This window comes from Nothobranchius furzeri, chromosome 5 (assembly GCF_043380555.1).
Source record: "Nothobranchius furzeri strain GRZ-AD chromosome 5, NfurGRZ-RIMD1, whole genome shotgun sequence".
Lineage (NCBI taxonomy): Eukaryota > Metazoa > Chordata > Actinopteri > Cyprinodontiformes > Nothobranchiidae > Nothobranchius > Nothobranchius furzeri.
The window spans coordinates 48,954,611-49,098,789 of NC_091745.1; the positions used below are offsets into that span (position 1 = coordinate 48,954,611).

Sequence of the window (144,179 nt, forward strand, 5' to 3'; positions counted from 1 at the left end):
TCTAGATCTGCCCTTGCTGCCCCTTCTCTAGATCCGCTCCTGCTGGGACCATCTACTGGCCCCCTTCTAGATCAGCCCCTGCTGCCCTCTCTCTAGATATGTCCCAGAAGGGACCATCTGCTGCCTCCTCTCTAGATCCGCCCTTGCTGGGACCCCTCCTGCTGTCCCCTCTCTAGATCCGCCCTTGCTATGACCCCTGCTCCCTCTCTAGATTTGCCCCTGGTGGGTGGGACCCCCTGCTGCCCCCCCCCCCCCCCCCAATCCGTCCCTTCCTGGGACCCCCTGCTCCCCCTTCTCGAAATCCACCCCTGCTGTTAGATCCGCCCCTGCTGGGACCCCCTGCTGCCTCTCTCTAGATCAGCCCCTGCAGGACCAGTTCCAGCCCCAGTCTACCTCAGGAGGAGAGTCCAGACATAAATCACCTTCCAGCACTGATCAGGGAGGATGACCGTGTTGGATCAGCTCTGTAGAGTTAGAAAGCATCTTGGATGAAGCCAAGCGACCAGGTGCACCGACCGCGCTCCTCTTGAGCACAGGAAAAGTTTGAGCCTCCTCCAGCTCCATACAACACTCCCATCATCCTAAACGCTCAGGACCAGACAGCTGGCGGAACCTAACTCAGGGTGGTGAATGTAACAAAGTCCCCGTTGGGGACAGAGACAGAGCGGACTAGTGCAGTGCCCCCGGCGGGTGGACGGGAGCCAGGGTTAGCCTGCTTGATGACAGCCAACTTAGCTCCGCTAGCTTAGCTCTGGCGCAGGTTGGAAAGCGGCTCCCGCTCTGCGCGGTAACTTCCACAGCATGGGCCAAAGTCGGACCCGACACCGGACAGCCCACGGGCGTTTAGCCCCAGCAGCTAGCTTAACCAGAGCGTCACTCCACCCACCCGCCAACGGCCACAGCAATTTCAGAAGACATTTAGAACTGGAAAAAGGAGATGTCACCGGCTTCTCACCTGCACGCGCCGTCGCTCAGGTGCAGAGCCGCCGTGAGTGTCTGTTCAAAGTCTGTGATGCTGCGGTCAGACGGCAGGTCCAACAGGACTACAGTGGTGGACAGGCTGGGAGCTCAACTGTCCTACTGTACGGGACACGCTGCTGTCAGCCGGACAGCGCGACGCTTTGGCGACACCTGCAGGTCACTGACTGTACTGCAGCTCCAGGGCTCAGCCCAATGGCCCGAACCGGTGCTGAAGGATGCTGATCCAGATGTTTCTGCTCCATCTAGTTTGAGCTCGAGGTTTAGGAGGCTAAAGGTGTAGCATGAGGTTCCTAACCCTTGATCACAGAAAAGTTTACATTTCATTCTAACTGCTTAAGTAGATTTAAATGTGGCTTTGTATTAATGGATATATTTTCTTGTAGCTGGTGTCCTTAAAACATTTGTAATTTCTAAATTATGGTCATTATTTAAATTTTTATGACAAGCAGTATTAATAAATCCCATTAGCTTACAAGCTATTATTGATGGAAGAGACAGGTGGCTATGAAAGGCCTTACTTTAAGAAAAGCTCTTCCTCTTTCATGCTGTCACCAACATCTCCACATGGAAGACAAATGTCACAACATCTGAGAAAGGTGAGGGCTACAAGAAGATCAGCAGAACTTTACATATCAGTCAGAATACTGTAGCAAAAGTCACCCAACCATTTCAAAAAGACGGAAGTGCAACCATCTTAGAGACGTCCAGGCCATCCACGGAAGTTAACATCTGGACAGGAGCGTCTTCCGATGAGAAGGGCTGAAGAACATCACCATGCAAGTTCACTGCAGCTAAAGCAGTAGAAAGCCAGACTGGAGTGACCGTTTCCCGTGACACCATACAGCACACACCGCAGAGGAATGTCATGCATGGGTATCGTCCATGAAGGAAGCCTTCATAGATGTAATTTGTCACCAACTTGTTCATTCCATGCCTAGAAGACTTGTTGCCGTCCTTGAAATTCACAGTGGTCGTACTAAATACTAGAAGTAGTAGTTTTTGTTGAGGGGTGTTTTCATCTTTGCTTCAACCAGTTTTAGTAAAACTGAAGATTTTGTGATAATAATATGTTACATTAACTTTAATTTCATGTTATGAGTCAAACATGTGCTCAATAAAACCAGCCTAGTTAAACTCTGTTAATTGTTCTTTTGTTCCTTGAGCTTCTGATTAAATTCATACTTTTTAAAGGGGGTGTACTCATTTATGCTGAGCACTAGATGTTCACAGTCTTAAATCTTAGTACCTATACAGGAAAACGGCGTGAAAAAAACCTCAAACTTTATTTAAAAATGTGTCATACATATTACATAACAGTGCAGACTGAGTCCGCTGGTCTCCAGATGGATGCTGGAGCTACCTAGAACAGACCCCTTCATAGTAAAACCTGCTAGCATGCAGGTACATAATGCTGAACATTGGTGTGATTCTCATCCTCAATGACGTTTCCACACAATTCATCCAGAACACACACATGTGAACCCTCCAGCCATGCTGGCGACTTGCCTTAGAGCCAAAACAGGAAACTTGGAGTGAATGTTCTGCCACTGGAGCAGTGACCAACGTTGGTTTGCTATGGAAACCACACCAAGCAGGCCTGGCAGACACTGTAGGAAAGCCCCAAAGGGGAACTCTGGGCATGCAATCACAACCACTAGCCATCCCAACGTCGCTGCAAGCTGCCCCATCAGGACTAAATTAGGTGCATCTGGACGGTTTGGAACGAGACTCGGAGGCTGCTGGGACGTCAGCACACGGTGCTGATAAAGACCACGGTACAGGTGGGTTCAGCCCGATGGAAGAGTCGTCTCCATAGAAATCGCAATAACACAAAACCATCAGAAAAGTCTTAGGAAATGTGGGCAGACCCAGAACAGACTTCCAAATCTCTAGTGGCTGTTTTACATTCATAATGGAGACAAAGGGTTTCTTTTTCATTGAGCAGATCAAAAAATCTCTGCAGCTCTGTTACCAAACGAGGAACAAAGGCATTTCTGTAGGACCCAAACCCATCTGAGCTGGTTCTGCTTCTGTCGGACGGGCCTGTGGCAACAACGCTGCCTTGTGACGCAACTAGAAGGATGAATCAAAGACCCAATACAGAGGAAAATGTCAAAAACTATCCTGGCCCCGCAGTGCTGGGCTGGGCAGCAGCTCTTCATAGCCAGCAACAGTCCGCGTGTCTCAAGGCAGCGCCTCACCGCTCAGCTGAACAACAAGACTTCCACTGGTTTCTGATTGGACAAGCAGGACGCCGGTGTGTCTCCCTGCTGTGGTGGGCTTGAACTGGACGGGCAGCTTCACGTAATGCTGTGACCTAACAGAGGAGGCAGAAGAACAACAGCTAAGCATCTGTGTTTGGTCCTCAGAGGATGAAGCACACGCACGTCTGCTTCTGAAACGCTTGTGTGAAACATGCACTAGTTAACTGGTTACATGGATGTGGTTTCTGCAGGAGTCACCAGCATCTAGTTATGAGATTAAAACCCCCTTAAGACCCACTAAAGCCGGGAACCTCAACCCTTTGGGCCCCAGCACCCCCAGTTGAAGGACTTTATAGAGTTCAGCAGCAAAATTCATGTCCCAAACATAAATAATTGTTTACAAATGAAAGGAAATGACCTTTTTTATAAAAATCACAATGTGCTTCACAAGAACAAAAATATTTACTTTCATTTTTATTATTAAAAATAAGGTTAAATCAGGAATAAAACTAAATGTTTGAATGCTGGATAGCTTAAACTGTTAGCTGAATCAGCTTAATAGCTGAACTGAAGCTGAAAGTAAGCAAAACTGCTTCCGTATGTTTTTTGGCATTTAACTACTTCCACAATTCTTCAACTATTTACACAATTTTGGTATCAAAACGTACAGCTCATGCCAGCAATGACTTTTGGTATTAAAATATTTTATACTTTGAGATATTCAGCATTTTTTGTGATTTTTGGTCCCATTGAAATGAATGGGATTGCTCAATTTTCAGCTAAATCCCATCACTTTTTTGAACTCTTACGCTTATAGGTTAACTTTAACCTAGAGACTTCATTCAAGTTTCAACAAACTCACAAGACTTTCAGCTATTAATAGTTAAAAAAATCTTTTTGATAACTATTAGTTTTTCTAAAATCACAGGTAGAAGTTGAGGTACGTCTTGAGATTTTCAGAAAAAAAAAAAATCACAAAAATTATAATGGACAGAGATAGGAGCAATGACCATCCTTTGCTCCATTTCTGGCATTCTCCTGAGAAAACCGTAAGTCCGATTAAAATGAGACGCACGCTGGCTTGCAGATAACGGATATATCTTCGTTTTGAGCTATAAATCATGAATGTACTCCAAATATTGTGGTCGTTTTGTTAATTTCTTTGACAATATTCAAAATAAAAAAATAATGTCTCTCACCACTCTAAACTGAAAATTCCACACCAACTTTTGACCTTCACATTTTCTGGAAACAACTCTTTGCAACACCCAGACCGTTTGGAGTACCGAAACAAATTATATCTCAAAAAGTAGGAATTTTTGTCAGCTTTTCAGAATGGGTTTCATTTTGTCCTTAGGTGTTACATTTCTTTTTCTACAGCTTCAGAAGGAGGAGAGACCCTGATTCTGTCCCATTGAAACCCATGTTAAAGGAACAGAGATTTTCTCCTCCCATCGGCTTCAGACAGCTAAAATGTTCTCGTCATAGCTTCTAGACAATTCATGGTAGGTACATAAAAATTCACACAGATGACCATCAAAGCCTTCTGCCGCTCAAGCGTTTTGAATTTTTCCAATAGGTGCAGCAGTTTTTGAATGGCGATGAGACGTTTCAGAGGTCTGAAATGACATCTGAGCAGCTGAGCTCTGTTAAATGCATGATATATGAAATCTTGAAACAAAAATTTCCACCGACCACATCTTTTATAGTACACTAATGATTTTCTCAAACTTGGTAGGTTTTTTTGACAGCTTCAAAGGTGCTGTCTTCAGTTTTGCTACATTTTTGTGCTACAATCTCCAGAAGGACGACTGTGCCAGCTTTAATCCATTTAAACCCCTTTAAAAAAGGCACCTGTGGCTGACAGACAGCTGAAATGTTCTCCTCATATCTTCAAGAACATTTGTGGTAGGCACACAAGACTCCACACACATGACCACCAAAGCCTTCTGCCGCCCAAGCTTTTTGAATTTTTCAAATCTGTGCAGTACTTTTTGAATGGTGATGAGAAGTTTGACAGGTCCAATTTCACTTTTGAAGGACAGATTTAGAGGCTTCTCTCATTAACAGTACAGCTGCAGGCCTCCAACAGCCAGGGGAAAAGGCGGGAAAACAGTGCTGCTCTCTGATTGGTTGAGAGTGTTCAACCATTTTCTGTCCAAGCAGGATCGAGCACCCACACATATGATACATCAAATCGACCAGCTTGATCTCAGGAATCTTGTATTAAATTGTAACACAAGTGCATAAGAATATCCCCAAACAAGTCTCATTGAAATGAATGTGAAAAGCCTAATATTGAGCCTATAACATGCTGCTGTTTCTTATCTTTCTGAGCTCTATACACTTAAAACTAGCAGCATAGCTGACATTTTAACACTAATCAGAAGGCAGGAACCGCCCCCTCCTCCTTCGCTGCTCTCTCATTGGCTGAGAGTTTTCAATCGTCTTCTGCCTAAAAGGAAATATGCGCCCACACATATGATACATCAATTCAACCTGCTTGGTCCTAGGAGTTTTGTATTAACTTGATATTGTGCTCTGCGTTACCATGGCAACATGCTTAGCAACAACATTTAACAACATTTTAGACATAACTGTATAAACATACTTTAATATAGAAATGGTATTCATGTGACATTGTACATTGCTTTATTAAAGCAGACTCCTGTCATCTGTTACCATGGCAACACAAGGAACTACAAATCACTTCAACCAAGTCTCATAGGAATGAATATAAAAAGCTGAATATTGAGCCAATAACAGACTCCTGTTTTTGATCTTTTTGAACTATCTGTACTTAAAACTAGAAACAAGTTAAATTTGACCTTCAGAAAGTGGGAAAGTGCCCCGCTCCCTCCCAGCTCCCTGATGGTTAAGAGAGGTCAATGCTTTACAGCATTCTAACAATTACACACCCACACATGAGACATCAAATCGATCAGCTTGGCCTAAGGAATCCATCCATTCACATATAAATCCATACATGCTTCTATTCATCCATCCATCCATCCATCCATCCATCCATCCATCCATCCATCCAATAAACCATCTAACATCCATCCAACAATCCATTCTGTCATTTCATTCATCCAACCATTTATCCATCACATATCAAGTCCTGAACATATGTTAATCTATCAGTTTCAGATATCACCAAATGTTTCTAAATTCACAGTCAGCCAATTGTAAAAATGTACCCATTAAACTATTCTCATTCAAATGCCAGCTGTTTAACATTTCAAATTTCGAGTTTTTAATCAATGTTCAAAGATAAAAAGTTTTCTGCTGTTTAGCATTTTTGTCCATTCTTCACCTATATTCTGAGCTTTATTACATTTGTTGGTATTTTTGCTTCTAAATCTATAAATACATTCAGCTCATTTTGATAGTTTAGCTTAGTTTCAGCTTCACTTCAGCTATTCAGCAGCTTCAGCAATCAGTTTCTGAATTCAGGATATAATGCTAATTTCACAGATCAGCTAAATGTAAAAATTAAACTGTTAAACTAGTCCTGCTGAAATAACAAGTGTTTGGAAATTTTAGCTGTGGAAATTTTAGCTGTCCAGATTTCTATACAATGTTCACAGATGTCAGTTTTGCTATTTAGGATTATTTTTCTCTATTCTTCACTTACTTTTTGTGATTTATTTGCTTGTTGGTGCTTTTTGCTTTCACATATTTCACTACATTCAGCTCATTTGGACAGTTTTACTTACTTTCAGCTTCAGTTCAGCTACTAAAATGATTCAGCTAACAGTTTAAGATACCCAGCATTCAAACAGCATTTCTGCAAGAAATGCAATTTATCTGGTTATTTTAGAAGTGTATCTGGCGCTCACATGTCTGCTGGAAAAAACTCTGGCCCTTAGTTGAGGACCCCTGGTCTAAGTCGACCACCATCAGCCTGATGAGGGACCGCGGGCGTGTTTTTGATTATTTAATAATATTCTGATAAATGTCTAGACTTCAGCGAATATTTGACATTTATTCATATAAAACACACTATTGTGTTACACACACACACACACAAACAGAAGCAGAAAATGAATGGACAAGATTTATAAATGTAGCTGATAATAGGTTATTGATGCTTTTCTATTGGACAGAAATAAGAGTTGAGCTGTAATTAAAGGGACTGTATCGTGAAAAATCCACTTCAGGGTTTCCCTTACATAGGCGTAGCCATGGCGGGCCGCCACGGCTGAAATCCCACCGCCACGCCTACAAGATCCCAAGTGTTTTTTTTTTTTGCGCTGTTTCCCGAAGAGGCAGCGGGAACTACTATGTTGTCGCTTGTGATCACAGTCGGCGGGCAGCAAGGAGGAGCAGGCAGGGCAAGGTGAAGTTACAGCATAAGTTACTGAGTTTAAAATTAGAAAGGTAGCAGTGGATATAATGCTTTTTGGTTTACATGTTTCAATAGCATTAAGATAAACGAGTGTTGACAATCTTGACAGGGTTTCTTCCCATGCTTATTAGGCCAAGTTCTCCTCCCCTCACCAGGCTAAGCATCACTTATTCATGTAAAATTTATTTTTTCATGTCTGATTTTAACAACATCTAATACTGTATTATGGCGTGAGCGCAACAGCGACAACTTAAGGAGTGTGTGAGCAGCCTGAGAGGTCGAGTGTTTCATCTGAACCCTTAAAACCTCCAGCAGGCTACGCTGCACTATTGACGTGTTAGCGCTCGGCGCCAACAACTTAGCGATGTGACACGTCTCGGAGAAAGCGTAAAAACACGTTGGAAGCTTCTTCTGAAGCGGGAAAATAACACCTCTTCTTAAGCAGAGCAGGATGTCGCTTCGGCTCGTTCACGGCCGAGCTGGTGTCGGTACAAGATCTGCTCGGGTGCAAGATCGGCTCGGGGTCCGTCGACTGCCGATGACGTCAAAGTAGTTGATTGGCTGAACATGAACCTTACGGAATTACGTAATCATGTTACGTTGTTATCACGTTACGTTGGTCTAGGCAAATCTTTCTGTTGGAAAGATGGACAACTTTTACAAAGAAATCCATCATTACCTCTTTGAAAATACACTTTTAGCATAGAGCTGCATGTATATTAGGGCAGAATGATTACTGCATGTGCAATTAAATTGCGAGGTGACAAAAGGAGATTTTCTAATCGCAAAGGCTGCAATTTGGCAGCGAGTGGTTAGCGCAATGCTAATATACGTGGAAAAACCCATAGGAATGCTAATGCTAATATCACCGATTACATTCTTACAAATTATGAATTAGAAGCGTGCCAAATGATTACATTTGGAGTCTAATAGAAAGTAAAACTACCATCAATCAAATAAGTACAGACAGGTATTTTAGTAAAGCCAGAAAACTTTTAACTCCAGAGTTTTGGCTATAGCAGCTATGAGCGTAACTGAACTACGCATTGACAAGACGTCAAAACTAAACACAAAATACTTCAATAAACGGGACACACTTCTTTCCTGCAAATACAATTTCACAGGTGTTGCTAATACCTATGATCCTTCAAGGGATGTGCTCAAAGAGGAGGTCAACATTATGAATACAATAGTGTTTTATTTTACAAACACCATTATGAACACAAACTTACGTCTTAAGAAACATTTTTATAACGAAACTGCTAAATTCTTTCCAACAGTATAGATGTGCAGTGTATTTTGTCCGAGTGGGTTTGCCATACTTTGACGTCATCGGCAGTCGAAGGACCCCAAGCCGATCTTGCACCAGAGCAGATCTTGTACAGACACCGGACTGAGCTCGATAACATTGACCCAGCACAGCCACTGGGTCGTTGGAGCTGCCCCGTGACTGCCTGATGGAAAACCAGTGGGTTTCATCAGACTCGTGAAGTTTCTTGTTTTTGCTGGGGACCCACTGTATTTTACCGCCCCCTCCTGCAGTCTTCCCCTATTAAAATTTAAAATGATTCTGTAAATTCTGTGTATCAATAGAAACAATCTCTGCCTCTGCCAGCTGCAGTAAATGTAATTTCCAAATAATAAGAGGTGCATTCATCTGTGTATCTCCTTTGACCCACATTAGTGATGTTTTCAGCACCAGAACAGTGAAGCAAAGAAACAGATTCCTGAGTTTGTTAGTAATTTTATTTATTAGGTGCATCTAGCCTGTTCTATTTTTCTCTGAAATGAGATCAAATCAGTGGTTCTATGGGTTGTCTCCACTCTGCACTAGAAATTTTACTTTGCTTAGAGACTTGTCATAATTCGCACTCTGCTCAGGTGCAGCTCCAGATGGGCCTACTAAGCTTTTGCAAACTGCTGGATGGAACAGGTTTGCATCATCATGCCCCGCTCCTCCCCTTCCAGGTAGTTTCAAATCCAGATCCTCCTCCCAGAGCCAATGATAACACTAACACCACATATGGGCCTGTGGGTACTCTGAAAGGTTTAAAATCACGTGATACAGTTCCTTTAGAGACAATAGATCTTTTTAACCATTTCTCAGTAAGGAAACTAGTTTTGGTTGTCCGAAAAATTACATCACCACCTAATATGCACAATTACCAGCGTGCGCGTGCGTGAGTTTGAAGGAAACAGAGGAATTGAGGAACAAAGCTTCACCCTAAACATACTTAAGGTGAAAATTTTCTGCGTTTAAATTTTTTTTTATGTTTTCATTATTTTTGCATCCTAACCCGTTTACAAGCCAGAGTGGGCCAAAGTCATCTGCTTAGCAGGACTGACCCTGATCCTAGGAAACCCAGGTGAGATCTGCAGAAACCCAGTAGAAGCCACAACATGCTGAGAACAACAAGACTATCACGTCCACATGGCACCCTGGAGCTCCACGTGACATCATGATGATGCAACGTTCATCTGTAGTGATGAAAGCAAAAAGTGCCACACATGTTCCTCTGTTTTAACTCTTAGTGCTACGATAACACAATCCCATCCCGCTGTACCTGGCCGTCCTTTAGACCTCAGGTGTGTTAAAGCAGCAGGACCTCCACAGTGAGCAGTCAAGATGAGAAAACCCCTCGTTAGCTTGACTATGCACCAAGTCCTACCATATACTTTTATCAGACGTAATAAGTGCACGAAGGAGAGGTACACAGTAAAATGTTGAAGGAAGAGCTTCTCACCTCAGGGAATATTCCAGATGCTTCATGTGGAAGGGCTCCATGGGTTTTACAAATTTCAGCTGCAATTCCATTAGAGAAGCCACACATCAGATTTCAAATCCATGCAGGGCAAAGAGCAGAGGTTGTTACATCACTCATTCAGCATAAGCACGTCCAGTTAGTCAGGAAACTAGTTAGTCACTTTCTACATCAATAACCGTCTGGCTGAGAATGAAAGCAGACACCATGTTTCTTTTTGTGATTAGCAGGGAAAACAAGCGACTTGTTTCTTTGCTCACCTCGTGCGTGTCAGAGGAGTTGTTGCGTACGTTGACCTTCAGAGTGCTGGACTCGCCCACATGCGTGTCTGGGAAGGTGTACAGATCCTGGGGGGAATACACACCCCTCCGCACAGCCTCCTCCTGGCTGAGATGAACACACAGCCAGCTCGGGTATCATTCAAATGGACCCACGTGTCTCACCAAGAAAGCAGCTCAATGCTGGCGGGGCTAACTAGCACACTCACGAGTAGCTGGACCCACCTGGTTCTGGGTGCTGAAGAGTCAGCCCTCTTCCTGCTCTTAGCCGTGGTTTCTGTCCTCACCAGGGAACAGTCTCCTTCCTGGGGTCCTTCCAAAGGTCCAGACCTTAATCCCTTCACAACATTCAAGGCTGACTGTTAACAAAATAACTTACTTTTCTTTTTACCAGGTTTCAAATGAAAACAAAAGCCTCAGCATCGATGCTAGTGAATGTGTGTGTGAAGTCACGTTAATTAGATCTGTCACAACACCGCACACTAAAGCCTGCAGACGCGTATCAGCAGCATGGATCTCCCTCCCATCCACAACCCACTTATCACATCTGTCACTTGTCAGCAACAAGAGGAAGTACTAACACACACACGCACACGCACACACACACGCACACACACACACACACACACACACACACACGACAGCTGATTAAACATTTGTGTTTGACGGTATTTGAGTGTTTGACATCAGAATCGACTCAGCTTCAGAGGGAGGCGAGGCCCGTCACCTTGATTTAAAATATTTTCAGGATTTCTATCAAAATTCAGCCTCATGACCTCAGAGGTCAAATCCTGCAGGTAACTGCACCTGGTTTGTGTTTTTCCCGATCAGTTTTTACCTTCTTCTCCACCAAACAAAAGTCATCGTTCTCCCACTGCAACATGATAAGGTGCATGAATACATAACATAACAACGCACAAGAACAGCGGCTAACAGATGTTTTATGCGTCAATTCTGCACAAAAGAGAAAACCTTTTCTTTTCCATAGCTGAGCTGTAGACCAAAGAAGTCTCTGTATTTAACAATAAAACTCTGCTTCCTGAGAGCAAGCCCTCTGGTCGGTACTTAGTCTGTAAACAACCACCTCCACAAACACACGATAGGGAGACGGATTCTTCAGCTGCATCTTCACTATAAAATAAAAGTATTATTCTGTCTTCTTCCACCAATCTGAACTATAAACGGTGTCCTGAGGCCAAGTGTCAAAGACAATCTGATCAGCACCAGAAATGTTCCTGCCTCTTGGGTTCCACAATACTACAGAAAACAGATCAAGCGCGATCATAAACGGGGAGAGTTCGCTTCAGGTCTGGACTTGATGCAAAAGAAAACAGAAACAGAGTAACAGACACCACAAAAAACAACTAAAGAGGGCAGGATCTGGATGCAGACATCCTCAGGTCTTTCAGAGAGCCTCTCTACGTGGTATGGCAGCTACACTGGGACAAAATAAGGATGTAGTGGGAAGGCCTGTGCAACCTGCCCACTGAACCACTGTGTGTAGCTTACCAACACCTGGGGCACACTCAGATACAGGAAAAGAGCCACCTGGAAACACACCCTTCCTCTAGTAGGAAGTGCAGAATCCAATTCTTCACAAATCAGTTCTCACCGTGCCAGAGAGCTGGAAGCGGATCCTGGTCTTCTGCTGAGGATCAGACACAGGATGGCACTCCAAGTCCCAGAACTGGACATAAGTGCCTCTCTCTCTGGGGAGGAAGGTCACAGGAACCTGAAGAAAATACGCATTAAAAAAAAAGAAATAATCACTTAAGCCAACTACATGAAAGCCTGAGAAAAACTGTCCCGAAAGCAAATCATTGGAGAACATTTAAATCACTGATATTTTATGTTTAAAGGATCTAGACAAATGTGTTCGTTCCAGAACCAAAAGCAGAATTCACTGCTAAATGTCAAGTCAATCTGCCATTTATTCATTCTGAGGTTCTGTTGTGTCCGACCATCTTCTTCCGCTTAGCCGGAGTCGGGTCGCGGGGGCAGCAGCCTAAGTCGAGAGGCCCAGACTTCCCTCTACCTAGCTACATGGGCCAGCTCTTCCGGGGGAACCCCAAGGCGTTCCCTGGCCTGCTTAGCAAGGTGAGGTCTAGCTGGGCCAGGCACCTTGCTTACAAGGACACCGTCCTTCCTTGGTCAAAGAAAATGGTTAAATGGAACAGACTTGCGGTCATGTAACTTCACGTGACATGAGAGATAACGTTATATTTTATACGTACACGTTTCAATATAAATATACAACGAGACTTTTACTTTTAGAATTGTGTATATATGGGTTAAATTAAATATGTAGGCGGGTTACTACCCGCTAGCCACCGAAGCTGCAACTACTATGCAACTAATCAATCATAGATAACTACTTTGGATTTAAAAAAAACATTTTGGATATCAGCCCGATAGCTACAATTAGTTGACTTACATTTAAACTTGAAATTTGCCCTCAAAGTAGCTGCCAGCTGCTGATCCGCCATCCTTTAGCAAATACTGCACCGCATTCTGGGAAATTTTTGGCCAAAACTAGGCTACAAGACACCTCCCGTGCATCCTTGCTCAGCTAGCTAAACGGCTAACAAACAGAACAGGCACCTCGGTAGAACATGAACATTGGAACACGCCTTGGAGATTCCTGATAACGTAGGCAACCGGGGCGAGACCAAGACATCAAGGCGAGGTTCCTTGACATAAAAAAAAACCACCCATAGTTCTTACGTGTTCCAGGTCTCTCTTTAGGTCTCCTCTCGGTTGGACGTGCCAGGAAAGCCTCGCCAGGGAGGCGGGCCCGAGCCACCTCAACTGGCTCCTCTCGATGTGGAGGAGCAGCGGGTCTACTCCGAGCCCCTCTAGGATGCCCGAGCTTCTCACCCCATCTCTAAGGGAGAGCCCTGCCACCCTACGAAGAAAACTTATTTTGGCCGCTTGTATCTGTGATCTCGTTCTTTTGGTCACTACCCAAAGCTCGTGACCATTGGTGAGGGTAGGAACGTGGATAGATCAGTAAATCGAGAGCTTTGCCTTCTGGCTCAGCTCTCTCTTCACCACAACAGACCTGTACAACGCTCGCATCACTGCAGACAGAGTACCAATCCACCTATCGAGCTCACGCTCCATCTTTCCCTCACTTGTGAACAAGACCCAGAGATACTTAAACTCCTCCACTTGGGGCAGGTCCTCATCCCTGACCTGGAGAAGGCATTCTTCTTCTTACTGATTCAACACTACGTTCTCAGATTTAGAGGAGCAGATTCTCATCCCAGCTGTTTCACACTCGGCTGCAACCCGCTCCAGTGAGAGCTGGAGATCACGTTTTGATGAAGCCAACAGGACCACATCATCTGAAAAAAGCAGAGACCTGATCCTCAGTCCACCAAAACAGATCCCCTCAACACCTTGGCTGCTCCTAGAAATCCTGTCCATAAAGGTTATGAACAGAATTGGTGACAAAGGGCAGTGTAACGTGAGGAAATATGGGTTTTCTGTCACAAAGGTGGTGTTGGACTCAGCTGGGTCGCTGAGAACTTTCACCCACAGATTAAGACCTGAACGCCAGCGAGTCTGGGAGGAAACCATAACATCTGCCACCTGCAGCGTCCAGAAGACGTGTTTCCATGAGTTGTACCCAGAGCAAGTCAAAACATAAAGTTAAAACTTCCTTTTCTTGTTTTGAATGTTAAAAGTTTAATCATCATTTTGCTCATTATAAATGTGTTTAATCAAATGAATGATTCTTATGCTTTGGGTAATTATAAGAGATTAATGAATCCACACTTAATTAGATAATGTTTGAGGATGTTTGTTATCGACCTTCACACACACTCAAGCACACAAACACTCACACACACCCACACACAGATTCTCACAGTAAACTCCAAACACATTTGCTGATGCACACGTTTGCTTTGAGAAGAGGAAGCTTTTGGTAAGTTTCAGGCCCTGTCCACACGTAGCCGGGGATCTGCCAAAACGTAGATATTTTCCTACGTTTTGGCCTGTCATCCACACGAAAACGGATCTTTTTAAAAACTCCGGCCAAAGTGAAGATCTGCGTTTTCTCCGTTTTGGGTGTCTGCGTGTGGACTGACAAAACCGGAGTTTTAAGGTCCGCAACGTCACTTTCCGCGACAAAAAAATGCTGACATCACGTGTGCGACCTGTGTTTACACTAGCCGACAGCATGGAAGCCTTCAGAGCTGCGCTCGCTTTATCAATTGTCCAAGCGCTTTTTGCTTGTTTGTTTTTGCAAGCGGAATTACTGCTCCTTGCAGAAGACCACAGACGAAGGACGAGGTTAAGAACGGGGGAAGTACTGCCCCCTACAGGTCTGGCATGTCCTTAACAACGTATTTATCCAGGTACGTGTGGACAGAGTTTCTTTTTAAAACGAGGTGGTGTGGATGCAAGTTTTTGGAGGGGCGGATATTCGTTTTAAAAAAAAACCGGCTACGTGTGGACTAGGCCTCAGTCTTGATTTCAGTTCGTGCTTGACAACGAAAGAGAGAGGACCTGAATAAACGCTAAAAGGGGGGAGCCGGTTGGCTCGTTTCCCCCCCCCCCCCCCCTCTCACGCTGTTCCTGTTAGCCAGACAGGACAGCTGAATCGCAACTTCTAACGCAGACTCATACAGAGTCTTTGATTTCTGAGTGAATTAACTTAAGAAAGCACATCGACAAAACGCTTAACCATCAACGTGTACCGAGGGCAACTCTGGACCGGTTCCGTTCGACACCTACGTCTCCCCTGTCAGCCGCTGGTGTCATCTGGATGAACCACCACCATCCTCCACGGCCCGAATCCGAAAGAGGGTCCACAAGAGTTCGGTGAGACAGAGCACGGTGTTTAGCATTTGATGCAGTTCTCTGATAAGACCTAAGTTTATCCAAACCATCACTTCACTCAGACACCTGTTTCTTCCTGAAGCAAAATCAGACTCACACACGCATTCATATCACAACATTCTCAATCTTCATAAATTCACCACAAGGTCTATTTGATCATATCAACTGTTAAAGATTGTCCCACAAGTTGCCAATGTTGATTGTTATTCCCATGTTTGTCAATTTCAAAATCATTAGTCTAGTTTGAAGAATTAAAACTTTTAATTCCCAAACTTGTTTGTTCATTGAACTGAAACACAGAAACACAGATATTATCGTCAGTTTATCGATGAAAACAACCTTTGAGTCTTCTTAACAATATAAAATTTGGTTATTGATTTATTAAAAATTAATATTCTGAATTAATACGTAGCATGGTTCCTCTTTCATAAAAGAGCATAAAACCACAACGCAACAATATGGCTGAGCAAGCCAGTTTCTCCTACAGCAGCCTTGGTGGAGTCCAACTCACTGGGAACGAGCTCGACTTACTGCCGGCAATGTGGACCAAGCTCTGACACCAGTCATACAGGGACCTAACAGCCCGTATCAGAGGGCCTGGTACTCCATACTCCCGGAGTATCCCCCACAGGATCCCCCGAGGGATGCGGTCAAATGCCTTCTCCAAAACCACAAAACACATGTAGACTGGTTGGGCAAATTCCCACGCGCCCTCCAGGATCCCCCTAAGGGTATAGAGCTGGTCCAGTGTTCCACGGCCTGGAGGAAAACCACATTGCTCCTCCTGAATCTGAGGTTCAACAATCCAACGGACCCTCCTCTCTGGGCGGATCTCATCCACCCCCAGAGCCTTACCAACAAGGAGCTTTTGGGCAACTTCAGTGACCTTGGCCCCCGAGCTTGGGAGAGTCTAATACAAAGTCCCAAGACTTTGCTTCCTCACTGGAAGACGTGCCGGTGGGTTTGAGGAGGTCTTTGAAGTATTCTGATCCACAACGTCCCGAGCAGAGGTCAGCAGCACACCATCCCCACTGTAAACAGTGTTGGTGGCGCACTGCTTTCCCCTCCCAAGGCACTGGATGGTGGGCCAGGATCTCCTCGAAGCGTTGTGGAAGTGTTGCTCCATGGTCTCACGAAACTCCTCCCACACCCAGGTTGTTGCCTCTGGGGTCCCACAGGACAAAAAGACCTGATAGGACTCTTTCTTCAGCTCGACAGAATTCCTAATCGTCTGTGTCCATCAGCGGATTCAGGGGTTGCTGCCACGACAGGCAGCGACAACCCTGCAGCCACAGCTCTGGTACGCCGCCTCAAAAATGGGAGAAGGAAACATGGCCCATTCGGACTCATCAAGCTGCAGCCTAAGGTATCCTGGTGCCAAGAGCAAACATGGACACCTTTATGTTTGAACATGGGTGTTCATTATGGACCATCCATGACGAGCACGGAAGTCCAATAACAAGAAACCGCTCAGATTCTGATCAGGGGGGCCGTTCCTCCCCACCACACCTCTCCAGGTCTCACTGTCGTTGCCCACATCAGCCTCAAATTCCCCCAGCAGAACGAGGGAGTCACCGGAAGGAGCTCTCTCCAGCACCCCCTTCAAGGTCTACAAAAAGGGTGGGTAATCTGTAGTTTGGTGCATACGCACAGACCACAGTTAGGACTCGTCCCCCTACACGTAGGCGAGGGAGGCTACAGGGGAAAACCCCAACGAACAGGCACCAAGATGGGGGGCAACTAGTATGCCCACCCCAGCTTGGCACCTCTCAGTGGGAGCAACTCCAGAGTAGAAGCGTGTCCAACCCCTCTCAAAGCAACTGGTTCCAGAGCCAGAGCCATGCGTTGAGGTGAGTCCAACTACATCTAGTCGGAGACTCTCAACCTCGTTTATCAACTCAGGCTCCTTCCCCACCAGAGCGGTGACATCCCACGTGCCAAGAGCCAGCTTCCATAGCTGAGGATCAGACCGCCAAGGTCTCCCACCCTCTGCTACCACCCGTCACACCCGTTCTGTTGTGTGTGAAACTATTCTGAAAACCCATCATCTACACTCCTCCAGCTCAAAGGGAATGCTTAACAGAATTGTGTTTGCAAATGTCAAAGCAGAAAAAAGACCCAATAACACTTCACACACAGCTGTAAAAATCTAAATCCCTGGAATGACGAGCTTGCGCTAAAACAGGTGTGGTGAAGCAAGCGCCTACCTGCATCTTCTGGTTGGCGCCCAGAGTTCCAGACACTCTGGAACATCTGAAAGCCGTGTAGGTGGCTCGGTAAACATCTTCAGTGTCATCAACTCCCTGAGAAAAGAGGAGGAACCACAGCTTGAGCTCGTACACAACTACAGAATAACTAGAGCGAGGGTTTACTTTTACAACACTAACTATCAGCACAACGCTGTTTCACTAACACACAGCCAGGTCTGATCACCTAATTTTAAAGGAAAACGAAAATAATCCTAAATTATCCCATTAAACAGAGAAACATTGAATGAAAACACGAATGTTTTTCTTGTTTCAGCTTCAGGATTTAACGGTGGTTAGGTCACATTACACTAATTCAGACAGCACAAAGATGGTAAACACGTGTTCACTAGGAGCGGTTTTAAGGAGGCCAAAGAGAAACTAAAACTAATCACCTTGACATATGGAGGAGCAAACGACGACAGGTACCACCTCACCTCCACTTCTCCGTTCTGCACCTCCAGCTGGGCCTCTGAAGAACAACAGAGTTTTAACCACCAACAGGTCTCAGCTGTCATCCCTGCAGCCATCCTGAGTTATTAAACGCCTGACTGTGTCGTCTACGGTTCTGACATTAGCTTTCGCCCGTTTGTAATCCTTCAGGTTTGCAGACTGCAGCCGTCCAGTGATGGCCGGCGTTCTCCTACCTGATGTTTCTCCTGAAGGGGTTGTGGGAAAAGTGACGGTCTTGTTGCCGATTTCCACCTGAAATGGCTGTGGAGTAAACGAGGGCTGGCTGCTAATCCTGGCCACGGGCAGCACAGGTGTAGCAGCCTGAGGAGACAGGGCCATCAGAGCTGGATCTGTCGGGGCCGCAGACACGTCCAGAGCCAGGTCCCGCCGTATCTGGACCTTAATCAACTAGACCAGAGTCACAGGAAAAAGGCACTTCACTACACTGTACCATGTCTTTAATCGCTGCACATTGTGAGGAAGCTCACTAGACCAACCGCTTAAACCAGCGTCTCTCCGGTTTTGACTGTTGGAAACTAGAAACTCAAAATGCTGAGAAAATACAAAATCTTCAAGTGGAATCAGACTGAAATTATCTACGAGGAGACCACAATGAGCAAATGACAGCTACTGCACAAATTTTCCCATTTTACTTTCATTCCACCTGTAATTTGGTCTCAAAAAAAACAAAAGCCAACTGAGATGCAACAGAGTAGGGATCCAGAAAGGTACTCGGCACCTGAACGAGCCTGCAGCACTTTCCAGCAGAGATGAAACCCTGAAACTCAAATGGAGAAGCCTTCCAAACATTCGGAGATGTTGTGGGAACTTCCTGGTAAACGCTGATGGCCACATGTCACACACAGTCTTTAGTATTGCTGGTAAGACGTTCCTGCTTGTTTGATGCAGTCATTGCAGCTCATGTGAAACACGCGATTAAAAAGGAGCACAGCAGATACACGTACCTTCTGCTGACCATCACACTGGAGATACATCTGTCCACTCCAGGGCAGCGGGGTGCTTCTGCTGGCCAGTGAAGGGTTGGGGCTGATCAAGATCTGCAGGTGGCTCCTGGTTTTTCAAAAAGAAAGGAAAATTACACCCATGGAACAAATCCCTGCCTTAAAGGCTGATTTCCACCTGTCGCCACTGGCTGGTTGATGGTAAAAGTCTTCAGAAACACACAGACAGACCGACCAACGCTAACCTGAACACATCAGTGACATCAAAAACAAATAAAGCACAGGGGACTTCTACAGACGTGCGTTTATTCTTACTGAGGCTCGATACGTCCATGCTGTGGCGTGACGGTGAGACAGTGAGCCGGCCAGGACAAATCAAAGTTCAGCTCTCTGGAAGAATTGTTTTGAATCTGGACCTGGCTGGTGCTGGATGGCCCGTCTAAAAACAAACACAGCTACACTCACAATCTAAAGTGACCAAAGGCAGACTTCAGAGTGACTGAACTCACTGATGGTGGGAGCTGCGAGGACCAGCTGCTGTGGGTGGATGGTCCAGGACTCGGACTGGGTAACCTGCGAAGGAGAGGAGATGCTTCAGATCTGCACATTTGTGCAGGAGCAGAGAGAAATGGATGCATCCGTGGACCAGCTTCCGTGATCAGTGAAAGAGTGGTTCGGGTACCTCTGAGGAAGGTTCTGAGACTCTCAGAGCCGGACCCTGTGGACCTCTCACGGGCAGCACATCCAGAGACACACTGCCATTTGGTAACACACTGGGAAATATCAAGAGCAGGTTGTGTTCAGTAACACAAAGAGGGATCTATAAAAGGTAGTGTGCTACCACAACGGTTGTATGTAGAATGGCTGCTGGTGCATTTACAGTGAGCTGCTGGTATCTGATGGGTGATGGGACCCTTCAGCCTCCGAGTCGTGCCCAACAGCGGGCAGCAGCAGCTTGCTGCTCTGCTCCTCATCACAGCTGGTGCTCTTCTGTCCCAGTAGGGAGACCAACACCTTACTCATGCTGCTGTAGAAGATGTGGGCCTCGTTCGGCCGTAGGGGCAAGTCATTGTCTGCAGAGAGGTCAGGTGTCCAGAAACACACCAGGTGAAGGACATGAACACATACATAACTGAAGGAAGCAACAGAATAACCTGAACAGAAGATGAACAAGGACACCAGACTGTTCATGAGCCTCCTTTAGACAGATTTAGATTTTCATATGAAAATGGAATCTGACCCTCTTTGATGATTTCCTCTCCCAGGAACTTTTCGTAGAACTTGATGATTTTCAGCAGACTGTTCTCAGACAGGGCTTTCTGTGCAGCTTCGGGTTTACTCTGAAGCAGCCTGTGCGCACACGCACACACACCCACGCACCCACCACACCCACACACCCACACACACACACACACCCACACACAAGCTCTGAGAGGGGATGGAGTGTAATTATGTTGTCTGAGGGTTGGCCAGGTTGATTCCCAGACCTGTTGACCTTTATATAACCCTCAGGCGTCGTCATTAACATTTATCTCTGATAACTTCTTCATCTGCCCATTGCTCTGCTACGTTGCTGCAATCAAAGATCCTCTTGGTAAATTTTGGAAATCATATTTAATTTTTGAATAGATGGATTAAAAATTCCTACCCTCTTTAGATACTAGGGACAAAACCAGGTGTAACGACTAATGGCCAACCCTTTTTAATGCTTCACACTACAGTCATTCACCCAGTCACATTCTGATGGTGGTACATAGCCACAGCAGCCCTGGGGCAGACAGCCAGCCTTAAGCCCTCTGGATGAGTAAGAGGAGATGTGTTTTTACTGACATGAAAGTGTGCATGCAGCCTAGTGAGCTCAGTAAAAAGAACAGCCCCATGCTTCCTTATGGGAAGGATTAGTTCTCTGTGTAGAACTAAACCGAGCACGAGTCTGGCAGGCCAGGCAACTGTAACGGAGGAACAGCTGATTTTAGTGGGGAACAATAAAAATGGCGTTTAAACGCCATAGAATGCATGATTATATTTTGTAACATCTGGTTAAAAAGTGTCGGTTTAATGAAACTTAATGGAACCTGATTTCCCTCAAATGACTTGAGAACCAGCTTCAAACCGAACTAATAATGCATCTACATAATCAGATCACATGGTTAGCTTTTCTTTTGCAAACTAGAGAAGAAAGATTTTTTTATAAAGCGCCTCTCAAGATAAGAGACGAGATCTCCTGAGATCAGATGAAACCAGGAAAAACAGTGGTGATGATATGTGTAAACGTTTGTCCGTAACGACTAGAGAGGGTAGGGGACGGAGCTGGAGCCTGAGGGTTAAAACGTTTCATTTTAAACTCCATCAGCTGACACCTGGAGGCATGTGTTACAAGGTCTCACCTCCTGTATTGCTGTCTGGAGACCTCGTCTCCACAGAACAGGCAGACTGTGGCGAGAGGGGCTTCAGCTGACTCACACAGGCTCCGTTCTCGCTGGGTGGATTTCATCAGAACAGTGATCACCTGCAAACACACATCAGCCCATCATCAACAGCTCTGATTTATTCCCAGCTGAAAGGAAGAAGACTAACATAAACAAACACCTCAACAACCACTGAACAGATATGAACAAACCCTAGAGAGGGAGCACTGACCACCGATGCACTGAAGAAGGTGAATCTGACCCAGGAAACAAAGTGGACGGGACAGCAGTAGAGCTACAACGCTTAGCGTCATACATACCACGAGTGGGCTGGCACATAAAACAGCTGACTCCATAACTGCTAAACATCAGGTTATCTAAAGGTGACACTCAGGCAGCAAGTGAGGTGGAACCATCCTCGGTGTTGGACTACCCTCACCTCTTGTGTCCTCTCCTTCAGAACAAACTGCGAAGGGGCCAGGCTGATGACGGAGGGCTCAACAACGGATCGGGTTGCTACATCCGAGAAGGCCACAGCTTTGATGAACGCTGCTCTGGAGCCCGTGTTCCTCACACACAGACACGCTTTGCTGACACGACCGACAGCGACATCGGTCAGCGTTGCCACATAGCCATCGCCCCATTTCCTCTGGTCCTCCAGGATGATGTTGCTAGTGCCGCCGTAGCCAGAGAGAGGGATCTGAGGGCGAGAACACAAAAGGATGTAGCAGCTCTTCGTACTCGCTGCCAAAAGCATTCTGGTAAAGAACAGAAGTAGATGACACATAATGAAGACCCAGAAACTCAGAGCTGAAGCTAAACGTTCTGTCAGGATCACCGTCACGCTCTCTGACCACCAGTTTGTCTACTGGTTTATTTTACTTGTGGCCGCCGCGTAATGACATCATCACTTACACACATCTGATCAGAAAAAGAAAGATGAAGACAATACCAGGGGTCAGAAGCAAAGTGAAAGGAGCTGTCTGAAGTAAACACCTAACAACCTGTCTGTTACATTCATCAGCCCTCTCCACTCACACGTCCTGCTGCTCCTGCAGAAAACGACACCTAAAGAGACACGGTTAAGCTTTACAGCCACCATCACGACCAGAACCCCGTTTGGCTTGTTGGGTCGTACAACCGTCCGATTCCTAGTTTCGATTCCTCGTATGCCGACCGGAAGATAGATCCGCGGCCGATCTCCGTGAAAAATAAACGTGATCTGCAAATTGTGATCAATGCTTTTCAGAGCTGATCACACCAGCTGTGTGTGTGCAGCACGAGTCCTCGAAACGCGGAATCAGAATCGGAATAGTTCAAAATCAAACGATGCCCAACCCTAGTGAATGTGTGTGTAAATATATCCACTGTGGTTGTGACTCGAGAACATCTGGAAGGTGTGTGAACATGTACATTGTTGTGATGCACAAGAACGGACTTCAGCCGTCTGTCAGCATCAACAAGCACGGGGAGAAAAAGGCCCAGCAAGCAAAAGGTTGAACTCTGCTGAGGTGAGGATGTTTGGGTCGCTCTGCTGGATGAACAGAAGCTTTGAGAAAAAAAAAACACACATGCTTACAATGAATTTGACTCCTGGTTGTGAAGGCCGAACCCCAGACTGCTTGATCTCCAGCTTGGCCAACATGCAAGCCACCCTGGTGGGAGCAAAGAGCAGGTGGACCGTCACATCGTCCCCGGGTCGAATGGACAGCTCTCCGTGTCGGGTCAGGCACTCGTCAGGGCTGAACATACTCTGGAGCTGAGAGACAAAAGAGTACTCACAAACCTTCAAACAGACCATCTGATTTAACAGATGAACCCAAACGACACGTCAGAAAACACCGTTAGCTCCTGATCTGCTCGTCAGCTTAAACCAAGATTAAAACCAAAAACCGCAAGTTTGTAAAGTTTCTGGGTGAAAAACCAAACATTCACCTGAAAGCAGTCTTGGTCTTGACCACGAATCAGCAAGCGCAGCTGCTGAGTGCTGCTGGTGGAGTTGTTCCTCAGAACCAGCTTCTGTTGGCTAAAAGCAGTTGTTACAGGAGTCCGTCTGCACCAGCTGCTGCTTCTGCAGCCATCACACTGAACTCACCGCTTCTGGGGGCTAAATAACCCCCAACATAGCTTCGTTTAGTTTTTTTCCTGACTTTTGCTTAGCGGTGCTGCTCTTTACCTTGTTCTTTCCAACACAAGCAGATTGTGCATCATGGTGTAAAGCTTGTGAGGAATAACCCCCCCCCGGAGATGCTTCTCTCCCCTTCCATGAATAACATTACACACTAGACTTTTTCACTGATTACTTTGGTTAACCAACACCAACAAAGTAATGCTCCTGTTGTTACCAAGCAGCAGGAACATTAATGAAAACCTGAAAAATTGCCTACACAGCTCTTCCCAGTGTGACTCCTCCCCAGGCCACAAACTGCTTGTTGGAGAGAATCGGTGGGACGTCGCCGGACAAAGCGGGAGGTCCAGGTTTCCTGGAGCCAGGAGAGACTGCTTCTCCCTTCAGCGTCACTTCGTACTGAGGTCCTGACGGGAGCACCAGGATGGTGAGGAGGCTGAGAGACAGCGACGGTTTGTGTCAGTTCAACAACTGTTCTGAGACATTTACATGTACAAAGACGGATTCAGAGAGATCTTCCAGGTTAGTTTTAGGCAGCATAAATGTGAAAACTACCTGAGGCTATGAAATAAACTAAATCTGCATTTGACTGTTAGCTCTAAATGATCACAAACAACAAAAACAATGGAATAAACAAAGCTAACAAGACGACGCTCTGCTTTCTGCAGTAGTTCCTCTCCTTCTGAATAGGCAAGAAAAGAGCAGAACAAGGGCCAAACACACCGTATGTGCCTCTTTATCCCACGCACGCTGTGGGGCAGCATCCACCGAGAGGTCTTTCCATGCCGTTCAGAGCATCGGAGCTTCTAAAACACTTTCGTTCACACGGACCATTGGGGCTTCAGTAGCAGCCCTGATGTCCACGCCGTCTCCTAACAGACTGATGCATTCTACACCAACAGGTGAGTCTTATTCATCATCTAAAACATCTGAGTCTTATTCTAAACAGGATGGAAACCAGACATTTGTATGGTTGTCTGTGTGACATGGCTAATTTTGTTCTGGTGATTCTTATTTTCACAAGCTTGAATCACCACTAAATGGTGCAAATCTGCCGCTCGATATACTAACAACCACCTCCTAATGATAATGAGACGAAGGTGTTCATACATCACGCAGCTGTAGAAGCTACAGGACACGGACTCAAAGAGTAATCGCGACGATCCTTCCTCTGGCTGTGAGCTTTTCCCTACTCAATCAGCCGAAGCACAGCTTGTACCTTTCTTTACGTTTCCTGTTGCTTTGTGCTTTGAAAGACGCCGTAATGCCTCGTTCTTCGCCCACACTCAGGGACAGTTCACTGGGTGTTACAGAGAAATCCTCCTCGTTGCCATTGATCTGTAAACAGAAGGAATAAAAGCCAGCGGTTAAAAGTTTTTGCTTTTACACTGAAGAAATGAGAAGCTGAAGACCAAACAATACACTGAATCACGAGCAGTTAAATGTTATGGCCTGCTGTAAATGTTGGACATGCGCGCCTCCATCCAACAGGAGGAATATGGGTGAGAATCACCTTTAGTTTCAGCGCTACATCAATGTTTCCTGCATTCTTTAGTGGAACCGTCTGCTCACTTCGTTTCCCCTCTGGGGCACAGAGGTGGACGGTCTAAACAGAAGAAGCACAGCGTCTCATGACCAACCCTACTACAGAAAAATGTTAATACACTAACAGACGTCACCTTCCTTAAATGTACAAAAGAACAGAACAGATCCAACAGCTTACCCATCAACACTCACGAGGCTCTTCTCTTTTCAAATGTATGCCAACTACTTTGAGTTTGTTACCATCTTAGAAAGAAAATGAACTACTTAGCATTTCCTCGGTCCAAGCTACATGGCGCCTCTAGTTACCTGCAGGTCCTTAGGAGCATGGACCCTTGCAGTCCCAGACCGGGCCTTGAGTGGAACACTCCTGATGACATGACTCGGACCGGGAGAGTCCACTTCAACGTCCACCCGAGCGCTGTACTCATCAGCTGGACCAAGATCTTCTGGAAGCAAAACACCAGGATAAAATCACCAGGAAATGTACATAAAGTAACCATTTTGTTTAAAGGGACTTTACGGAGTTTTGAATTTTTATGCTCACGATTGCCCCCCAGGCCAAAAGCGTAATGGCAGCTTCAATAGGAGGCTCGTGCACGAGGCGTGCATGCTGTACATGCACACTCCTTAATGAAAATAACAGCTGAGACAGTCCCGTGTGTGTGTGTGTGTGTGGGTGGGTGGGTGGGGGGGACAGGAGAACGCGCAGCTAATTAATTAAATAATTTGGTTCTGTACCTTTCTCTTCAGCACAGCCGACAAAGGTTTATGATGGGTCAGTCCTCCTGCATGCTCAGATCATTTCCTTCCCTTGCTTGAAAAATTGTTCCAAAATGAAAGTTGAACCCACATCTTTTTTATCTGTGAATTCAATGCTGCTCGGCGAGTCTCAAATAAAAATTTGGCCATCTTACTGTAAAAAAATATACCATTAATGTAAAAAATAAACTCTATATAAACTATGTTCACATCCAGAATCAAACCCAGGACTTCTGCACGAGAGTCCGACATCTTACTAGGTGAGCTAAAGCGTCAGTGATGTAATTTGTATCTGTAACATTTATATCCTTGATTACAGCTGAAACAACGTTCAAAGAACGGTTCGGAGCGAAAATGGCTATTTTGTTGCTAATTTGCAGGACATATCTAGAAGAAAGTAGCTAAGGGTCCTCAGAAATGTAGCTAGGTTCATCACTAAGAGTTAGGAACAGCGACAAAGTCGCCGAGTTGGCACTACCTCACTCTGCTGCTAAAGCTACTGATAGCAAATGCTACGGGCTATGCCTGAGCGTGAACGCGCATGAAGCTGCCTGCTCGACCCGAGCATCTCTCTTTTTCTGTGATTTTACAGAAAAACAGACAATCACAGTAAAAATGCCAGGGCTCATTCTACAGGACCAGGGCATTGCAGGAGAATGTATGAAGAAGAAATTTATTATTTCTATACATGTTTTGGCTGTCAAACTTCCATAATGTCCCTTTAAAAAGAATAAATTCCAATCATTTTATACGACCTCAACTCCCCGTGGCACGCTGAAGTACTCAGTCATGCTTGCTTACCTGAAGAGGCTACGAACTTCTGAGGAGCCTTGAAGTGAACCCAGACCGTGAAGCTCTCGGGATTCTGGGACAAACAGTTGTTCATTTGACATTAAGCTGACCCTTACCAATGCTGCTACACAGACCTGCACAACACAGCTGCTCATTAATGTAACAAAAGAACAGTAGATAAAACACTGAGGTGGTAAAACTATTCTGGTGCAGCTGTACATCCAACAAAAACCACGCGGTCTGTGATCATTACCTCTCCGTAGCTGGCGTGCATCACGTGATTCATCACTGACGGAGACGACGCAGAGGTGACTGCCTGCTGGGTCACCTCAGATGTCATGGTAACAGGCTGCTTGGAAAAGGTGAAGCATCGCCATGCGGTGGCATTCTGGAGAAATGAGGCATTGGAAGAGGGAACTTGATTTTATCACTTTGTGTAAAACAGAAAAGCCAGCAGCAGCTTGCACGGCTGTGGATCATCGCGTGTGTCAGTGAGAGGAACAGTTCCTATGAGCATAACCCAGTCAACTCACCGCACTGATGACCAGTCGTATGGGTACTGTAACGTGGCTTCTGTTCAGCACTCTCAGGGGAAGACACTTAGCGCCACCTCCTGGCAGGTCTCCAAAATCCAAACAACCAGATGTGTTCACTTGGATCTGAGAACCAAGAAAAGACTTGAAGATCTTGTCCTAAATAACGTGCATGTGTTCATACATCTCCAGAGCTGTAGGGTTTCAGCTGGACGCCCTCACCTCTAAGGCGGGATTCTCTGCAACAGCAACGAGAACCACTCTTCTAGCAAACAGATTAGCTCTAGCAGCCAACTCCGCCTCGGCAGACGCAGGCCAGGAGCAGACACTCAGAATAAACTGGTAGACTCCAGGCTGAGGAGGGACGAACAACACTTTCTGCTCCTCTGTACTCTTGGGGCCAATAATAGTCTTGTTTTTCACCATCAACCACTGATAAAGCAAGCCGTCCACCTGCAGATGGGTAGAAACAAGCCTATTCCTTCTCTTTCTGAAACTTCCACAACCACCTCGGTATAACTTATCCTAGAAATGATGTTTGTTAGAACAACCGACCTTCTCTCCATCAATGGCAAGACTGACAACAGTGATGGAAACTTGCTGCCATCTCTCAGACGGGTTGAACAAGCTGAGGGACGTCTGGGAGGCAATGCCAACGCAGCAGGCATGAGGGAACCGAAGCTCTTCAGGTACCACCACTTGACCTGAGGACAACAGTGCGACAGTTAATTCAGACACAGAGGAAGCCCCACAAAGCAACAGGACCACCACTGCTACCTCTCAGGTCCTCCAGGCCACCTGTGACCAGAGCTTCTCCACCGTAGTGACCGTACGCTTTCCCCATCATTCCCATTTCATGCCGACTCTGATGTGGTATCGGGAGGGGATGAGACCCGGCAGCTCCGGGGATCCCCAGGGGTCCTGATGTGGGGCGAAGGTGTCGTAGAGTTAGATCACTGGTTGAGATGCCTAAAAGGAAGCCAGAGGGAGAGCTAGTTAAACAAATTTGAGGAGAGATGTGTTTTCTACGACATCCACAGGGCAAGAATCAGTTTTATTAAAAGAAGACCTGCCTGTTGAGGACACACCGTAGACACCGTTTCCTGTAGGACCCACATGAAAAGCACCAGGATGCAGAGGAACGTCAGGACCCAAATACTGCAGAGGTATTTGGGCGTTGACAAGAGAACGTCTACTAAGAAGGGACTGAATATCTTCTTTGTGAGGAAGATCAATCACACCAGAACATGGAGGCTTAAAGCTGGGGACTGGGACGTAATGAAGTCCCTCAGCGGAGTACGGCGGAGGCATGCGGAGGCCCCACTGGGAACCCGGAGGAGCTGCTGAGCTGCTTGGCTGCTGAATGTTCAGATTGCTGCTGTAGCCAGAGTCCATCTTGGAGAGCTTCCGTACGTTGGAGTCAGAAAGGGGCCTGTGGCTCCTGCTTCCTGCTGAACCTCCGCTCTGGCTGCAGGTGCAGCTCAGAGCGGAGCCGCTGCGTGGGAGCTCTGGGCTTTTACACCGCCGTGCTGGGAGGGGGTCTAGACTTTTACAGTGTTCAGGCTGAGCATTACTGAGGCTCCTGGGTGCACCAACAACATCCAGGTTCGACGGTCCATCTGCTTCTACTGGAGGAGTGGGACTGAATCTGACGATGGTGGTGCTCAGATTCACAGAAGAGCCACGCTGTAGGAAACAACACAATCAGCACCTCGAACTCACCATGAAAACCACGATAAACAGAAAAACTCATTAGTGTGTGTGTGTGTGTGTTCATCTCTTATTGCTGCTTTTATTAGATGTTTTCACCCTTTTATACTCGTTCTTTAGAGCAGGGATGTGCGATCAGGCTAACCCTTCTGCTGTCATCATAGAATAGAATAGACCTTTTTGTCATTATACCCAGAAAATAGAACACCGTTCTCCCACTGAAACAACGAATAAATTCGATGAAAATCGATTACTAAAAGCGTTGGCAACGAATTGCGTCATCGATTCGTTGTGTCGCACAACTCTACCAAAAGCCCCCCCCTCCTGCCCGCTGTTGAGCGCAGACCGGAGCAAGTCAGCTCAGCGAGAGAGAGAGCCGGCAGGTGTTTGGAAGAGGAACATGGCAGAAGCAGAGAGACCCAAAAAAGTAAAAACTTCTAAAGTTTGGGAGCATTTTCAGTTAAATCAGGCGACGACATTCGTTACCTGCAACGTTTGTAGGTCAGACTTAGCATGGCACGGGAGTACTTCAGTGATGATGCAGCATCTTAAACGCAAGCATGTCGGAAACATCAGCGAGGAAGGAGAGAGCTCGGTGTCCGGGTAAGTTAAAAACTTTTCAAAAGTGATTCACCCAAGCCCCGAATTATTACACAGGCTAGACATGCCCTAAGCTCGTAAAAAAACGTCTATAAAATCGTAAGCGCGATGCTATTAGATAAACGGGGGGACTCGCGCTGCTGCGAACCGGTTCCGCCGTCACATTCCCGCAGAAACTGGTTGATCACACCGGGGCCAGACTACTAGCATGTGGTTTTACAACCACAATGTCCTCAGAAGCGAAAATGCTTTTAAAAGGGAGGGAGGAGTCCTAACTGTCGCTGCTGGCGTGTTGTGTGAGAGTGCAGTTATATACTGGTTAATATATTTTTGGGTTCAGTTGCTTTCATGTGGCCTAATGTGAGTCTATTTGGGATCATTAGAATGATCAGCAGCATTTCTTGATGTGACTTTATGGCAGTTGCCCAGGGCATCATCGCAAGGAGGATGGCATTCATTTACTTTTGTTTACATTGGGTTTTTTTTCAGTCATTTTTGGAAATAGTGATTAATTTTGATTAATTCACAGCCTATGTTTAATTACATTTAAAAATTAGTTGTTTGACATCCCCAATTATAATAAATGTCAACAGATGAGATCAAACAGATGAGAATTGCCCTTAAAGAGCAAGTCACCCCCAAATAAACTTTTTTTTGCTGATAAACTAAATAAACGAGTGTCTAATCGTGCTGCAGACACGTGTCATCAATAATATGGCACTTCAGTGCATCTTAGTTAAAATTTAAATATTCTGCCTAAAATTGCAGTGTTGTGCCGTTGTCAGGTAAAAACTCTGCACTGTATTTTAATTTAAATCAGCCACCGCTATGCTATGATGTAAACTGGTACATTATGATGTCACAATGCTGCCGTGAGCCTGAGTGTGTTTGTTAGCGGCTCCACCCTCTCGGTCTGCCAGGCAACAGCATGTGTTGCATTTTTCAAACATGAAGTGGGAGTGGAGTTAGACTCTGGTAGGGGTTGACTTGCTCTTTAAGCTGTTTAACTTGGACCAAGCATTTTAGGTCACAGATAGGTGTAGCTTAGGGTCTCTGTCTATACACCTTATAAGACAATTTAGGTGATGGCATGTTGTTTTTCTGCTATTGAACTGTTTTCTAATAATGTTGTGTTTAATAAAGTGAAGGAAGGAGATAAATAATGTTTCCCTAGCAGTTTTTAAAAATGTCCCAATGTAATCCGATTAATCGATTAATCGTGTCGAGACCCCATCCGATTCATCGATTATCCAAATAATCGTTTGTTGCATCCCTAGAGGTGGCAAAAGGAGGAAGATAAACCGGATTAAAATCCGAGCAAAGGGCTTGTGTGACAGAAGGAGCACCTTTGTGAGTTTGAGAAGTAAAACACCAAGATTGGTCTGTTTTCTGCATCCTTATTCGCACGTTCCTGATTAAATACAGGAGGTCATGACGAGCTCTGGCTCCACTCTGGCGGCGTTGCAGATCTTTCAACACCAACAAATGTGAAAAAGAAACGGGGAGGCACACAAGAGCAGCTAAACCAACATGACCACAGAACGCACTGGGAAAGGGCCAGTCATCTGCTCAGAGGGCAACAGAACCATCACTGGATAAATCAGGACCCAAGGACGACAAACAGAGACAAGGGGACATACACCTTGACACACACACACGGGACGTGGCCCTTAGGAAGGCATAAAACAGCTGAGAGACACGTCACACCAACATCGAGGGAGGCTACTGAGAAACATGTCTGCAGTACCTCGTGCCGGTCAGATGAGGGCACCACGGTGCCATCATTCAGTGAGATGTAAGTGAGTCTGCTGAGGCTGGGGCTGGAGCAGGTAGACTCAGGTGAGAGGTCAGGACGTCTGTCTGAGAGACCCGCTTTAGATGAGGGTGAACGCGCGCTGAGGACAGCAAATGCAGGAGTCAAAAGTGGAAACATACAAGCGACAGAAGTAAAGTTTAGCAGAAGCCCGTACCTGTCAGCACCAGGAATGGAAGGCTGACTGGGGGAGGAGTGGGTGAGAGGGGAGGTGGATGGTCTAAAACTGCACTGCTCCATATTCAGCTCTGGAAAACAGTTCAGAACTCCTTAGAAACGAAAGGTTCAACGTTAAATCCATGTTCACCAGTTCAGAGGTTATCCTTCTGGCCGTTTCCTCACCAGATGAAGGGTCTTGAGGAGAAGTTTGACCAGAGATACCAGAATGCTCGTTGGTGGGGTTATGAGGTAGAGCAGGAGGTTTGTTCTCTGGAGACTCGTTGGGCTTGTCCCGGAGCTCCTGACCTACATTCCTCATCCTCTGAGATGATGGGGAGGTTCTGGAAGAGCTCTGTTCCTTGTTAGGAGTGGATTCAGAAGAACTCATATTTGATGTTAGGAGGTCCACTTCTCCCATCGCGACTTCCTTTTCTACGAAGGTCCTACCTGCAGAGCTACTAGTCCTGTTAAAAGAAGCAGCAGCTACCTTCCGTTTGTCAGGAGACTTGTGAGAGGGAGAACGTCTTGGATCCACCGGCTTTCCCACAGAGCTGAGGGATGGACGAGGAATGGAGCTTCTCTTTAAAACACCACTCTTGGCTGCCGACAGGGTTTTACACACCGGCGCAGCAGAGGAGCCTTGAGTTTCGACTGTCACATCACTGATTTTGTCTTTCTCCTCAGCTCTTGGACTGGAAGGGAACTCCTGAGTTTCTCTGCCCTGCTTCACAGAACATCCCGCCTGAGCGTTCCTCTGGGAGCTGCTCTGACTGTCAGCCCAAGCACTCAGGTCAAAGGTCGTGTGTCCCTCAGAGGAGTCGCTGGTGCCAGACATGTCACCCTTTTTCAGGTATTTCTCTATGTCAAAGGCACTAACGTCTCCAACACGGGCACTGTGATCCAGATCAGGAAACGCCTAGAAGGTAAAAGAAAACGATTCACCCTAACCATCCAGATCTTACCTGGGCTTCAGCTCAATTACAGATGCTCACCTAATCAAGCAATAAATAAAATAAACCCAGTACCATAATGTGTTTGTAGCCTCACCTTTCTAGCATCGGTGGGTTCCTCCGTGCTGCTGCCGCCAGACTCCGGCCGATTCCCCGCCCTCCTCTTCTTGGACAGATCCATGATCATGGCGGCCAGCTGCGATGGGTCGGTGCTGATGGATGCGTTGGCTATGGCTGAAGCGATCGTGCTGATACTCAGCATCAGCTGACTGCTGTTGCTGTCAGGAGACACACCGCTGTGGTTACCCAGGAGGGCCGCTCCGACGGCGCGGTGCTAGAAACGGGTCAAGTTTAGTCATTAAACGTTTAGCTCGTTCGGCACGGGGACAATCTAATAACGACAGACCCGTGTACCTCTGATCCACTACGCCCCGTACTCCCTCTCGGCGGCTTCCTTTCACTTGTCGCATCAAAAGTTTTGTCCAAGTCCTCTGTGGGGAGATGGGAGCAGAGCCGTTCAGTGCGAGTCATTTCAAAGACAGGAAAGACGGATCGTTTATGAAACACACCTGGGCTGAGTGTTTTGTCAGCTTCACAGAGTTCTACTGTGGCGTTGTTCGGAGAGCCGTGTTCAGGTGAGAACTCTGATGGGCGAATAAGAGGAAAGGGTTCCCGCTTCTCTGGAGAGGTGATGATGTAGCCAAAAGAGGGCTGGACAAAGAGAGCTGGTTTTCATTAATCCCTAGCTGTGCTTCTCCAGAGAGGCTAACGCTACATGCCTAGCACAACATTAAAAAGAAGCCACCACGATCATCATCTGAACACTGCCAGGAGGGACGGTTATGAGACTTAAAAACAACTCGACTGACCCGTTTCACTTCATCCCCATCGGTGCTTCCCAGACAGCCCAGGGCTTCAGAGCGCTGCCCGAAAAACTGTCCCAAAGACAACCGCAGGTAACTTTCATCTCCCTGCCTGAACTCCGAGGACACCTGGGAGGCTCTCATCAGGATGGAGCTGTTGGTGGGAGCCTTCCACGACGACTCGTGTAAGATGCTGCTGCTGCAGGCTGGTTGGATCTGCTCTTCCTACGAGAACAGAACAACTCGAGTCACACAGCCAAGCGTTACAGACGTACCCTGTCGTTGGGTCTGTCATGTGGCTCGGCCAACTAAAGCCTCCACAGAGGCTTGTTACATACCTGCATGAACTGGTGCTCCTTTTCAAACTCTTCCTGGTCCTTCAAGATTTTATCCATAGCTTCACCTGCAAACGTAGAAACATTCTTGTGAAACAGATCAACAGCACATCCTACTTCATGTTGTAGAGCTGTCCATACTGGCAGGTAGAAAATCCTCGTGCTGAAGCTGCTCCTCATTCTCCACCATCTTCCCTTCCATCTCCTTCTCAAAGCTGGCGTAATAGGCCAGGTCAGTGACCCACTGTCCTTCCTCGTTCTGATAAACTACACTGTGAGTAGCGTTGCCTCCTGGAGAATCAAGCACGGCCTTTAACACGTTACAAAACACACCAACTTTAAAACGAGTCACAATTAAAGTCCTGTCGGTGAAACCTTGCTGAAACTCCTGCTCCAGGTTGTCGGGACCATAGTTCCAGCCTTCGTCTGAATCGTCCTGTTCCTGGTTGAAGCTCTGGGAGAAATATTTAGGTTCCAGAGAAGTGGAAAGGAGATTGCCATCGTCGCTGGAGCCGTCCGAGGCCTCAGAAGCTGGCACGGTGCCACAGGGCCCGCCCCTCAAAGCCAGAGAGGGCCGAGCCCCGTCAGGCTCATCTAGACCCTCTTCTTCCTCGTCCTTGTCACAATCAAGGAGCGGTGCCTAAAACGAAGTTTGATGATCAAACATGGCTAAGCTTCAAAACTTGCTTACTTTTGATTTAAAGACGTGTTAACCCCACCTGGGAGAGGAGCTGGTAGCTCTCCTGATGGGGAGAAACTGGCAGGTTTGCTGATTCTTCGGGTCTTCTTAAGTAAACAGAGTCCAGCGTATGGTCGGCTGCAGGCCCAGAGTCGCTGCTCTCCATGACATCCTTGGATTCAAATAAAGGAAAAGCTGAACATTATCACAAGGTAACGTGACAGTTAGTATATCTTCTCCTTTAGGATGTTTGACCCTGACCTTAAGATGCTGGCTCTGAGGTCAAACATGAAGAAATCACACCTTTATTCTAATTATTGATGCATTTATCTTGGTCTTAGGCCCAGAGGCCATATCTGCTCACAGGCTGTCAGACGGATAAATCCTGTGTGCTCACCAAAGCCTCCTGTCGCTCCTGCGCCATGTTCCGGTTGGCGGCGAGTCTCTGCGACACGACCAGAGAGGAGCTGGCCTCTCCTGTTCCCACTGGACCAATGCGGTCACCCATCTGGGAAAACAGCAAAAGGCAAACATGTCACCGTCATCAGACAAAGACAAAAACTAACAGCAGCGGCGTGGCCACCATGCAACCAGAGTAAATGTGCATTTAGAAAACAACTCACAGAAAAAGTTCTGAAGATTTCACACCTGTACCACCAGGACACAGACTAAATGTACTCATGACTAAAAGGCCGTTTTCATCGTGTTTCTGTGTCAAAGTTAAAATCTTACCCATTCCCGAATGGCCTCAGTTTGGAGAAACAACGTTTATTTTAGGCTTGTGGCAAACAATCTGTTTTTAAATAACAATTTAGATTTAAAAATGTCAAAATTAAGTGTGGTTAATTAATAAGAGTAAGAGGTGGAACTCTAAAGAGAGGAAGTGCAGCAGGGGGACCGTCTATGGGGGGGGGGGGTCATTTCTGTGTAGAAAAAATAAAAGGATTTTTCTGGCTTATGATAAAATGTACTGGAAGTACATTCATTAACAACACACTGTTAGATACTTGGTGTGATCTCATTACGCTGATCGGTTTCACTCCACTTGGCACCGCTTGGCTTTCCATCAGGCAACGAGGACAGATCAGCCCGGGTTATGTAAGGAGGTCAGAACGGTTTGTTTCATACAGGATGAGAAATGCGACGCACAGCCACGTCCGTTCACGGTTCCTTGTACTGCTCCAACAGAAGTCTTCCAGATCACCAAGTGGGTGAGGTCCAGGGTGGATGGGTTCATAACGATGTCACCAATGTGCATGTTTTCCACTAACCACTTCTGTTTGTTATATAAACCAGCTTCAATTGGAACTACGGACCTGTGGTCGTTATTGAAGTCTGTAATAAAGTTAAAGACCAAGTTCACTGAGAAACCGTTTTTACTTTCAGAAATGTGATCAGCAGCGAGAGGCGGAGAAAGTGAAAGAGAACGCTCAGATGCGCTGATGGAGATCTTATCCTGATTTTTTACCTCTGATGTTCTCTGTACTCATACTAGGGTTGTCACGGTAACCGGTGTAGCAGTAAACCCCGGTATAAAAGTTGACAATAATTAGGGCTGCACAATATATCGAAAAATTATTGTCATCGCGATAACAGGACGTGCGATAGGCCCATCGCAAAACACGGCAAAAACAGCGATAAATGTTTGGTTCAACATTTCCATCCGTGTCATACATCAGCTTTTTGTAAACCAGCTCTGTTTTTTACACAGAAGTATTATTTGACCAATCAAATGTAGCCCTTCTGATATGCGGCCAATCAGATGGTTCCGTTCACGTAATACGCCCGCCCCCTACATAGACCCTTTTGGAAAGCAACACCCGAACTGAGTTAGCGGCGCCGTTCCCTTGTTCGTCATGCTGGCTCAGAGCAACGAACGTACTTTGTGCTGATGTTTCTGGATTCAGCACTGCTTTTAAATGTGAACGTGAGTCCGCTCGGTGTCGTTAATCATTTTTACCGGGCTGACTCCGACACGAGCCGGTGAACCAACCCACCTTCATGTCGCTAGTGTTAGCCCCAGGCTCCGGTCAGCTTCCAGCTAAAAGGCTACAGCACTCTCCTCCCAGTCCCACCCTGCTAAAGAGGGCCTGGAAAAGTTCCCCCACACATCAAAGTGATTTTTCCTTTATGAGCTTTTATAACCTTGTTAATCAGGATAGTTGATTTGCTGCTGCACATAAACTGTCAGTCAGAAGCTCTGCTAACCAGTTATCTTAGTTCAATTTGTTAGCTTGTTATCAGAATCACAGGTGCAGTTTCATCATCTGAGCTGCTTTTTAAGATCTAGGTAAACTTGTTCAATTTGGGGTTAAAAATAAACGTTTTCACATATTTTCCATGTAGTTTTTTGCCAGTTCCTCTTCTGAAAGGTAGACAATTGTTTTTCTCTTTCCCTCAGAAAATATTAATATTCTCCTAGTTTGGCCCAGCACAGTTCACTTCCCAATTACAGCAACAGCCTTATATCATAACCACATATAATAATAATAATAATAATAATAATAATAATAATAATAATAATAATAATAATAATAATAATAATAGCCTTTATTGTCATTGTACAGGATACAACGAAATTGGAGTGCCACTCCCTTGGTGCACAATACAATAATACCTCTAAATATAAAGGTCCCCTAAAACAAAACAATAGTAAGTAACAACACAAAAGTAACAAAAACACTAGTAAGTAACAAAATAATAGTAAGTAATATATGCTGGCTAGCACACTATATACAGAATAGCAGCTACCATATCATGTAAGAAAAATGGCATTAGAATAGCAGCATAGTAGTTGACGGTGACCTTGACAGTCGCTAAGCAGTTTTAATTGTTTTTATGCTTATTTACTATAGAGATCGCCCTGGGAAAGAAGCTATCCCTGAATCTGTTTGACCTGGTTTTATGTGACCTGTACCGTCGACCTGATGGTAATAGTTGAAAGACGTGATTGCTGGGGTGAGATTGGTCCTTGATGATATTGCTCGCTCTGCTGAGGTACCGAGAGTTTGCAATGACCTCCAGGCTGGACAGAGAGCAGCCAGTGATCTTCTGGGCTGTGTTGATGACCCTCTGCAGTACTTTCCTGTCTGCAGCTGAGCACCCTGCGTACCATGCTGTTATGCAGTACGTTATGATGCTTTCTATGGTGGCTCTGTAGAAAGTAACCACATATATAATAATAATAATAATAATAATAATAATAATAATAATAAGATTCAGTGTGTCCTCCACATAAGTGGAGAAAATGTTCAGTAGCAATGAGAGAATTTGCTGTTGCATTTAAGTGATGTTAACTATTATTTCACATTTAAACTTATTTTCAGATATTTTTATTTAATCAAAAAACCCTGGTAAGGGATGATTTTCTGTATTTGGAGCATCAGAAAAAGTTTTATGGTGGTGGTGATGTTTTAAAGTCACTGAGAAACTGCATGCATGCAGTTTGTTGTTTTGCTGCTAATACAGTAGCAGGTGCAGCTGCATATTTTTGCAATAAAAATGTTATGTTGTAATGGAATTCATGCATTAGTTTTTGTTTGCTTTGAACCCAGAGCAGACGTCACACGCCAGACAACATCAACACGGCATACTTTAGTATTTGTTCATTTATCGCGAGTAATATGGATATCGCAATAATAAGCACTGTTATCGAATATCGCAGGTTTTCCTAATATCGTGCAGCCCTAAAAATAATAATAACTGTCTTGTTTTTAAAAAACTACATTATCTCAGTAGATTACCGTGGCTGCGGTGTAGGCGCGGTGACCCTTACCAGCCACCGTATCATCTTCTGAAGTTGCCGGCGGTACATGCGCACTTTGTTGTTTACAACCAAAACTTTCTTGAAGCTAAAGCTGAAATAATGGCCAAAGGAGGAGATGGCAGCGCTCAGGACATTTATTATCCCTCAAAGAAGACAAAGTTGGAAGTATGGGCATTTTTTGGATATTTGAAGAATGCCGAGGGACAGTTGATAGAAGACGGCTATCCTGTTTGCAGCACGTGCAGAAAAAGTGTCTGTGAAAGGCAGCAACGCTTCAAATCTCATGACACATCTGCGTGACCATCTCCCACAACTCTACAGTCAACGCAAGGCAAGCTAACGCTAGCGTTTTTGCTAAAATGCGTGATCCGAGGATTTGGGTTGAGGGAGAATGCAACGAGTCGCTATATAAAGCAGCCGCAGTGCCGCTACCTGCATATAAACCGTGTCGCGTACACCCCCATGTTGAAACGACGCTATGCATTACGGGGCTCCCAGGGGCAGATAAGAGTTGGTCTCTCTCTGAGAATAATTATGAATTTAGCAATGATTACTGCCTGATGACATTTTCCCAAATCTGCAAAGCTCGCTGGAAGGACACAAACCGAGGACAATATTTTCCTGATATAGGGTTTTTTACTCGAGTAAGGGTAAAAAAGTATCTGATTAGAAGGCTACTTGAGTACTGAGTATCATCTGATCTAATATTTTTAAATGATGACAAACAGACAATAAATAAGAATTTATGGGCAAATATTGGTATTTTAAAGACTAAAGGGGAAAATGTAAACAAATAAACAACATAATTACAAAATAACACATTTTAGGCAAAATTTAGACACAAACTGAGGACAATATTTTCCTGATATACAGGGTTTATTTAGTTGTCTGAAAATATAACACGTTTAAAAAAATACTGCGATAATACCGAAAACCGTGGTAATTTTGGTCACAATAACCGTGAGGTTAAATTTTCACACCGTGACAACCCTAACTCATACGCACACATAAACAAACAAACAAACAAACAAACAAATCGCCTCTTGTGAAAACAACCGTAACGGCTCAGTCCATCACCGATGGTTGAATAATTCGTCCCATCGACCCAAACCCTAATGGTAACACAGCCATTAGGTTAGTGTGTGTCGTCTCTCGCTTGGAAAAGAAGGAACCAGGGATCCAGTGTCCATCTGGTCGGACGACTACTGGCGACGGACCAGAACCATCGTACAAGAAATACTTCCATACTTTTAATCCAAATAGTCACACAGAGAAGAGGCCAATAGCATAGATGATCATTTAGAGGCATCACAGCCATATACCCTCTACATCAACTATGTGAATCATGCTAGCTGCTAGCCTGCTGGCCCTGAAGGACCACTTCTATGAACAGAAGCCATCCAGGAAGTCATCTATACTAAAGTAACAATAAAGAAGTAAATTATATTAAAGTTAGAAGAATAAACTGCAGACAAAGGTTAAAATAAAAGTCCACGAGGGACATCAGTGGAGGAAGGCTTCACAGAGATCTTACCTCTGTGTATCTGGGAAGATGAATCCTTCCACGTTCAGGCAGATCATTCAGATTTTCAGCATCCTCATCTCCACTGCTGAGACTGCTCCCAACAATGCCCAGACCACGCAGGGCATCATAGGTGGTCTGAACACTGCTGACTGCAAGAGGGATGGTTGAAACTCCTCCATCGTTCCCACTTTCCTCACTGCCACTGCTCCCGTCTCCACCTCCTCCAGCCCCTGATGGAGAGAACACGACTAGAGGTCACACACGACGTTCTGGATTCCCACAACACAGCGTGCTCCTTAAGGCTAAAATAACTGTTGCTTAAAGATTCAGCCACCAGTGATGGCCAATAATCATGGACGAACTGAAATAATAAGAACTATTTGTTCTCTGGATGAACCGCCGTCTCCACCTGCAACAGGAGAGTTGATGACCTGTCCTTCAGCAGACCGTCTGTGTTCTATTCCAGGAAGCAGTGATGGACCTCCACGTCCAGCAGAAGACTCGTCATCTGAACTGCCTCCTTCTAAGCCAGGTCTAAAACTTGGATGGTTACTTTCACCAACCTGTGTCAAAATGTGTACATATTAGTGTTGCGACAAATCAAAACTCACGGTTCAGATCATATCACGGATTTCAGTCACGGATGGGATCGTTTTTCGGATCAGCAGAAAGAAAACCAAATAGCTTTGTCCTCTCTCTTTATTTTGTAGAACACTTAGTGCAACATTTTCTGCTCAACTTGCTTTAAAAGCAGGAGTTAGAGGTCCGAAGGCTGATTAAATGTTATAACTGCTTGCCCTATTTGGACGTGCTCTCCCTTCATGTTCAGCTTTCAGTCATCTCATCACCTTTCTGATACTCAGTTTATTTTTCTTTCATCCTCTTTTACAGATTTGTCCCTAACAACATTTACAGGTCCCACCATGTTTGTTATGTCCAAGGCATGTTTCACGCACCGCCCCCTCCCTCCTTTCACAGCGATCAGATGCATGTGTGTGCTGCGCTGCACCGCGCCCTCAGACTGGAGGCCGTTTGTATCATTACTGTATTATACTGGGGAGCCAAAATGCTCCCATACATGCAACCTAAACGACGCAGGTGCTTTTTCAAGCTCCTCCCCTCCTCCACCATGACCACCACTGTGCGTTTCTCCCTTGGACTGAACAGGTATCGCCTCCAAGTGACCGATCTGCGAACGTGCCAAACCGTAGTGAGAGATCCGTACGGATCACAGATCAATGATGAACATTACAGCAGAATCATGACTGGTATGAATTATCTCTTTATCTGTAGGAGAAACCAATAAGACCTAAGAAAGGAGAAAACACTCATTCTGACCAGCTGTCTGGAGGTGCTTGGCAGCAGTCGCGTCCTGGTAGAACTGCTCCTTGCCGTTTCCAACTCGTCCTCGGTGTCCTCATCACTGGCTGGACAAGAGTCCATACCTGTAGCAGCGAGACGCACATCCGGCATCTGGAAATCCTCCTAAATGAGAGAAACAAGAGACATTACTTTAGAAACGAACGACTGAACTTTATTAACTGCATGTTGTTTTACATTTTGATTTACACCAACACGTTTTTGTAAAAGGGCAAGTTAATCAGTTTGTCAAACTTCAACTCAAACCATATTTAGATCATGTAAATGAAATTTCACACTCATTAATCTACATGAGTATTGACTGCCCAGTATTTCCACGCTGGCTTTACATCATAGTTTTATAAGAAAACCTAATGTTGAGAAATGATGGAGTGGAGGGTTATAGCAGAGTAACCATACAGGGAGTGCAGAATTATTAGGTAAATGAGTATTTTGTCCACATCATCCTCTTCATGCATGTTGTCTTACTCCAAGCTGTATAGGCTCGAAAGCCTACTACCAATTAAGCATATTAGGTGATGTGCATCTCTGTAATGAGAAGGGGTGTGGTCTAATGACATCAACACCTTATATCAGGTGTGCATAATTATTAGGCAACTTCCTTTCCTTTGGCAAAATGGGTCAAAAGAAGGACTTGACAGGCTCAGAAAAGTCAAAAATAGTGAGATATCGTGCAGAGGGATGCAGCAGTCTTAAAATTGCAAAGCTTCTGAAGCATGATCATCGAACAATCAAGCGTTTCATTCAAAATAGTCAACAGGGTCGCAAGAAGAGTGTGGACAAACCAAGGCGCAAAATAACTGCCCATGAACTGAGAAAAGTCAAGCGTGCAGCTGCCAAGATGCCACTTGCCACCAGTTTGGCCATATTTCAGAGCTGCAACATCACTGGAGTGCCCAAAAGCACAAGGTGTGCAATACTCAGAGACATGGCCAAGGTAAGAAAGGCTGAAAGATGACCACCACTGAACAAGACACACATGCTGAAACGTCAAGAATGGGCCGAGAAATATCTCAAGACTGATTTTTCTAAGGTTTTATGGACGGATGAAATGAGAGTGAATCTTGATGGGCCAGATGGATGGGCCCGTGGCTGGACTGGTAAAGGGCAGAGAGCTCCAGTCCGACTCAGACGCCTGCAAGGTGGAAGTGGAGTACTGGTTTGGGGTGGTATCAAAGATGAGCTTGTGGGGCCTTTTCGGGTTGAGGATGGAGTCAAGCTCAACTCCCAGTCCTACTGCCAGTTTCTGGAAGACACCTTCTTCAAGCAGTGGTACAGGAAGAAGTCTGCGTCCTTCAAGAAAAACATGATTTTCATGCAGGACAATGCTCCATCACATGCGTCCAAGTACTCCACAGCGTGGCTGGCAAGAAAGGGTATAAAAGAAGAAAAACTAATGACAAGGCCTCCTTGTTCACCTGATCTGAACCCCATTGAGAACCTGTGGTCCATCATCAAATGTGAGATTTACAAGAAGGGAAAACAGTACACCTCTCTGAACAGTGTCTGGGAGGCTGTGGTTGCTGCTGCACACAGTGTTGATGGTGAACAGATCAAACAATGACAGAATCCATGGATGGCAGGCTTTTGAGTGTCCTTGCAAAGAAAGGTGGCTATATTGGTCGCCGATTTGTTTTTGTATTGTTTTTGAATGTCAGAAATGTATATTTGGGAATGTGGAGATGTTATATTGGTTTCACTGGTAAAAATAATTGAAATTGATATATATTTGTTTTTTGTTAAGTTGCCTAATAATTATGCACAGTAGAGAAGATGTTTATGTGCTTAGCAGACGCTTTTACCCAAAGCGACTTACAATTTTCTTTTTTTTAACCTATAGGGCATGTTGTGATCTGTGGGGGAAACTGGAGTACCCGGAGAAAACCCACGCATGCATGGGGAGAACACGCAACTCCACGCAGAAAGGCGAGTTTTGAACCTGCGACCTTCGTGCTGCGAGGCAACAGTGCTAACCACTGCGCCACCATGCATTAATAGTCACCTGCACACAGATATCCCCCTAAAATAGTTAAAACTAAAAACAAACTAAAAACTACTTTCAAAAACATTCAGCTTTGATATTAATGAGTTTTTTGGGTCCATTGAGAACATGTTTGTTGTTCAATAATAAAATTATTCCTCAAAAATACAACTTGCCTAATAATTCTGCACTCCCTGTAAATGCACCATTTCATGCAGGATTATGAGCTCATTTTTCACTTGGCGTATGCACATCAAATGTTAAATTTAATCTATAAACTGACTGTTATGGTCATTTTGCATTGAAAAGATGTTAACACCCTCCATAGCAGCTAAAACGAGCAGCAGAAGATTAACACGTGGATGAACTCACCTGGTCATAGAGATCCAAGAACTGGTGTCGACGCTGTTCTGCCTCCAGACAGCTGGCTTCTGATACATCATCAGCTCCACCGCCCACTCCCTGGCCAACAATAGAACATATTAATACTCAGATCAAAAGAAAAGGTGTCACTGAAAATGCATCTGACAAATCTAGATAAACATGAATTGTGATCTTACTGTAACAGGGATCTCTTGCCCCTCCACTCTTCCTCTCTGCATGGCAGGAGGCACCAGTTTACTGAAGTACAGCTCCAGTTGATCTTCAGGCAGGTTGTTTAAACCAGTGTCATCATCATCTGGAGGACAAACATGTTTAAAGCAAGCGTGCACGTCTCAGACCACACCTTAGCTGTTACACACGTGCATTCACAAACACTCGTGACACGAGTAAAATTCAAACCCCGACAGACGAAGTTAGGCCTGGTTTATGCTTCTCCGTCAGCTCCGCAAGGGACAGACACGCATGGATTGACGGAAGCGTTTTGCTCTTTTACTTCTCCGTCTCCTGGAGAGTGTTGCAAAGCAATTGCCCGGCCAACAACAGAGGGCGTAGCACTGTTCTGTGGTATCCTGTCATGTATCGGTCCAAGATCGTGTGTTTATATTGTGTTTTTTGTGTATATAAGAGACTTTTAACACGGACATATTTGTCTCTCATTCTCCCACCGCTTCATGCACTCCCCACCTCTAAACCCACGTTTCCTGTCATCTCCGTCCACAAATAAAATGCTTGCTGCGCATCTTTTCACTCCTCCAGTCACGGGACAATTAAACGTTCATATTTTTAGAGTTTTATCGCGAGGTATTCTTCAAGCTTCTCCGTGTCTGCCGCTAGTTTTCCTCGGCTCTCTTTACAATGGCGGCGCTGTAAAGAACAGCGGCGTCCTGACCAATCACAAGCTTGCGTTTATCCGTCTCGTTCAACTCCGTACGTACTTGCGTGCCTGCCGGAGCCCTACGCAAGGACGGATAATGGCGTTGCGTGTCTCCGCACTGACGCAGACGGAGAAGCATAAATCAGGCTTTAGTCCTACCTGTGATGTCGCTGTTCATGCTGTCCACAGACATGAGCTGCTCATTGGCCAGGAAGCTTGAGTTACTTCCACTGAAACGGTCGCTCTCAACTCCTTCGCTCTGCACATTGTCCTCCTCAGCCGCAGCAGGTAAGACCTGAGCAGGTAAAGGACAGCATTCTGTCATTAGTTTATTTCTGATCTGAAATGGCAGCAAATGTCTCATGAATCACGACTAAAAGGTTAATATGAAGAAACTGGTACCTTTGTGTCTGCACCACTCTTCTGCCCAAACTGGGCAAACGTCAGAAGGCCTGTTGACAGATCTGTCCAAGGAGACGACATTAATATGATTTTAAAAACAGGTGTCTATTGCTACAGTAAAATAATTCTTCATTCCTCTGCAGCAGCAGTGAGCCACACAAACCTCAGACCCTCCAGAGAGACATAAAAAACATTTCATGTTATGATACAGAATCGAGAGTCCAACTGCTGAGTGGCATGGCCTTCATTCTGAAGAAACAAGATCTCGTGGGAACTCTGGACGTGCTTTGGGAATGTCTGGCGTGTTTTCCCAGTACAGTCCATCATAGAAATGACATCTGGCTTTTCTATCGTATCATGTCCCTGTACTGTGATGGACATCATTAATACTCCTGATGATAAATGCTGTTGAGGTCATGTCTCCGAAACTTGACCCTCATAAGTTAAAGACTGAACACTGAGCACAGGAAGCAGACCTACTGAGCTTAAACTCTTACGGCATTTAACTGTGCAATGTCAAACCTGGAATTGAAAACTGAAATGAAAACTTAAGGCCTTTATTGATGAAGCGACGGTGCTAGCATGCCAGCACGCTGTTTCTGACACTTGAGAGCAAACCACTCACAGTGTTTCCCCTAGGAATTTTTCCAGCTGTGGTGGAGGTGGGGGGGCGGGGGGGGGGATGACACGTCTCACCTTTATGTTAATATTGTTTTATTTGATGCACTCCACTTTGAACTGCACCAATCCAGCGACTGCTGCAGTGTAATAACTAGTATTAAAGGTGAGTACACCAATATTTGCACAATAATAATTTCTGTTTTAAACTCTCAGTGACACACTTTGCAGGGGGGATTTGGCATTTAATTTTTCTTGGCGTCTGGAAAAACATCTTCTTTTTCCCCCTTTATTTGACTCTCTGCCCCCTTTATTTTGGTCCAAGATCATTACTGGCCTGGCCCTATTAAACACGTTCTACACCCCTGCTTAGTAGACTTAATGAAGTATTTTTAAGCCAGTATAAAAATGACCGAAACACAAATTTACATATTTGGCATTACTGACCAATATTTTTTATTTAATTTATTTGTTAAGAACATCAAGATGCATTACAGTGAACATTATTATAATAAGCTGGGCGGACACTGTGCGACTTTTTCACTCGTAACACAGCTTCAGCGCAAACTGTACGACTTCAGCGCAGGGTAGATCTCACGAGTCATGTGCTCACTGTATGTCTGGTAGCAACACGTCGGACCTAAAAATATGCTAAAAATAGCAGTTTTTACACAATACGTCAGACTTTTTTGTCTTGTTTTGCCTGTTGTCCTTCAGGAGTGCTGCAGGAGGACCAAGGGCGTCAGTTTGTTTTCAGAATTGCTGGGGACAATAACCATAGACTTGAGTGGGGTTTAAAAATTGCTGGGGACAATAAAGTAGGCTAGCACAGGGGTCGGCAATCCACGGCTCTGGAGCCGCATGCGGCTCCTCCATCCATCTGATGCGGCTCTCTGTGCTTGTAGAATAATGAATGGATATTTAAATAAAATGCTTTATATTTTACTGCATTAATTTTACATCTGTATGCCAATTCTAAATGTAAAGATTGTCTGCGTAAACCTGAACAGGTCCAACCCGGTCTTACTGTGAGACCGGGTTGACGCGTCACGCTTGTGCGTAATCATATAGGCGCTTTCTGAGCTGAAGACAATGTGAGATTCTGGGCTTCTCCTCAGACGGCTCCTGGATGTGTCGCCACATTGGAGACAGGAACAAGCACTATTCAGCCAAAGTTTCATAATCAGGGAACATTTTCTGAGTGACAAGTCTCTCTGAGAGACAGGGTTTGGAAAACACTCGCTTCAGTGGGAGGAACCTTCCCGCATGCGCTCTGGTTCTCTGCGTGGCTCTGGGGCTAATCAGGTTTAATTGTTTCTCTTTGCAACAATCTTCACAGGAAGGCAAAACAGTTAAACGGCAGGTTACAGATATTTCCATTTGACTGTTTATTTTGACAGATGAACTCAAGGATGTTGCTTGGTTTGAAAGAATTACCCCGACGCACACTGATGCGCATGGATGAGCTGACATTTTAATCGTTAACGCACATCGCGGAGGTAAATTATTCCCCTCAGAACATCAGAGCTTTATACTGGACACTGTGTTCAGCGCGGCTCGGAGCGCCCACGGTGGACAGTGAGCTGAAGATCTGGGGTTCGCAGCGCAGTGCAGAACCACGGCGCATGCGATAAGATTTCCTCCCACTGAAACAGTCTGGAAACCCGGCCTCTCTGAGGGATGTGTCACTTGGAAAAATGTTCTTTTTATGAAATTATGAAACTTTGGCTGAACAGCGCTTGTTCCCATCTCTAATATGGAGACGCATGACGCGTAGAGACATTTGATCACGCACAAAGTTTATGTGGAGCAGAAGCGGTCGGGCCACGGCAGGTGAAACGTTCCTAGCCTACATGAAGGGAAACTGTTTATTTGTAACATTAATGTGTTACTGGACACGCTGGTCTGGTTGGTTAGACCAGTGTTTGAAGTGGAAAACACACACACACACACACACACACACACACACACACACACACACACACACACACACACACACACACACACACACACACACACACACACACACACACACACACACACACACACACACACACACACACACACACACACACACACACACACACACACACACACACACACACACACACACACACACACACACCAATTAAAATAATGCTGATAGCGTGGACTAGAAGACAGGTGATGTTTACGTATTTAAATGATGATCAGGCTACTGTAAAATGTAATCTCCATCCACATCCAGACACAATTATCCTCTATTCGCTCTGCTTTTGTCTGGGCTGATCAGCTGATGGAGCGCGCGGCGCGCCTAACTAGCGGCTGATGCACGTTTTAGGCATTTGGAGAGGTGGGCTGGATGCTTTGCTTTTACTGGAAGATGGTCCACTTAACGCACGGGTGTAGACTACATATTAATGACAAATTAATGAAAATTAAATTGTGAGTTTTTTCTTCATATTTTATAAATAAAAATGACGGGGGAACACATTTATGACATCTTTTTAAACTAAAATTTCTAGCGCGACCTGCCTGCTTCACTAAGTCACTGCTTATTAAGGTCCGTCCAAAATTACCGTGGGAAACGGGTAATAATGGCTCTTTGATGGGAATAGGTTGCCGACCCCTGGTATAAGATCTGAGCTGGTAAAACAAAAATCCTCATCAGCAGGCTTTTTTGAAAGTGGGAGGGACACAGCTGCCAATCACAAATTTTGCCGGGGACATGTCCCCGGTGTCCCCGGTTAAAATGACGCCTATGAGGAGGACACACATGGATTTATGGGGGTTGGATGAGGAAACGAAATAAAGAAAGTAAATCTGTGTTTTGTGATCAGTTTAATTTGACATGAACACGACAAACACGCTTTCTTGACAATCACTGTGTGTAAAAAAACGTGTAGAAATAAAAACGAACAGCGTGTGTTATTAGGGAAATAGCGGGTGAGCGGAGTTGATGCAGGATTGCGAATGCGCCGTGAGCGGTTCTGATACTTTTTGGGTCGCAGCCGCTCGCTGGGCCGCTTCAACCCTCATGAGGAACGAGATAAATATTAAACACTCCAGAAGTCTGTGCGAGCTCACGATTGCTGATCGGTAGCTGGTCACGTGGTGTTAATCGTCTCTCGTAACCCCCAGTACACTACACGACGCTCAGCGCAAAACTCGCCCCGATCTTGTGGATTCTCGCACGAGTGGAAAATCTGCTCAAAAAAGTGAAAAAGTCGCACAGTGTACGCCCGACTTTACGGTCTGTGTGTGTGCGTTGATGCCTGGGCCGAGCTGACAGAGCTCCCGGCTGCAGTTTTGTGTGTAGGGAGGGGCGGGCGCTCTATCTGACTGGCCAATCACAGAGCGTGAAGACCGTCAGTTACCCAATGAGGATTTCATTCAGCACGATTACAGACATTTATGAGTTTTACACTCGTTTCTTGCTCGTATTCGTCAAAAATGCTGTATCCGTACGCTCATAGCTGTAACCACCCTGCCCTGCCTCCTCCTCCTTGCTACCTGCCGGCTGTGATCACAAGCAACAACACAGTAGCTCCCGCTGCTTCTTCGGGAAACGGCGCAAAAAAAAAAAAAACATCAATAAAACTTGGGATGTTGTAGGCGTGGCGGTGGGATTTCAGCCGTGACTCACCTGTTGCTACCTCTGTGGGCTGACCACACACTGAGCCCGTCTGCACAGGAACACCGAACCCAGAGCTCCGACTCCTGGGTGCACTCTCATCCAGGCTGATCTTCACCAGCACGTCTGAGAGGCGGTGAGCTGCAATGAAGTCTTCTGCATTGTCCCTGTAATGTAAGCAGGGATGGGAAAATTTGTTTAATCGGTGAAGAAGGTAATTATAGACAATAAGACACTTTATATGCCGAGTCAGCATTAGGGCTGCTGGATGATATAGGAAAAAAGCTTATTGATAAAAAATATATAAAAATCATATTGAAAGATATCATTAATTACTGAAAACTACATGAAAATGTACTCCTGAAGACCCTGCTCTTCAGAGAGCATCTTCTAAACTAGCACCCTGCCTGCACCCGTCCCCCCTCTCTACTGTCCACTCCTTGTTCCCTCCTCTCCATGATTGATGTCAAGTTGTTGTTGTTATTGTTGTTGTTAGCATCAAGGGCAACATGCCGATTATCACTTGTAAGTCGCTTTGGACATAAGCGTCTGCTAAATACATAAACATAAAATGTTGAAAATACATTTTAAGTGCAGCCCTGGCCATCTTAGGCCATTACTTGATGATAAAACAAGTTGGTTGGAATACCAGACTTGATTTTTATTGATTCACTGTTGCAAACCACTGTTTGTTTTTGTCAGACTCTTAAGAATGAAAATATTGCCACACTGGAGATGTACTGTCCCCTTTTTGGGAACAGTTTCTTCCACCTCTCCTTGCTGCAACATCTTGTTTAAGTCCCGTTTCTGTCTGTTTAGGTTTGAGAGGGGAGGGCTTGGTGACATCTGCGTTTCTGATTGGTTGGGTGTCAGTTATGACTCTAGTATGAAGCTACTCAATAGGCTTTAATGGCAAAAGGAAACTTTAATTGAAGGTTTTATTGATCCATTTATTTTCTATTGAACCACATGTCTATTGATTGATACATATTGTTATTGAATCATTATTCAGCCCTAGTCTGTGTTTACGCAAGCTTTACCAACTCTTCTACCTTTTTCAAAAAACAATGACGCCACTTTGCCGCAGAGCAGAGGTGGCATCAGGGAGCCTTTGGTCATCCATAAGCAGTCAGTCTGTGTTGGTAATGTGGCCCGATCACGTCTTTTTCACCAAAGATTACACTCTCTCTGTATATGTTTGTTTATGTATTTAGCAGATGCTTTTGTCCAAAGCGACTTACAAGTGATAATCGGCATATTACCCTTTAGGCTAACAACAACAATAACAACAACAACAACATTGACATCAGTCATGGAGAGTAGGGAACAAGGAGTGGACAGTAGAGAGGGGGGACGGGTGCAGGCAAGGTGCTAGTTAAGAAGATGCTCTCTGAAGAGCAGGGTCTTCAGGAGTTTCTTGAAAATTGAAAAGGAAGCTGCAGTTCTGCTAGTGCTTGGAAGGTCATTCCACAATTGTGGAACGATGCATGAGAAAAGTCTGGATTGTCCTGAGTGTGGTGTAGGCACTGCTAGCCGACAATCCTGTGATGACCGGAGCGGCCGAGCAGAGACGTAAGCCTTTGCAAGAGGATTCAGGTAGATGGGAGCCGTACCATCTCTGACTTTGTATGCTAGTGTTAGCAATTTGAATCTGATGCGTGCTGCTAGCGGTAGCCAGTGGAGCTCAATGAACAGAGGGGTGACGTGTGCTCTTTTAGGCTGATTGAAGACCAGATGCGCCGCTGCGTTCTGGACCATTTGAAGAGGTCTCACAGTACTGCCTGGAAGACCAGTTACCCCCAAATTCCACTACCTCCGCTCCGACACAAACTCCGGAGCAAAATCGTCCCGTTGTAGTCAATCAGAGCAATTCCACTACTGCGGCCGTGCTCCGGCAGTGCGACGCAGTGCGCCGCCCTCTGTTCTGGCAAAAATAGAATCGATCCTATTTTTGCCGGACGCCGGAGCACCTCCGCAGTCAATGGACAGGAATCACAACCGCCCAACAGGGAAAGGAGCAAGCACAACTTCCGTTTTTCACAATAAATCGATAAACAAAAGGCGTTTTTTGTCTCATATGCACAGGTTTAACAACTTTTAACAACTCTCAATGGCGGCTGAACTTTAAATGCACAAAAGTAAGCCAAAAATACAGTTTCCACTATCAAAGTAGTCACACTTTGTTGATTCAAACAGTGCTGATCTCTCAACACAAATGATGGGCAGATTAAACAGTTCATTTCGATGCTTCTCCCACACAACGGGTGTTTGGATCTAACTTCCGCGTTTATTGCTCGGACTGTATCGCAAGATCTCGAAAATCCCACGCATGCTTGTTTGCCCACCTCAGGTCTCCGCACCGGAGCGGAGCCGTTGTAGAGCGGGTACCAGTAAAAATTGAGTTCGGAAGCGAGCGGCTGTGGAAGGCGGGGGCGGACCGGAGCGGAGGTAGTGGAATTTGGAGGTCAGAAGGGCATTGCAGTAATCGAGGCGGGTATAAAGGGCTGTGGGGGTGGAGTCTGTGCTGTTTGTGCTCTACACACCAGGAGGAGTCCTACTTATCCTGGAAAAATGTCTTAGTGTTTTATAAAAATAAGCTTCGACAAGCTAGAACTGCTTATTTTTCATTGCTAATTGAGGAGAATAAGAATAATCCTAAATTTATTTTCAGTACAGTTGCTAAACTTACACAGAATCATAGCTCTGAACCATCTATTCCCTTAGCCCTCAGCAGCAACGACTTTATGGGATTTCTCACGAGTAAAATTAATTTTATTAGAAACAAAATCATTAGCATCCTCCCAAATGCGATTTCTTCTTCCTCAGTAAGTGAGGCAGCATCAGAGGTAACTGTAGAACCTCATCTGTGTTTGAACTGTTTTGATCCAGTTGAGCTTTCAGAATTATCAAAAATATTAGCTTCATCTAAACCTTTGTGTTTTAGATCCAATCCCAACCAAATTTAAAGATGCATTTCCTTTGGTTACTGCCCCCCATTCTAGATCTATCGTATTTTCCGGACTATAAGCTAGGGCTGTCGCGGTTGAGGAATTCCCCCTGCGGTGATTCAGGGTGGCTTAATATTGCGGTATGCGATATTATTGCAGTCCTTTTTTATTGCAGTACTATCTAAACATAATGTTTACACATTTAAAAAAGGTTAAAAATTGCCGTGCCTTCTTTTATAACGCTTTACTGAATGCAGATCAAAGGGCAGTAACAACACAGATCGCAGTAACGTTTGTTTGTCCGACAGTTGGAGTCCGACTGAACTTAAAAACAACAAAATTCAGGAGAAGGTTAAACTTTTAAATGCAAATTTGGCTGCAGCATCTAACAAATAAGAAACAAGTCCCCATTTTGTTTAGTTGTTTAAAATCAAGCATAAAAATTGCATGTACCGGGCGCACGCGCGCCGGGGGGCGGGCGCACTATCATTTCACTTTCACACACACGAATGACGGTGATTTATAGCTCGGTCACGTCCTTGTTACATACAAGGAAAACCAGCATGTTAACCATATACGGTTTGAGAGAGGATCTGAGAGGGGAGGCAACATTTCCAGCAACACTGAAAACCCTCTCGGATGGTGCGCTCGTTGCACTTACCCCAAATTCCACTACCTCCGCTCCGGTCCGGTCCCGCTCGCTTCCGAACTCAACTTGCGTGCGACTCTGGCGAGCAAAGGGAATCTCTCCCGGTTGTTGCTCCACCATGTCAGGGGGGTTCTTTAGGGTGGATGCATTCCTCCTGCAGGTAGCGAGTGAGCTCCAGCTCGGCTCAAACTCTCTTCGGGACGGTTGCAGAAGCAGTGCTTGTCCGGGACTTCAGGAGGTCTCCGAGCGTTTATTATTATAATTTTTTTTTTTTTTTGCCGCTGGTGGCAGCTCCGTCTCGGCCAAGGACTCTGGCTGCGCAGCAGCTGACGTACTGAAAACCAAAGCGCTCCCAAAGGAGCGAAGTAACGTTTCGTTTTGATAACAGTGCAGCCATCCTTCTCAACATGCATCATTGAGTTGAACCAAGTTCAGTAATCGCGGTGGCCCATGATGCAGCGCGGTGGGCTTCTTCATATTGCGATATTTCATTTTTGCGGTTACCGCGACAGCCCTACTATAAGCCACTACTTTTTCCCACGCGTTGAACCATGCGGCTTATAATGAGGTGTGGCTTTAGTCAACCAGAAAGGATGGATGCTAGAAAGTCTAATGAAGGAATGGTTAAAGGAGTGCTACGGAAAGTGCCCAGGAGGATTTTTTTCCACAGTAAAACGACACTGCTCGTTTTCCCAGCTTCACCCCGGGATGATGACAGCAACACGGAGAGCGACACCGACATCGCCACAGAAAAGGTATGTGACGAAGCTCTTCTGAGGCTGTTCAACTCCGACACGGACGAAGGTGACTTCAATGGTTTCAGTGCGCAGGAGGACGATGAATAAACTAATCAATAACTTTTCTGTTTTGTTTGATACTGATCTGTTCAGTTACGTTCAGTTAAACTACGTTTTCAATTCCGTAGATATCTGCGGCTTTTAGCCCGGTGCGGCTTATACTGAGGTGCGCTCTATAGTCCAGAAATTACGGTAATCAATCTATCCTTAGTAAATGGATACGTATCACAGGATTTTAAGATTGCTGTAATCAAACCTTTACTTAAGAAGCCTTCTCTGGATCCAGAGGACCCAATGAATTATAGCCCAATATCTAGCCTTCCATTTTTATCCAAAGTCCTTGAGAAAATAGTGGCCATCCAAGAATGTGAGCATTTAAACACTAATGATCTGTTTGAGGAATTTCAGTTTGGTTTTAGAGAGTATCACAGCACTGAAACTCCATTAGTGAACGTTACAATGATATTCTCACGGCCTCAGATAAGAATCTTGTGTTTGTTCGAGTCTTGTTAGATCTCAGTGCTGCTTTTAACACAGTTGAATACAATGTTCTTTTAGAAAGGCTTGAACATGTTGTAGGAATCAAAGGAACAGCCCTAGGCTGGTTTAAATCCTACCTGTCGGATAGATTTCATTTTGTAAATGTACATGACAAATGTTCTTCATACTCCAGGGTTACTTGTAGAGTACCACAGGGTTCAGTGCTTGGACAAATTCTTTTTACTATATATATGCTCCCAATTGGTAAAATCATTAGAGAGCATGGGACAAACGTCCACTGTTATGCTGACGATACTCAGTTATATATCCATTAACCCTGATGAACCGTGATTGTTCCATACGTTCCTAACCGAGCACTTTGCTCTCAGACTGCAGGTTTACTGGTTGTTCCCAGAATATCTAAAAATAGGATAGGAGGCAGATCTTTTAGTTATGAGGCTCCTCTGTTGTGGAAACAGCTCCCAGCTTTAGTCCATGAGGAAGACACCTTGTCTACTTTTAAGACTAGGCTTAAAACATCTTTATTTGATAGGGCCTATGGTTAAAATCTGATGTTAGCCCAGATCTGGACAAGTGGGGAAGTAGAGGGAGGTGGAGTGTACAGTCGGCAAAGACGGCTCTCCCTTGCCCTGCCTCCAGCATGGCTCCATCTAAAAGGCTAGGTTATCCAGAGTTATCTCTGTAGTTATGCTGCTATAGGCTTAGACTGCTGGAGGACATACTGACCACTTTCCACACTTGACTACTTTCTTCTACAATCGGCTATTTAACTATTATTTCCTGCTATTTCAGCTGTTAACTTTATTTTTTCTCTAAGTGTTTTCTCCCCAGAAGAAGCTACAATGATGTTCTGCTGAGCTGTGGTAGCCTCATGGAGGGGGCCATCGGCTAGCACACTGCTGCTAACCATTTTAACATTCTCCCGCTCCTGATAACATTTAACTCTCTTTGACGTTGAATGTGCTACTACTAGTTTACCCGTTTAATTATAGATTCACTAGGATAAATACAATAAAAGTTTATCTCTCACTAGGGATGGGTACCTTTGACATTTGTATCGATTCGGTACTAATTCCCGGTAGCTAGGAATCGATACCGGTACTTAACGGTACCAATTTTAGATACTTTTGAGTGTTTATATTTTTCTCAATATATAACCATATTTGATAAATATCACGATAAATAACATAAAACTTTTTCTATTTTAACATCGTCCTTGTAGTTTTATAAGCTGATAATTAAACTGAAGCAAACATCTTTACTGTGAACTAAATTTACTGCGCATCTTCATTCCTTTTGCCATCCTTTTTCTTTGATTTTTCCTACTGGGAAGTTAGAATTTCCGAGGAGAAAGCGAACGCACAATTTCCGATAACAACGGTGGCAATGGAAGCTTATTTATCAAGCTAACGTTATCTTAAACAGTTTATTTAGCTGCTGGAGCAGATTAAAACGATGATGCCTCACACTTAGATCGTTGTCGCTGGTTTCATCTTCACCCAATCACCTGTTGCATTTAGTAAAGTGAAGCCACACTTTAGAGCGCGTTCATGTTCTTCCAGTCGGAAATTCGGAGTTCAGAGGAGAAAGCGAACGCAACATTAGCGGAACGGAAGCAAACATATCAAGCTAACGTTATCTTAAACATTTTATTTACCTACCGGAGCAGATTAAGATGAGGATGTCTCACTTAGATCGTTGTCGCTGATTTCATCATCACCCAGTTACCCATCACATTTAGTAAAGTGGACCCAAGCTTTAGCGTGCGTTCTTTCTACCATGCTGCTCTGTTTACAACTCGCTCGCAGGGACCAACGACATTACGCTCTTGCGCATGCGCAGCTGTCTAGGCAAGTTCTCGATATGAAGAACGGGTACCGAAATGAGGCATTGTTTCAAATGACATGAATCGGTGCTCAGTCGGTACTATGGAATTCGGTCGGTACCTTAAAAAGTACTGAATTCTGAACCCATCGCTATCTCTCACCAAATAGAATATTTACTAAGAAATCACAATGTAACCATCGAAACACTACTTGATATACATGTTGTGCATGCGTGTGCCTTCTCCATCCCCAGTGAGTCATGGCGGACGGCTGCTTATACTGAGCCAGGATCCTCTGGAGGTTTCTTCCTGTTAAAAGGGAGTTTTCCTCTCCACTGTCGCTGCATGCTTGCTTAGTATGAGGATTGCTGTAAAGACTCTGACACTAGTCAGTGACTTGATGCAACCTGCTGGGTTCCTTATATAGGAAATTTTTTTACTGATTGGCTTAATGAACTGTATTGGAATGTTTACTGTGTGAAGGTCCTTGAGACGACTCTAGTCCTAATTTAGCACTTTATAAATAAACTTGAATTGAATTGTTTTTATGATAATTGAAGCTGTTTGTTCACAAGTTGCTCCACAAGGTGTCCATCTTTTACAGTCCCCATAAACTGTTCAGTGCTTCAGCTCTAATGGCCAGAAGTTCCTAGATCTCTGCATCGCTCCAGTTTGCATCTCCTGAGGGTCATCCCATTATTAAGTCTTGGGTTCCAAGGGACTTTTTTCCAACAATGTTGAAGAAGTCTTAAAGGTGTATTGACAGCAGTGTTTCACAGTGTGGTTAACAGTCAAACCAGTTAATCGTTGCAGCCCTAACCACAGTTTAAAAAAAACATTAAAATGATTCAAAGACCTCTTAGATAAATCACGTTGCTTTTGACAAATACTGAACATAAAAAGCAGCATCAAACATAAATATCCTGATGTACTCACAAGTCATCTTTAAAGCTGAGGGCAAACCTGGGCTGTTCTCCAACAGATGACTGGTTGGTTTCCTGCACATCTTTGCCCTGAAGATATGATGCCTCAACATCCTCTCTGCAAATTGGGCACATTGTAGAGCTTTCATAAAACATCTGACCGGCAACAAAATTCCTGTAGCCCTCAGGAAAAATCCTCCTCGTACACAATCCATCTGTTGAGGCGTTAATAGCTTATTTCTTTTCTAGTAGAACTTAAAGTAGTAGTTGTCTTTTAAAGTTGGGTTCTGGAGAAAATGTAAGGATAATCATGTAATTGCTGTAATAAATAATGCAGGGTTAAAATAAAAATCTGTGAGAATTCCTCCAAAATGTCTAAAAAGATTCATAGCAGCTAATGGTTTAGCTCTGCAGCTACTTTCCACTAGCCTAGTGAACTAGACCAAATTCTTGCTTTGCAAAGAATGTAAATAATACATTTATTTAGTCTGGCTTGCCAGGCTAACTTTCCACTTCACAAAGGGCGATAGTGCTCAGGGGTAGGGTTTACCCCGTATCCGCTGGGTATCAATGTGCAAATGTGTGCGAGTGTTTGATTGTAGTGTAAAGCACTTTGGAGTCCTCCGACATAGAAGACTGCTGTACAGAAGCAGGTTCTTACCAAATAGCAACAGAATTTCATGCAACCAAACATGTAATGAGACATTTCTGTTTATATAATTATTCTCCAAGAGTGTGTGCTGCTGTAACAAGTGAATTTGCCCACTGTGGGATCAATAAAGTATTGTATTAAATCTCTGAATCAATTGCTATGAATGTTTTTGACACTGTAGTTGTTTAGTGGCAACACAATGCCTCAGCCCCTTAAGCCTAATTTATACTTCTCCATCAGCTTTGCAGGGGAGAGACACACTTGCATCGACACACATTTTACTTTCCGACTTCTCCGTCACCTAGGGAACAACTCCCGCCAGCACAACAGTGGGCATAGCGCTTTTCTGAGGTATCCTGCCACCATTAGTCACGTATCTGGTCCACGATAGTGTTTCTAGCATTATATCTACATTGTTTTAATGTATTTCAGGGATTTTTAACACAGACAGATTTGTCCCTCATTCTCCTCCACCTCTTCATGTGATCAGCGCCTCTAAACTCACATTCCTCATTATTTCCATTCACTCACTGCTGCTTCGCTCACGTACTCCTTCAGTCACACGTGAATAAATGTTCATATTTTCAGACGTTTCTGTGATGCGATCTTTAATCTGTTCCATGTCTGCTGCTAAATATATTTTTGAGGGGACAACAGCAGTGTTGCCAAAGGATGCGGCGTCCTAACCCATCACAAGCTTGTAGTCTCTGTCACTTTCGATGGACGTTTAAAAAGTTGGGCTCACTCAGCCTCTGTCAGCCCGTCGGAGAGCCCTTTGGTGGATGCATAATGGCGTTACAAACGCTGATGAAAAAGTATGAATTAAGCTGAACTCTGGCTAGCCCAGGGGTAGACAACACTGCTCCTAGAGAGCCACCATCCAGCAAAGTTTTTCTGCTTCAACACACCTTGCTTGATGAGCTGCTGAAAAGGTGAATCGACTACCTTGGAGCAGGGAAACAACTAAAACATGCTTCTAGGATGAGGGCTGCCTACCCCTGGACTAGCCATTAGCTCATCTGTCTGGTCAGAACTGATCTCTACATCTCCTAGCTAAGGTTGTTCCAGGAGCGACCCCACACCTACAGACGTAAACACTCGTTAGCCCGAGTGATCACATGAATAATAATGTGTAAAAGCATTCCTTCACAACTAGTGACATCTCTCCAAAGTCAAGACATGCTCCCACCTGTTGTCGGTCCCGGGTCTAATTTTAGCCACGGTGGATGCGGCCACGGGCAGTCCGGGTCCCGAGCCCAAAGTCACGTTGCTGAGGGTGGCACGGCCGCCGGTGCTGTCCAACGTCCTGCTGAGGAAACTGGGGAAGGCTTCATCCTCCAGTTTGTAAAAACTATCAGCCATCTTTCTTCAGAGTCCGCTCAGGTTAAGACCATCTGAGTGTGGGGGAAGAGTCCGTTTCTGTGACGTATTAAACATTTCCCAGTGACACGCTGATGACCCATCTGCCGCCAGATGAGCTAAAGTTTGCGTTAACTAGCTAATTGCTAAAAACAAGAGGAAACTCTTGTGCACCTTTCACTTTAAACTGCCTCACTTCTATAACAGTCGAGCGTCAAAAACACAATTTACCGACAACAGTCTTAATATAAGAGGTTAGAAATCCGAGCAAAAGGAACTCCTCCATCTCAGAGAACAACGTTCGTTAGTTGGTGTGAAACTCACGTTCAGTTCTCCAAGGGGACGACGTTTGAACAGCTGTTCTCCAGCGCCAGCCCCGGCTTTAAAATGAGCCCAGACTCACCGAAAAGTCCAACTGTTCGGTCCAGAACCACCATGCTTCACGTTGGTCGCCAAAAGTTGTTTTTTCAGTCGTACTTCATACAAAAGATCAGCGCCCACAACCCCCAGGAAGCCCGCGTGAGCGTCATATCATGTAGGCGGGGCTTAAATGTTGAGCGCCGGTGATTGGACAGGATAACAGAAGAGGGAGGAAACTATATATTTTGATTGGATACATTTTGTGTCACTCTGAAAAATTTTTTTAATGAAAAAGTTTGGATAAAAATCCCAACCTGGGTTTGTAGTGATGATAATCTCAGTTTTAGATTCCATACACAACATTTTAATTATCAAAATGCAAGTTTAAAAAATATTTAATACAAAAAAGGTTGTGCAGCTTTTTTTTTTTACTTGAACATGTATACATTTGCCAAAAATGGATGTCCAAGATGCCAGACACAATGCTCTGGAAAACGCCTGAAAGCTGATCACCTGTTACAGCTGGCATCAAACCAATACTGCTATTCAGAAAAAGTGTCTTCTGCCAACCACAGTCAAGACACGGGAGCGGCAGAGTGATGGGCCAGGCTGCTTCAGGGCCTGGCCCATTTGCTGTAAATTCATTCCTGAAAGAGACTGTCTGACCTTTGACCTTCCACAGGCTGTTCATATTGGAAAACCCCCAATATGACAAGCAACTCTGTAAAGAAAAAAGCTGTAACTGGCAAACCCATAATCTGCAGCTACAACAGTTTCTTGGTTAGACAGCGGTGTGGAGAAAGAACCAGCTTCATTCACATTTACATTTCAAGTTTTATTTTAGAGAATGTGTCAAATCAAATAGCCAAATCATTTAATCACACTCCATCAGAATGAGGCATTTACATAACAGCTATAAGCTAGGACTTGTTGACTTGCTCCAGTATAATTCAGCAGAGCAGCTGTTCATGACAAGGCTGTGGATCACACCCCAGCCAACGGACACGCAGAACACAGCAGCTCTGTCCAGAACGGGCTTCAGACATGCCTGATTCTGTGTGATGATGAATCAGGTGCTATTCTCACAGGGCTGCTCCACATGCTTCTACTGTATCACTTGGTATAATTTCTACCACTTTTAATACATTTCCTATTTGCAAGTAGACACAATTTCTGCTAACCTTAAAACAGGATAATGATGTGCCTTGCTAGTCAGTCAGATGACGTCCAGCGTGATTCAGTTCTCCGATTTGTTTTCGATTTATGGACAAACAGTTTTGAATTATTGAATTGTACTTTAAATACACACGCAGGGGAACACACAGCTAAAACGACTGCTCCTCAGCCTCTGGTAAGGACAGCAGCACTCTAGAGTTGTGTCTGGGGAGAAGAGCATGTTGCTGAGGCTGAGTGACGGGCTCAGCATCGCAGTGCTCTATGAGGGAGGGAGGAGGCAGCAGGTGACCACACCTGGTCCCTGCTCTGGGAGGATCCAGAGGAGGAAAGAAATACCTAAAGTAACATCAGAGGAAAATAAAAAGGGGAGCAGACAAACACAATGGATACATAGAAAAGGAGGAAGGTTTGGGGTGGGAAGACACCAAAAATACAAACAAGGAAACATAAAAAGGAAGTAGAAATGAAAATTTAACAGGAAAAATATCCATGCATGCTTCAGAAAAAATGTCAGGCAGGCAATGTTGGGTTGAGTGAGTGTGACCACACACACACACTCACTTTGGTCTTTGGTAAAGACCAAAGGTGACAGATCATTTGCTGCTGTGTCCCCTAGACTCTGGAACTCTCTCCCCCTGAGCCTGAGATCAGTGGACTCAGTGGTCTCCTTTAAAAAGCAGCTGTTCAGGCTTTGGTGTGACCTTCATCACCCTCTCCTTATTCTGCTCTCCCCACCTATTCCACCTTCCTCAGGATCCACTGATTTCCCCCTTTCCTATTCACTCTCTCTTTCTTTACATTTTTAATCACAATTGTCAATTTTTTTGCTCATTTTAAATATATTTTTAATCATTTTCTAAATTCTTTTTTATATTTTACATGTTTTTTTTGTGAAGCGCCTTGTGATTTTTATCTTGAGAGGCGCTGTAGAAAAAATCTTTTCTTCTTCATTGCCCCACAGCAGTAAACCTCTGCGACATGAGGTTGTGAGGTACACGCACCAAGGTTTCATGCCAAAAATCCAAACTTCAACAAGTTATCAGCTATGAAATGTGCTTCGGTGGGACTAGTCTCAAACAGCCACGGGGAGCAGGCGGTGGCGTGCACGAGACATTAGTAATATGCAGGACTCTGGTTTATCTTTGGAGAGGTCAGCTGCCGCAGGGGAGGAGCAAAGGAAGCTCTTTTGGCAATCCTGCATGCAACAAGCAATAAAATAGTAAATTAACTTCAACAAACTCACTTCACATTTGTTTTTAATCAACGTGTATCTGGAATGGTAGACGTGGTCAAAGTTATGCAAACAGCTGGTCGTAGGAGTTGTTATATACTACACACATTTGTTACTCAGATTAGGAACAGGAACAACATAACAGCTTGATTATATGTTCAAGAGATAATTCAGCCATTTTAAATGTGTTTTAGTGTAAAAGTTAGAAATGATTACCACGCTGTAGATGGCTTTAACGAAAAAGTCAAACCTGTCTAAACAGGCAGCTGGTCTTATTTCTCCAAACAGAGGGCATTCAGGAAGTAATCTACAGCAGCTGGAAGTTTTCTCACAATTACACTCAAAATTCATTCACAGTGACTGAAATATCCCACAGAATCTAAGGCTGATGAATACAACAGAAGATGAATACAGCCTCACATCAACGCCGACCAAACCTGAAACCACAAACTTCTTAACCAATCAGATGGCCATGTTATTTTCCCTTTATGGTTACATTTAGATTATAGAAAATCCATAAATGCATACAGTACTTCCTAAAACAGGAGCTTTGTTTAAGACAGACAGTTCTGACTCTGACGGCTGTATTCATCCTCACATTCATGGATCAGGGTTGGTTAATGGTTTCGATCTGCTCAGCAAAGAGTTTGGCGTTTCTCCGACTCTGAAACATGAGTTTTGAATCACTTTGCTGCTGGTGCACCGGGACGTGGAGATGAAACCGCCCGTCCCAGCGAGGCTCCCTAACAATACAACGGCTCTGCTGAATCTCCTAAAATAACTACATATCAACATTCATATCCAAAATCAGACACAAGGTCAGTCCTTACATTAGGTAAGTGGAGACATCTCTTTTGACATGCATAAGCAGAAAAACACCTCCCGCTCCACACACACAACCTGCAGCTGGAGGACAGAAGCCAAGCTCTTTGCACCGGGTCAGTGTGAGTCCAACAGCTTTGTCAGTGGGCGGCTGCACTCCCAGTCAGTGTGAGGGGCAGGGAAGTTGTCAGTTGTGACGGTTTCATCTGGGACGGGGTGAGTGGCGTCAGGCACACGACACCACCTACCTTCCTGCTGACATCCCGTTCAGGGCATTCTGGGAGGTCTGGATGGAGGAGCCCACCACGGTGCTCATGGCGCTGGGTTGACCAGACGAACCTGTCAACGGGCTGCCGTCCCCCTTCAGGATGCCGGTGCACTTCCAGTTGTCCATGTAGTTAGCTGCTCAAAGACAGGAAGTGACATCAGTGTTTGTTCATCTTCAGAATGGAGGAAAAGCAATGAGGCAAGGCCTCGACTCGGAGCCTTGTTGTCCAGGACTGAAACACCAACAGCTGCAAGGGATTCTGGTTTCAGCACACTTTGAGAAGGGTATCGCTGCAGACCCGGAGACCACAGATTCAGGCCGACTGCCGAGTACTTTCCCTGATCACTTTCAGAGGACAACTATATACTGCCCTCTAGTGGGCTTTTATTGCAGGTTTAACCTTTAACCAGACTCTGCCAGACGTTCCCAGCAGACCCTCACAATACGTTTAAGCTTGCCAGGTCTGACCGGCATCCTCCCCCCACCATCGAAGCCAACTCACCACCATGCAGGGGTCAGTTGACAGCTCCACCCCTCTCTTCACCCGAGTGTCCAAGACATGCGGCAGATGAAACAACAACAAAGTCTATCATCAGGCCAGCGGAACGAGGGAGTCACAGTGTTCCCTCACCCAGACGCGGGTCACCAGGGGCCCCTCTGGAGCCAGGTCTGCAAGTGGGGCAGGTTAAAGAGCCCCTGGCGGCTGGGCTGTCACCCAGGAAACCCAGCTGGGCACAGCCTGAAGAGGAAACGTGGGTCCCCCTTCCCATGGGCTGCAGAAGCTACCTCTCGGTACCATACCACTTTATTTGTAGAGCGCTTTTAACGCAGCATTACAACCGACCAAAGCGCTGCACATAAAAACAAATGAATAAAACAGGGTATCTGCAGGTTTAAGAGAGCCAAATTTAAGACTTTTTAAGACCTTTTTTGAGGCCACTTTGACCAAATTTAAGATATTTAAGCAGGGCAGCAGTAGCTCAACAGGTTGAGCGGGTTGTCCAGTAATCGGAAGGTTGCAGGTTCGATCCCGGCTCCGGACAGAGAATTCTGCTGTTGAGTCCTTGGGCAAGACACTTAACCCACCTTGCCTGCTGGTGGTGGTCGGAGGGACCGGTGGCGCCTGTTCTCGGCAGCCTCGCCTCTGTAAGTGCGCCCCAGGCCAGCTGTGGCAACATCATGGCTCATCCCCACCAGTGTGTGGATGTGTGTGTGAATGGATGAATGATACACTGTAGTGTAAAGCGCTTTGGAGTCCTTACTCTGAGAGGCGCTATACAAGTGCGGGTCATTTATCATTTAAGCTATAATTTCCAGCTGTTGCCTGGAACCGGTGCTAACCACGCCATGATCGTGGGATTAGCCATCCAGTTACCATTAAACTTCCCCATGGCGCAAGCTCCCACTAGCTTAACCAGCTAATGTGCTCATCTAAAAATAGCCCCCTTTCACAACCAACTGAATGTGTACGGTTCCGCTTACGCCAACAACGTACACAAAAAACGCTAAACACCAACTAGAAATTCACGAAAAGTTTATAGAAATAAAAGAATTTTGTTTATTGGGTCTTTTAAGACCTCTGGAAACTGTATTTAAGGATTATTTGTCATTTTTAAGGATTTTTAAGGCCTTAAATTTGGAAAAGCTAATTTAAGGCTTTTTAAGACTTTTTAAGGACCCGCGGATACCCTGTAAAAAACACAAGCTAAAATAGTCGTGTATATCATATGAAGTAAAAAAAGATAAGAGTTAAAACCAACAGAACAAGTAAAGCCAGAATATAAAAACACAAATTTAAAATCAAACAAACAAGGTGGAAAATCTAAGGATGAGTTCATGCTTCATGGTTTGGGAGTTGAAGGCCAGGGGGAAGTGGTGGGTTTTCAGGCGTGATTTAAAAACGCCAATAGAGGGTGCTTGCCTAACCCGAAGAGGTAATGAGTTCCACAAGTTTGGGGCAGACAGAAAAAGTCCTTTCCCCGCGGGTCTTCAAACGTGCCTTAGGGACAGTTTGGAGGAGCTGATCTTCAGACCTAAGAGCACGAGGAGGGTGGTAGTAATGGAGGAGTTCACACAGATAGGGAGGAGCCTGACTGTTCAAAGATTTGAATGCGAGAAGCAGACGGACACTCAGGATGGGCTTTAGCTTAGAAATTGGCCTGAGGTGGTAAAAGCAGGACCTGACTGGTACGCAGAATATCCGGGATTAACTCCAAATCCTGCAGTCTGAAGCTCAGCTCTGCTGAGGCTCACTTCTAGTTTCTGCAACAGGCGCACCAGAGCATTTTTCCCCAGAGTACGACTTACAAGGCATTTATCCCTCCTTGAGATCTCTGCAGATGTTCTGATAAAAACTAATGAGCTACAGCTGTAAACAAAGTCTTGATACGACAATGCTTTTCTCTGTAACTTAATTTTAATGGTTATTAAGTGTTAAACGATGTGGAGAGCCTGACTTTTAAAGGGAATGTACAGTGAAACTAAAGCTTTATTGTTTCCACCGTCGACATATTTATAGGGTTTCCACAAGTTCTTGTTGGAGTTCTAGGTTCTGTCAAGCCAGACTAGTAGAAGTAAGCGTGGACATGCTGAAGTGGCTCCATGTTTCACCCCTCCTGTTCTAGTTTAGGTACAGAGAACCAGCTGACCGTTGAGTTCATTTCTCCTCTAATGAGCTGAGAACGCTGCACAAACTAACAGATCCAACCAGCTGAGTGAGCCAAAGGCAGCTGCCCACCTTTCCACAGCCGAACACAGCCATCGTCTCCAGAGGAAGCCAGCAGGGTGCTGGTGATGTTCCAGCTCACACGCCACACCTGGGAGTTATGGTTGTCGAACTGAGCCACGATCTGCACCTCCAACTTGGTTGGTCCGGTGGTGGTGCTCTCCCTCCTGTCAGACAGATCCACAACAAAAGTTTAGCTTCTGCCTGTGGGTTTAACCGACGCCTGCAGACTCAAAGCACGTACAGGCGCGTAGACGACCATCAGTAAAACACTTTGTTACAACACACCTTCTTCTGAGACTAAGGTGCAGAAAAACAAGGATGAAGACATCACCTCAAAGGAACAAGCTTAAATATTCTGACATCTTTTGTTGCGATGGCGAGGACGTGGAAGGACCTTCCCAAGTTAGGAGCAAATGCGATATCGTGGACTGCATCTGTGACTGTCATCAGTGTCTCTGCTTTACTGTACTTCCTTTGAAACAGAACAGGGAGAAATGTAATGAAACCCCTTTAGGTAGTACGAGTGTACACACACACACACACACACACAGGAGGACCTACCGTGTGTTTTCATTATACTCATAAATCTGAACCTTCCCGCCGTAGGTCACGTTGCTGTCATCACTCCCCACAGCAAACATGGGGGGATGGGCACGAGAGCTGCGGGAACACAAGACAACATCATCACTGACGGCTAAACATGGGACGGTTAAAGGACCACTGTCCACGTTTAAGTGACGTCCGATCAGTAGTTAGAACCCTACCAGCAGGTGGGAGGCGTCCTCTGACCAGCACAATACCCCCAACTACCCAGAAAACTATTGACTAACTTTAATGTAAAGAAATGGACGAACATGCTGAAGTTATCTGGAGGAGAAACAAGAACCTAGAATGCGTGGCTGGTTCACTCAGGCAACCTTTTCCTGTTTTTGATCCTGATGCAAAAAAATGAAAAAGTTCTTGTTTTTCGTATTTTTAGTTTTAGTCTCGGATCAAAAGTACGAAACCGTCCCGTAAACCTCTGACTCACTACTGTGAGTTACACTCTGATGTAGGGCGGCCTGCAGGAGGAAGACCCCCTCATACAGAGTTACACCGCTGCTTCAGACGGAGTTTAGATGTTTTAGTCCAGGTCTGCTGACCACCTGCTGCTACCCATTCCCAAAATGAGCAGCAAGGCTCGTGGGGAGCGTGCTTTTGTTTCGCTGCTCTAGAACTGTGGAACAGCCTCCTTCAGTTTAAATCAAACTTCGGCACACTTCTTTTGTCTAGCTTTTGGCCGGTGAACGTTCTTTTTATGCTGCGTCTGTTTTTACTAGCTTATGCCTTTTTATTGTTATGGCTGAATTCTTCAGCATACCAACATGGCCAGAACCTCCAGCCATCAGTCAGGGAGCTGAAGCCAGGATGGAAATGGATTATGCAACAAGACAATAACCCAAAGCATTCCAGCTAAACCACGTAGGAATGATTAATCCAGTCAAAAGTCCGGACCTTAACCCAGTTGAAATGTTGTGGCGAGACCTGAAGAAGTTGGCACACGCCAGGTTCAAGCAGCACGGTACGCACAAGGGAACACTCGGACTGCTGCCTTCCTACATCTGCTCCCTTCTGGAAATGAAAAATTTTAAAGCCGCTTTATTTTCTTTTGGAATAATCAGCTAGATCGGGGTGAGAAACCCTTTCAGGGTTAGCTGTTAGCCATCTCTGTCATAGAAGAAAGAAGAAAATATCATTTCTATAGCGCCTCTCAAGATAAAAATCACGAGGCGCTTCACAAAAACAAAAAAATGTAAAAATATAAAAAAGCATTTAAAAAATGTGTAAAAATTTATTTAAAATGAGCAAAAATAGGCAATTGGGATTTAAAAGAAAAAATGTTAAGAAAGAGAGAGAGTGAATAGGAAAGAGGGAAATCAGTGGATCCTGAGGAAGGTGGAATAGGTGGGGAGAGCAGAATAAAGAGAGAGTGGTGAAGAAGGTCATACAAAAGCCAGCTTGAACAAGTGAGTCTTCAGCTTCTTTTTGAAGGAGACCACTGAGTCCACTGATCTCAGGCTCAGGGGAAGAGAGTTCCAGAGTCTGGGGGCCACAGCAGCAAATGATCTGTCACCTTTGGTCTTTAGCCTGGTGCTGCACAACCAGTAGGCTTTGGTCACTGGACCTCAGGGACCTGCTGGGAGTGTAGGGACTAAGAAGATCACCAATGTAAGATGGTGCTTGTCCATGTAAGGCCCTAAAGACCAGAACCAGGATCTTGAAATGAACCCTGAAGTTGACTGGCAGCCAGTGAAGCTGGAGGAGAAGCGGGGTGATGTGGGTGTGTTTGGAGGACTTGGTCAGAAGCCGAGCACAGGTATTCTGAACCACCTGTAGACGGTTCAGGGAGGTTCTGCTCAGACACGTGAAAAGAGAGTTACAGTAGTCTAAGCGTGAGGAGATGAAGGTGTGGAGAACTGTCTCAGGTTCAGAGTGGGATAGAATGGGACTCAGCTTAGCAATGTTCCTGAGATGGAAGAAGGAAGAGCGAACAAGAGAACTGACATGAGAATCCAGGGTGAGAGCTGGGTCAAAGGTCACACCAAGATTCCTGACAGAAGGTTTGGTGTGAGAAGCAAGCTGACCAAGAGAGTCTCTGACTTTGGGAACCAGCTTGTCTGGGGCACAGATGAGGATCTCAGTCTTATCTTCATTCAGCTGAAAGCTCCCACCATCCAGGTTTTGATAGAGTCTAAGCAGGTGTGAAACAGCTGCAGCTTAGACATCTCATGGGGCTTAAAGGAGATGTACAGTTGGATGTCATCTGCATAAAGATGGTAGGAGATTCCTTTGAAGGAGCTCAGGATGTGCTGAAGAGGAAGCAGATAGAGGAGGAAGAGCAGAGGCCCCAGCACAGAACCTTGTGGGACACCATGGGTAAGAGAGGTGGTGGAGGACCTAAACTTGGAGACGGCCACAGAAAAGGAGCGCTAAGACAGATAAGAGGAGAACCACTCCAGAGCAGATCCTGAAAGGCCTACCCAGTATCTCAGCCTCTCCAGTAGCAGGTGATGGTCAACAGTGTCAAAGGCTGCAGTCAGGTCCAGCAGGACCAGAACAGAACAGTCCCCTGCATCACTGAGTCAGAAGGTCATTAGAGACCCTAAGAAGAGCTGTTTCAGTAGAATGAGCTCTACGAAAACCTGACTGGAAGCTATCATAGATGTTATGTTCATCAAGAGCAGCTGTGAGTTGTTTAGCCACAACCTTTTCCAAGATCTTGGAGATGAACGGAAGTTTAGAGATGGGTCTGAAGCTGCTGTGGAGAGAGGGGTCAAGACCCGGTTTTTAAGAAGCGGGTGGATTACAGCATTCTTAAAGTAAGCAGGGACGTGACCAGAAACCAGAGAAGCATTAATTATAGAGAGCACGATGGGACCGATGGACAGAAAAGCACTTTTAAACAAAGATGAGGGTAAGATGTCGAGGGGGCATGCAGAGGTCTTCATAGAGTTAACTAGTTTGGTTAACTCAGGCAAAGAAACAGGTGCAAAGCTATCTAGGATGATGGGTCTGGTTGGAGTCGGGAGAGGCAGCGATAAGGCTGAAGGAGAGATGCTAGATCTGACCTTATTGACTTTGTCCACAAAGAAAGACAGAAAGTTCTCACAGTCTGTAACACCTCTTGTGTAATGACCTCTTGTCATAAAACAAGACATAAAGGAATGGCAGCAGCAACAGTGATGCTCAGGTTTAAGGAAATTCTCCAAATGACCGATTACAGAAACAAACATGTCCCCCATGTGTTAAGTGAAATAATTATCATCTAACCTGGAAGGGTTCCAGGATATACAGCTGCAGCTGAGCTTGCATGAGATCTCGTGCTGCAGAGACCACTGGCTCAGGTTCATCACGTCAGGAGCCTCGTAGATCCTCACCACTCCATCAGCAGAGCAGGTGGCCAGCATCAGACCCATGTGTTTAGGAGCAAACTTCACATCAGTTACAGATGTTCTGCTGTCCACCAGTGTTGTTCTCTTTATCTGAATCAGAGCACCAGAAACACGGGTCAGGACTCGAGACAGGCAAACCTATGAAAACATTAATGACTGAGCTGTGGCTGTACAAACCCAGTGGCTCAGGCCTCTCTGTTTGTCATTGGACTCCCCTACGATCTCCTCCCAGACAGCAGCTGTTCTGTCGAAGGAGCAGGAGGCCAGGACCTGCCCAAACTCTGGATGGGCCCAGGTTACTCTCCACACTGATCCACTGTGGGTCTGCACACACATCATTACATCATGGATAAGTCCAAAATACACAAATATACACTCACCAGTCACTTCATAGGTACATCTGCTACCTCTGGGGTCAATCTTTCGTAAACATGGCCTATCATTCCATCTGTATGCTGACGATTGCCAGATTTACTCTCCATTGTGTCAGGAGAAAGGTCACTTTATTCAGTCCTTTGTCTCCTGTGTTAATGAGGTGAAGTCTTGGCTAATGTCCAACTATCTACATCTGAATGAGGGAAAGACAGAGCTCATTGTTTTTCACCCCAACAGCAGGAATGTGGATCGTTATGCTGATCTTGGCCCTCTTTCTCCATACTCAAAACCAGTTGTTACCAGTTTGGGGGTGAAACTTGATGTAGGACTTAAATTTGATGCTCACATCAATTCTGTGATCCGGTCCAGTTTCTTTCACCTGAGACGCCTTGCTAAAATCAAGCATATGCTGTCAAGAGCCCACCTGGAGCGGGTACTGCATGCCTTTCTAATTTCTTGGCTTGACTACTGCAACTCTCTATATGCAGGGTTGTATCAGTCAACACTGCATCGCCTACAGGTTGTGCAGAACAGCGCTGCCAGGTTCCTGACTGGGACCAGGAAACGGGACCACATCAGTCCAGTTCTGGCCTCCCTGCACTGGCTTCCGATTTCCTATCGCTCACAATTCAAAATACTCGTCTTTGTTTATCATTTCTTCCAGGGTGGTGCTCCCCCCTATCTAGCCACACTCCTGAAAAGACACTCCCCATCACGCGCTCTGCGCTCCTCTGACCAAGGCCTGCTCGCTGTCCCTCGGTCTAGGTGTCGTACCCGTGGGGACCGAGCTTTCTCAGTCCTAGCACCGTTACTCTGGAACCAGTTGCCACCCTCAGTTAGGCTGTCCCCTTCTCTGCCAGTCTTTAAGAATCACCTAAAAACACACCTCCTCCGCTTGGCATTTCCAGAACATGTTTGATTTTGGCACTCTTTTATGTTGAATCCATTCCACAGTTTTCATTGGTACACTCAATCCATCCACTCAATCCAAATGTGTTTCACACATTTGTATTTTACCGGAATGTTTCATCTATCTTGTAATTTCCATTTTGTATTTTGTAATTTGTATTTTGTAATTTGAATTTCTTTTATTGTTGATTTATTCAATATAATTACTTACAACTGTACCATGTTCAGCGCTTTGGGCTTCCTGACAGGGTTGCGGAAGGCGCTTTATAAATAAAGCTTTGATTGATTGAAAGCTTTGATTGATTGACCTATTCTACAGCTTTGCACATTTCCACTCAGCCAATCGCATGACGGGCGGCACTGTCCATTTAGGCATCTAGACATGATGAAGGCTACTTGCTGAAGTTGAAACTGAGCATCAGAATGTGGAGGAAAAGACATTTCCATGGTTTGAATGTTGTATAGAATAGAAGAAGAGAAGCTGAAGAGTTTGACCATGTCCAGCCCTTTATGACCACATAGACCCATCTTCTGATGCTACTTCCAGCAGCACCATGTCACATAGCTCAGATCATCTCTAACTAGTTTCTAGAACTGGACTCTAATGGCCTCCACAGTCAACAGATCTCAGTCCAGCCCAGAACCTTTGGGATGTGGTGGAACTGGAGCTTCTCATCATGGTTGGAGCCGATGCTGTCATGTCAGGTTGGACCAGAGCCTCTGAGGACCACTTTAACTTCTTGTTGGCTCTTTGAGATGAAGGATTAAGGTGGTTCTAAAGAGGTCTAAAAGAGGTCCAACCCGGATCTATTGGCAAACTTGATAGTGCCCGTGAGTGTAGAGCAATAGTAAATCTGTTGAAACAGCAAAGATTACCCAGGAAGGGCTTTTACGGTCATGTAAACAAACGTAAGCAGGTTGTTTACCTTCCAGCTGGCTGTGCAGTGCCACTCTCCATTCTCACTTTTGTCCCAAACCTGTCAGGAAGTCACAATAAACAGCTGCTGTTACGTCATCTCCACACATTAATTTTAAACTGACAACACACGAAATGAGTTCCTATGGTTCCTACCTAAAACACAACACTCGCTGCCTTACGTGATTGAAGCTTTTACTGATACGTTCATATTCCAGTCAAACGTCTGCACACATTAGCCTGCATGCTACAATGTAAGTACAGTAACATGCAATACTTTAAATTAGTTTATAGTTTTAAAACAAATTTTGTCTAATTTAGCTAATAAGCGCATAATGTGCCAGCACACAACACGAGTGTGTTCAGTAAGAAGCTAGGAACGTGGGTGACGCTAACATGCTAGCTTGAGTCAGCTCACCTTCACACTCTGGTCGCTGGAGCATGTTGCCATTCTCCGGCCGTGAAAATCGTAAGAGACATCGTGGATCAGATCTTTATGGTCCGCAGCGATACTCCGAGCTACGAACATGGTTAGAAGAAAAACAACAGCGAGATTAGCTGCACTGCACTGGTTAGCACAAGCTCCCGCCTGTCACGTGACAGAGAGAAAGAGAGAGAGAGAGAGAGAGAGAGAGAGAGAGAGAGAGAGAGAGAGAGAGAGAGAGAGAGAGAGAGAGAGAGAGAGAGAGAGAGAGAGAGAGAGAGAGAGAGAGAGAGAGAGAGAGGTTTTTGAACAGTGAACCACATTGGGGGGGGGGGTGCTTCAATTCAAACAGGGTTGCCAAGTTTGGCGAATTTACTGCATTTTAGATACAAATGAGATGTTCATGGTACACTTAAGCATAAGTCACTCACTTCTTAGGGTTCTACAACCCCCTTCAAAGCACTTTACAATACAACCAGTTATTCACACACACACACACACACACACACACACACACACACACACACACACACACACACACACACACACACACACACACACACACACACACAAACACACACACACACACACACACACACACACACACACACACACACACACACAATGAGCCCCAGGGCAACTGTAGCTACGATGTAGCTCATCACCACCAGCACCAGCATGTTAATGTTTATGCATTGGGGAATTACACTTTGGTTTTGTTAAGAAGGGAAGGGGAGATGACCGTGTTTAACCTGTAACATAAATACAGTTATTATTGCATTTTTAGCTAAACAATAAGAGAATGAGTTCCCCTCATGAGTTGCTATGGCCACAAATGCTGTAGCATTTCATTTAATTAAAGAGCAAGTCACACTACAAGAAACTTACTACACTCCCACTTCATGTTTGAAAAATGCAACGAATGCGTTTGCCTGGCTGACCGAGAGGGCGGAGCCGTTAACAAACACACACAAACAGGTTCACAACGGCATTGTGACATCATAATGTACCAGCTGACTTCAAAGGGTACCTCTTAGCCAACAGTGATGGCAGATTTAAATTCAAATGTAGTGCAGAGTTTTTACCTGAAGGGGGCGCAACACTGACAGTTTTAGGCTGCATATTTAAATTATAAGATGCACTAAAGTGCCAAATTATTGACTACACACATCTATAGAGCTCCGGACCCCACGTGACTCTCAGTTAGTAGACGCCATATTGGCAGGGAAAAAATGGTAAACAAACACGGATCGTAAACATGAACATGAACGGGATCGGCTTGGATTTTACTTCGTCTGAGTTTACTTCACACTTTAAAACTGAAGAAATCGTTTTATATAGTCAGAAATTAAATAGACCAAACATCTCCGACCCTTAACCGTGCCCCTGGGATACTTTTTTAAAACGCCAGAAGCTGTCGGAGCGGACTTCTTACCGGATCTGGCCGGGGAACCCCTTGGGATTTCCCCGGAGGAGCTGGCTCAGGCGGCTGGGGAAAGGGAAGTCTGGACCTCTCGACGCTACTGCCCCCGCAACCCGACTCCGGATAAGCGGATGAAAATGGATGGATGGACAAATAACAGATTTACACGTAAGTAGTTTAAATAGAGTGCTGTGCTGTTTGAATGTATAAACTGAACACCAAGAGAAATCACTAGTTTGATTGTTTTCCATGAATAAAATAAATATGTCAGGCAGGAGCGTCTCAGGATCTGTCTGAGATCTGACTCGGTGAGACAAATAATAGCAATCCAAAATGCTTTTTATGTGTGATCTGACAATTGATCAACCATTGCTTAAAAATTAAATACAGCTTAGCCGGTTAACTGCTGTGATCATAAAACACGTAAACGGCAGCACGCAGAACTCACGAGGCAACGTTTTACGTGATGTTTACTTGCTGCTATGAGTAATAAGACAGAAAAAGCCACGCCAAAATAAGTTTAGGAAGCCCACTAAGAATCGTAATAAAAGCATTTAAAATAAACACCATACACAGTTGAGGAAACGTTGTTTAAGTACCTGATATGAAGCGGTCGCTGCATAAGCGAAAACCTTTACTCTCGGGGTCCCACAGCTTCATTTCAGCCCGGTCACTAGCGCGTTTTATTACAATGATCCAACGTTTGCGGTGCTCCGGATCTTGGGGAATCCTGTAGATGGCTCATTCCTTATGTCGTCCGTGTCTGTTCTGCATCCTGGGGCACAACAGGAATCTACCATATTTCCTGTCTGATTGAGTTTTCTGACAATAACAAATAGTCCAGCTGCCGGCTTCTGCATGCCAATATGGCGCCATTTCGATTTGAACTGTTGCATGCCGGGAGAAGTGATGTCAGCTCCCGGAGCTCTATAGCACCATTAGACACTCGTCTATATAGTTTATCAGTAAAATAAGTTGATTTGGGGTGACTTGCTCTTTAAAAAACGGTTTCTACTGAGTAACTATTGAATGTACTCCTTCTCCTTAATATTAATACTCCCATGAAGACAAAAAAAATGTAGGATTTTGTTTTCCAGCTTCACTGAGATAAGCAGGTTTGTGTAGCTCTAACTGATTGCCACTGTGGGGGCTCTAACATAGCTCTTCATTAAGTAAAGTTTGTAGCGCTGTAGCTAGCTGGATTTGCCCTTTGACTCCACACAACTATTGAATATAACACTTACATAAATACAGTTTTCATTGTGTTTTAGATGAATAAAAAGATTAAAAAAAACAGTTAGAGTGAGTTTCCCTGTTGCTATCATGCTATCATGCTATCAGCTATAATGAATGTCTCTGACCTGTGAACCATCAGCACCGGTTCCCCTCAAGGCTGCGTTATCTCTCATCTGCTCTTCTCGCTGTACACCAACAGCTGCACCTCCAACCATGAGTCTGTGAAGCCTATCAAGTTTGCAGACGACACCACCGTCATCTCACTCATCTCTGATGGGGATGAGTCTGCGTACGTAAGAAGGTGGAACGGCTGGAGTCCTGGTGCAGCCACAACAACCTGGTGCTAAACACCCAGAAGACAGCAGAGGTCGTTGTGGACTTTAGGTAGCCCCCCCCCCCCCCCCCCCCCCACACACACACACACACCTGTAACCCCGTTTGACACTCCCATCATGATGGTGGACTCATGTTGCTTCCTGGGAGCCACCATCACCTCCATCATAAAAAGGTCCAGCAGAGGATGAACGTCCTGAGACAGCTGAAGAAATTCAACCTATAAGTATAGTCAATGAAGTTCTACACCTCAGTCTTCAAGTTCATCTTCACCTCTTCAATCACCGTGTGTGGTATGCTGGAGCCACACACATACTCTCCTCCAAATCCAGCTTGAATCCAACGTAACATTGTGTGTTGTAATAATCAAATTTCTTTATTATCATTGTATGTATTATTATACAACTGCAAAATCAGGTTTATTATGTAGGTTATTACTATATAATTACAAAATGTGTATTGTATAATTACTAAATAAAACCTGACGGAGAATTTAACGAGTGTTATTTTGTTTTTAGCCAGTAAAGAATATGTTTAAGTTTTGATGATAAAGTTTTTTTTTTTTTTTTTGCACAAGCGCTGAAAAAAGCCTCCCGCTCGCTTGAAGCGCGCGCAGAGATGCATAACTGGCAACCCACGTGAGTCAGAGGGAGGCGGGCTGGCTCCCAGGCTGCAGGGATTCATCATCAGGTTACACACAGCAAGCGCAGCTAGATGGCTGGCCGAAGCCGGACGGTGTGAGTTGGGGAACGTCGCTGCTAACGCTCTCTACTCGTCCCCCTGGCTCTTCACCTCTCCCATCACAACCAGAATGGAGGCAGAACTGAAGGAGATTGATTCGCGCGGCGAATGGCAAAACATTTATAACGTAAGTAGGGTCCGCGGCAGGGCCTCCGGTGTTTCTATGACGATCAGGAGCTAACTAACTTAGCTAGCTAACGTCAGAGGCGCTCGCGGCAGCGTCCGGATACCACCGCGAGCCTCCTGCTGAGTGGTATTGACCCGTGGGCTGCTGAGAACAGTAGCCGGTGTTCCGGGAATTTCTCCTACCCCGTAAACCGTCCTACCCGTTGTTACTCGGAACTCCGGCTGTGTGCTGCTGCTGCTGGGGGGCTGATGAGAAACTAGCAGCCAGCTTTAGCGTTCGCTGACTTGCGTGCGGCGGCGGAGCTTCCACCGGAGCTGTTATCTGCTGGCTGACGCCTGCAGACGTCAGCTGCAGTTTCTGAGAACTCACCGGTGTCGGTACACGGGACTTCCAGAGAAATGCGCACGTGCGCACCGCCGGTCCCTTTTGAGTCTGTTCCAGGTTAAGCTGGCAGTGACCTGACAGCACCTGTGACCTGAGGATGCCCTACAGCTGGAGATATTTGTTGTTGAAGACGAGCAGAAAATCCCAGCATGATGAGTGGATGGGACCTGCTTTTCTGACAGCAGGAGAACATCCAAGTTGTTTTTGTGTTCACAGAATGATCATGATCCTGAGTTTTAACATGGCCGACTGTTAATAACAACAAAATCAAACTGATTTCCCTTTTCAAACCTCGGTCATTCAGGCTGCTTTAGTAGGTACACCCGGCTGGTACCCGCTCTGCCTTCGGAACCTAATCCTTCATCTCATAGATCCAACAAGAAGTTAAAGTGGTCCCCAGAGGTTCTGGTCCATCCTGACATGACAGCATTAGCTCCATCCATGATGAGAAGCTCCAGTACCACCACATGCCAAAGGTTCTGGGCTGGACTGAGATCTGTTGACTGTGGAGGCCATTAGAGTCCAGTTCTAGAAACTAGTTAGAGATGATCTGAGCTATGTGACATGGTGCTGCTGGAAGTACCATCAGAAGATGGGTCTATGTGGTCATAAAGGGCTGGACATGGTCAGACTCGGGTAGGCCGTGGTGGTTAAACCAGGCTCAGGTGGTCCTGAAGGTCCACAGTGGGACCAGAACAACACCACCACTGTTACACCAACAGTAGCAGGAGCCTGAAGGCAGGATGGGTCCATGCTTTCATGTTGGAGACACCAAACTCTGAACCAACAGCTCAAATCGAGACTCGGACCAGGAAAGGTTTTCCAGTTTCTTCTGGTCCAGTTCTGGGGAACCTGAGGGAATTGAAGCCTCAGCTTCCAGTTCTTAGCTGACTGGAGAAACATGGCTTGGTCTTCTGCTGCTGGAGTCCATCTGCTTCCAGGTTCATCAGGTTGTGGTTCAGAGATGCTGTTCTGCAGAACCAGAGGTTATTAGAGCTGCTGCTGTCCTTCTGTCATCCAGAACCAGTCTGACCAGTCACTGTAGACCCTAAAGATGGTTGTGGGTTCAAATCCCAGCAGCTGAACACAAACAACCATACCACATTTAAAGTCCCTTCAGTCAGCTTTCTTCTGCAGCTCGGTTTGATCTTCAGCAGGGCGTCTTCACCACCTCTAGATGTCTGAAGGTTCAGAGGAGCTGCTGACTAGCTAACATGAAACCAGAGCTCCAGATTCTCATTCATCACCTGCTCCTGTTTCCTTCTCACCAGTAAAATAACTGGTTTTGTTTTTAAAGGTGACCTCTGTTTCCCTGTAGCCACTCCCATCACAGCTTACTGTATTCAGTAGACTTGGACTCTTCCAGGGAACTAACCAAACAGACCTTTCATCTCTGTGTTGTATTGTTGTCATTGTCACCACCGTACTCGGGCAGGAGCGGCGTTCACCTCCAGGTCGCACTCCATCAGATGTCTAACTTTAAAATCTTCTTCCTCTCTGTGACAGGATATCCGTAACATGGCCGCTGAGCACTCGTACAGCACAGCAAAGCTTCCCGTGAACAAGAACCTGAACCGCTACAGAGACGTCAGCCCGTGTGAGTGTTAGAACAGAGCTGTTGAAACGTGGACGCTGACGGAGCGTTCTGGGTGTGTGACTGCTCTGCTCTCTCTGTTTTGGCTTCAGACGATCACAGTCGGGTCAGACTTCACAACTTTGAGCATGACTACATCAACGCGAGCTTGGTGGAGGTGGAGGAAGCGGAGAGAGCTTACATCCTCACTCAGGTGTGTTGAGTCAGCACCCACATGCCGGAGCCCCTACCAGGCGCTGACTGGGCCGTGTGCTTCTCGTGACAGGGCCCTTTGAGGAACACGTGCAGTCACTTCTGGCTGATGGTTTGGGAGCAAAATTCCAAAGCGGTTATAATGCTCAACCGAGTGATCGAGAAAGGATCTGTGAGTATGCCGCCGCGCCTGCTAATCAGTGACGCTGGTGTTCTACACACCTGCCTGGCTAATTCACGGGGAGCCAAATGAAAGACGGGGTCTGAGTCGATGCTCGGCCTGTCTGCTTCTGAAAAAAGGAAATGTGTTGTTATTTATGGTCTGTTTGTGTCAGATGTAATCAGTTTACAAAGATTTCTACTGAAACCTTCATACAGGCAGCCCCACCCACCACTGGAAACGCCACACACCTCCCACAAGCGTTTGGATGAGGAAACGTCTGAAATCCCCTTTCCTTATTTTCAGTTGAAATATAAACATTACTCAGGTTTAAGTCGTTCTTGGTGACACTGACAAGGACAGACTTAAGAGGGACGCGAGGCTCTACAGATGATGAAGTTTAGGAGAAAAGCTTGCAACGCCGTGGAAACTAGTTAGATTAAGTAAAACTACTGGAAACACGACTTTAACCATGTGCAACATCAACTCACAAACACCTGAACTTCACATGGAGACAAAAGTCCTCCACAGATCCGTCCCAAGTCTGTTTTTTAATGAAGCTACCTGAACTTGTCGGGACAGCTGCCATGGCTGGAAGGAGTACGCTTCTCCTCTTCTGGCGTTCTGTATCAGTCAGAACGTATCTGAACAGGTCTGGTGAGCAGCGGGGAGAGACTGAACTTACTTTGAAACCAAATGAAACAACAATATGTGTTTGGTAAATATGGCTGATTCTGTGTGACCTCATCAGCTAACCGTAGTGTGACACGACTTTGGTGTGCAGCAGAGGTGATGGTGGACAAGGGCGTCAGTTTGTTTTCAGAATTGCTGGGGACAATAACCATACACTTGAGTGGGGTTTAAAAATTGCTGGGGACAATAAAGTAGGCTAGCACAGGGGTCGGCGGCTCTGGAACCGGATGCGGCTCTTCCATCCATCTGATGCGGCTCTCTGTGCTTGTGAAATAATGAATGGATATTTAAATAAAATGCTTTATATTTTACTGCATTAATTTTACATCTGTATGCCAATTCTAAATGTAAAGATTGTCTGCGTAAACCTGAACAGGTCCAACCCGGTCTTACTGTGAGACCGGGTTGATGCGTCACGCTTGTGCGTAATCATATCGGCGCTTCTGAGCTGCTTTCTGACCTTCCCCACCTACAAAGTTTAATTACAACAGTCAAACGTGACAGAGCCTGGATTTGTATTCTGAACAGTCTAAACATGTTTTAAAAAGAAACGTAGGACAAAAGTGGCACCTGCTCAGTAAAACCATCAACAGGGTGAAAAATACCAAAAATTGAAGGCAGAGACGGGCTACTACTTCTGGATCCACTTTATATAAATCGTTTTATTGATTATCGTCTAATGAAAGATAATTAAGACGTACATGAGCGATCAGGCGCGTTGCAAGCTTTTCAAAAGTGTGGGGGATGTTGTCTGTGCCTAAAATAATTTCATGTTATTCATCTTGTTAGTTTAATTTCCGTAATAGCGGAGCAGGTGCGAATTTTAGACGCGTCACGCACGTCTCCGTTTCAAACATGTTTAAACTGTTCAGAATACAAATCTAGGCTCTGTCTCGTTAGATTGGTGTAACTAAAGTTTGTACTGAATGAAACTTTACATTAAACCATGTTGAAAAGTAAAGGATCCGATTAAATAGTTTCCCCCTCATTTACAGTCCGTACAGTGCAGTGTGCACGGCTCTGGGGTTAATCAGGTTTAATTGTAACATTAATGTGTTACTGGACACGCTGGTCTGGTTGGTTAGACCAGTGTTTGAAGTGGAAAACACACACACACACACACACCAATTAAAATAATGCTGATAGCGTGGACTAGAAGACAGGTGATGGTTTACGTATTTAAATGATGATCAGGCTGCTGTAAAATGTAATCTCCATCCACATCCAGACACAATTATCCTCTATTCTTTCTCTATTTGCTCTGCTCTTGTCTGGGCTGATCAGCTGATGGTGCGCGTGGCACGCCTAGCGGCTGATGCACATTTTACGCATTTGGAGAGGTGGACTGGATGCTTTGCGTTTACTGGAAGATGGTCCACTTAACGCACGGTTGTAGACTAAATATTAATGACAAATGAATGAAAATTAAATTGGGAGTTTTTACTTCATATTTTAGAAATAAAAATGACGGGGGAAAACATTTATGATGTCTTTTTAAACTAAATTTTCTAGCGCGACCTGCCTTCTTCACTTAAGTCACTGCTTATTAAGGTCCGTCCAAAATTACCGTGGCCCATCCAAAAATGAAAACCTGGCGCCGTGCCAGTTATAAACCTCTGCAAATGGTTGTTCTTCACGTTATCAAACTCAGACTTTGTACAGCTAATGTCAAGATGTAAAATTATGAATTCAGTCGAGCTCTTCCATCCCTCCCTCTCCTGCTCTCCTGGAAACCCGACATCGGCTGGGAGGTGAAGAAGGAGATGAGGCAAACAGAGTGAGTGCGACGTAAAGAAACCAGACTGGTGTGGAGGTGAGCAAAACAGCTGGAAAAGTGTGAGTGTTGAATCCCCCACGGGTGCGATGCCCCCGGCTGCTGTCACCTGTTGTGAGCAGCGCTCTGCTGTCTGAGGGTAGGCCCCGCCCGCAACGCTGCGGCTGCTGCGGTGTTTTCTTTACCGTGGGAAATGGGTAATAATGGCTCTTTGATGGGAACAGGTTACCGACCCCTGGTATAAGATCTGAGCAGGTAAAACTAAAATCCTCATCAGCAGGCTTTTTTGAAAGTGGGGGGGACACAACTGCCAATCACGAATTTTGCCGGGGACATGTCCCCGGCGTCCCCAGTTAAAATGACGCCTATGATGGTGGATGTTAGCGGTGGAGCTGCTTCAAACCGTTTACACTCAGACACTGTTTGGTTTTAACCAAGTCGTAGGTTATAACTAGACTTGTCCACCCTGGTCGTGTGGTTTAACTCTGCTAACGTTTCCTGGTTACCTTTCCAGAGAATTCTGACAGCTCATCTGTCCTGTTGGGAGGTTTACGTGATGCTTGAAAGAGACGGTGGAGCTGATTTTGGGTGGGAGTTTCTGTCCGATCTACACACAGACAGACAGTAATTTATTTTTCATTAAGAACGGTTTATTAAGGCTAAGATCGTCAAGACCCTTTATGAGGTTGATGCTTTCCTTTTGGGAGGGGTTGTCGCACACCTGGATGATCCAGAGCAGTAAACTGACAGAAATGTAGAAGAACTCAGGTGTGCTGAAGACCAGTTCAAGCTACTGGTTTAACAAAGGTACACCTTTTACATTCAGTACACCTGAACCCTTAATAGAGTGAAATGGAAATTTTGAGTTGAATGTACTAGTTAGTTACAGTAACTAAAGATACTTGGTTAAAACAACGATTTATTTACCTCAGCTTGTTCATTAAGCATGACTCCATTTCCAGTTGGACTAATGGATTAATGGTGTTACCTCATGTTAGAGCCCTGCCCTGAAGCCCTAGGCCCTCGGGTCGGGCTTCGGGCCAACGACTGTGTAATTACCTCGGACACGGGCCGGGCCGGGCGCCTTTATTTTTAATCGAATTCATTAAAAAAATTGAAACACAAACGCAGCAGTAGAGCCCTGCGCGGGACTGATTTCTTCATCCCACTCCCACTGAATTTCTGACCATTACCGCCTGCAACTGCGACGTGTGTTACACTCCCGCCCGCACCCATAGCGTGCATGTCTACTCCCGCCCGCAACCGCAAAACTCGGAGAAATCATTACCTCACAATAAAAGAGATGTATTGAGTTTGCGTCCTCTCTGGTCCTGGAGAAAACATGTCACAACCCATCCATCTGATGCGGCTCTCTGTGCTTGTAAAATAATGAATGGATATTTAAATAAAATGCTTTATATTTTACTGAATTAATTTATATCTGTAAGTCAATTCTATGTAAAGATTGTCTGCGTAAACCTGAACAGGTCCAACCCACTCTTACTGTGAGACCGGGTTGATGCGTCACGCTTGTGCCTAATCATCTGAGCTGAAGAGATTCTGGGCTTTTCCTCAGACGGCTCCTGGATGTGTCGCCACATTGGAGACAGGAACAAGCACTATTCAGCCAAAGTTTCATAATCAGGGAACATTTTCTAAGTGACAAGTCTCTCTGAGCGACAGGGTTTGGAAAATACTCGCTTCAGTGGGAGGAATCTTCCCGCATGCGCTCTGGTTCTGCAACGCGCTCCAAGCCAATGTCCACAACTTCAGCTCGCTGTGCACATATGCGCTGAGCAGCTCAGATGTTCAGATGGGAATCTTTTCTTGGGTGATTTAGCTACATCTGCGATGTGTGTAACGAATAAAATGTCAGTTCGTCTGCATGCGTCGGGGTAATTCTTTCTATTCTTTCTCTGTCAAAATAAACGGTCAAATACGGGAACTATCCGGTCAACACAAGTCCTGCTTTTAACTGTTTTGTTTTCTTGTGAAAATTGTTGGAAAGAGATAAAATTTTACTTGATTACCACCAGAGCCAGTGCGCCGTCATCTCCGTGACGGTAAATGAGGGAAAAACAAATTGATCGGATCCTGCACGTCTCAGCGCCTTGGGCTTCCTGACAGGGTTGCGGAAGGCGCTTTATAAATAAAGCTTTGATTGATTGATTGATAGTTGGTTAAAAAAAAGTCGGGCTCTGGTCGGGCCAGAGAATCCTGAAAACCTTTTCGGACCGGGTCGGGCTGGGGCTCCACCCCCTCGGGCCGGGCCGGACACGGGCTCAGATTTTAGGCCCGTGCAGGGCTCTACCTCATGTTGCCCATGTGGCAGCTGCCATGCTGAGACAGGTAAGGGGGGAACAGGAAGTTAACAGCGACACTGAGAGACGTCGGGTAGCTCGTGCACCATGTGACTGCAGTGCTGAACTCCAGCAACTCCACCTTTGCAACACTCTCTAAGGTGGTTCACCAGTCAAGACCTTCTTGCAGCCCACTTTTAAAAAATGTATTTTCTACTATTGGGCCCATTATTTTACTAAAGTCATGCTGGTCATGTCCCTGCCGCCTTAAAACGTGCTGTTATTCAGCTGCTCTTAAAGAAACCTAATCTCGATCCCATGGTGCTCTCCAACTACAGGCCTATCTCCAAGCTCCCTTTCCTTTCTAAGGTCTTGGAGAAAATTGTCTACAGGCAGCTGCAGGACTACCTCGACCATTATGGTATTTTAGAGAAGTTTCAATCAGGTTTTAAGCAATACCACAGTACAGAAACTGCTCTTTTAAGAATATTTAACAATATTTTTTTAACTATCGATTCCGGTCAATCAGCTGTATTGATCCTTTTAGCCCTATCGGCGGCCTTTGATACAGTGGACCATCAGATCCTTTTATCTCGCCTAGAGCATGACGTTGGCATCCGGTGCTCAGTGTTGCAGTGGTTTAAGTCCTACCTGTCAGACAGGACTTTTACTGTAAATATGGGGCAGTGTTGTTCGTCTCCAGCGAAACTTAGTTGATGTGTCCCTCAAGGTTCAGTTTTGGGCTCTCTCCTGTTCTCACTGTACATGTTGCTCCTTGGCGCCATCTTTCATAAGCCTTGCATCTCATACCACTTCTTTGTGAACGACGTGCAGATATATTTCCCACTACGTTCTCGAAGGCCATCATTTGATAAATTACTGAATTGTCTAAAAGACGTTAAAAACTGGCTACAATTTAACCTTCTCACTTTAAATGACAAAAAACCCCTGAAATTGTCGTTTTCGGGGACCCTGGGCTGTTGCACGGGGTAGACAGTGTACTTGGCCCTTAAGAATCCTTCTGCCTGTCTCAGGCAAGAAATCTGGGTTTTTTCATTGATGGTCTTTTTTTTTTTTTTACCGTGTCCTGTCTGGCTGTGAAGCAAACAGAATTGATGTCTGAATGCTGGTAACAAGCCTTACAGATTTACTCTCAGGTGGAGCATTAAAGCGTCTGTTTTTAATGTCACGCCTGATACTTAAAACTTTATTGTTATTGTTTTTGAATGCTTTGTAATTCCAACCAGACACAGAGTCAGAGGTGAAAGAGAAAGGAAAAGCCAAAAGGTGGGGAGAGAGGGGGGAAGGGGGTGGGGGGGTTCCACAAAAATAAACAATAATGAACAACAGTCTGCTTCTAGACCTGCAGAAAGAGACAAGAAAAAAAAGGACACACAACAATACAACAAGATCAAGCTATCACTGTGTCAACTTGATGAAGAAATATATAATCAACCTTGTTTAACTGAACAGTCACACGATAATAAATCACAGTGCATTAAGTGCACACCATAGCCTTAAGACCTGTGTTGAACGTGCCCAAGCCCATACTTTTGAGAGCACCATGTGAGCACCTGTGTGTGTGTACACTCACTTGTTTATGTAAGGTTTATCTATAGGAGCGTCCAATAGAGAGTGCGAGGGACCACAGATCTGCCCCCCAAAGATGCTTAGGAGACAGGGGGAGGTCCAAGTCCCAGAGATCCAGGCGCTGCCCCAGAACACAGGAACCCCAAGGAGACTGCAACCAGAAAGGCCCCCGCCCCCCTCGAGAGGCACAGAGGATCGCCCCGGGGGGCCACAACCAGCAGCCGGCAGAGTCCCGGGGGATATCAGCGGCAAGCCCTCAGGCCCACCCGCAGCCTCCCACCCCCTAGCCGGCCGAGCCCGGGACCCAGGGGCGACCACCCCCGCCGGGGACCCAGCAGAGCCCAGGGACCCAGACCCCACCAGGCCGCCACCGGGATTGATCGGGCAGACGCCAAAAATCTTAAACCCCCTGACCAGGGAGCCACGGCCACTCAGACCAATGCACCACAATCAATGTGGTGCATTGATGGTCATTTTAAGCTTGATAAACAGATAAGTTCTGTGGTCCAGAGAGTGTGTTCTTTCATTTGCGTGTTCTTAGTAAAGTCCAGCCCTATTTGCCAATGAAAGACTTTGAAAAGGTTATACACCTGCTAATCATGTAGAGACTCGACTACTCCAACTCTCCATATCATGGACTGGAGCAGTCGTCAATTCACCGCTTGCAGGTGGCTCAGAATGCAGTAGCTCGCTTGCTGGCTCCCGATCCCTTACAGGATTCAATTTAAAATGCTACTGCTCTGTTTTAAGGCACGACACAATTTGGCCCCTCCCTATTTGTCGGAACTCTTAAATAACAAAAGAAACTTGCGATCTTCCACTCTACATCTCTTATCTGTTCCCCAGTCTAGGCTGAAGTCCAGAGGTGACAGAGCTTTTTCTGTGGCCGCTCCCAAGCTCTGGAACAGCCTTCCCCTACAGATTAGGTCTGCCAACAGCCTTTCTACCTTTAAGTCTCTTTTAAAAACCTACCTTTTTACCCTTGCTTTTAAATAAATAAAAAAAACTAATTTCTTCGTTCATTTATTTCACATAGGGTCTACTGGATGTTTCTCAGTGTTTTATCATTTTATTTTTTACTGGTTGTCTGTGCACAGCACTTTGTGCAATCTCTGATTGTTGGAAATGTGCTATGTGAATAAACTTGACATTGACTGAACAAAGCAGTAACTAAGAACAACACAAACCTCACAATAAACATGCATTAAGTTGTAAGGGTGCATCTAAAATCAATGTTATGTGCAGTTGTATATTTTCCGAGGTAAATGGAATGCACCGTGACGTCCGTCCTCCACACAGCATGGGCATAAAAGAGTAGACGCCGCACTGACTGCTACTGCCTATGGCGGCCGCATTTGCAGGGTCTACTTTTTAAAGAGTCAGTGGCCAACAGGGCGTTTTAGCTAGACTTTAGCTCCGTGGAGACCTCTAACGCTGTTCGTAAACCTGTTCACACACGCCAGATGAGCGAGTTCAGTTTAACGTTCACCCAAAAACCCAGAAGAGTTCACTAATGCTCGTTCCATGAACACGCTCGGGTACAACACTGGCCCTTGGCCTGCGTACGTCGGTTTTAGAAACTAAGAGCTGGACTAGACCAGCTTCTCAGTAGAAAGCTGATATGAAGCATCAGTAACAAATCAGCATCGGCTACATGGTAATTCCTGCAACAGCAATTTCACTTGCTTTTCTTCGGTTACGTAACAAGTGGCAGTTGAAACTGGATGTTGACATTAACCCGAAGATTCTTTTTGGGACTTGGACTTGACCAGTAGGACAGTAGGACCTAACTTGGGCTCAAAAAGGACGGACTCGAGTGTGACTGGACTTCAACACCGGCGGGCGCTGCGTTGAAAATGACGGAGGCTGATTGTTTTGGTGTTTGTGTTGTGCCCCGCCAGTGTGTTGTGCCCTTGTTCTGCCACATTTACTCGTGCTGATCATTTACAAACGCCACCAGCAGCTGTTGGGAGGAGACATGGTGTGAGTGTGGTTTTTGAGGCACGATCGTTTGGATCTGAAACGAAGCTTTAACCTGATGATCTGGACCGCTTATTTATTTCTCTGTCTGCCTCAACAGGAGAAGTGTGCTCAGTACTGGCCCCGTTCCAAGGAGCTGCCCCTGTCCTTCCCAGACACAGGCTTTGTCGTGAGACTGCTGTCCGAGGTGGACAAGTTATATTATACAATCAGAGTGTTGGAACTACAGAACACACAGGTGAGCATGGGAGGGAACCGCTGAAATAATTATACAGCTAATCGGAGATTAAATGTGTAAGGGTTGTGTGTCCATTTCAGGTCAGCTCAGCCTCATTCAATCCTCATAGCTTCACGTCCTCTGACGGGTTCTTAGCCACTCATCTGTTAACGGTTCGGTTCCTCTGTCTCGGTGGAGGACGTGTTTTCCTGAGTGGAAGGTCAGAGGGCTCTGCTGTGAAATGAGATTAGCAGCTTAGACCGCTCCGATGAGCTGAAAGACCGTTTTTCAGTATCACCAAGCAGGCTCTATGTAAACCCGGCTGCGTCTCCGTGGTAACGTACACTGAGCTCATGACCTGCTATAGAGCCGTGTCTGTTTCCCAGTAAATGGTCTGTTCACCGATTTGTTTTTATGGTTACCTCAGAAATAGTGTTTCACACCTTGATGTGTGCAAACTGCAGACCACGATGGAAAGGGACATTTACCACAAAAAGTAAAGAATGGGAAGGAAGAGGTGAGGATGGAGACTCCAGGAGGGTCTCAGGCCAAGTTCACTCATTTTTCTCTACTGTAAACGAGTGCATTGTGAGTCAGAGGGGAAAAGCTCTGGCGCTCCTGTTTCAGGAAGTAGAAGTCAGCTGGTAGAGTGGGAAGCAGAGGACTGCGAGCCCTACTCTGTATTATTTCCTGATACTCAGACATCTTGTGTCTGATTGGCTAACAGCAGCACCACTCCACCACTGACCAGCATATGTCACAATGAGTGGATGACATCATTTGTAGGTGTAGATGATGTTGGTCAGAACCAGGCCTGCTGCCTTTGATCAGAAGAAGCCAGATGAGGGTTTGGTAGAGCCGGCACACACTCAGAAACCCAGCAGCTTCTGGTTCCAGGTCTCAGGTGGGAATGCTCCGCTCCAGTCACGGCTTGTCCTTTTTGTCCCTCAGACGACAGAAACGAGAGCCATCTACCACTTTCACTACACCACGTGGCCTGATTTTGGGGTGCCAGAATCTCCCGCCTGTTTCCTCAACTTCCTCTTCAAAGTTCGGGAGTCTGGCTCTCTGGGCTCGAAACGGGAGCCCTCGGTGGTGCACTGCAGCGCTGGGATCGGACGCTCGGGGACGCTCGCCTTGGTGGACACGTGCCTTGTTCTGGTAGGAGGGGGCAGGGTGTATTTCTGATTAAAGCTACCTCAAACATCTCTAAAGAGATTTATGAGGGGTGAGATCTCCACTCAGTGATTAGACTGCAGTGTGATGATAACAGAGATGTTTGTTTTTCCTCATGTGAGTTAGAGAAGATGAGCGTGTATGATTACCTGGAACCAAACCCTCTTCTGGTGTTTCAGGAAGGATCCTGAGCCAAAGGCGGCCGCTGCCTTTGACCTGTTTTCTAGGAACCTTCAACCCTCAGGGATGATTTGCTGTTTTTACTGAGAAGTTTAAGAAACATGTTGTATTTTTACCACATTTCTACATAAGTACGGTTTTATTTTATGCAGCATTAAACACAAGTTTCACACGGGGGGGGGGGGGGGGGGGGGGGTCCTTCATCCAAAACAAGCACATGCCTCTGGTTTTGTTCTTCTCTGTTAGCAGGTTGCATGTAGCTGTGTGTTCTCTAAAAGAGCCACAGCTTGATTCTGCGTGTCTGGGCTGTAATCTGTCAGATCATCTATCAGAGTTTCTGTCAAGGAAACAAAAACACGTTAGTCACGCATGATTAGCTTAGGAAATGTTGGTGTTTTCAGAAAACTGTAGTTCTTTGCTACACAGAAAAAAACAACCAACATGGTGGCACAGCAGCGGACGGGGTGAGCTGTGCCTCGGGTTCTGTGTGCTGACATGCAAGATGACAAACCCTTACAACCAGTATGTCACTGGGCTAGGACTTCACAAAGGGGTTCCAAAATGTCTGGAAATGTTTTGGGTTTCCTCGTGTGAGTCGCTTCCCTGAAGATTTCCTCTCAGAGCAGTCACCTAAAGAGGAGCTGGCTACCAAATGAATCAAACCTGAGTTAAGACAGCTGTCATGCACTCATCCTGTTTCTCTACAGGGACGTCGTAGGGAGCTGTGTAAGTGATCATATTTGTGTTGATTCCAGTTAAAAGTGGATAAAACGCACTGCCCTTTGCAGGAATGCTCTTATTTAGCACTTCCTCTCTGAAGACTAAGCCCTCAGACTTATGTGATGATGTTTTTAAAAGTCAACACGTGTAAGGATATCAGACATACCAACAGCATATGTCCAGTGTCAAAAGATATGCCTCCATTGTTTTCTAGGGATGCACCGATACCAGTATTGGGTATCGGCCCAATATCGTGCATGTTTCTTTGTACTTATACTAGTAAAAACTGGCTTGATTCCACTCGACTGATGCTGGTCACATGGATCTGCGGTGGTGGACGGGTCACCTGCACACCTCGGTGGGGCTCACAGAGAACGATGTTTACAGTAGTGTTAGCTTGATAGTGAATGTTAGCTTACATTCTTCCTGCTGCTGTGTTCACAGATTTGATCAGGTTGCCGACTTTGTCAGAATTCACCCATCTGGATTTATAACATTATGTAATAAACGGCGTTTGCTTCACGCTGGAGCTGACTTAAAAAGGTCCGGATCCCTACCCTGTTTTGTTGCTGGCTGGGTCACTGGGTTCAGCTGCTAATGTCACACCGGGGTGAAGCTCCTCATGGGAAACAAATGTCACTTCCGCACTAATCTGTCCCAGTAAAAAGTCTTCTGTTGGACCATCCCCGTCTTCTGTCTCCATCAAAGTTATTCGGTATAAAGACAAGTCGTTATTTGTGAAGATAAAAGTTCAGAGATGCAGAGCTAACCTTCTGCTGGTGCCATGGCTAATCATCCAGGAAGCAGTTTTACTAGTGACGATAAAATAACTACCATTAGTCAGCAGTCCCAGATGGGAGAGTGAGTGTCTTGCCTCGGTTGTTTGATGTGGGAGAAGCTTTGCGGTTTACAAAGGGAAATCCTTTTACACCTTTCAGGTTTGTACTACCTTTGAGTCAGACATTTGTTTGATAAATGGTAAAATGGCCTGTATTTGATATAGCACCTTCTAGAGTCCTAGAACCCCCCCAAGGCGCTTTACAACACAATCAGTCATTCACCCATTCACACACTGGTGGGGGTGAGCTACAAAGTAGCCACAGCTGCCCTGGGGCGCACTGACAGAGGCGAGGCTGCTGAGCACTGGCGCCACTAGTCCCTCCGACCACCACCAGCAGGCAATGTGGGTTAAGTGTCTTGCCCAAGGACACAACGACAGCAACAGACTGAGCGGGTCTCGAACCTGCGACCTTCCGATTGCGAGGCGAGCACTTAACTCCTGTGCCACCGTCGCCCCGTTGAGGTTGTTTCCTGGATGTTACCTCATACTCTCACCCCAGAGTTCTGAGGAGTCGGGTTCGTCAGGTTTACTCTGACTCTTCGTGATCCCAGTTGTTATAATCACTTGAAATTCGAGTTACGTAACACAGCGATCTCAAGAAGCACAGCGTAACATCCCACTGGGCAATCCAGTGTGACTCCACGTTGAAAGAAAACATTTACCTGTTGCACAATCTTCACAAAGGTGTTCTAAAAATGTGTACATTGTTTTGTAGATGGAAAGGAGGAGGAAGATGTCGTTATCGGACATGGAGAACGTTCTACTGGACATGCGGTATTATCGCATGGGCCTGATCCAGACCCCCGACCAGCTGCGCTTCTCTTTCATGGCTATCAACGAGGGAGCCAAGGTCATTCTGTCAGACAACTCCACAACACAGGTAGCTGGCTCACGACGCGCAGAAGGAAAGGCCGTGTTGGATCAGAACTTTCCAGAGTCTGTTTCTGTGGATGGGTCCAGCAGCAGATAGAGGTTCTGTTTTAGGAAGCAGGACACAGGTGTGTTTAGATCTGCTGGTGGGAGTCAACAAGAAGGTGTCAGAACATGCTAGAGAAGAGATGACCCCAAAGACCGAAGCTGCTGCTTCAGCCGCTCATCAAAGGAGCAGAACCAAACCCCGTCCAGGGTTTGGGTTAGACCTGCAGGGACATCACTCCATCAGATCAGTTTCTCTTCCAGTTTGTTGCTCGTAGACGTTTGGCTGAACACATAACTAATATTTAACACAAGTGGTTATTATTGAAATGAGCCGTCCTACAGCCTGTTTCTAGGGAACCCGTTTTCCTGATGCTGTCTGGTTTTGAGCGAGAGAGAGAAGTCTGATCCTTTTCTCCATCTGGTTTTGTTCTGGTTTGACCCTGTACAGAAAGACAGCCGACCCAACGGGCCATGCCTGGAGCCACAGACCAAGGCGGTAGAGTCAGACAACCAGGACCACCTCATGGCTCACAACTCTGTGCCGTAAGTCACAATCTCAGACCCCGCCCATCTACCTGTAGGCATGTTTCCATCATCAGAACTTCAGAGTGAATTCTGGGAGGGGAAACTGAGCCGGAGACTCGGTGATGGGAGATTCCTCTCAGCTGCTGTCTCCTTTCAGGACTTTGTACAGATGTCAGCATATCACGACTCGGCAGTGAGTGATGTCACTGATCAGCGCCAAAAAGCATCCTCATTAACATTAATGACATATTCTGTTAAAGTATAACATCATTTAATCCATTCAGAGCACCAGAGCAGCTGTGTGATGTAAAATGTGGCGTTCAATGACCAGAAGAAGCTCAGTATTTTACGTTGCTCAATGAGACGGCAAGCCCAGTGAACTGCGTCGCTGTGGGGGGGTTCCACCGTGTTCAGTAACGGTGATTTTAAAGCGGTGTGATCGGTGTTCATCTGCTTTTGCTTCCATTCAGCTTCACAAACTCTTTACTAGTGCCGATGTTGTATCAGGGCACCGTACATCAGAGGAGCATGTGCATTGTCTGCTGGTGTGCTCCTCTGACTGGTATGGTGTCACTGGGATTGGGGTGCAGGGTAGGATTTCAACTACATCAGTCTGACATACGTGGCCTGTCAGACTGGCATGCACTGTAATACATGAATGCCAATCTGACGAGGTATGGTGCTTCGACAGAACACCGGTTCTTTTAGACAATGTCCGCTGATTTCATTTGCTACGGAGTTACAGAGTTAACCTGAAGTTCCACTCGGCAACTCCACCGGGCCAGTGGCGGTTCTACATGGAATTACTCCCTGGGCGAGGCCCCCTTTGAGCGCCCCCCTCACCACCACCACCACCCCACCTGCATGCACACACGCATGTTTTCTACAAACAGGCATGTTTTATTAGAACAACTATTGAACACTCATTTTTCTAAGTTGCACATATTTACATTAAAGAGCAAGTCACTCCAAATCAACATTTTTTTCCTGATAAACTATATAAATGAGTGTCTGATTGTGCTGCAGACATGTGTAGTCAATAATTCGGCACTTTAGTGCATCTTAAATGTTCTGCCTAAAACTGTCAGTGTTCCACCGTCGTCAGGTAAAAACTCAGCACTGCATTTGAATTTAAATCTGCCGTCGCTATTGGCTAAGAGGTACACTATGATGTTAGATGGTACATTATGGTACATCAAACCAGGCGATCAGTAACATTGGAGCACCACAGGGGACTGTACTCTCACCATTACTTTTCACCTTGTACACCTCAGACTTCCAGTACAAATCAGAGACCTGTCATCTACAGAAATACTCAGATGACTGCAGTCGTCGGGTGTATCAGAGATGGACAGGAAACTGAGTACAGAGAGCTGGTGGAGCGCTTTGTGGCATGGTGTGGAAACAATCATCTGACCTTGAACGTGAACAAAACAAAGGAGATGATTTTAGACTTCAGAAGAAACAGGGTGGAGTCAAACACTGTTTCCATCATGGGAGAAGAAGTGGAGGTGGTTGAGGAATACAAATACCTTGGAGTTCACCTGGACAACAGGCTGGACTGGAGAAAGAACAGCGAAGCCGTTTACAAGAAGGGACACAGCAGACTGCACTTCTTGAGGACGCTTAGGTCCTTCAATGTCTGTAGCAAGATGCTGCAGATCTTCTACAAGTCTGTTGTTGAGAGTGTAATCTCTTCAGCCATCATCTGTTGGGGTAGTAGCATCAGAAGCAGGGACCTGAAAAGGCTCAACAGCCAAATAAAAAAGTCTGGTTCTGTTCTGGGGACGACTGTGGAACCACTGGAGGAGTTAATGCAAAGAAGGATTCTCCAGAGAATTAAGAAAATTATGGACAACCCTGAGCATTCTCTTCACAACACTGTCCGACAACGGAAGAGTGTCTTCAGTCAGAGGCTTCTTCAGTTTCGCTGCAACACTGACGGCTACTGGAGATCCTTCCTGCCAACAGCCATTATGATATACAACAACTCTTTGACGACTTGATTATTATTATTATCCTGGGCTACTACAGCAATCAATTTCCCTCTGGGATTAATAAAGTATTTTTGAATTTGAATTGAATGATGTTACAATGTCGTGAGTGTGTATATTTGTTAGTGGCTCCACCCTCTCGGTCTGCTAGGCAACAGCATTTGTTGCATTTTTCAAACAGGAAGTGGGAGTTGAGTAAGAATCTGGTAGGGGGTGACTTGCTATGAAGTTGTCAGAATGTAAAGCAATATACATTATATACTGTATCAAAATATATAGAATCAAACATGCAAAAACAAACAATAACTAAATATTAAGAATATATGAACATAATAGATAATAAATATTCTAAATAACAAAAATATTTCACACATAACAAACTAAAGATAATCACTACAGCATTGCACTTAGAACAGAAAACACAAACTAAAATTAAAACCTAACCTTGATGCAAAGTCATCAATAATGTCATCATATGAAATCGGCTCCCCTACTGAGTGATTGATACTAATCAGAGCCAGGCTAGTGAGCCGCCCCTGAAACATAGTTGACCTCAGGTATGACTTGATCAAGTTTTGAAAAGCTCCTCTCAGCTTGAGCCACAGTGACTGGCAGAGCAGTCCAAAAGTTGGGGTAGATCTCCAATAGATCTTTATCATGATCCATAATATTTTAGAATTGCCTCTGAAATTGTAATTTAAACTGACATAAAAAAAACTGTAGACTACCAAAAATGCCAACTTTTACAGAACAAATCATGTAAAAAATAATCAGTGCAGCCATCTGCAATAAATAAACAGGATAGTTAGTGGTGACTGGGGAGTTTTCTTCTGCTTGTAGAGTTGTTTTATTTATTATGTGAACATGATCAACATGTGTTTGTTGTTGTTCAGGCAGGCCACAGGCTGCAGCGAGCATTTAACCCTTACCCAACGTTTAAATTTTCTAACGTTAAAGTCATTAGAGCACAAAAAAATGCTCTAATGTGAGGTAAGGGTTAACAAATCCTAGTTTGAATCAGTAAAACACGATTCAAGGATTTTTTTCTAACCGTTTGAATATTCGTTTCAATATTTCAGGCCTATTAGCTCTGTTAGCAATTAGTTGACCGAATTTAACCGTTAAAATCCCAGTTAACTGGTTCAAAAAATTGAAAACATGCATCATGAGAGCGTACATACCTTTATCTTTCTCCTCTTTTTTTCTTTTTTTATTCCTGAATCAGGCACCTGGTGGTTTTAGCCTTTTTATGTTCATCTCTTCTGTTTGGCTCTTGACTCAGTAATTTTCCTTTAGTCAGGACTAAACAATTCGACCTTGATGGGGGGGTGACCACAAAATCGTTTTGTTTTTCCTTTTTTTATTCGGTCATTTCACACAATTCAGAAAAACCTGAAAGAATGATAGGCCTGTGTTTATGATATTATGAATGAAATGTGCATTAAATGGAAGAACATCAAGATGTGATTGGCTTTAGCCATGTTAATACAGTTGATTCAGCCCCTACCCGCTCATTTCATTTGGGAAGACCCAGAGGTGAATTCCCCCGCCGCACCCCTCCCCTTCCTCTTCTTCATACACACACGGTGCACGTGAACGTTCGTTAGTCAGCAGGAGCGCCTGCAGCTGCAGGGGGCGACAACTTGCTGTTTCTAATCCAGACTCTGTGATATGACAGATAATATAAAACCTCGATGCTGCGCAGATTTCTTTCTTTTTTATTTTTTACTCAGCGCTTGTGCGCCCCTTTTGTGCCATGAAAAAATGCCACCCTGGGCAACTGCCCTGTCTGCCCGTGCCTAAAACCGCTACTGCACCAGGCCGTTCCAGGTACCTACGCTGCTCAGGTGCTGTGAAAGTTCCCCGGCCCGGTGAAGTGGAGGCACACACAAACCAGGAAGGTCCAGCTGGGAAACACGACTCTTGACTTAAACCTTCTAACCCTGTGTATTCCGTTTGATGAAACCATGCCTTTGTTGTTCAGCTGAACTGAAACTCCATCTCTCTGTCAGGGTGCGGAAGAGACAACGTGAGATGAGGAATACCAACACTGCCAAGACTGTCCAGGAAATAAAACAAAAAATGAGTGACTCGGAGATGAAGAGGGAGCAGTGGCAGTACTGGAGGCCTATCCTGCTGAACGTCGGTGCCGGGGCGGCCTTGGCTGTGGGCCTGTTGTGCTGGATGTACACTCACTGAAATACTCTGGGTTCCTAAAAACTGACTCCACTTTTGCACCGGTACCTGGGACTAGGTACTTCCCTTAGTAGATGTAGAAGGTTCTATGTGCATAATTGAGGATATTTATTTCTTTAGGTCAAAATGCCCGAGCGCTAGATCAAATGAGTGTTTGTATATTTTTCTCGTAAGATCTTAAAAATGGTAACATCTCAGGATCCTGGTGCCAGCACGACGATTCCCCCTCTTGCCACTGTTGATGAATGTACTGTCTCATCTCGATGGCTTTGAAAGACGAGAGTAGAGGTGCAGTGCAAACAAAACGATTCCTGACCGGTTTATTTTTGCATTCTTTGTACTGGTTAAATGTGAGTTTATAATTTGTGGATGTTTTACATTTCAGAATTTCTCTGATTGTCCATCCTACCATTAAACATGTAGGAAAACTACAGAGCCAAGAGGTCAACCATGGGATTTTTTTTAAGTTGTTTTATTATAAAGCATGTTTTAACTGGTTTTCCAGATCATCACCAGTTCTTCCATTCATCTTAAGCAGGGCAACCTAATATGGCCTGATGTGTACATGCATATATATTTTTGTGTGACTGGACACGTCGTAGAGGTGTCCTGTCTCCACTCAGAGGCTCACCATTGTGTTAAATTCTGTCTGACGCTGAATCGTTTTTGTTGATTGAATCATGCTGCGGTCCTTGCTGATTAGCGCATGTCGTTACCCACTGGATGGGTCCAGTTTTGTTTTTGCAAAAACCAAAGTAACACTGTCTGTTTTAGGTAAGTAACGGCTGGAGATGCTGTTGGATGATAAAGGCTTGTACTCCCATCATGTGGAATGTATTTTCTCTTGAATAACTCACACCTGTGTTACTAAATGAAACTACTATTGGTACCTTTGAGATTTTTGGTTCTTGTGAGTCTTTTACCTACATAATTATCTAATTACCTTCTATAGCAGCTGTACCAAGCAATCTAAATGCAATATAGAAGTTGGAGTAAAGCTCTGTGTATTAAACTGGTAGTTAGAAAATATAATGAGCACATCTGAACCTGTTTGTTTCCTAGGGGAGTGATTCCCAACCATTTTTCCACGAGGACCCCCTTTCCTGTGTTCAAAACAAGCCCGGGGCCCCCAACTCCCACACATCAGTGATTAACTACGAACTTTATAGACATTAAGAGTTCTACCTCTCGAATGGTTTTGATGGTGGCTGTGAGTTGTTGGGATTTTATTGATATATATATTTCTAAATATAATCTTACCTTAAACCTCATCACAGGCAATTATGGGGACTACCTTGGGGGTCATGGATCCCAGATTGGGAACCACTGTCCTAGGTGATACCTAATGCGTTATGAGCAGTGATGAAAACCATCTACAGGGTGGGTCGTTTCTATGGATACGCCTTATGGGAATGGTTGGTGATATTAACGTCCTGTTTGTGGCACATTAGTATGTGTCAGGGGACAAACTTAGATGGGTGGTGGCCGTTTAGAAGTCTGCCATCTTGAATCAACTTTTGTTTTTTTTTCAATAGGAAGAGGGTCATGTGACACATCTAACTAATTGGGAATTTCACAAGAAAAAGCAGCATGTCACTGAAGAGTGGCATTAGTCGAACATCGTTCGGCGGTTATTAGCTACCCACAAGTCAGAATCAGCTTTATTCAATGCTCCAGCGTCCAGATAAAAATTTGACTCTGCAGTGCAGCCTGACCAAGGTTACACGCACAAAACGTAGAACAAAACATACAGGCAGACCACGAGAGCTGCCATTCGAGTCACTCATGTCAGTTAGATAGAAAAGGGTTACATGAGGATAAGTGGGGTGGGGGTAGCTTTGCAAAAAACACCTCAAACATATAAGCATGAACATCAACAGTTCACAACATGCAGACGGGACAAGAGTCTTGGGAAGAAAAAAGATAAGAGAGAAATGCGAAGTGGCTGTACTCTCCTCGTGCCAGAAGAACAAATGGCATCCTTACAAACCAGCTACTGCAGCATCTGATTGAGGATGACCCTGATTGGCGCACAGAATTAGCAGAATGGGCAAAACAAAAATTGGAGCAGGACCCTCAGTCAGGGGGGCTGCCAGAGATTTTGGGCCCCCTGGGGGCTCGTCCATAGCTGGAGCTGGGGTTCCACCCTCCCAGATTCGAAGGGAGAAAAAAATATATAATATATATACTTTATATTAGTGTTTCAGTTTTGCTTAATTATTTAGGTCTACATGCATTCTTACTTATTTACATATCATTTTCACCAGCTGTCTCTCATTAAACAGTGATTTTCATTCAACAGAATTAGCAATATCACTGCTGGAAAAAGCAGGAAATGCACATGCTGAAAGGTGTTAATCTCCTTTTCCCTTTTACTCCCTTAAAATGTATTTATTCTAAAATTTTATTTGATGATTAAATTCAAATTTGGATATCTAATTAAATTTCCATGTTGTGTCAAAGCTTTACATAACTGCATTTTCAGCTGTATTTCCTCTCGAAATCAAGTATTTCTGTATGAGTGACAAAAATTAAGGATTCACAGCTCACAAGGTGACTTCTTTATTAAGTCTCCTTGGCTTTATCACAGACTCAAAATGAATAAGCACACAGTTCATACCTTGATTGTACACAGCAAGATTTATTATTTACAGTGATATAATTAATAATGCTCCTGAGTGACATATCTTGTTTTTGATTTGTTCAAAGCTGTCACCACTATTTTTGCAGCAGTATAAATAATGACGAGTTTTAGAAAATTAAGTTTATTTATTACAATTATTAATAGCTTTTGTTTCATTTTTGCTCTCTGATGAATTATTTGGAAATTATTGATTTTTGGTTTGTGTTCTAAAAGCTACATAAACAAATTACATCTTGTAAAACCTCTCATAATTCAGTCAGATTCAAAACATTTCATTTCAAGGTATTTAGTAGATGAAGAGGTTTTTTTTTCTTGTATGGTGCCTTCAAAAATGTGCTTCACAGTAATAATCTCACAGTAATTTATGTTACATTAACAGACTAAATAACAATGCTTCAACCTGCTCAGCATAAAAACAATCTATACATTTTTACTGATTGATATTTGTAATTATCATCATGGGGAAAAACAATGTGTTTATCACCAAAAATAGCCTTTTTATATTCCTTTGTAATAGTACTGATAGAGAAGAGAACCTTAAGTGATTCCCACAGACCCCCTTAAATGAGGCAGCTAGCTAACATGCTACATTGCTCACCTTCTTGAGGTTCATTGGGTTGTGAGGGAACACCTGCTGATATATGTAAAGAGAAATTGGCTGGCTCAGCCATATTGTAAGGAGAAACTGTCTTTACTCAGTTATATTGTTGCGTTGTGGTTTTATGCTCTTTTATGAAAGAGGAACCATGCTACGTATTAATTCGGAATATTAATTTTTAATAAATGAGTGAAGTGATGGTTTGGATAAACTTAGGTCTTATCAGAGAACTGCATCAAACGCTAAACACCGTGCTCTGTCTCACCGAACTCTTGTGGACCCTCTTTCGGATCCGGGCCGTGGAGGATGGTGGTGGTTCATCCAGATGACACTCAACGGCTGACGGGGAGACGTAGGTGTCGAACGGAACCGGTCCAGAGTTGCCCTCAGTACACGTTGATGGTAAAGCCATATCAAAACCCATATTTCCTCACGTTACATATATCATCAGCTGCTGATTCTATAGGGACAAGGACAACAACCCATTTACCAAATTAATTAGTCAAAATAAAGTAGGGACCTCTGAATAAATATACATTTCATAAATACTAAAAGACTGTTTGTTTAATGTCTTAAATGAGAAAAAATACTGCAAAGTAAAGTACTTGTGATTTTTAAACTTAATTTTTTTTATTCAACTTTGAAACTTTTTTGGGCCCCTGACAGCTGTGGGCCCTTAGAATCTTCCTAATCTTTCACCGCTTTAAAGCGCCCCTGCCCTCAGTTCATGAAGAAGATCCTGTTCGGTGATGAGGCAAACTTTTATGTGAATGGTGTCATTAACAAACAAAACCACTGCTATTGGTCTGACACTAGCCCACATTGGATAGATTCTTCCAAGACTGTTGGAACAAAAAAGTGATGGTATGGTATGTGTTTCCCCTCTTTATGCACTAAAGCTGGCACGTTCCCTGAGTTTTCCAGCAAGATTCCTAGATGAACAGTTTCCTGGAAAGTGGATTGGTCATCGTGGGCCAGTTGAATGGCTCTCAAGGTCTCTCTATCTGACCCCCTTAGACTTTTATCTTTGGGGTCATCTGAAGGCAATTGTCTATGGTGTGAAGATACGAGATGTGCAGCAACTGAAACTATGGATACTGGAAGCCTGTGCTGGCATTTCTCCTGCGGTGTTGCTCTCCGTGTGTGAAGAGTGGGAGAAGAGGGTTGCGTTGACTATCCAACACAATGGACAGCACATTGAACACATTTTATAAGTAGTCAAAAACTTGTAAATAACTCATGAAAGAATAAAGTTACGTTCAAACCAAGCACACCATTGTTTTTCTTGTAAAATTCCCAATAAGCTTGATGTGTCGCATGACCCTCTTCCTATTGGAAAAACAAAAATTGGATCCAAGATGGCCAACTTCAAAATGGCCACCATGGTCACCACCTATTTTGAAAAGTTTGTCTGCTCACATATACTAATGTGCCACAAACAGGACGTTGATATCATCAACCATTCCCATTTTATTGAGGTATATCCATAGAAATGGCCCACCCTGTACAGCAGTTTGAGGTTTAACGTTTGAGTTAGTCAATTGTGTTCTCAGCAGCCCCTGAAATAAATTATTAGCTTTATTGCCAAGTAAATTGAGAACTTCATATATGCGGAATTTATTTGTGGCATTTAGTGCAAACAGGCCTTCGATGAGGAAAGTCAAAAGGAAAATTAGGACGCACTGCAAATGCAAATATAAAATGCCCATGGCAGTAAAGACGTGAGGGAGTGTTCTACTGATGAAACCATAACAGAGGAAACGTTTGAGTTCTGTTGGACCTCAGACTCCTGCAAAGAAGGAAGCATCAGAAAAACTGTTCAGGATCAGAATAATCCACAAATAATCTTTGCCACCTGCATCCTGGACTTCTACGATCCAGATTGTATCAATGAAACAGATCATAATCTGTTCTTCTCATCAGTAACAGGAGGTCATAAACCACGCCCATCTACTTCCGGACCATGGGACCCCGGAAGAACAATATAAATGAACAAAACTATTTGAGATGTGAGTTGTAAGAATTTGGGTACAAAGTAAAAATAAGTATGGCGAGATGGGGCATCCTTGGCAGATACCATGTTTTAGGTAAAACCAAGCCCCCACAATGCGGGTGAAAAATTAAAGCAAACGCGGAAATGAAATAAATTGCAGTTCCACCCTCATCCGCTGGGGGCTGGTGTCAGAAGCGAGCAAATCCTCATTGACTCCCATGTTAAAAATATCAATTTCACAGCAGAAATAAACATGTTTATGGCCTGGTACCAAAACATTTTTTGGTTTAAATTATCTAGTTTACACTCATGACAACTCTGAGGGGGGTGAATTTTTTTCTCACTCTTCTGTTTAAGTGTATTAAAAGCCTAAAATTCTGTATAATTAATGAGCATCCGACCCATGTGACCGCCGCCTCAGACCCACGTGACCACAGATGGATTTCTTTGTAAAAGTTGTCCATCTTTCCAACAGAAAGATTTGCCTGGACCAACGTAATGTAATAACAACGTAACGTGATTACGTAATTATGTAAGGTTCATGTTCAGCCAATCAACTACTTTGACGTCATCGGCAGTCGACGGACCCCGAGCCGATCTTGCACCCGAACAGATCTTGTACCGACACCGGGTTCCAGTAACTCATTTATTATCTTAAGACGAGGCCGTTATTGTGGAGATGGAAGTACACATATTTTACAGTATTTGTTTGAGGAATCATCACAGATTACTCAACAGTAAGATAAATATATATAAAACGTAGTGTTATTCAGTTGGTTTTAGTATTTTATAACTTAATGTTTTATGTATTTTAAAATAAGAATTACACAAGCACAAAACAAATCAAAAGTACAGAAATTAACGCGACTAAATTGCTGACTAAATTAATTAAATTTAATTTGAACTACAACTGTGGGTCCTTTTATGGAGAGTCGCTTGCATTGATGACATTAGGATAACTAATATTAAGCCTGACTAAATTTAACAATGTTTTTAGCATAACCACTTTAAATGGGGTATTTCAATGATTAGTTTAATATTTGTAGGATTTAGTGAAATTGAAGTAATCGTGTTACCTAATAACTGATACTGTTTAGTCATTTTACATTTATTTTGTTCAGGCATCAGCGGAGGCAAATACCTGCGCGCTAGCTTTTTCGCCAAAGTTCAAACGTTCAAACTGGTCTGTGAAGAACAGCAGTACAGAAAACTCAATAAATGCACACGTCCATAGGGATTATAGCTCAGACCAGGAATAACGCTTTTATTATTGTTAGGTGAACGTTTTATTCTGGGTTCATCATTAGCCGAAGCTGCAATGTCTCTTCCTTCAGAGAAAGCTTCCGAGCTGAAGCAGAGAATCCACAACCATTTACTGAAGGTGAGCCAACTCTTTACTTATGTAGCTAGCCACAGCTTGTGTTGTTAATGTGCTGAAGCGCTCTTTGTGTGTGCGCGCGTGTGTGTATGTATGTATGTATGTGTGTATGTGTGTGTGTGTGTGTGTGTGTGTGTATATGTATATGTATATGCGTGTTTGTGTATGAATGTATGTGTGTGTGTGTATGTATATGTATGAATGTATGTATGTGTGTGTGTGTGTATTTATGAGCCAGATAGAACAAACCCAACCTAAAGTATTCTGTTAGTAAAGTTTATTCTGAAGCGGTGCTTCACTAACGTGTTTCTTGTTTCGGCTAAAGTAAAAGCCTCATAATGAGTGTTTATCTGTGGTCAGATGGACATCCATGGGAAGATCCGAGAGCTTATTGCTGAGACTCTCGGAGAGGATCAGGGCTCAGGGCATCGCTCTCTGTCTGAGGCAGATGTCCTTCGTGTTCTCCAACGCAGAGGCATCATAGACGATGTGATGAAAGATCTCCACTTTACCCAGGCTCCCCTGCACCATACAGATGTTGTTCAGGTTAATAGCTTTGGATATTCCAGGATTAAAATGCCAGATAACATTTGAACCTGATCAAAAGCAGAGTCCTTTATTTAATTTCCTAACGAAATCTGCTTGTTTTGTTAGGGAACAGCTCCAGATGCAGGACTAAAACCTCCTCCGAAGCCCACCACTCATTTTGGAGTGTTTAACCCAGACGTCCCTCTGCATATGAAAAGTAAGAAACTTTGCTTACATCTATAAAATATCAAACTGCACAGTTGCACTGGTTGATGTTTTATTTGCACTCCTCATTTTTCTCAGCCAACGTTGATCCATCTAGACGGTATCTTCATCTCCAAGTTCTTGGAGGGAAAGCATTTCTTGAGCACCTCCAGGAGCCAGAGCCTTTACCTGGTCAGGTGTGCTCTACTTTTAAACTCTACCTACACTTTCACAACCAGAGGTTTCACTCTAAACCAGTACCCTGTGCCTGTGAACCTGACCTGAGGGAGGGTTTCCTGCTGGAGATGCACAAAGATGGCCTCGGTAAAGGATGCAGCTGAATGAGTACATCAGCCCTTCTGTAGTCAGCTTTTACGTCAGAAGGTTTCTGTGGGATTACAGGAGATGGCAGTAAGATGGTGGATGCCACAGACATGCTGTCCATATGTGACCCGGTCCACTTTGTGCTGATCAAGACAGACACCTCTGGTGAGACAACACTTGTCTCCTCCTACTTCCTGGACTGGAGGATAGTTCTCAGCTCGCCAAGTGGCAAGACGTGCTTTGCAGTGGAGCTGATGGGAGTTGGTGAGCAACACACACAGCTGCTGCGCTAGACTCTGATGTTTTTAAAACGGTGAGAATGGATAAAAGTTTAATAAGTTCATCTTAAATCCCCTTTTAAATGCTCCAAATGAAATCTGTGTTATGAACACAAAGCTTTGCATTGGATCGGTTAGCACATATGGGACAGCAGGAGTTTAGGAGCTGGAGCGGCTCGCCCAGTAATCAGAAGGTTGCAGGTTTGATCTCCACTCCGAACAGAGAATGTTGCTGTTGTGTCCTTGGGCGTTAACCGGCCTTGGTCGGAGGGACCGGTGGCGCCAGGGCAGCTGTGGCTACATCATAGCTCATCATCACCAGTGTGTGAATGACTGATTGTGTTGTGAAGCGTCTTGGGGGGGCTGTAGAACCCTAAGAAGGCGCTATACAAATACAGACCATGTACGAAACCCCTCAACAAACAAGCCATGTTACTTCAGGGCGGGGTCTTAAAACGTATTAAAGGATGATAAATGAAATCAAGACCCTTATGAAGTCAAATCAGTTTAGTAAAATCTTTATTTGTTTAGTGTTGATGTGTCCTTTAAGCTCGTTTATCAGCGGTCCTCTCAGGGTTACGTACAGCCTCGCTACAGAGGTGCCAACGTGATGTATCCTCCTCACTTCTAGTCTAAATGGAGACTTCAGTAGATGCCAGCATGAAGAAGGGCACGTTTGCAGAAGTCCAAGAGCTCCACAGTTGGACAGCTGGTGGAGACGTGTAAAGGCCTCAGTGCTTGTTGTCTTTCTGCTCGTGCTTTGATTACAGACTGCTGCAGTCTTTGCTGATAGGTTTGTGTGCCACCAGGAAGTGAATGCAAAGTCCCAGCTGGTGTTTTAACTGTCAGCCTGGAGCTCTACCCTCCTCTCTCCAAGCACCTGAACAGTGATGTCATCAGCACACAGGTCAGTGCAGCAGATTCTCTTTACCCAACTGTTCAAGAAAGGATAAACAAAAGCAAACATGGAGACCTTAATGAGCGACTGCTGGTTACCGTGGTGACCCTGGCAGCTTATCTAACATGTCTTCTGATCTTGGTTCTCTTTCCTCTTCAGTGTTACACGTCAGCATTTGTTGTAGCTGAACTTGAAGTTTCTTCAGATTTTCAGTTTGCAGCTGAATTCTTCCTAAAATCACCTTTTATCTAAGCTTCCTGTAGTTTAAGGTTCCTCTTTTATTTCTGAAGGACCCTAATCTCTGTGGTCTAAGACTGAATGGTTACAGCAGAACTCCATCACTGTGCTCATGAAGCGACGATCTGTGGAAACGAACTCAGAGCTGTGAGGGAAACATGTTTGCTGATGATGTCGTACGCCCCCCCTTCAGCAATCCCTGGAGAGACAGAGGACAGCAGAGAAGGAGAGGCTCTTCCTGGTTTATGCCAAGCAGTGGTGGAGAGAGTTCCTGGAGATCCGACCTTCTCACCAGTCCAAACTGGTGAAGATCTTTGCTCAGGTCAGCTATTGTTGCTGAGTTCTGCCTCCCTCTTTAGCACTTCACATGCAAGTGACCACTTCCTCTGAGGTCTACTGGCTCTCTTACAGTGTGTGACGTGGTTTTGGGAGGAGAAATTCTCACACTTCAGCCTTAAATGTAATCTCTGAGCATTCCCTGATTTGTGGGGGGTGTCTGCACGCTTGACAGGATGAGAACGGAGTCAACAGACCAGTGTGTTCGTACGTGCGTGTCCTTCGTGCCGGCCGCCTCCTGGAGAGTCCTCGACAGGCCGCCCGCTTCGTCAGCCTGCTGGCTCACCAGAGGCCTCCAGTGGTGGGAGGGGGGGCCAAGCAGGAGCAGTGGTGCACATTACTGGCGTTCCTGTGCCGGGGGAAGGTACGTGCCTGGCGCTTCCTTTTGTTTCAGGACCGAGAAACACGTTTAGAGAATTCTCTCAACATCCACCTCGTAACAAAAGAGGTTGTCACAAACAGACATCACAGCAGATCCCAGCGACAAGAAACGAGTCCAAGGTGGTCATCGGTGTTTATACCAAGTCCTGTAGGGGGGTTAGGGCTATCAGTGAGCTGGTGGTGTTGGACGGTACTTTTTTCATTTAAAGGTGGACGACATGTAAAAGCCATGCGAACAGGCTTCATTTTGAAAAGTAACAGTTTTAAGGTCCAACCTTCTGTCTACAAGCCCTCGCTCTATAGTCATAGGAAGTGGTGTAACACCTGGTGCAGCGGATACGGTCAGAAACATGACGTTCTCTTAGGTCTTTTGTTGGTTCGTTCTGTCTTTGGTATGTTCTTGCTGTGTTGCTTTTCTAACGGCGTTGTTGGTTCTCTTTTAAAACACAGAAAAGGTTTCTTTTTACCTTGCTGCTGACAGTTTCGTTCGCGGCTGCAAACTTCCTCAGAGCTGACGCTGATGGTGGCGTCACTTCCTACTCCGTTTATCCGCGGTTCGTTCTGCGTTTCACTTCATAATCCATTACAGTTTAGTAAAAAAGAGTTTTTCACCTGACATCAATCAATCAATCAATCAAAGCTTTATTTGTAAAGCGCCTTCCTCAACCCTGTCAGGAAGCCCAAGGCGCTGAACATGGTACAGTAGAAGTACAAATATAGTGAATAAATCAAAAATAATAGCAATTCAGAAATAAAAGCAATTCAAATTACAAAATACAAATGACATGTTTCGACTGATGCCTCGAGCCATCATCAGAGATCGCTGGTGCTTCCGTTTGTCCGCGGGCTGCAGAGGACGGTGTTGAAGTCGTGTTTACCTGACCTGTAGTTTTCCACCTTTTAATAGAACGCTGTGGGTTTGGGGCTGTAGCTGCATCGCTTCCCTGCAGAGTTCTTATAGAAAACTTGTATTACCTCCTACATGCAGGGTGAGTGTGCTGCACTGAAAACTAACTAGCTTCCTCCTCTCAGAAATGTGGCCCGGCTGCCCTCGCATGACCCTAACTTCTGAGCAGGGCAGTGTTGTTCCTGAGGTCATCTTGCCTTGATGGTGGGGAGTTTCCCAGACCACCACAGGATAAATGTTCAGTTCCTCTTCTCTGTGAGAGGCCGGCGAGACAGACGCAGCACAATTCTGGCAAAGTGGTCCTTGTCAGTGGTGATTTATGAGTTTCATTCCAGGGAAAATTAATTTAGCCCATCAGTCGCCCACCTGTTCTGGTGCTGCCGTCCACATTAGCACTTCTGTGGAACATCTATCATCTAGCAGTCCCGGTTCAGCCGAGGCCTCTTCACTAGAAGGCTCGTTCAGCTGAAATGAGAGTAGTTAGGGTTATGTCTTCTTCTGCAGACTCGTCGCATATGAGAAAGCCCGAGAGTGCACCAAAAAGACTCATTCAGTTTTAAAACATCACAGGTGCTGCTGTTCCCCAGTTTGGATAAGAAAGATTTGCTGGCAATACAAGATTTGTGGTCAGTCGATCAAAACATAACCTAAGATCTCCCCAAGGTTACTTAGGATGATGCACAAACAGCTTAGGATCTGACAGAAGTAACTTAGGGTATCGTAAAAGGTGACTTTCCTCGTCCTGTGTGCTTTGTCCTTCCAGGGAGACTGTGAGGACCATGCTGCTCTCCTGTGCAGCCTCCTGCTGGGCTTTGGTCTAGATGCATACATGTGTGTGGGCACCAAAGCCAAAGGTGTTTCACACGCCTGGGTCCTGACCCGTGGAACCGACGGGACCATCACCTTCTGGGAAAGTCTGACGGCACATAGGTGCATTTTTAACGTTTGTCTTTGACATTTCAGAGAAAACCTAATTAGTCCACAGTGGTCCTTTGTTTTAGTGTGTGTGTGTGTGTGTGTGTGTGTGTGTGTGTGTGTGTGTGTGTGTGTGTGTGTGTGTGTGTGTGTGTGTGTGTGTGTGTGTGTGTGTGTGTGTGTGTGTGTGTGTGTGTGTGTGTGTGTGTGTGTGTGTGTGTGTGTGTGTGTGTGTGTGAGAGAGAAGGAGAGAGTGAGGGTGTGTCTGTGTGTGTACGTAAGTGTGTATGTACATGTGTTTGCGTTTTGTGTGTGTGTGTGTGAGAGAGAGAGAAGGAGAGAGTGAGGGTGTGTGTGTGTGTGTGTGTACGTAAGTGTGTATGTACATGTGTTTGCGTTTTGTGTGTGTGTGTGTGAGAGAGAGAGAAGGAGAGAGTGAGGGTGTGTGTGTGTGTGTACGTAAGTGTGTATGTACATGTGTTTGCGTTTTGTTTATCTGTGTGTGTGTGTGTGTGTGTGTGAGAGAAATAAACAGGATTAACTCAGAGTCTTATGATGAAATTTCCCTGAAACCAGCAGCCAGGCTTTGGCCCACAGGACATTTATTTCCTGTTTGCGTGATCAGATATCTGCACCGAGCCGTTGATCCAGACGCACCTCCCCTGGCCCTCCAACCCAAGCCTTCTTCCCCGTACCGGACCGTGGGCTGTGTCTTCAACCACCAGAGCTTCCTGGCAAACTGCCAGCCCTCTGATGCCGTAGAGCTCTGCGTCTTTGACTTCCAGGTCAGAACGCATTTTACCACAAACATCGGTTGTTCTGGCTTTTTGTTACTGTTTTAATTTGCTTTTCTTAACATTTAATGTTCCATTTAGACCCAGGGCCACTTTTGGCCCGCCTCTCATTCGATCTCTCCTGCAAACTAAGATAATAATGAATTTATCTTAAAACAGCCTTTAGCTTTTAGACCAACTAGCAAAACTATTAGCTCTGCAGGTCGGTCTAGCCACGCTCCATTGTAGCTTCAGCAGGTCGCCCATTGGCCTGAACAAGCTGGCTTTTAAGCACGGTCACTGAACTCTCACCCTTCCTATCGGTTAGCATCCTTAGGCCATGCCCCCAACACGCTGCTTAGATGCCCCCAGGGAAGTGCAGTGGTTCGGTGAGACTGACCACTGGATGGTCCAATGGTTGGTTCTGGTCCAAAAAGTGTTATTGGTGGAGGTTTTTAAACAAATATGAGAACCACTTCATCATTTTTTCTATGTCCACAAAACGTTTATAGCTATACTATGTTAGAACATTGTTAGAAGGCATATAAATGTTTCAAGCTAGCTCGCTATGCAGATTTGTTGTATCTTTAACGCTAGAGCCACCAGTAAAGATGACGTCAGCTCAGGAACAGCGACATGGCTTTAGAGATTTAGACGTGAACTTTTCTTTAAGATGAGCAGATAGATAGTAAAGGCGCAGTATGTAAGAGGGAAACTTCACACTGTTATTCTGGGAGTTTCAGGCTGCTACTGGTTCGGATCAGCTCCAGAAGATTCTAGCTAACAAACAAAGATGATTCATAACCAGTAAGCTGATCAGTAGATAAATGAATGGCCATATCTGGTGTTCGCACTCTTGGGTGTTTTACGGTAGGGAGCCCTTACTCCACTTATTACGGTAATATTTGTCCAGCATCAGAGGAAGTGTGCTTGTTTTCACCTTGCTGTTAGCTTGATGTTCGGAATGACTAATCAAAGGAAGTGAAACGCCACGATTGACTCGTTATTCACTTCACACAGTTTTCACTGCAACATCCACTTATTAGTGATTGAAAAGTTAGCTTGAGACATTATTCGAGCTGACTATTTGCTTCTAAATCACTGTTAGCATTGTTAGCTCAACGTTAGCCTCTAATCTGCTTCACCTGATGTGAGAGTAAAACAAAAAGATGCCGTGGCTTCTTAGGCGTACAAGAAACAACTTCTGGGTCGCTCCTGTTTACTGGCTTCGGTTCTTTAAACAACTCTGGAGCTTTTAGCCTGCTGGTGCTGGGTTACAAATGCTGGCTAAGCAGCGTTAGCTTGGCGGAGACTGCAACTTCCCAAACTCACTGGTTGTAAACAGTAGCTATGTCCCTCTTTAGCCTTTGAAAGGAGGGAAACTCCCACAGCTGGGTGGTTTCAGTGGCCAGAATATATATATTTTTATAGGATTAGCCTAATTGCTGTTCTTAGAAAAGGCTAAAGCCTTTGTTGTTGTAACCAATCCAAACGCCCTCTGCATCTGTTTCTCAGTTTTAGGACACACTTATGTATTCTTGGCAGCAGGGACTTAATGAGGTAAAATTCAAGTCCAGCTTTAGATTTTCAGCATCAAGGAACTTGATTTGAAGAAGGTTTAGTCCAACATTACATCTCACCAGCTCTCAGCCGTTTTCTAAACCTGGTTTCTACTGAGCATTGTCCTCATGAGATATCTGATGTTTATGATGCCTAGGCCAGGCTTTCCCTTCCTACCAGGAGCATTTCAGAGCATTGCATCTGCAAAGTCTAGCCTGGCCTTCCAGACTTGCCCCCGTCTATTCAATGCATGAAGAAGCATTGGCATGGCTGGCTAGGCTAGGCTAGCAGAAGCATTTCAGACTGGTCCCAAAAGGTCCCAAAATCACAGGAGAATTGCAAGAACATGCGTAATTTCACCAGATATCCAAATGTCTGTGATTTATTTTCTGTTCTTTTTTCCTCCAAGTAGGCCATCCCAGCTGATGATTATTTGTTGGTGGTTAAGCAACACACTGCTCCTGTGTTTGATTTCCTGTCTGGTGCAATCTGAACTGCTGAGCTTGACTTGCTTTGGAAGAGTAGCGTGTAAAAAATACACCCTGTATGTAAATTTAGTGGAGCTCCATCGCTATGGGACGCGTCCAAAACACGCCGCTGCACGTCCAATGGAGACAAACCTGCTGACTTTAATGTCGGCTGTTGGCTATTACACTTGACAGGCGTTAGGCGGGGATTATGCGTCCGGTGGAAAGCTGGGGCCGATGTATAACTTTTAAACTCGGTGATTGACTTATGCCATCTATATTTAGTGTTTTTACAAAAGATCAGAAATCATGAAAGGTCCGTCACCAGTTCTACAGGCTGTCACTCTAGTGGCGCTAATGTCCAGTATGTGTTGGTGAATGAGTGAAGGAGGAAAAAGGGTAAAGTGCTGTGTTGAACTCGTGTGTTGCTGCTACTAAACCTGAACGCTGTGATGCGAACTGACCAGAGCAGGACTAACGCAGGTGTGTGTGTGAAGGACGCACGGTTTCCGCTGGATTTGGTGTTTGGTTTACCCACACACACACCCACCCACACACACCCACCCACACATGCGCACACACACACACACACACACACACACACACACACACACACACACACACACACACACACACACACACACACCTTCTGTTGGCGTGATAAGCCTCAGTGTGGAAATCTTCTTTATGCTGCACAACAGAAGCGCCTCTAAGAAAATCTATTCAAGTAAATAATGATAACTGGAGGGCAGGTGGAGGGTGACGCTGGCCTGGAGCAGAGAGATGCCCATTGATTGCTATCTTCAATCATTGGCCCAGTAGGCAGTTTGTGGGCAGGAAGATTGCATCAGTTTCATTTATCAGCAGCTGTTGTCCTGTTGTGTTGCCCTGCAGAAAAACACCACATTCCTAGCGGGCTCTTTATCTGGCCATATTTTCTCCTCCAGAACCCGTCACGCTGGAAGGCCATGAGTGAGGAGGCTCTGAAGTCCGTCTGTGCCCCGGCCTCCAACACGTCTCTGCCCCCGTTGCCTCCTCTCTGTGCCCCGTCTGTGGATCCTGCTGCAGCCAGCAACCAGCTGGAGCTGGAGATGCGCTACCTGGTGTCAGAGCACAGAAAGGTAAAGCCTGGTGGTGGAGAGAGAGAGAGAGAGGGGGGTGGGGGGAATGAAACCTGCAAATTCATCCAACAAGCATGTTTTACTGAGTAAATTAGAAAAACAGACCCGTTATTTTTACCGGTTCTTCATCTCAACCCTCACCTCTGGTCACGAGCTGTGGGTAATGACCAAAAGGTCGCTAACACTAGCAGCAGAAATGAGTTTCCTCCATAGTGTGGTAGCCTTAGAGAGAGGGTGGGGAGTATCTGAGAGAGTCTCAAGTAGAGCTGCTGCTCCACATGGAGAGGAGTCTGCCTCCTGACTCCTCCCAGGGACATGATTCAGGCATGTCTGCCACCAGGGGACACCCGGTCCACTTGGGATTTTATCTGCTAGTTGACCAGGGCAAACTGGGGGATCCCGCTGGTGGTCACCGGGGAAAGAGTGGTTTTGGCCTGGAGCTGCTACATCCGCGACCCAGGCTCAGAACAGTGGAGGAAAACAACTGGAAGGACAGATGTTTGGTCCAAAGACTCACAAGTTAGCGATGACCTGCAGGTGCTTTACATGTGGAACTGTTAGCGATCTTTAGGAGCTGTTGGACCACTTACACCTGAGGATTAGTTTGTGGGTTCTGCTGGGTCTCCCTCTCCAGGACCTGGATCTGGCCACAGTCTGGGATGACCACCTGTCCTACCTGCTGTCCTCAGCCCTGTCAGCCTATGAGACGGAGCGTTGTACCGGTGTCTCCTGTGGTAACGAGGAGTTCCAGGACGCAGTGAGGAGGGCCGTGCCAGATGGACACACCTTTAAAGGCTTCCCCATACACTTCCTGCACCGCAACGCTCGCCGAGCCTTCGCTACCTGCCTCAGGTGAGAGCTTCCTAACAGCAGGGTTGTTTGTCTCTATGTGTCCCTCTGGTGGACTGGAGACCTGTCCAGGGTGTCCCCTGTCTCTTGCCAGACACCTGTGACCCTACTCAGAATGAAGCGGTACAAAAGATGAATTAATAATTCTGTGGGCTTTCTCCTCTCCCTCTCCCCAGGTCTCCGTTTTGTGAGGAAATAGTGAGTTGTCGTGGCGACCACGTGAGGCTCGCTGTGCGTGTTCGGGTGTTTGTGTATCCTGAGAACGCGTTTGCGGTGTGGCTCATGTTTGCGTGTAAATACCGGTCTGTTCTCTGACCAGCGGCTAGAAGATCCACAGAAAGTGAAGAACGTCGTCGTGTTGACACCTGGACCACAGTCGTCCCAGCTGGTTGTGTGGTGGAGTTACAGAGACACTTGTTTGTGACTTTTTTACATTTGTAGTGTTTTTCTTTTTGTACAAACCTTAATTTATTTTTACAAATAAACAGAAAACTGTCCTACTAGCTTGTGCTTTTCTAATTATTAAAACATAACGCCCTGCTGGTGGTGGTCCGAGGGACCGGTGGGGCCTGCGTGTCCCAGGGTGCATCACCACCAGGCTGGGAGTGGCTGGTTGTGTTGTAAAGCACCTTGGGGGGTTGTAAGACTCTAGAAGTTGCTATATAAATACAACCATTTACCATTTTGGTGTTGGAACGCTTTCAGCAGCATGTGGGCCTCTAATCGTGATCAGAGGGTCGGTTTTCAGGAAAATGATGCAGCTGAGGAATAAATCACTAGTGTGTTTGAAACCAAACAGATTACACTCTTGAGTGTTTCTGCATTAAGTGTTCTCTAGCATCAGGACTGATGGGCTAACAGCTAGTCTGGGTACAGTTACCACCCTTAAAACTGCTCCAACCCCTAAATGACACAGAGCTCTTCTCGTGACCCGCTGTGCTGCAGCAACAATGGGATCCAGCAGAAATATAAGAAGTCTGCTGGACATGACCCTCGGATGCACCAGAAACAACCACAGAATTGTGAGTAACTTAATTAAAGTGAGTTTACAAAAGTTTTTTATATAACACAAACCACTGACCTTGCCCTGCCTCCTACATGCCGCCATCTAAAAGGCTAGGTTATCCAGAGTTACCTCTGTAGTTATGCTGCTATAGGCTTAGACTGCTGGAGGATACACTGATCACTTTCCACACTCGACCACTTTCTTCTACAATCTGCTCTTTAACTGTATTATTTCCTGCAATTTCAGCAGTTTATTTTTTCTCTAAAGCCCCCTTCAGACAGGCCATGAAAAACGGAAATGTTCCGGACTCTGTCCGTAAGACCTTTGTGTCTGAATACAAACATCCGGATAACGTTTTCCGTAATTTAACCGGACGAAGCCCCGAGTAACAGGTCCGGACTTGTTACGGACAGGGAGGAGGGGGAGGAGGAGGGGACCGGGGGACGCTGTGCGCACCTAGATAGCCCGCTCCTGTAGCATGCGGCGAACCACGGCAGCTCGCCTCCTACGGTACCATCTAGACGCGTGACGGAGCGCTTCACACCGCTTCAGTGATTCCTTTAACCACTGAGCTTCATCATCCAGGTCTCTTATGCGTCTTCGTGTGCACAGAATTATGCTTAACATAAGTCCGACCCCCCCCCCCCAGACGTCTGGAACTTTTTCCTGCTGTGTGAAGGCAGCCGAAAGGACAAGTTCCGGTACAAAAGTGGTGTGTCTGAAAACACAGTTCCGGTTAAAAACCGGATTGAATTGTCCACACATATTCCACAATGTCTATCTGAAAAGGGCTTAAGTGTTTTTCTCCCCAGAAGAAGCTACAATGATGTTGTGCTAAGCTGTGGTAGCCTCATGGAGGGGGCCATCGGCTGCTAACCACTTAAACATTCTCCCTCTCCTGATAACTTTTTACTCTCTTTGACACTGGATGTGCTACTACTAGTTTACCCATTTAATTATAGATTCACTAGGATAAATACAATAAAGTTTATCTCTCACCAAATAGAATATTTACTAAGAAATCACAATGTAACCATAGAAACACTATTTGGTGTGTGTGTGTGTGCGTGCGTGCGTGTGTGTGCCTGCTCTGTCTTCTCCATCCCCAGTGAGTCGTGGAGGATGGCTGCTTATACTGAGCCAGGATCCTCTGGCGGTTTCTTCCTGTTAAAAGGGAGTTTTCCTCTCCACTGTTGCCGCATGCTTGCTTAGTATGAGGATTGCTGTAAAGTCACTGACACTAGTCAGTGACTCGATGCAATTTGCTGGGTTCCTTATATAGGAAACTTTTTCTGATTGGCTTAATGAACTGACCTGTATTGGAATGTTTATTAGTGAAGTGCCTTGAGACGACTCTTGTTGTGATTTGGCACTTTATAAATAAACTTGAATTGAATTGAATTGATGTTTAGGAGGCTTTTAAAATCAGCTGCAGCACACTGTGGTCCAGGCTGTGCTCAGACTAGCTGTTAACTCCTCGGTCAGCTGGATGCAGGGTCTGGATGTTAAAGGTGAACATGTGTTAGTCCTTTTCATGTGATGAGTGGTTTACAGGAAATCGTGTTAAAATGAAAACTTCTTGCATTATAGGAACGTGTAATGTATGCTTGTAACACTAGATGGTGCAGTAAGACTGGAAGTGTTTAGCTGAAGCTTCAGTGTTGTATCTACGCAGTCAGACCAACGTCTCAGAGCAGGTTTTATGATCTTTGGGGCTAGCAGATGTGTTCATATCTGAGGGACCATTCCTAATTTTAGCGTCTCGTGACCACAGAGGTAGTCGGTGTGAAAACACAGTCTTCAGTTGCAGGAAGTGAAGTGACCGCGTTATCATTTTCTGATGTAGTTCTGTATCTGACCCCTCTTCTGGAGTTGACTCTTAAGGAGGAATTGTTGACACGTCAGCCCAAATTCTGACAACGAGCCTTTGAGGACGGCCAATTAGTTTGATTTTTTTCCAGCAGCTCATTTGCAATTCTGCATTTGCCCCAGAGTTGTTGAGCAAACGGATCGGAAAGAGGAAAACCGAGAACTAATGAATTATTCTTCTTATTAATGCCTCACACACACAGACACACACACACACACACAGACACACACACACACACACACACACACACACACACACACACTGCAGAAGGTAAAGCAAAGGGATGTTTGTCACCGTGAGCTCAGCTTTCAGCCTTCCATTAAAGGGAATACTGAAATATGAGTGTAGATTTTCTCTAAAAGCAGAGAAACAGTTTGTTACTGAGGAGCGACCGAAGGGTCGGTTTTAAATGTTACAACAAACATGCAAGCTACTCCTGTGTGTGTGTGTGTGTGTGTGTGTGTGTGTGTGTGTTTACACCTCTGAGGAGACACGAGCTGATAATGAGTGCTTTCCATCCATAGATGTTTCACCTGCACTTTATACCAAACATCATCATCATCATCATCAGCTGTAATAGTGTTGATTGGGAGGGGTCCAATGTAGCTTCCATCACCATCAGCTTGTTGCTGTTGAATGTTCAAATCCCTTAAAAAATTATACAAACATGCCAGATCGCTAATTAGAACTCTTCTGTAGGGGTGCTCGATATTTCTACCGATATTGTCTAGCTCCCAGTTTCCATTAGTTACAAACTCATACTGATAAATGCGAGGTGCTCCAAGAAAAGGTGAAAAGCTCATCCTTGCACAGTTGCTGCTACTATAGAAACAAATGTGATGTTTAATGTGTTTCCAGTAGCAGCTGAAGGACATTCTCCCTGAGATAATCCTGACCAAGGCTCTGATGATTATTAACTTCATGGTGGAAAAAGTTTCATTGATAAGTTAATAAATAGTACAAGTAAGTTGATGATAAAAAGGTTTAAAAGTTTTAGGTTTTAAAAACTGATCAAAGCGAGACTTTGCTGTTACTGTCTTTGTTACGTTGTCTGCAAAGCGCAACAGAGTGAGTGCTCTGAACTCAGACCTATCACAGGCGTAGTGTTCACTTACGCTGCTCCTGGTGTGTTTGCAGCTTACATTTAGGCAGAAACGAGGGTCTAACTCAAAGTTCAGGTTAGGAAGGGGCAGGGACTCCTGCCTGTTGTCCAAGATTCAACTGGTTTGGGTTGACCTGGTAGGTCAGCCAGTCGCCTTTTTGGGCACGGTACGACTGTTTCAGGCCAACGACTTTTGACGTCCGTATGGGGGGAAAATGTCTCAGATGGCGTTCGGACTGCTTCACTTTCAGTCAGCAGGGACACCTCTAAGAAGGATTGTAGGGATAAGAGTGATTCCTTGCCAGATGGGGTCGTGGGATGGGTCAAGCAGAAGAGGACAGATTAATCTCCACATGCTATTGGACACAAAGTGGCGTACTCACCACTACACATATCAGTCAATGGGGCAGTTGTTGGTATTGTTCGTTTTGTTCGGAGGGATGCATTTGGTCGTGTGTCGACGCTCAGCGGGCCAACGCGTTGAAGATCCAATGATTAACGGTTGGCATGTTCGTGCCACGTTCTAAGGTGGTGAACGATCAAAGGTTATTTTTGGCTTTTGTTGTGAAGGGTGAAGTTGGTAAACGGCCAGTTGGATGCGGCGCGGGAAGTGAAGGCTGCACCCGAGTCAATCCTAAGCTTCACTTGGATGAGTACTGTGGAGGTTTGGGAGGCCGCTTGCCTGCAGGGGGATGGAGGGTTGGGTAGTCCAGGTGGGGGCTATGGGTGGGTGTCAGTTTTGTCAAAGGGGGATTCACCATGATGTTGAGTGTGTGTTGATGGTTGTAAGGACTGACAAGGGGCAGGTGTCGGTGATAAAATGTTGTAATCTGGGTATGGGGTTGGTGAGGGAGATTCTTCGTGGTTTGATCAGTGGGTCTACTTTGGTTTATTGGGTTACCGGCCGACCACAGTGAGTTGTGGGGTGGATGGCGTAAAGATGGCAATGGCAAGGTCTTGGTGGATATTTCAGATGACTGCGGATTGGTTGTACTGAGTGATGGACATCCTACTTGGTGCAGAGGAGATGGTCGCAGCTCATCTGAGTTCGACCTGACGATGGTCTTGGCTGACTTGGCAGCGGTGGCCTGTGGTTGGGACGCCTTAATACTGGGAGTGATCATTCACCTGTGCTGTGGAGGTTTGGGAGGGGCCTGAAAAGCGAAACACTGGGTCTGGCATTGGAGTTTAATTTGAAGTGTGTGATTGGTCTCGTGATATGGACTGCTTGAATGATGCGATTTGTCAGTTGCGGGAAGCCGAGGACGTGGATGGCTGGTTTTTGGCCACTGCCGATTGCACGAGACCTGTATCCCTAATAAATGGGTTCCTGTTAGGAGGATTATGGTCCCATGGTGGATGCGATAAAGCAGATCGGGCCAGAAACGAGGCCTTTCAGCAGCTTAACCCTCCCACTGTCTTTATGGGTGACCCTGCGAGCAAAGTTGACCATTAAGCAGGACTGATGGTTTATCCCGTGAGGTCCACATGGCAGGGGTGAGGTGGTGCTCACACCTTACCCCTGCCACATGTACCCAAGGGATAAACCATCAACCCTGCTCAATGGTCAACTTTCCTCACGGGGTCACACCCATTAGGACAGTGGGAGGGTTAAGAGACACCCTGTGGAGGCTAACGGCCTGGCCTAGAAGAGATTGAGACCAAAGCTAAAACCATTGGTGATAAATGGATAAAAGTAGTTAGTAGTTTTTTAATGAATAAGTCCCATAAATCAGGCGAAAATCCAAAAGCACATTATCTGAGGCTGAATAGTAAACCTAATCCCACTCACTAAACCATAGCCCCAAACCATCACACCACCACCACCACCATGCATTTGTTTTTCTTTAGGTGGAAGGAGACATACTCCAGGGGTGTGATGGCTTTTCAGAAAGTTTTGAATTTGTCTCCTCAGACCACAAAACAGTCTCCCAGAAGTCTTGAGGACAATGCAGATGTCTTTTTGGTAAATGTGAGACGTGTCTAGCAACTTTTCCATGGAGGCCCCAAGTCTCTTTCATATTGTTGACCTTAACCAAGTGATGCTTTAGATCCTGTTCTGGCTTCTTTTGTTTCTGACCTTCTACAGATCATGGTGTGCTGCTTTTTGAGATCTTTTAGCCTACTTCATGTTATCGGACAGGATTCTAGCTGTAATTGGATCTGGTGGAGCTGAACCCAGCTTTATAAATAAAGTGACTATTCACAGTTCATTCCAGGTAAAATGAGGAGGTCCGGTACCCGGTTGGTTTGCATAGCTTTGCTTTCACTATAGCTTGTTTTAATTTAAGTTCAGCGTGTTTGAAGTCGATATTTGTTTGATTTTCTGAACTCAAAAACAGAAGAAATCCATCGGAGGCGATCCGTTTATCCGGCAGCGGACAGACCGATGTGTTATCTTCCAGGTTGTGGCTAACCACACAGAAAGACTGCGTGTCCACACAGAGAACACGTTTATCTGAACTTTGCTGTCTCTGCAGGTCAAAGCAATAAGAAGCAGGTTTCAGGACCGACCCGTTATTTCTCAGATGAGCTCATTCCGCCTAGCCCACCGGCCCTGGACTCTGTTCAAGTTTGTCACGTAAATGAGAAGACTAATGGTGCATTTCCTTATCGCTGGTGTTTTTCACTCGTGGTAATGTATCTGCTGACAGACACTGATGTATCAACTAATTACCGTATTTTGACCATTAAAAAGGAGCATTTACTGGTTGAGCCTGGCGGAGATTGCATGGTGTGTCTGCGTGTGGTGTCATTTGTCATCCTGACAGAAAAGCCAGTAAAATGAAACATCTTTGAGGAACCAAACGGGTGTTACTACTCTGATTTTCTGTGTTTTACCTCAGATATGGTGATTAAATTCCCACTTAAAGCTCAGGTTTTGATCACACCTGCGCAAACGCTGCATACGTAAATGACTTCTGCATCTGTAGCGTTTTATCTCTTCCTATCTCTCTCTTCTCTCTGCAACCTTTTGCTTTGTTTCATTTCTTTATTCCCATTTTTAAAATGTTCAGATTCCTGTAGGGGGTGAGAAGACGTGGGAGACGGAGAGAGAGGACCGTTGCATGGCCCGGAGCCTAACGAGTAATAAAGTCATTAATTCAGCTGATTAAGTTGGCCTTTGGGTTAAAGAAAAATCATATCCGCCTCCCTTTGAGATGTGACTGGGGAAGCACAGAAGAGGGAGAAGCTGGTTAATTAGTGTTGGAAAACAGAAGGGGGTGAGGGTGGAGGGAGATGGAAGATGGAGGCAGAAAGAGAAAAGAAACTGTTTGTGTGATGAAGAGGGGGGGGTGGGTGGGGGGGTGGATAGGTGTATCGACTGAACTACTAATGAGGCATGTTTGGGGTGAGGGAGTGACAAGCTCATCAAAAAGCCCGCTTGCCAGACGTGCCATTTCTCTCAAAGCGTCTGCCTGGCTACCTTTGGGCCTGACGCTGCCTCTTAATGATGCCAACAACAGAGAGCAGGAAAAGTAGGGGTGAAATGTCGGTTTGCTGGCAGTTTAATGAGGTTGTTGTCGGATACAGAGGGAGAAAATCTTTGGGAAAAGAGCAACAGGAGATGTAGGCAGGATCATTCACCCCGCCCTGCCCGTCCCTCTGAGTCACGATCACCGATTAACGAACATTTTAGAAAACTCTGCTTAAAGCCTTACCTGTGAATCCTGCAGCTGCGCTGTATTGTTTTGCTTTGTGTGCATCAAGCAGCTCCGAGCTCTGTGAGGCGGCTGCAAGAGTCGAGCTCTATTACTGAGCTGGATTATAGAACAGGGAGAAGAGCAGGAAATGGGATTCCTAATAGGACAAATGATTTATAAAGTGGGATTATTCAGACATTAATTCTGTTTGCTTCACAACCAGACAGGACATGGGGGGAAAAAATAATAAATAGTGGGATTATTCCAAGTCTTTTATCGCTGCACGTCTCATTAAGCAATTACCACTGGGACTGTGCCATGAGTAGGTTAAAGGAGTACTGTTAAAGCAATAAAGAGAGAACCAAATTAATGTGTGAAGAAACTCGGGATCATCTACATCAGTACGGAGGTCTCAGTTCCACCTGATCTGAAGACCTACAGCCAGGTCAAACAATAAAACAGCGGATCAAAAGACAACATGTTCTTTGTTATTTATGACATGGACACAGACGTGGACAAAGTTGTTGGTACCCATCAGTCAGTGACAGAGAAACCCACAGAGGTCACAGAAATAACTTGAAACTGACAAAAATATGAATAATTTGGAGAAAACATCATACCAACAGTCAGACATGGTGGTGGTAGCGTCGTGGTCAGGGACTTTGCTGCTTCTGCAACTGATGGAACATTTAATTCTGCTCTTCATCATCAGCTCTTCCTACCCAAGGATAATGTCTGACCTGCATGGTGTGTCTGTGTGGTGCAAGCGAATAAAAAGTTCTGAGCTCTGGCCCCACCCCTTTTCCTCAGGCTTCGCCCCAGAATAACCGAATCAGATGGTTGCAGGAAAACAGTCAACGTTCTCGACCCTTTCCACACACAGTTTTCATCCCATGCAACAGCTCAGCACCGCCGACAGTCTGGACAACAGAGCAGAACGTTCCATCAATTGTTGCTTTGCAGGTCGGTCTAGTTACGCTCCATCAGAGCCTCAGTAGAGCAGACCAGTCCGGTGTCTAGCCAATCACAGCGCCCTATTGGCTTGGTGGGCGGGATGATGCGATGGAGCAAGACGACTGAAATTAGAAACAGCTCTGGCATCAACTCAGGACTATTTAGACTTTTCTTTGAGTCGAGAGCAGACAGAGAAACTTTAGTCCTTCATTTAGAAAAAAGGAGTATTCGCATCTTCAACAAGGACTGGTGGACGGCCCTGCTGACTGACATCTGTAGGGGTGAGTATGTCTCCTTGTCCAATAGCATGTGGATACTGTTTGAAACACAACCGTAGATCCTGCCCCACGGCTGAACATGGGGTTGTGGCCAGACTACATATCACATTGGCTTGCCAGGATAAGGTAGTCTGACTCTGGCATCAATTCCTGATCAGCATTCAATCAGTAAAAATGGGACGTTCACAATAATTGGACAACGTTTTATTTTTTTACCAGGATTGTACATTTCAGAGGCAATCAAGTTATTTAGTTTTTGAAATTGCATTCATAGTTATCAGTATGTGAGGAGTTTTTCTATTAATATGGCAAAACATGCTGGTGGCAGCAACGGTGTCCTACCAGCTCACTGTTGTCCTGAAAATCCGTTCCTATGCTTTTAATGTTGCTGTGGTAGTTGGAAATGCATGTAGGGCTCTTAAGTGTTGCTCAGTTATTCTGCTGCAGCCATTAAACATGTAATTAAACACAACTGAGACTACAAAGTTGAACAAAATACAACAAATGACTGAGTGGCACCGGCGTTTCCAGACGATAACCCCTGAACTGAGGCGATTAGAAGAGGAACTTTTTTATTTCTAGCTTTCAAAAACAAGAAAAAGTAGTTTGTTATTCACCATGACAACAACAAGCAGGCTCTTCTTTTGTCACATTTATGCCCCCTGGACATATTTGGAGTGCATCTGAGTATCAGGTTGTATTTTTGTAGGAAATGCAGCTTTTTGTGTTTAGCTGCCAGTGTGTAAAGCCATAAAGTGTAGCTGTAATGTGTTATGAGAGAGAACAGGAGCTCGCAGAGGTTAGCATCCTGTCTGCTTCCTGGGTACATCTGGTCCCATGGCAAGAGCAGTGAGACTCCTTTGTCAGCGTCTACAAAGGCCGAGAAGGGGAGAAGAGAGGGAGAAAGGGACTCTGCTGGCTTTCTTTAGAAACCAATTCAAAGGCCTCTCTCTTCTGGAGTCCGTTAGAAAAGCAGAGTGTCTTCTTCACTCGCAGAGAGGGTCAAACCAGTATGGAGGCTGCCAAATGACCTCGGCTGCTGCTGTTGAAATGTGGTCAATCGGGGGGGGGGGTTCAGAAAAAATTACAATGAAACTCAGAGGTGTGTGTGGGGGGAGGAATATAAGACAACAGTTAAGATCAAAACAAAAAGTCAATCAGATGTGACTAGGAGAACAGTGTGTGTGTGTGTGTGTGTGTGTTTGTGTGTGTGTGTGTTTGGGATTTTTCCCAGAGATGCTTGAACCGAGGTACCAGCCCCCCCCCCCTCCCCCCCATGCACCATTCAGCCATGAAATGAGTCCAGAAAATCTGCAAATGAAAAAATCATAACTGGAAGCGAGCCTTGAAGACAGTACTCAAATTACTCCATGCTCGATCCTGGGAGAGTTTTAGCAGCAAGTCTGGAGCGAATGGGCAGTCAGCAGGTTGGGCTGCAGCCGTTCTTCCTGATGCTGCATCGATGGGTGGCGCTGAGGAGCCCCTGAAAAACCTTCAGATGGTCTAAGACTGACAGCTGGGGTTCAGTCTCATCGGTGCATCTATCGGCACGTGATGTTCACGCTGCATCAAATGTGCTGCATGGCCACGCCCACCCAGGAGGCTCCACTTTGTTCCTCTGCCTTTGTTGCACTTTTCCTCCTTTTAGGTTTGTTTCCTTTCCTTGAATTCTGAATTGTGGCGTCACTCAAAAGGAACGAGAGGATCAAAAAGACCAACAGGCATCAGAGGAACAGCTGATTTGTTGTAAAATGAGAAGCGTTCCATGAAGAACAGAAGTTAGGAGAATCTTTCAGCACCATCCTCTCCTCCGACTGAGTCTTTGCTCCGATGCAGGAGGGAGAATAAAGAAAGAGAACGTCTGCAGATGAAAGCGTTCCAGTGAAGCTGTTCACGCACGGCCCAAACGGAGAGTTTACTTAGACTATTAGGAATTTAAATTTTCAAGGGAGTTTTTATGTCATATCAAAGGAGGAATGAATTAGCAGCCTGCTGTGGCGTTTTTACACCGATTTCACGCACCTTCAGTGACAGTAATGGCTTCAAGGCTGCATGAAACCTGTTCAGAGTTTCAGCGTGGGCTGGGCAAACATCTCAGTTTCAGTAAAGCGACTTGTGGCTCAAACTTTAAAATGAAACAACATGCAGACATTTATTTATTTCAGTTACTTTATAAATGATTATTATTTAGCTGTGATGCGTTGGGCGTGTTTTACTGTTTTTGTGGGTATTTTCAGAAATGCTTTTGTGAACGTTCCGGAGCTTCGGGATGATTAAAATGATGAAAGTTAAAACAAGCGAATGAATCTGTGTTCTGACAGATAAACACATCTTTATCCAAACACGACCTCTGCCCGGTGCTTTCAGCCACGCTGGCTTTGAGACGGCCGCGACACACACGGTCTGGGCTGTGCACAACTAGCTGTTAGCTCGTCGGTCCTGAAGGATGAACAGAGGCTGTCCAGGAAGCACATTTTGATAACTTGTTTACTGAAACACACGTCTGAAGGGTCAGGAAAATATTTCAAGCCATTCTGCAAAGTTGTGCTGAATAAAATCTCTCATAGGATCTAAAATAGTGAAATAATTGAACTTTGTTTACTTCTGCACTCCGATCCTAATCTTTATATTTTATGTTTTGTCCGCGTCTGAAGACAAAAGGGACAGTACTTTGTTGGACTCTTCTCTCTTTTTAATCCTCCCAGAAGAATCCAATTACAGCTGTGTTTGGAGATCAGCAAGATTAGGGTGTATCTACGGAAAAACAATCAGAGCCTATCTGATTCCAGCCTAGCCGCAGACGCGTCGCTGTAATGAAGTCTCTTGTTTCTGCTGCTCCTGTTTGCCTCCATCTCTCCTCCCCTCCACACTCCTCCTGTCTGTTAACAGCGTTCTCCTCTCAGAATAGCTGTTCTTGCTCTTCTGCTGCTTTTACACTCATTGCTCCCGTTCCGGCTCCGACCCCACCCCCGTGCTGCCTGACGGAGCCACATGAGTGTTGCCACTGGGGACTGCTGCAGTGAGCCTGAAGGTGGTGCACACACACTAAGAGATGAGTGGGATAAGCACACCGAGTGTGTTTTTTCTACCTCGGTAATGAAAATATCACAGGAGACCCAGTGGGTGGTGGCGACCTTTGGAGAACGCTGCGTTTTCGCCTCGCTTGCTCGCTCTTCCGTAAAATGCCCGGCCACCCGTCTCACCCACCCCGTTCCTCTGCCGCTGGGCGATGCGGCTCAGCAACTGGAACCCGGCGAGGGCTGTGGGTGTTTACTCCTGAGTAAATATTTCATTTGGGACTGAAAGAAGGAGAAAATGCAACAAGATGATGGATATTAGGTGTCGATATTTATAATAAACTTACACGATTGTCTTTTTTTCATGCCGAGTGTTACTTCAAAGGAAAATATTAAACAAATGGAAGCCCACACCTGCTTTTATTCCTCTCTGTCATGTGCTTCTGCTCTCGCTGAAAGTCAAATGTCTTCTGTGCAGCCTCAGCAGCTTGGACCTGTCATGCTATCGGCCCTGACTGCTGCTCCATGAACAGAGAACTGATGAATGCATTAATGGCACCATTATGTTGAAATGTCAGCGTGCCTCACCGCCGTCCAAAGAGAAGCAGCGCAGCACTTCCTGTCAGGTGTCCTGCAGGTGATCAGCAGCTTCACCTGAAACGACATCAGACTGCTGTCCATGAGTAGATTATTATGCTGTGTGTGTATGTGTGTGTGTGTGTGTGTGTGTGTGTGTGTGTGTGTGTGTGTGTGTGTTTAACGAGCAGGTTAAAGACCATCTGATGTGTTGATTTTAATGCAAAGAAAATAAGAAACACATTTAGGAACAGGCAAAGGAAATGTTTGACACTGATTATTTAAATTTTAAAAAGTAGAGTCATAATGTAAATAAAGTTTTACAATCCTAATTAATCAAATATCCAAATAGCAGAAAAATGTAAACATGTAAAATGATATTTGAGAAGATTAAACTGTCTGTTGACCACCGAGGGACCTGCAGCTCCAACACCTTTTACTTCCTGTCTTATTTACGCATGAAGTGAATCTGGAGAAAAGAAAAATCAAGCTAAAAATATATATAACAAATAAACGACATTATAGAAACATTGGATTATAGAAACATTATGACCCTTTTGTCCTAAAGGAATAACAAATGCAGAAACAGAGAAATTTATTTCTTACAAAGGAATCGTTTTCTTTCTTTCATTTAAAAAAAATTGAAATAAAAAACTTACAGATAACAAAAACACGGCAAAGACATTTTTAACAAACTGTGAAGAAGCCGGAGCTTATCCAGTTGTGCCCAAAAATGTGCTTTAAGTTGATCAAAACTGTAATAAAATATAAACATAAACCCATCAATAAGCACCTATGCCACACACACACACACACACACACACACACACACACACACACACACACACACACACACACACACACACACACACACACACACACACACACACACACACACACACACATCAACATTAATACGGCTTTAATCCAGTTTGCTGTGTGAGACACTGTTTGATAAACATCAGTTCTTCTTGTGAGCCAGCTGGTTCCATCAGTGGTAAAGGTCAGAGGTCGAGTTGAGAAGAATACCCCGGCAGGCCAGGCTGCAGGGCTGATTAAAGTTGAAGCTTAGTGATTTTAGGGTTTATTGTTTAACCTCTGATATCTGTGAAGGCTTCGGCTCCAATGGGTTTAGTTTTGATTAATAAATAAACAGTCAGATGAAGAACAGCATGAGAGAAACCTTAAATCTTGTGTGAACGTCTCAAAGTAGCAGTGATGCTGGACCGTACCTCTTATTTCTCTACACCCCACAGCTAAGCCACCGTCCCCGGGTACTTAGCCTCCACTACGATGTAATGAAATTCATGAGCTGGGCCCGGCGTATGGCTGCGTGGCTGCGGTGTGTGTTTTATGCTTCTGATCCATCCGGTGCCTCCTCGTGGCCATTTGGCTGCAGCCTGATGGCCGAGGGGTGGGGGTGCACAGCTACCTCCTCTGGAGGGGCCTTTGAAGGAATGTCACAGTGGAGTCTCACTAGTGTTGCCTTTGGCTTACTGTTACCCTGCACACACACACACACACACACACACACACACACACACACACACACACACGCACACACACACACTCTGAGGGTCACTCACAGCAGGGGCCAAAGTAATAGGCACCCTGCCATCTGGAGACCCTGTCCAGGGGTCCGTACACAATAGAGGCCAGTCAATATGGCGGAAGACATAATCAGTGTACATGAATGTGTGTGTGTGTGTGTTTGCGTGTGTATGTGCGTGTGTGTGTGTGTGTGTGTGTGTGTGTGTGTGTGAGTGTCTGTGTGTAACAGCAGATCTTCTCCACCTAAACTAATGTTTTCTCACCCCCTGCATCCACCCCGCGGCTGTTAGGGAGGGCCGGCTGCCATCAGTAGAACCGAGGGTCCATATTCTGAATAATGCACAAACACGCAATTGATGTGTGCCTTTTGTGTGTGTGTGTGTGTGTGTCATACAGTCATGTGTAGCTCATGTTCACAGCTGCTCCTACAGACAATAACATAATGATGGTACATCACACTTTGGGTTGTTTTAGGACGTGATCATTTACCTTTTTAAAAACCTCTGAGTTGAAAGCGGGTGTGTTTTCGTTTAGAAACAACCTCATAATGACATCAGCGTTATGGGTTTAGTGGACCTTTGAGAGTCCTTCACAGTAGCGTGGAAACGAGAGCACAACCAGAGGGCATTCTGTTTATGGTTCCTATCTTTGGGAGTTTGCTTTAGCTTGTTTTTAATAAGGATTCATAGAAGAGTGCTGCAACCATCGAGGCACTAATTGGAACAAAAGAATAACAGTACTGCAGCGCAGACGCACAACTAACGAGAGTAATGACAATTTTTGGTCAGAACAACTTTTTGTTCTGTAATGATGCATTTTTCTTTATTTGACAGAATCTGTGAACATTTTTCTGATTTAATCCGATGCTGGACTTCCAGAGTGGCTGAACCAACATGGCTGTGGTGCATTTCCATCGTTCTGCATCGTCCACAACCTGCAAAAACCAGCATCTCTTTGTAATTTCAGTATCAAAGTGAAATCTTTCGGCTGATTTACTTTTAGGTGCAGAATACTAATAACCATTTATCCTTTTGTCCCTGTTCCATACAGCCTATGAAAAATAATTGTCATAACCAAACCCCCGCCCTCCCCCACCTTCCCCCTAGCCTTTTATGAAAATCAGATCTAGAGAGCCTAATTAGGCGTGATTCACGGTAAAGGAAGAGGAAAGAGAGGAATGTGAATAAATTGAGAGCAGGAGGAGGAGAGAAAGGAGCGACAGACTGGTGATTAATGTGAAGGCTGTGATGCACGTCGACGGGAGACAAATGAAGGGATGGAGAGAGGTTTTCTCTGCAGGAAGAACCGGGACACCGAACGGTCACGTTTAAGGATTAAAACCCAGACTGGTCGTCCACATTTACTATTTACTGCACTGGATGCTGTAAAGGATTGAGTTCATAAAAAGACAAAAATGCAGTATTTAGAACTGAAGCATTATAAATAAAAACAGATGAAAGTCAGATCAGATAAAACATTTACGAGGGCATTTATATCTTTTTTTAGTCTCTGGGTCTTGCTGATCATGCTGCTAGATATTTAAAGATAAATCTTTGATTAAAAGGTTGCAAATCAGTTTAGTTTTTTCGTCAGATGTACAAAAATAGTCAGACAAGTGTGAGTAAAATGTAAACCATGTTTTAGGTATTATAATTAAACCACAGAGACAAAATTTACTCAGCTGTTACAAATAATTGGATGTCCATTCCAGAAACTGGATCTGGATCTGGATCAGAATCTGGGTCTAGATCTAGATCTAGATCTGGACCTGGACCTGGACCTGAATCTGAATCTGATCGCGATCTGGATGTGGATCTGAATCTGAATCTGAATCTGAATCTGATTCTGATTCTGAATCTGGATCTGGATCTGGACCTGGACCTGGACCTGGACCTGGATCTAAATCTGAATCTGAATCAGGATCTGGATCTGGACCTGGACCCTGATCTGGTTCTGAATTTGGGTCTAGATCTGGAACTAGATCCAGATCTAGATCTGGACCTAGACCTAGACCTGGACCTGGACCTGGACCTGGATCTGAATCTGGATCTGAATCTGGCTCTGGCATTGGATCTGGAGTTGGATTTTGATCTGGATCTGGATCAGAATCTGACTCTGAATCTGGATCTGGATCTGGATCTGGCTGTGGCTCTGGATCAGAATCTGACTCTGACTCTGGATCTGGATTTGGATCTGGATCTGGCTCTAGGTCTGGCTCTGGATCAGGATCTGGATCTGGATCTGGCTCTGGGTCTGGAGTTGGATCTGGATCTGGATCTGGGTCTGGCTCTGGATCAGGATCTAGAGTTGGATCTGGATCTGGATCAGGATCAGGATCAGGATCTGGCTCTGGCTCTGGCTCTGGTTCTGGCTATGGATCTGGAGTTTGATCTGGATATGGATATGGATATGGACCTGGACCTGGACCTGGACCTGGATTTTGCTCTGGCTTGGCAAATTGACCTGAATTTGGATTAGGAAGACAAAAATGCAGTATTTAGAACTGAAGCGTTATGCATATACAGACAAATTATTTACGAAGGCATTTATATCTTTTTTGAGTCTCTGGGTTTTGCTGATCATGCTGCTAGATATTTAAAGATAAATCTTTTTTTTAAAGGTTGTAAATCAGTTTAGTATTTTTTCTGGATCTGGATCTATATCTGAACCAGGATCTGGACCTGGACCTGGACCTGGACCTGGATCTGAATCTGGATCTGAATCTGAATCCTGACCCGGCTCTAGATCTAGACCTGGATCTGGATCTGGATCAGGATCTGGACCTTAATCTGGAACTGGACCTGGATCTAGATCTGGATTTGGACCTGGACCTGGATCTGGATCTGGATCTGGACCTGGACCAGGACCTGGGCCTGGATCTGGATCTGAACCTGGATCTGGATCTTTATCTGGACCTGGATCTGGATTAGGATGGTCCGGCTAACAGTGAGCTAGTTCTTCAGCATCTGAAACAACCAGCTGGAGTCCTCTCTCACTAGCATCATTTGAGAAAGTACTTTAAAGCTAATAATGCTAAGGAAGCTTCATTTCAGCGTGGATGGAAAATCTGCTTTTATTCACAAAATAAGTCTACCTGTACAGTTGCACGATGATACGTTTTCTTTGGAATTGGTCTGCAAACATCAGGAAAAAGAACAGCAGTAAATTTACCTCCTTCCTGAGAGACTGGGTCTTCTACCTCACCTGCACCTGTTTTTACTGTAAAAGTTTTTAGTTAGCTTATAGGCTACTATAGCAAACTGAGCAGAACATCATCCAGACTTTGTGGATGATCACCAGAGATGACAGGATGTGAGATTACACATGAGATAATCCACTCTGGGGTTTGTCCTGGGTTAGGGTTATTGGGTCCTATTGTCACTTGCTGTTAACTCGTCAGTCCAGTCATAGCTCATCTCTACTTTTCCGAACTAAACTCTGACCCAGATGGTAAACGAGTGATTTTTCAGAACTTTTCCATAAGCAGGCCTGTGTCTGTTAGCATCAGGGCCGACATGTGGTACAAAGCTTTCTAATCGAGATCCCCCCCCCCACACTGAAGCACTGCTGGGGGGGGGGGGGGGGAGTCACATTTTAATGTCCCACATACACACTCAATCCTTCCTTCTGATCAGCCATAACATGGGTTGAGAGCCTTCCTTAAGCGTGTGGCTCTTGTGCCGCCAGCTCCGGGACGTGATCAGAGTTCCTTTTCTAGGTCACCGGTTGTGCGACGCACCAAGCCACTGGGAGCCCCCCTCACATTCCTATTCCCCCTCCACAGAAGAAGCCAGATGCAACTCCAATTAAACCTCCCTCCACCGGCTACACCCATCCGCCATTGAATTTGGAGCAGTCATCTTACATGCAGATGTCTTCTCTCACACTCTGTACCCAGAGTCCCCAAAGATAGCAGGGAGATACATGAAAAGATGGTTCTCTGATTGCCGGCTTAGAGGAAGACGGGAGGAAGCTTTTGAAATATTTAGCAGCAAAACGGCTTTGGTGTAACAAGGAGGTTTTGTTTTGTTTCATATTTGATGCTGGTAAACTTCAGCGGTACACAGGTCTTCCATTTGGATCACAGGGATGTCACAGTCGATGAGAAATCACTGCGAGTCGGAGCATGACTTTTTCATCGACTGAGGAAAAGTCGGGATTGTTTACATGAAATCCAGGCATTAGGGAGAGGTCTGTTTTAGGCAGCAAGAGAGCATCACCGCTTTCAGACTGTGTATGACAGAGCCCTCAGATTACCCACCAAACCAGCTGCTGATCGTGGCACATGAGATCAAACCTGTGCTGCTAAAGTCACTTCTGTTATTCTGCAGAGCAGATAAATAGATGGAGAACAAGTAAGCCAGAAGAAAAGCTTTTGTTAATGCTGCACCCACATATTAGCATATTTGAAGGCTGTAGCTGCTGTGGATAATGTCAGGCTCTTCACAGCTGGGTGGTCCACTCACTAGCTGGAGTGGATACTCCAAACCCGATTAAACCAAAGTACCTACATTTGTGTCTAATACCTACTTTCACTGAAATTAATTTCCACCAGAACTCAGATTTTAGTGGGCGAGTCCAACTAACAGCAACAACTTCATCCCACATCAGAGAGGTAGATGATATTCCACTGGTGGCCTTTTGGAAGCTGTTCAATGCAGTCGTCAAAGGCCGTAACACAACCATGGCCTTCACCTTCTTCTGGAGAGGCTACGATCCACCTACCGGTTTCCTGCAATAACACCAGCCCTCGTGACCGCCTAGACAGCCTCGTTCACCCACAGCAAACATCCACAACCTTCCCGAGTTTTAGATCAATTTCAGAGTTAATGTTTTTTGTTTGGTCCTCCATGTTGATGATGGACCATAATTTCTCAGTGACATTATGGTCTGGGGATGTCTGGACCCAACATGTTGATGTTCTGTTCCTGATCAACACAGTTGTGATTTATCCTTCTGGCCCAGTGCTCCATCATGCTGGACAAGACATCGTTCATCACCAAGTTGGATGGTTGGAGGAGTTCCTCTGGGAGGATGTTTAGGTACCATTCTTTATTCATGACTGTTCTGAGGCTACACTCTGAGTGACTTTACAGCACCCCCCACATGCGCACCAACACACACACACACACACACACACACACACACACACACACACACACACACACACACACACACACACACACACACACACACACACACACACACACACACACACACACACACACACACACACACACACACACACACACACACATGCACACACACACAATCTCAGGATGATTTAAAGAAAGAAGGAAAACAATCTTTTATAAAGCGTCTCTCAAGATAAAAATCACGAGGTGTTTCACAAGAACAAAAGTTTCTAAATGTAAGAAAAAATTTTTTTTTCCAAAAATTTGGTTCAAATGAGAACAAATGTGATTAAAAATGTAAGTAAAGGGAAAGAGAAAGAGGGATCCCAGGAAAGGCGGAGTTGGGAAGCAGGACTGATGGAGGCGCTAACATTTTCTTCTTCAGATAATTTTTTCCAGATGATCCGAACAATCTCCGGGAAAGAGACTTTCCTCCAGCAGTCATCTCTGGACCTTTAGCAGATGACACTCTGGACTATTTTGGGGCCCTGAACCTTTCTTCACATGTGAATCTAAAATAGATTTATTAGTATTAAGATAATCTTCTGGTAAATTCCTCTGATCGTTCTCCCGAACCTTCTGCCATCTCACAAACGGAGGCAGCGGCATTAATAGTGATTAATGAATGAGTCATTCCCTTGGCTGTGGTCTCTTTACCAGCGGGGAATTAAACATTAGTGGTATATAGACACAAGCTGCTGAGCTGCAGGTTCCTGCTGAGTTTCATTAGAACTTTTGGTTCATCCGTGTTTGGCTCCTTTAGTTAGAAAACGTCTTTCTGTTTCTCTAGTCTAGATCTTTTCCTGTCACAGAAAGTTTCACCATGAAGATCCATCTTTTCTATTTATAATCCAATCACAGCTCTACACTTGTCCCGTTACTTAGTACGAGGTTTTGTTTCTCTTTAGGAGGAAAGGATCATAAGGAATCTATTTCTTAGATGCTGTCATGATTATTCTCACCCACAGTCTCTGAGGACAGAGAAGATGGGAGGATTTATGGTGAGGTTTGGTGTTCAGTGCCCTCTGGAACTGTGTCAGATGTTTGGACAGTGGAACATGATGGCAACTGAGTTTCTGTATTTAGTAATCATGCTAGCTGTTTGCACTTAGAAGTAGTAAAGTCTGACAAACGTCATGTGAACGAGGTTGGACTGGTTTACAACAATAAACCTGATCAGGGCCGTAGCACCAGTTTGAAAGGCAGGTTCCTGGCTAACAGATCTACTCTGCTGTGGCTCTAGATTTGCAACACATCTTTTGTGATTGCTCGTGTTGGTTGAGAAGCACAGTTTCAGAGTTTCACCTGCAGAAGTAGAAACTCCCACGGCTGTTGTGGAATCGTGACCCCATGCTGGCCCCAACTGTGAAGGTGGGCCATGCGTTGCTGCATGAGACAAACGTTTACAACCATTCAAACAAACCCATGATACATCTGAAACAGAACGAGCTCACTGCAAAACAACCAATAAATCCTAAAACCATCACGAAGCATCAGCCAGCATCTGTGGTGATCGCTGTTTAACGACTGGACCATCCAGGGGTGGGTATCGCTGAACCACCGCACTTCCCTATTCCTCCACTCATCACACACTCACGTTTTCAGCCACAGGCCACCACTGTTGTGAGAAGTTCTCTGCTAACATCAGAGGAGGAGAAATAGCCGGCTGCTACCACTCAGCTACCAGAGTCCCACAAACCAAAACACCATTTAAAGTCACGGACAACAACAAATGTTTGAACCTAGAAAACAGTGACTGGTGTTTAGCGCTATCTCGTTTACGGTGATAATGTACGTTCTCATATCAGGGGGGGCGTGGCCTAGGGATGATAGCCAATGGGAGCGGTGAGAGTTCTGTGAGTGTGTTTGTCTTTAAAAGCAGATTCAGTACAGCAGCTTTAAACAAAACTGCAACCCACAAAAAGAGCACTCGCAAACATTTCATGACCTTTTGGAAACACATTTGCAATTTCTGCCAAAAGTTTGTCACCAGCAGCTGTACACCAGTGAGATGCAGCTTTTAGTTTGTGTTTCACGTTTTTTTCTTTGCTTTAAATACAAAATAACAGTGAAGAAAACGTGTTTTTCCCCAAAGCAAATTCTTGAAAAGTTGTGAAACTTTTTGACTACACTTCCACCGCTGCATCAGGGAGGTAGCCTCAGCCAACCTGCAGGAACAGATGTCTCTCCTACACACCATTTGGAGTGGGCCACCTCATTGTTATTCATTTTAGAAAGTCCTCAGATGTTTTCTCAGCTTCCGCTCATCCACTCCACTAGCCAACCTAAAAGAGTCTGACAAAGCCTCGGGACTTCAGCTTGCGCTGTTTGTGGAAAACTTTCTCTTTTGAACAGAAACGGCGGTAAAGTCACACGAGGATCCAGTGTGTGGGCTGACTTTCACATCTGCACAGAGGTGTTGGTTTACTGTAAAAGGTTTGCCTTTGGGTCATACGAGAGATACGACAGCAAACAGCGGTGAGGAAGTTTCCTCGACACAAAGGTTTACACAGATTTGGTTGTAGTAACTCAGAGCCGTAGAGCCTTCACTTCCAGTGGAGGGTGTGTTTTTCAACACAACAAACAACATCAAAGATGCTGTTTTCACAGTGATGCTAGTTCTGGTTTTGTGTGTACAACAAAAATGCTCCAACTAATCAAAGATTTCATTTGTTTTTATTTTAAATGAGAATTTCTATTTTACTACTCGGCTGTCCAGGAATAAAACTCATGAATGCGTTCAGCTGTTGGGATGCACATATTTTAAAACTTCTGATCGATATTGCATTATTTATGGGACCCTATGAGATCTGTTTGTTTTTAGTTTCCTAAAAGTGGAAGTTCACTTGAGACTGTTGCCAAATATGTGTCTAAATTATATAATTGATTGTAATTCTTAGTTCATAAGTTTGAAAACAGACTATATAAAACTATTCCAGCATTGATGCAAAATAAAATTCTTCACATTAGTGCTTCAAGAAAAAGACGTTCACAATCAAGGTACTTACATCATATTTCATTTAGTCACATCTAAAACTTCAGTTTTCATAAACTAATTATGTTCTTCTGTGTGTGATGATGATGGTGATGATGATGATAGTGATGGTCATGATGATGATGATGATGATGGTGATGGTGAATGATGATGATGATAACGATGATGGTGATGTGAATGATGATAATGATGGTAAATGATGATGATGGTGATGATGATGATGATGATGAAGATGATGATGAGGATGATGATGATGATGATGATGGTGATGATGGTGATGATGATGATGGTGGTTATGATGATGATGATGATGATGATGTAATGATGATGATGGTAATGATAATGGTAGTTGTGATTATAATTGTTATGGTGATGATGATAATGGCGATGATGATGGTGATAAAGGTAACGATGGCGTGGCGTTAAGGAGTGCTTACATATGTATTAAATGACCATTAAGATGTGACAATTCCATAAAAATATGAAATATCAATCTGATTTATCTTTGAATGTTAATCAGAAGATTATAGTTGTAACGACATGAAGGTTCTCTGATTTGTGCCAAAGGTCACATTTGCCCAGCTGGGTCAGTCTGGGTCAAACAGTACTTTGAATCCACAGATTAAACCCACGATGTCTAGCCAAGATCATAACACCAGTGTCTGCTGTTCCATCCCAAGAAGGACACTTCAAGCCACGATGATAATAATTAAATACTAATTAATAAACTTATGATTTTATTACTGTTTGAATATCATTACAACTTGATCACTTGGTTCAGATATAAAGGTATTTTAATTACATGAAATGGATTATTATGCTTTGGATATTATAATGATAATTATTAAAATGATTGAAGATGTGTTCAGCAAAGAAGACCTTCACCCTATTCAGCCAACACAGAGTTCAGATAACAATAACTGCATCACATGTTTTTTGACACATGACCAAGCTTTCTTCCCGAGAGAGGGGGAGTGTTCTGAGAGTGTTTGGTAAAAACTAACCATCACAGATTTCACGTCCAGTTCTGAACAAGACATCATCCTGAGGAGTCAGGGACGGCCGCCTTGACCCTCTGCACGCTGTTCTGTCACGCCGACAAGAATGGCTAAAGAACAAACAAAACTAACGAACTAACGAAGACTCTACCAGAGTCATTTGATTTCTGAAGTTAAGTTAAGACGATAACGTGCATCTGCCAAGCGCTTCATACAGCCGTGTACCCGGCTACCACTCTGGACCAGTGCATCGGACACTCGCGTCTTCTCTGCCAGCCCCCGAGTGTCATCTTGGATGAACCCGTCCTCCGATCTCCGGATCCACAAGAGGGTCAGCTGTTTGGGTGAGGTAGAACACGACAGATGACGTTTGATGCTGTTTTCTCTCAAAATAACTCAGTCATCCGCAAAACATCATTTTCATCCAGAACACCTTCCATTCCCTCTGAAAGAAACCTTCTGAGAACTTCATTCACGCATTCAAAACTCATCATTCTCAAATTAGCTCCATCCAACACAGGTTTGCTTTTAAACAAGTTTAATATCAAAGCTGTTAAGGATTGCATCAAAATTGCCATCTATGAATTGTCATTTTATGATTGTCGTTTCAAATCTTTCAGTTTAAAATTGTTAGTAAATAAATTTCTTCATTTTTAAACTTGCCTCATTATTGAAACGAAACACAGAAAAGGGTTGCATTTCCAGTTTATCGAATGAAAAGAATCTTACTGAATCTTCTGTTTAATAAACAACCTTTGCTATTGATTAAAGCATCTTAAATTAATATTCACACCATTACATAGTTTTGTAACGTCACCAAATGGACTGATTTTGAGATCCCACAGTTCATATGCACGGCCAGAGCAAATAACCCTGGCAACACATGTTCTGCTGTTCTTTACCCTGACAGGAGATGGAATGTCTGCACGCAGGCTCTTTAATCAGATGACTTCATCAGCTGAACTGGAGCTTCAACAGATAACGAAAGATGAACAAGTAGCATTCTTTTCCCCAAGGTTCTGCACAGAACTCTGTTAGATAAACTTTTATTCCCAGAAGAAAAGCAGATTTCATAATTAAAAGTAATCATTTTATATTTCTAAATAATCACTGAAGAAAGAAGATTTTATAATTAATAATCACTAAATATTGCCATGTATAATTATAAATGATGAAATGTTTCATGAATCTGTTTCAATGATACTAAGTATGTTTACTGGATTAGGTCATCACACTTACAGACAGAGTAAGGCTGAGATAAAGACATGACACATAAGTAACCTTGTTCCACATTTCAGAGTTCAGAATCGGAGACTGTGTTCTGAGATGCTTGGCAACTTCTGAGACGACACCAGGCCTTAAAAAGAGCTTCACTCGCAGTCTCAATGAGTCAGACAGACACAGAGAGAGAGAAGCTCAGAATGGCCGTCTGAGCAAGTTCCAGACAGCCATCTCTCAGTTCGCATCCACTCACAGTAAATAATAGTTTAAACCATTTGTCAAGTCTTAAATTGTTTGTAAAATAAATTATTATTTGTTTGCAAACCTGACTGGTTCTTGAATCCTAAATGAAGTGATGACAGTCCCTGAATAAACAAAGAGTCTTAGAATCTTCTGCCTAATCATCTTAAAGACCAAGCAGGTGATATTCTATAATTAATAGATTATCACAGCTATGGGTCACAAGTAATGACAATAAAATAAATAGCTCTTAAGCAATTTATTTTATCCAATTTACCCTCTATTGATTCATTACAGTTTATTTTACTTACTCGGGGACCATTAACACACTTTTTAATAATTCATACAGAGTCTTGTATATAGTTTATAAAAATGAAATTATTCCTATTTCCCTAAACTAATGACTATACAAGAAAAGGTATGGACGAAATGATGGAATGGAAGCTAGATGTTTTAGCAAAATACTTCTTAAGAATCTGAGAGAGTTTGTGGAGTCTGGGTTGTAAAATCAATTTGGCTGTATGGTTTATGAGCTAGAGGTTTGTTTATAAAATCATCCGACGCAGTTTGTGCCGAGTCTACGCACCCTCATGTGGAGATCCTCATGCGATCCAGGGGATCAAGAGGTCGGGATGGACACTGGCGATGGTGTGGAACTCTAGGTACCCTGAACTCGTAGATTAGCTCCGATACGGCCCTTCTAGTCTCTCCAGGTCACGACAGGAAGCTGGAATGCTTGTTAGCATCTAAAGCTGTTAGGCGGCTCTTAAAAGAGCAGTTGTGTCTGTAATCTCTGGAAACTGACTAGATCAGGAAGGAATTCTGTTTTATCAACTCCCTTTGTCGATAATTTTGGCAAATCAGGATTTGACGCGTTTAAGGGGTGTTACCAAAAATACCTCAGAATTCACTCCTTCCCTCAGATACAGAGGGGTAACTGTGTGAATGACAATGTTTAAACATTTATGTGAAGTGAATGTTGAACATTAATAATGACCCTATTAATAATGTGCATGAGTATACTGATATTTACTCAGAGTGAAAAATGCAGGAGTCTTGCTTCTGCACTAGACCTTGGTTGTAGGTGTTATGTCTTCTCTGACTGGTAACAAGGTTTTGTGCAGAGCTCTCTGGTTTGGAGGCCAGACAGCTGTAATGCGTCCCTGGATGTGTGATGCAGTTTGTGGCTGCAAATTAAAAGTTAATTTCTGTTCATGTTGATGAAAATTTGACCTTTGATCTGCTACAACTGTGATTATGGTGATGGTGATTATGAGGATGATGATGATGATGATGGTAATGATGGTGTTGGTTAGGATGATGGTGATGATGATGACCTTTTTGTTTTATTGGGTAAAGAAGGCGACAGGCTAACATAGAGCTAACAATGCTAACGATGAGTTAGAAGATAATAACTGGTTACTTTTTCATTGACAAACAACTTGATTTTACAGTGAAATACATTTATCTACCTATCAACTTCCTGTGTGTGACTCATCTTCATTCATCATCTAGAATCTTCTGGTGCAGATCCGTAGCTGGCAACAGCTGCTCAGGGCGGACTTGTTTGCTTTGAAACATGGACTGCAGTATCCACATTTGACCACAGGAGGTCAGTCTTACCTCATGCACCTTTACAGCTAAACGTGTCATTCTGCACACAACCAACCTCATTGTTCTGAGTTTAAACCTGTGTGAAAGGTGCTGGATGTTAGACCCCTGCAGTGGAACTTTTCTCCTCAGCTCCGTGTCACATGGTTCTAGTCAGGTCACCAGATGTAAGGACAAGACGGAGACATCCGTTGTTGAGTGAGAGAACCATACAGATGTTTGTCACTCATCGAGTCTCAGCTCCAAACTGGAGTATTGCCTTCATGCTGGTGTTGAGAGACCAGAACAACAAAGAGTCGTGTGGCAGCAGTGGAGGTGAAGGCCCACATGGGGAACTTATCCATCAGTCTCTCCACCCATCCTTTGGGAGAGGCAAAAGCCGGAATGTCTCATCTAAACATTATTAAAGCCTTCATGGTGCACGCACACATACCAATAAATATAAGAGGTGGCGAAGGAGAAACTAATTAAGACTCCAGCTAATAACCTCAGCGTTCTATCACTACCTGGATGACTTGGCCTCCATCATGACAGCTGAGAGCTTGGTGATGAAGTAGGACTGGAAGGTAAGAGAGCCTCGTCAGGACAGACTGAAGTTAGAGTGAGGTGTGTGTGTGTGTGCGTGTTTAGTTTCACTCTTGTTTTTGGGTCATTTGCTAACTGGTAAATCTGGTAAAGATCTAATTAAATCCCACTCCAGCTAACAGGCTGCCTGGGACAGCGCTAATGCTGCTGCATGCTAATGCCTGGTTGCCACTTCTGCTCCCTACACCCTCATTAGAGACTGTACCCCACCTCCCCGCACTGCCCACAGTGATTCAGACACACTCAGTTCTGCAGTGTACCGTAAGTACACTGACACAATGGAGAGAACATTACTGTCTTTTAACCGACTGTTGCTGTTTTAAACACCGAGCTTATTGTTGTTTTCATGTAGCTTGTTTCATCGTTTAGCCAGATTACAATGCTGGTTAAAAGTCCTCCGTGGCACTCTAATTCTCTATAACTACATTCATAAATGACATGTGACTGTGGTGATCACACACACACTTACACCTAAAACCCACAACCACACATACTTACACCTAAAACCCGTTTGCATGCTGCTGATTGTGTGTGGGGAGTTTTCAGCAGCGTCTCCATACAGTCAAATTAAAATTGCTCATTAAGACGAAGCCTGTGTGAACATACATGAATTCAGCAGCCATGAGACTAGCGAGGTTGTTTGTAAAGTCTTGTGGTGTTTCTGTCCTCCCCAGCTATCACGGCTCAGGCCCCAGAGGCGGTGAGAGGAAATCCACAGAACCTGCAACGCTTTTGTTAATTAAAGCTGTCAGTCAGAAACCTGATGGGGTTTTTCTGTTCACGTTTCTCTCTCTCTGGATCTGTTTGTGTCACTCTGATCAAAGCTGTGAGGAAAAAAGAAGCCCCTGTTTATTTAATGCAGGAATCTTAAAGACAAACTTTTGGTGAGTTCAAAGTTATCTGTTATTGTTCCTTCATCTTTTATTCATTTGTTTATTTCTCTGTAGGATCAGACACGATCAAAAACTTTTGATTTATGGCACATTGCTTGTAAGAAAAACTAAAAATGTCTTAATTACTCTGAGACACTTTAAAAGTTTGTAAAATCTATGATTTATGAGGCAGTACAAGTCTGTTTTGCTCAATCTGACTTCCCACTAAAGACACGTGGTTAGCTTTCTGTGCGGCTCTTCCAGACTTTGATAACAGACATCCGTCTCCTTCTTTAAGCACTCTTTAAACACGTTGATGCAAAAATCTGCAACAAGAGATACTCTGACAATAAAATCATTGTTGGAGAACACTGTGGCCCAAAATAAATAAAATAAATAAAGTTGTCTCAAAAAACAGATCAAACACACGTCTCCATCTTTGTGTGGGTTCAACATCTACGTGTGCACTTTGACCTTACTCTACAGCTTCCATCTTGGGCTAATGTGCAAACATTAGTTTCAGCCTACTTTCTATTAAGCTCTTTGTAATGTGTTCCTAATAAATGAACAAACATAAGACTCAAAAGTAAAGTAAAAGTATTTTATAAGCCACCGGAATAAAAGTCAGGGGATGCCAGTCCGACCTTGACCTTTCGATCAGGCCCCAGTCACACTCGGCTGATGGGGCCTCATTTACCAGCTGTACTTACGTACAGACCTGTGTGCACGTCGCACGTACAGGAACTCATGTACACAATGTGTGGTGTTCACCATTTTGCAGTTTCGTGTGAAAATGTTCCTACAAATAAGAGAATCTCAGACCATGCGTACGAACAACATCCAGTGGTGGAACGAGGGAACTGCAGTAGTTGTCCACACATGTTCCACATCCACAAATGATTTTACCCAATAAATGATCATGTGGGTGGAAAACCGGCTGTATCACACAGCTGATGCTAAAACTGACAGGAAACTGGCAGATCTGGATTAGGCAGAGCGTGCTCTCTGGAGGGGGGCGTGTCCGCCGTGAGCACTCTGATCTGATTCCTGAAGGAGATCCTTCTGGAGCTACGTGGTGTGGACCTCCTGTGGAGAGACAGACAAACCACACAAATCCGATGCCAGTCCATATTCATTTTGACATCTCCCCAGAACCTCCTCTGCTAACCAATCATACACACGTTGTCAAGGTAACCAGACTGAATGACAGCTTTATCATTTTCAATTTATGCTGAACTGTTTTCATTTATTCCTGACAGGAACCTCTTCTCTGTCCCGACCACGTTTACGACCTCTACAACTTGTTTGTGTCACAGCCTCCAGACTACCAAATGGTTCCCTAAGACTCCACTACCCATCAGCCCTTGGCCCAGATTACCCATCAACCCCAGCCATGTCACCACACGAGTTTATTTCAGGAAGTCACCACACCAGTTCTTCACTCAGTCATCGTTCCAGCCGGTCTATGATCAGAGTTCCTTACCCAACGCCTTCACAAGTCTGCTTGCCGTTTCTGAGTAAGTCGCTCTTCCATGCTCTGGAACAGCTCTGCACCCCGTTTCCCTTCTGGTGTCGTAGACGTGTTCCTATATTAAACCACATGTCGGCTTTCCCCTTAAGCTCTCACTTCTGCATCTGGACCGCCTCCCACGCTGCAGCTCCAACCAGTCACTCCCAATGTTCTGACAGCCTGGTTCACTGTCTCATTGTCCATAAAGTTTCTTTGTTTTTTGTTTTGTTGGGAAGAAAGCAGGGATTTCCCTCATGAGGACGCGGTGCGACCGGACAGGGTTTCTGTATGTGCATGACCGTGAACGGACACGAGCACCTGGGTGCTCACAGGTGGGATTTACTAACAGACGACCCTGCAGGAACGTACGTATGAGAGGCCGCCGCATGTGTCATGAATCAGGACTTGACAGTTCATGCAAGCATTTTAAATTTCATTCATAAGAATGAATTTAGAAATGTTTCTACAAACGTTTGATGAATGAGGCTTCAGATCTCTATTGTTGACCTACTTTCCACGGTGTCATGGCAGCCGTCCTGTGATAGGGCACCACCGTTTTACTGGTGGAGAACCAATGAAAACATTATGATGTGATCAGATCTTAGAGACTCTGCTTGCACGTGAACAAGAAGACAGAATCATAAGAGTGTTGTCGTCTATATACATGTAGTTAAGGGTGAGGGGCAGAACGCTGCATAGAGCTGCCTTCACAACCACTAATTATATATTTTTCACATTCTATTCAGAATCATCTCTTCGTATCACCGACTGGTGTTTATAGATCCTGTTTAGGTTTCTTCTCCCTCTTCGACAGGAAGGGAGTGTGAGAACGATGGATAATCTTTAGAGTATTATTCTGTCTTCTGCTTCTTAAAAGTCACCTTCAAGGAGGACCTGGTGTGGAGAAACCAATCAGTGCGTTTACATGCAGCCAGTAACCCTTTTAAAACCTGAATATTCACAATAACCCAGTTCCGCAGGTCCATGTAAACACCGCCAAAACCCCGGATATGCTCATAACCGGGTTTTTAAAAACCCGGTTACTACACCTGGGGTAACCCTTTTCTAACCCGAATGTTTGGACGTGTAAACGCATACAGGGATATCCCCATCAAAGCGTGTGTTCTGCGCATGCTCTGTTCGCAAGGAATCTTGATCTTTTGAGTAGCGAGACGTCTTGTATGCGCCAGAACACCGGAAGTAAACAACAAGTTGGGAGCAACATGGCGAGTCGCGGCACAGCACCGCACTTTTAGAGTGACGAAGAAACTAAAGCGCAAACAAATGCGGTCGCTATCTCTTCCGAACTGGGAAACATGTTGTTTTCACGGATACCGGAACAAGAAGAACCGGAAATGAGGCATATTGCGTCTGGACGTAGTCCATACGTCTTGACGCTACCCCAACGTCCGCATTTAAATCGGGTTATGCAAGTTAGGGGTAACTCTTTCTATTTATGCTTGTAAACGGGCTATTCTGATCAACTCAGAAACCCGAATACCGACCTTAACCCGATCATAACCCGGATATTGGCTGCATGTAAACGTAGTCACTGCTGAGGTAGTGAAGAAGGACCAAGGCTCAGAAGGTAGAGTCCTTTAGTGCAGCACAGTGGAGAGCATCCCTGTCTTCTGTCTCTGGATGTGGGTCTCTAGGGTCATCAGTCAGTGTGTTTACATGCAGCCAGTAACCCTTTTAAAACCTGAATATTCACAATAACCCGGTTCCGCAGGTCCTTGTAAACACAGCCAAAAACCCGGATATGCTCATAACCGGGTTTTTAAAAACCCGGTTACTACACCTGGGGTAACCCTTTTCTAACCCGAATGTTTGGTCGTGTAAACGCGTATCGGGATATCCCCATCAAAGCGTGTGTTCTGCGCATGCTCTGTTCGCGAGGAATCTTGGCCTTTTGAGTAGCGAGATGTCTTGTATGCGCCAGAACACCGGAAGTAAACAACAAGTTGGGAACAACATGGCGAGTCGGGGCACAGCACCACACTTTTGGAGTGACGAGGAAACTAAAGCGCAAACAAACGCGGTCACTATCTCTTCCGAACTGGGAAACATGTTGTTGTTTTCACGGATACCGGAACAAGAAGAACCGGAAATGACGCATATTGCGTCTGGACGTAGTCCATACGTCTTGACGCTACCCCAACGTCCGCATTTAAATCGGGTTATGCAAGTTAGAGGTAACTCTTTCTATTCATGCTTGTAAACGGGTTATTCTGATCAACTCAGAAACCCGAATACCGACCTTAACCCGATCATAACCCGGATATTGGCTGCATGTAAACGTAGTCCTTGTCACCGAGCAGATGGTCGGCTGTACTCTCCTCACTAGGGGCGCTGCACAGCTCCTTTTGTGTCAGCAGCATCAACGTTCTTCAGTATCCTTCACCCAGGATGAGCATTTCATAAACATTTCACAGCTGAGAGATTACTGCTAATTTTTGTGTCACAAGATTAAAAAAGTTGACATTCTGGTTACTTTGTCCATCAGTTATCGTCGCATCTGGTCTGGAAACAGAAAACAGCGCGCTGATTGAAATAGTTTTCTATTAAGATGGATGGAACACTTGATGCTCCCTCTTCTGTGTGTGGAGGATTGGGTGTGGAGTTAAATGTGAGCGTCGGTGCTGCTCAGACACAGATAAGAGCTGAAGGATGACTCCGAGTGAAGCTGCGATGAGGGGAGAGGACAGAGAAACGCCAAGTCAGGCTTCTGCCTCTGAGTGGCTGATTGTTCAACAATCACCTCCTTTCTAAGAGTCTGCCAGGGCGGCGCTGAATGGATGCCAATTATCACGCCCAACAATGTTTCTGCACAATACTTTAACGATGCTGAAAGAGCCACTGAGCTCTCAGGAGTTAATTGGTTTTTGAAAAGCAATAAAAGTCCCTTCACAATCATCAGTTCTCAAAGGCTGGTTTTATTCCACCCGCCCCCCGTCACACACAGACACTAATTGTTTTAAGGGCGATTGTGAACATTTTAGTGAAATTACCTTGAGTCTGTAATACACGTGACGGCAGATTTAGATCTTTATTATCCATTTAGTTTTCATTTTCAAACCAAGATAAGTTGTAAATGAAAACAAAAATACATGCAGATGAGTTTGTTTCTGTACTAACAGAGAGGAGGGAGAAATCATCTGATTCAGAAACGAACAAAGAAGGAGCATGAGTGATGACATGCAGGGTCAGGGTCGGTCACCACGGCATCATCTATAGATCTGTGCTCCAGCACGGTTATTCTTGTTGTTTTAACCCCAACCCCGACCCTGACCCAAACACACCACCACACTGATCTGAGTCCAGGAGGACTTCACATAAGAGCCTTGATGATGCCTTTTAACATTTCCAGCCTGATTCTGGAGCACGAGCCGACAAATATGCAATAAAAAAGACAAATAATTTATATTTATTTTTAAACTTTATTTTCACATCAACTTTTCATGTGAAATCCTCAGAGACTACCAGCTTTTTAGGACTGATGTTATTTTTCTACCCTGTTCCATTTCCTGGTTCTGTTTGTGTCTCCTCGGCGTTGAATTTAATTCTAATCTTTTATTAAAGTAGAAACACAATATTTTAGTGAATCTGGAGGAAACCACAGCAGATTTCTG

General features: G+C 44.8%; 4 protein-coding genes across 11 annotated transcripts; 2 read left to right on the forward strand and 2 right to left on the reverse strand.

Moving 5' to 3' along the window:
- Positions 1-3,009: 3,009 nt before the first annotated feature.
- Positions 3,010-59,093, reverse strand: cep192 (centrosomal protein 192). Of its 6 annotated transcripts, none has more exons than XM_015949351.3 (52): positions 58,881-59,093; positions 58,387-58,591; positions 56,559-56,663; positions 48,915-49,069; positions 44,672-44,733; positions 44,429-44,564; positions 43,572-43,690; positions 43,384-43,473; positions 40,989-41,135; positions 40,060-40,213; positions 39,660-39,880; positions 34,757-34,867; positions 34,400-34,531; positions 34,056-34,320; positions 33,822-33,971; positions 33,684-33,748; positions 33,352-33,570; positions 33,052-33,193; positions 32,897-32,973; positions 32,580-32,816; positions 31,716-32,448; positions 31,531-31,621; positions 31,308-31,455; positions 28,324-28,936; positions 28,028-28,219; positions 27,806-27,954; positions 27,473-27,703; positions 27,251-27,376; positions 26,971-27,105; positions 26,727-26,790; positions 25,473-25,612; positions 25,135-25,227; positions 24,841-24,959; positions 23,881-24,057; positions 23,429-23,519; positions 23,073-23,252; positions 21,933-22,193; positions 21,473-21,594; positions 20,326-20,435; positions 19,966-20,158; positions 19,768-19,858; positions 19,595-19,658; positions 19,401-19,524; positions 19,089-19,194; positions 18,318-18,531; positions 18,066-18,142; positions 17,632-17,727; positions 12,189-12,308; positions 10,802-10,914; positions 10,559-10,685; positions 10,281-10,339; positions 3,010-3,298 (listed from the first exon to the last, which is right to left on the reverse strand). In XM_015949351.3, exons 2-52 carry the CDS (start codon positions 58,557-58,559, stop codon positions 3,166-3,168), a joined length of 8,052 nt encoding a protein of 2,683 aa, XP_015804837.1. In that variant the 5' UTR covers positions 58,560-58,591; positions 58,881-59,093; the 3' UTR covers positions 3,010-3,165. The 6 variants fall into 6 exon arrangements, with proteins under 6 accessions (XP_015804837.1, XP_015804836.1, XP_015804833.1 ...); XM_015949350.3 differs by having other exon boundaries at positions 25,473-25,609; positions 31,531-31,642; XM_015949347.3 differs by having other exon boundaries at positions 31,531-31,642.
- Positions 59,094-59,730: 637 nt separating this feature from the next.
- seh1l (SEH1-like (S. cerevisiae)) lies at positions 59,731-71,882 on the reverse strand. 2 transcript variants are annotated; one of them, XM_015949353.3, is made up of 9 exons: positions 71,692-71,882; positions 71,284-71,334; positions 69,251-69,397; positions 68,952-69,163; positions 65,703-65,801; positions 65,473-65,613; positions 65,151-65,305; positions 62,394-62,547; positions 59,731-60,428 (listed from the first exon to the last, which is right to left on the reverse strand). In XM_015949353.3, the coding sequence occupies exons 1-9, from the start codon at positions 71,800-71,802 to the stop codon at positions 60,242-60,244; spliced, it is 1,257 nt and encodes a 418-aa protein (XP_015804839.1). In that variant the 5' UTR covers positions 71,803-71,882; the 3' UTR covers positions 59,731-60,241. The 2 variants fall into 2 exon arrangements, with proteins under 2 accessions (XP_015804839.1, XP_015804840.1); XM_015949354.3 differs by lacking the exon at positions 59,731-60,428 and adding an exon at positions 60,977-61,287.
- Positions 71,883-75,342: 3,460 nt separating this feature from the next.
- ptpn2a (protein tyrosine phosphatase non-receptor type 2a) lies at positions 75,343-95,887 on the forward strand. Its single transcript, XM_015949346.3, has 9 exons — positions 75,343-75,557; positions 77,448-77,538; positions 77,628-77,728; positions 77,801-77,899; positions 86,325-86,462; positions 87,393-87,602; positions 90,074-90,238; positions 90,725-90,819; positions 94,808-95,887. Exons 1-9 carry the CDS (start codon positions 75,501-75,503, stop codon positions 94,992-94,994), a joined length of 1,143 nt encoding a protein of 380 aa, XP_015804832.3. The 5' UTR covers positions 75,343-75,500; the 3' UTR covers positions 94,995-95,887.
- A 5,247-nt stretch (positions 95,888-101,134) lies between these two features.
- cep76 (centrosomal protein 76) lies at positions 101,135-111,883 on the forward strand. Of its 2 annotated transcripts, XM_015949344.3 has the most exons (13): positions 101,135-101,607; positions 101,965-102,150; positions 102,259-102,349; positions 102,436-102,660; positions 102,739-102,924; positions 103,748-103,845; positions 104,267-104,395; positions 104,585-104,773; positions 106,461-106,627; positions 107,238-107,397; positions 110,360-110,533; positions 111,168-111,385; positions 111,559-111,883. In XM_015949344.3, the coding sequence occupies exons 1-13, from the start codon at positions 101,545-101,547 to the stop codon at positions 111,695-111,697; spliced, it is 2,025 nt and encodes a 674-aa protein (XP_015804830.1). In that variant the 5' UTR covers positions 101,135-101,544; the 3' UTR covers positions 111,698-111,883. The 2 variants fall into 2 exon arrangements, with proteins under 2 accessions (XP_015804830.1, XP_070406947.1); XM_070550846.1 differs by lacking the exons at positions 104,267-104,395; positions 104,585-104,773.
- Positions 111,884-144,179: the final 32,296 nt, after the last annotated feature.

Bases quoted from the DNA above. Each gene is read 5' to 3' on its own strand.
- cep76 (XM_015949344.3), top strand. From the start codon at position 101,545: ATGTCTCTTCCTTCAGAGAAAGCTTCCGAGCTGAAGCAGAGAATCCAC. The intron at 104,396-104,584 runs GTCAGCTATTGT...CACGCTTGACAG, and splicing joins TGGTGAAGATCTTTGCTCAG to GATGAGAACGGAGTCAACAG. The intron at 106,628-107,237 runs GTGCATTTTTAA...TTGCGTGATCAG, and splicing joins GAAAGTCTGACGGCACATAG to ATATCTGCACCGAGCCGTTG.
- ptpn2a (XM_015949346.3), top strand. From the start codon at position 75,501: ATGGAGGCAGAACTGAAGGAGATTGATTCGCGCGGCGAATGGCAAAAC. The intron at 77,900-86,324 runs GTGAGTATGCCG...CTGCCTCAACAG, and splicing joins GAGTGATCGAGAAAGGATCT to GAGAAGTGTGCTCAGTACTG. The intron at 90,820-94,807 runs GTAAGTCACAAT...TCTCTCTGTCAG, and splicing joins ATGGCTCACAACTCTGTGCC to GGTGCGGAAGAGACAACGTG.
- seh1l (XM_015949353.3), bottom strand. From the start codon at position 71,802: ATGTTCGTAGCTCGGAGTATCGCTGCGGACCATAAAGATCTGATCCAC. The intron at 71,335-71,691 runs GTGAGCTGACTC...ACTTCCTGACAG, and splicing joins CCAGCGACCAGAGTGTGAAG to GTTTGGGACAAAAGTGAGAA. The intron at 62,548-65,150 runs GTGGGCAGCTGC...GTCTTTGAGCAG, and splicing joins CTGTGTTCGGCTGTGGAAAG to CTAACTACATGGACAACTGG.
- cep192 (XM_015949347.3), bottom strand. From the start codon at position 58,559: ATGGCTGATAGTTTTTACAAACTGGAGGATGAAGCCTTCCCCAGTTTC. The intron at 49,070-56,558 runs GTGAGTACATCA...CTTACATTACAG, and splicing joins CTCAGCTTTAAAGATGACTT to GGACAATGCAGAAGACTTCA. The intron at 27,955-28,027 runs GTAGCAGTGGTG...TGTTGTCCTCAG, and splicing joins TGGCCTGGAGGACCTGAGAG to GTCAAGTGGTGGTACCTGAA.